General features: G+C 39.3%; 1 long non-coding RNA gene across 1 annotated transcript; it reads left to right on the top strand.

Annotated features, from left to right (window-relative positions):
• Positions 1–23,930: 23,930 nt before the first annotated feature.
• LOC136873081 (uncharacterized) lies at positions 23,931–112,157 on the top strand. Its single transcript, XR_011018254.1, has 3 exons — positions 23,931–24,027; positions 111,218–111,313; positions 112,039–112,157. It is a non-coding gene; the product is annotated as an uncharacterized lncRNA (long non-coding RNA).
• Positions 112,158–144,179: the final 32,022 nt, after the last annotated feature.

Here is a 144,179-nt window from a genome sequence, read left to right as displayed (position 1 = left end):
TGCATGTCTATCAGGTAACCAAATCAAAATATAACCGATTTTAAGTTCAATTATTCATGATCAATTATGAAATTACCTTAAATTAATCTTATAATCTATAAATAATAATAAGTTAAATTCTTAAATACGAACTTTATTCAAAATTATTTTAGCATGTTGGGATAAGTTAAAATTCTTTCTAATGATTCTTTTGTACATGTGGTATCTCATTCAAAATAAGAAAAAGATTGTCTTGAAGCTATCACCTTACTCATAAGTTTCGATTCAACATTATCAATCATTTTTACCATCATCCAAGGTCTCATCTTCACAGATAAAATAATTTCTTTTCTATAGTTTCCTGCGGAATTAAATTATTTATGGAAGTTCTCCTGACCTGACGTGGATTACATTCTACATCTCCTCAGTCTCATATAAAAGAAAAATATAATGTTTAATTCTCTAGGCTGACAAAAATAATTCCATCATTCCACCTGGCTAACTCAGAACTAAAGAAATGTTATATTAAGTATAAAATAAAATGAAATTCTTTGGGATTAACACCTAAGAGTTGTCAAATTCTCATTAAAATAATAAATATTTACCTGATATTGTGTTTTATATGAATAAACGTTAAGTATATGTATAAACATTGAGAATGTGTACAAACATTAAGAATATATAAATTCATTAAGAATGTGTATGATCATTAAGAATGTGTACAATCATTAAGAATATGTAGAATCATTAAGAATGTGTATGACCATTAAGAATGTACAATCGTTAAGAATGTGTGAAGAATGCTTCTTTTTGATACATCAGATCCATATTTCATGCTGTTCATGACTCTTTCATCAATAAACGTAAGCGGAGTAAGCAATATTGCACATCTGTAGCTTTCAATTGGTACCTAAGCTAATATACCAATTAAAAAATATATATTATTAATCATACCTGGACATATTCAAAATATTCCCCAAGAAATATGTAAGAATTCATCAATAAAATCTCAACAAGTTCGTGAATAGGTTATATTAAGGTCGTAATACTTCGTAAATTCAATCATATGGTTACTAATGGTCAAGGAATACCATAGATGAAACTTCCAAACTCGTAAATAGCAATGATATAATACTATGAAGACACTACCGTCAATGATTTTCTGTTTCAACTTAAATCAGTTTTAATATTAAGTAACATGTAAAATTCATTTAGAAAATGCCGTCATTATTCTTTACTATAGGTTGTCTGGAGTTATTTTTGATGATCGTACCTTATTATTAACCTGCAAGTTCACTGACCAAATGTCATCAATTCATATTATAAGTGAACCCATTTTACATGTCGCTATTAGCGTCAAATATACCCTGATCCATAACTGCTTTACATAAACTAACATCAATTAGCCTTACGTGAAATTCTTTCCTTATTCGTCGTCGTATTTATCGTAATTCCTCACCTAGTATATCAACGAATGTATATTATTCATAACATTCACATTTCTTACCTCAGATTTCCGTCGTATTTGATTTGGCCGCAAATATAAACATCATTTAATAGGTTCAAAGTAACGCTCAATTCATAAGATTCCGTATCTCGTCACAATTAATATTTTATGGATCAACAACTACCATTCATATCGATATGCACTTCTTTTTCAAAGTATGAACATATTAAGCCTGTATCTACTTACATTTGGCAATGAGTTGACGTTTTACACGATCTCGATATCCTACAATTCAATATGCTTCATTTTCACATTTCAAATATCTCAGATGCATTGTATAATTCTTTGAAAGTAAGCTGAAAATTGCTAGCAAAGCAGTTCATTGGCGAGTATTATCTTCCCCTATACATGGGCGTGTTTATATGTTTTGGAAGACTACCTAAATCCACCATTTAAACGTCACTATTAGTACACTCGCGCTGAAACTACACATTGAAATTATCTCTCGAAGATATATCGACCTATCTCTTATAATAACACCATCAGCAACTTGCTACTAAATAATGTATATATATATATATATAATTACATTTGGAATTAACCTTGTGAAACTTAACTAATTCCGCCTGCGATTTTGGACTGGGGCGGATGTTCTCTCGTTCTCCTACGGGGCGATCATCTCCGGATTACAGCTGCATTATGTTAGGGCTGCGGTCTCAAGTCTGGGGTCCGTAGGAATAGCTGGTTGGGTTATCGCCAGACGTCAATCCCATCTCCAGTTTAGTTGGCCATCATGTTGCTCTCGTAGACATGCATAAGAAACATATTTAAAAGCATCATTAGTTTCATAATCTTGCTATTTACAGATCTTCCTTGAATTATGCCTATGTTGAGCAAAGTAGATTATGACGTCGCGAACGTCAATATTTTAATTTGAATGACATAAAAGGTATCTTAAATATTGCCTTGTTTTATGATTAGATACCGTACTTTAAGTTAGCTATTTTCAACGTCTCCTCCAATAAATCTTTGATAATCTCTAATTCAATCCCAATCTGCGCTCAACTATTCACTTCATCCCCTTTTGGATATTCCGCTTAGGATTTCTTTTACGTTTTAGGGAAATATTGCGTTATAACTTTATATTGCAAATTGTTTTCTCAATTATTTAGGAAATATCCCTTTTAAATCTGCTGTTTTCCTTGCATATAAATCCTCTCGTAAATCTTCGTCTGGTAACTCTACGCGATGTTCCACTGTTCCTACTGTTGGTTTAACAATTTAAAATCACTACATTTATCTAAATCACGGCCAATTGCATTCCGTTGGTCTGTACTTTCTTACTTCATATTTATGGCCTGTTTGATTCCACATGTCTGTATGTTATAATTCGTATTTTCTGCCGCATGATTTCTGACACTTTATCGCTACTCACGGCAAAGTAACGATTTTAACATCTCGTTTCGAAATAATCGGGACAATGAAATAGTACAGTATTGATGCGGCTCTGTCCACTATCACTGACAATACCACTGAGCTAGCGTCTGTTGTTAGTTTCTTTGAAGTAAGCGATCCTTCTATTAATCAACTTAAGCGTGTTTAAGCTAGATTATTCCATTTTTACAATAGGGCTGATAGGATGATCATGCTGAGGAAACTAGTAACTTGGCCGAACATCTGTCTGACATGTCTAATTGGTAAAATTATTTCTTAAATAAAATTACTGTGTCCACCTATTCAATACAATTATATTTTGTAGTGATTACAATCTGCATGACATATAAACACTAGTTAGGGACATGTTTCGCCCTAGGTTTGGGCATCTTCAGCCTAATACTAATCTTAAGGTCAAGTCTTAACTCTATTAACATTAGAACTTAATACTACACTTAAATTAATATCAAATACTAAATATAATGATCTTATGCTTATTACATATTTACATAGTTTACAATATGTACATTAACTAAATGCCAGAATTTGTGAACAAGGGAGCAATAAAATATTTTATTTTACAATGACTAGAATACGTCTGAGACGTCTGGAAGAAAGTTATGCAAATGTGTACGTATTGGCTAGAGGTTGAGCATAGCATGAATTGGAGTATTTCCAACTGTTTGACTAGAGATTGATCATAGCGTGAATTGGGGCTTCTCCATCTTATGGATGAACATTAAGTTGAAGGCTTTACAGCTGGTTCGTTCAAAGGTGGTTATGGTCATCATCATAAGTATATTGTTGCAAAACCGGAACCGTGGTTAAAGTCGATCGTGTTGGATTTGAATATTCCTTTAGAAAGAAGCATGGTTGGACGGTAATGTTTAATAAGTTAAAGCATGTATGTTGGAAACATATTGTTGGTATTGTTCATTGGTGCTCATCTGATAATTTTTTTTAATATTGTGCCATTCTTGTTGATTAACGTTCCCATTGGTGCATTGTTCAACCCTGGGAGGAATTATGAGATGTCTGTAACTGAATAAGAGGAAAAAAGGAATTTAGAATGTGAATGTAGAGCCCAATATAATCAAAATTGTAAAGTGAAAGTGTTTACCGCATAAAAGTGGACGAACTTACTTATCTTTTCGATGTTAGCTGGAAACATCTGTTCCGGTTGCGTCTGAACGACTAACCTTACTACTCCTAGTGAAGTATTGGTGCGGTAACGGAGGTCGGAGCGTGGAGGGGAAGGAGGAGTGAGTTTCAATTTGTGCGCCTGTGTTGTTGCTTGAGAGGCGTTACTCGAATTGGATTGGGTGGGCCCAGCATTAGGCGTAGCAATTGGAGTGCATGCGTGCTGTGATTTAAATAAACTGGGGACTTTATTCTGAATTTAGGCCGTAAATCAAATTATATTTAGTATTTGATATTAATTTAAGTTTAGTATTAAGTTCCAATATTAATAGAGTTAAGACTTGACCTTAAGATTAGTATTAGGCTGAAGATGCTGAAAACTAGGGCGAAACATGTCCCTAACTAGTGTTTATATTTAATGTAGATTGTAGTCACTAGAAAATATAATTGTATTGAATAGGTGGACACAGTAATTTTATTCAAGAAATAATTTTACTGATTGTATCTTCAATACGGAACAAAATGAGATTAGTTACTTGTAATGTCTAATTGGGTTAGTCAATTGTTATCAGGGGCCGCTAGTGCTAAAAGCGACCATGTTCTAAGTGTAAACGTGGCTACGGAAGAGGACTCTAGTAGGTTTGCTGAGAGTTGGAAATCGGTGGCTACTCAACAAACGTCTGCCCTATCGGAACAAGCGTCTGATCAATTAAAACAACTTCCATATTTCTTTATCAGTAATGCAGTGTCTGACCTCTCTCAATCTCCAATGCCGTCCCCTATTATTTCGCCAGGTTTCAGCAGCTTGCCCCACCCATTGGCCACGTTGCTTAAAGGCATATCCAAGTTCTCGGTAACTTCTACTAATGAGGTGATATTCCTTTTAAGATTCTTAGGTGAATTTCAAGACCATGCTTTGGTATTTGCTCTATCTCATTCTCAAATTCTACAAATTATTTACCTACATTATGTAGGTGTCCTCACAGAGAAAATTGTGAAAGCGATAGCTGACAGATGTTCTAATGAAGACTTCTATGCCCACCTTTTGGCTAACTTTATTCCAACTAGAGCAATGCCATCCCTAATACAGAAGGACTACTTCCGAGTTCAGAGGTTGGACAAGAACTTGGCCGGTTTCATCCAAGACATCAAATTCTATACGAGGGTATTCACTCTCTATTTTCCCGAAGATCAAATTGTGCAAACCGTTGTCGAGGGAGTCTCTCCACCCTATAGGTCGTACTTATGTTTTGCCTCTCGACCCCAAACCTTCTCTGAACTTGAGACAATGGCAGTGTCAGCCAAGGGAGTGAGATGCGCTGACACCTTACGAGTCGCCAGGGAGCCCCCTCCGTTATCTAACTGTTCTCGGCCACCACCTCGTCGAACCTTCCCTCCGCGCAAGTGTCATGCGTGCGGGTCGACAGAACACCTTCGGAATAAGTGTCCCTTGGTAAAATCTAATTGGACTAGGAACGGAACAGGTTCGTCCCAAGGTTGTTTTAAGTGCGCGTCGTTTTCCTATGTAGCTAAAATTGCACTTCACTTAACAGCACCTCTTCCTGTTCAACTCATGGTGATGCCTCCACTAACTCAGGGGATAGGAAGTGAATACTGTCATCGGATGAGTCACAGTGTTCAGCTTCCCGAGGCTCAGCCCACGTTAAATTAGGCAACGAATCCTTCAAGGAAGAAAACTCCTCTAATTTACCATTTGATGGACGTAAGGAATGCCTTAGAATTGCTTTTGGTTTTGGTTTTGTGCCATATCTTAAAATTGAGGTAAATAAAGAACCCGTCATGGTGCTATTCAGGAAGCGTTAGCTCCATTATATCAGAGGAGTGCTACTCTAAATTGAAAGACTGCTGTAAATTTTCCGACTATTGTTTCACTCCTATTAAATGCGTTTCGGCTAATTCTACACCGTTAGAAATTTTAGGCTTCATTTTTGCTGAAGTTCGTATCTCAAAATTTAAATGGAAAATAAAGTTGTTTGTGGCTAAACAATTGTCTTGCCCGGTAATATTGGGGGCCGATTTCATGTCTCATTCCGGTCTTGAGCTCGATCTTCAGAGCAAGTCGTGCACATTCAAATTTGATAGTAATGTTAATATTCCCCTTTTGAAATGTAATTCTGTGTCATTTCTATCTATTTTGCCTACCCAGAGTGAGATGTCGTTAGATCTTAGGCATCTACGTGAGCATCAGGCTGAAAGTATTCGAAGGTTGTGTCAGTCTTTTCCTGACGTATTGTCGGAAACACTTGGCGTCACTGACCTGATTGAGTATAAGATTGAGGTAACGGATTCAATTCCTGTACGATTTCCTCCATGTAGGTTATCTCCACCTAATATGAAGGCTCTTAAGAAGATCATAGATCAAATGTTAAAGGACGGTATCATTCGACCTTCAAAATCGGCGTTTTCATCGCCCATTTTTCTTGTACCGAAACCCCAAAGGTGGTTTCAGGCCTGTCATTGGTAACAGAGATTTAAACCGTACTGTTGTATTACAGTCAATGCCCCTTCCTGATCTTCATTCTTGTATTTCATGGTTTCGTAAGGCTAAGTTCTTTACCATCTTAGATCTTAACCAAGCATATAATCAGGTACCTATGGCGGAAGAATCCAAACATCTGACTGCTTTCGCTACCAATTGGAATTTGTATGAATACAACCGCGTGCTTTTCGTGCTCCCCACGGGTGCGGCTATCCTTACTAGTCTGCTGAACAGGGTCTTCTCCGACATCAAATTTGACTATTTTTATCATTATCTCGACGATGTCATGGTTTTTTGAGACCTTTGAAGAACACTTAGATCATCTTAAGAATGTTCTCAATCGCCTTCGTAAGGTTGGGTTGACAGTTATCTAAGATAGCTTTTGCTAAGACTTCTATGCCATTCTTAGGTCATATTGTGTCGCCCGATGGTGTTGCTATCGACCATTCCAGAACTCAGGCTATTCGTGACTTCAAGCCGCCTAAGTACGTCAAAGAAATCGCTAAGTTCATAGGCATGGTAAATTTCTTCAAGAAATTTATTCCTTTGCTAATAGGGCGGCGCCCCTAAACATACTTCGTAGGAAAGTCGTTAAGTTCGAATGGGGGCAATTGCAGCAAACTGCTTTTGAAGATATTAAGTTAGCTCTTTGTAACGCCACAGTACTAGCCATGCCCGATTTCTCTAAGAAATTCATAGTCCAAACCGATGCCTCTTTATCTGCTGTTGCTGATATCCTCCTTCAAGAAACGGAACTCGTAAGGCGGCCTATTGCCTATGCGTCTAGGACCTTATCGGCTCAAGAAGCCAAATACTTCGTCTGTGAATTGGAAAGAGTTGCAGTCCTGTTTGCCTTGGAGAAGTTCCGCCTTTATCTAGAGCATGTCAAATTTGAATTAGAAACAGACAATCAAGCTTTTAGTTGGGTCTTAGCTAGGCCTCGTCGTACTGGGCGTATCGCCCGTTGGGCTATCAGAATTTCTGCTTTTAAATTCGACGTGCGACACATTAGAGGATCAGAAAAGATGGTCGCAGATGGACTAAGTGGCATGCTTTCTAGTGGTATTGAGATCAGTGAACAGGAGGAAAGTTCTTCTCCTTCTATGCCCATACCTTCTTGTGATAGTGTTATTTTGAATGGTGCCCCTATGTTGTTTCGTAAAATAGAGAAATATCAGCGGGAAGATTCAGTGCTGGCTCCTATAATAGAAACCCTTTCTTCTGGGGAACATGTTGTCCCTTATGTGCTGATGAATGGGGTTCTGTGCTGCCCTTCGAGGCACGATCAGAAGATGAAAGTTGTGGTTCCAGCTGTTCTTATGCCCATGATCTTAAAATATTATCATGAGATCCCATTATGGGGACGTTTAGGCATCTTCAAAACCAGAGAGAAAATTAGAGAAATGTTTTCTGGAATAGTATGGACGGCGAAATCAGAGAAATGGTTAAAGCATGTAAATCTTGCTTGCTTAGTAAGCCCACCTTGTCTACTAAGCTAGGACTATTGTCATCACATCAAGCCCCTCGCTCTATGGAGAGTTTGTATATAGACTACGTCGGACCATTCCCCCAGTCTAAGAGGAACGGGAATAAATTCATCCTTTTATGTGTAGATGGCTTCACTAGACTTTCATGTTTGCTTCCGACTAAGTTGGCTACCGCTCAGTCTACCATTTCTTGCCTTAACACCATTTTTTGCTTCTTTTGCTCTTTGTCAGTATATATTTCCTGATAACGCTAAGGCATTTACATCTGATTTATTCCGAAAATTTTGTTTTGATTTATCCATATCACATGTCACTACTTCTACTCATTACCCTCAACCATCTCTGGCTGAGCGTGCCAATCGTAATCTTCGATCTGCTTTGATAGCTTTTCATTATGAAGATAACTTGGTTATATTTTGCTTTAAATTCGGTTGTTCATGAGTCCCACAAGTTTACTCGTGCCTCTCTCATGTTTACGTTTGTTCCCAACACGCCGTTGGCTAATCTTTGGTCCATCAATGAGATATTGCCAGAGACAATAGATCCCGAGAATATCAGGGACCTGTGGAAGAAGGCTAAAAATAACCTTAAGGCTTCTCATGAAAAAGTTAAGGAGAGATATGATCGTGGACGGAGATCCACCAATTTAAAGGTCGGAGGTCATCGTTAAGAATTTGTACCGGCAGGCAAGCTTGTCCCCAGATTTCACGGGCCATACATTATTATGGATTTCTTAACATCGCAATTTTGGTGAGCAATTCAGCCACTGAAAGAATTTCCCAAATAAAACCTGAAGAAATCTCTTGTTTTACAGTATAGGCCACTTTATGGCAGTGAGGAAGTAGTTATATTTCTTTCCCTAACAGCTCGGAACCTTAGAATTCAAAAGTGGAGGCCTTCTGCGCCACTAATATACAGTACTTGTAGTATTTTACCTGATTTGTTCCACCAGTGTACAAACCTTCCCCTCTAATAAGGTTTCTTTTCTTCCGTTTCCCGGCTGCCCTTTTCCCCGCCTCCAAAACCGAGCTTGAAGTCCACACACTCATCCTCGATGCCGCCCGCCTCATCTAACCCGCAGCTTAAATATAAACAAACTCTCGCTCTCCATAAAAAAACAACCTCTGTCGCCCAGTAAATTACTGTTTCAGTGTCTTATTTGTCATCTGCGGCCGAGTCACATCTTCTGGCGAGTGATGCTGGCGTGTGGTAAGCTCTAGCCCAGTCTCCTTCATGACGGCGTACATGAGCACTGTCCTATCCTAAGGATAGTTTAGGCTGGGGACTGGAACGGGTTTTAATGCACAACTACCTACAACGATAATAACACCTGTTGCAAAGGCATTTTTGCCGACTGAATATATATTAAAGAATCACCAAACAAGTTCCACAAGCATATAACAAAACCGAAACAGACTTTCAACGTATTAGGTCGTGTTACATACATGTAGTACGTGTTGAAGAGATGTTAAGTACAGAACAAAAATGGCCAGCCGGACACCAGTGGGATCCGAACCCACAACCTCCCGATTTCGCGTCGGTTGCTCTACCAATTGAGCTATGGTGGCCTAGGCCATCTTTGTTCTGTTTGAAAGGATCTGAGCTACAGGTCTGGCACTGCTGCTAGCACACTGTAGAGTGCGTTTAAGTCGCCCGTTGTGGGGCATGTCAATGAATATTGAATTTCCACGACCGCATTGTAATCGAAACAGACTTTCAACGTATTAGGTCGTGTTACGTACATGTAGTACGTGTTGAAGAGATGTTAAGTACAGAACAAAAATGGCCAGCCGGACACCAGCAACCGACGCGAAATCGGGAGGTTGTGGGTTCGGATCCCACTGGCTGGCCATTTTTGTTATGTACTTAACATCTCTTCAACACGTACTACATGTACGTAACACGACCTAATACGTTGAAAGTCTGTTTCGATTACAATGCGGTCGTGGAAATACAATATTCATATAACAAAATTTTCATAGTTATGAGTGATTGAGCTTCTCCTTTTATTGAGGGCACTTCCTAGCCTAAATATGCAATTCTAGCCCCTAAAAGGTATTTGGTTCCCTCTTCTTTCAGAAAGCCTATTTTAGCTAATACTTATCTTCCGAGATGGGCGAGCAATTTTACGGAGTCTTTCTTCTTCCTCCGGTATCTACTCGCGCTCATTGACGCTTGATAGGTCTTGATACTTCACACCTTATTAACCGTCAAGAGAATGCAGTTCTGATGGCTCTAGTTCTCTATGCCTGGGCGTCTTCCTCCACTGCGTAAACGGGTACTAGATTCAAGCTTCTAGATTCAAGATACCCGTCTCCCTTAGTCTCAAAAATCATAATTTAGGGAGAGGGTATTGTTTATTGTAATCGTTTCATAATTTCATAATTTGTGATACATGCCGTATACAAAATTAGAATGAGTAACTTAAATAACTATTGTGAATAGTGTTAATAATTGTTACATGCAATGAATGTTCATATAAAGCAGGTGCATAGACATTGAACAGAGAAAGAATACTATAAACTGAATGTTGGAGTTACGTTCATATATAGCATTATGGCAGAAAAAAGAAAACATCTATTTATAGTGATATCTTTTCAGATTATCAAAGATAATATTGCCTTTACAGGCTGTTAAGAAAAGAGAGAAAACGGAAATTATTGTTCTACAATACATGAAACTATTAGAACTAATGTAACGAGGTAGTTCCTTGCTAACCCTTAAACCTATGTACCTAATGGCTCTAGACTTCAACGGAGTTATATTGTCTAGGTTGCCTTAGGCACAGTTCGGTTCCTGGCTGACATGTATCACATACTTTCCTTCCTTCAATTTCCTGCTCCACCTTCCCCTAATAATGTTAAATAATTTTGCAGTTCTATCCGGATGCATCCATTCTCTGTTCAATAACTTTACAATTGTATACAACTGATTTTCGTTCTCAATTTTCTTTACATCCTCATCGTCTATAATTTTCTCTCGTATTTCCTTTGTCATAGGGCAATCTTTTATAAGGTGTGCCCATCCCATCTCTTCAGAGCATATTAAAAATTTATTTTCATCCCTGTTCCTTCTATATGCTTTATTTTTATGTATCCCCATTAACCACCACATTATACCCCTCATTCTCTTTTTTGTTATAAACTCTACATTTATTCTCATTCTCCCATATATATTACAAAATTCTTCTAATGACCTCTTGTTTCTACATTGTGTATCAATGTCTTGTTTTTCAATATCCTTAATTCTTAGAACTATTTTTTTTTACATATTTTCCACTTCTCTATACATTCTTTTTCCCAGTAACATCCCATTCCAATCGTTTCTAAAATATTCCGTACCCCATCCACCCAGTATCCTTGGTTCTGATGTTTCATTTGGTGTTGATATGCTATCTGTAAAATATCGCCCCCTTCTCGCAACTTCATTCTCAACCAATACTTTATTATCCTTTTAATAATGTCCACTCGCAGACTTATATCTTTGCACATCATTCTCACTCCACAATTAGCTGTACAGCTCGTAGACCCATAATTATTTTCCCAAATCTACTCGTAATTGTATCAAGTGAGTCAACCCTTTCTTCAACTCCCCAAATTTCTGCTCCATACAACAATCTAGATTTGACTACTGCATTAAAAAAATTTTATGCACCCTGTAGTCTGCATTGGGCATCTTCTTCTCCAGTATGCTAATAGCTGACAGTGCACTCATGCCTTTTAGCTTTGATCTTTTCATTTGCTTTGACCACTTTCCGTTTCCACTTAAAATCATACCCAAGTATTCTACTTTATTGACAACTTCTAACCTCGTCTCACCCATCCACTTCATTCTTTGATAATTTATGACCTTTCTTACACACCATTCCCTTAGTTTTCTGTACATTGATTTTTAAGTTCCATTCTTGACAGTAGTTTACCACCACATTTATACTACCTTTCATACTATTGGGTGTCAAAGTGAGCAGAAGGATGTCGTCAGCAAAAATGAGGCCCGGAATATCCCGGTTCTGTTGACTTGGGTAAACCCCTGCCTCGAAGCCTTTCGATTGGAAGATATCATTTATAAAGTGTAGAAACAGTACTGGTGACAATTTACAACCCTGTTTTAATCCTACATTAGAGAATATTTCTCCAAATACTACGCCCTCCTTAGTTTTGATTGCGCACCTTACTTCTGCATATATATTTTCAACCGCTGTTATCATCTTCTGGGACACCCCTATCCCTCTCATCTTGGCCACGACCGCCCCTCTGCTCACAGAATCAAATGCTTTCTCCAAATCAATAGTAGTAATATATACTTTTCCTCCTTTCTTTTTTACATACTTATCTATTATTGTTTTCACTACAAAAATATTATCTGTTGTCCTCATCCTTTCTCTAAAACCTGCTTGCAGCCCCTCCAGAATCGATTCCCCCTCTGCCACTTCCTTATCCTTTTTGCTAATACCCCTGTATATATTTTACTTAATGTATCTAGCAACGTTATACCCCTGTAGTTGTTAGGGTTATATTTATCTCCCTTCTTCTTATAGATTGCCAAGATTTTGGGAACTCACCTCCTTCAAATATTTTGTTAAATAGTTTCGCCATACTTTCTAGGATATCCTTATTTTGCGTCAGCTGCTTCCAAAATTCGTTAGTGATACACGAAATCGCTCCTGATTTGCCTTTCCTGGCTTTCCCTAGTACCTCCCTTAAATCTTCTTTCGATATTTCCTTATCTAATGCCGGCACAGTACACCCTAGCCCTACCGATATACCAGTATCGGTTAATCTCGGTCTCCACCTATCTTCAGCCTCTAATAGTTTCTAATAGTGCTCCACCCAGATAGCCTGACTTATTACCGTCTGCCGCGGCAGCTTCCCCATTCCACAAATCCCCTTAATTGTACTCCAAACTTTTCTACTATCATTCTGTTTTGCATTGCTATTTAATTCGACAACTCTCTGCTCCTGCCATTCAGACTTAGTTGCATACAGTAATTCCCTATATTCTCTTCTCAAGTTACAGAATCCCATCCTATGGTTTTCTCCCCCATGCTTCCGAAACTCTTTCAGTGCTTTCATCACTTCATACTTTTTATGCCTGCAATCGTCATTGTACCAGCCTTTTCCTATTATATTCTGCCCCTCCTTTATCCTCATCTCCCCTGCCATCTTTACAGAATTTTCAATTATTTTAACTGCTGTACTCGTTTGGTTACTCTCGATCATTGAATCTATTCCAGCTTTCACTATCTGTCCTATTTCTCCATCATAATAATTCATAAACTCGTTTTTAGCTCCTCTCTCCACCTATATTTAGTGACTATCTTTTCTTTGTATTTTATCATATTGCTTGTTGGTGTCTTACCCTCTCTAACTTTTACTCTGACAATAATTGGGAGATGATGAGACTCACCCCATTCCTTAACCTCCATACTTTTAATCACAGGCAACGCATTCCTGGAGTATAACGCCAAGTCTATGCTACTACTCCCTGTTTCCATAATGTATGTCAGGTTCCCTGATTCGTCGCCATGCCACCATCCATTCAAAATATATAGTTCTATCGTACCACATAGCTCTAGCAACTTTTCTCCGTTTTTATTACAACCCTTATCCTGGCTCACTCTCTTTTTTACATAAACAGCTTCTGTCTCCTTGTCGTATACCGGCTTCTGGTCTGCAACCCTCGCATTGAAATCCCCCATTATTAGAATGCCTGTATCCTCAAAAATATTTTGTACTCTATTGATTTCTAATGCCAACTCATCAAAGAAAACCCTTTCCGCAAATGACGAGGTTTCAGGAGGGTTGTAGTCAAAACCAATACATAAGTCTGACTCATTTTCATCATACATCTTTATTCTGACCCACATCATTTCCTCCATTTCTGATTCTATCTGAATTATTCTAGCTTGCAAATCCTCCCTAACCATCACTATTATCCCACCCGGGTATCTGCCCCTTTCGGTTCGTCTCTCTTTTGACTTATGATAGACTGTAAACTCTCCTATTTCTATAATAGTTTTCGGTGGTATCCAGGTTTCCACACATGCGAGAATATGCAAGCTATGTAATAACTCTTTAAAAGCTTCATTCTGTAACTTACTCCTAAGGCCTTCAATATTGATACACCCTACTCTTATCTCTAGTTATGACTTTCTCCCTTGTCCCTCACTCTGGCTGATCTTCTTGGACCTCGTAATCCTTGTTACACCTAGACCTTCAGTGATCTCATCTATAGTGTTAACCCCTTCTCTATCAAGGCTACCCTCATTTGCATTACCTTTTCTGAGCAAGAAGTCCTTGATACTCACACGTCTGCGTTTCGGTGTTGCTTCTTTCAAAGAGCCTCTGAAGGTCGCCTGGACTACCTTCGCTATTCGTTGTCTCAGCATCTGTTACTTCCTCTCTCTGTCCTTGTTGCATCGCTGGCTGGTTGACCCTTGCTGCTCCGCATTCTGCTGTTCTCAGCTGCCTCGTACGTTCACCTTCCTCCTCGGCCAATGTACTCGTTGTATTGTACATATTCTTTAACTGCTCAACTCCCCAAGTCCTCATTCAGTTACTGTCTCCCACCACTAATTTGTTGCGCCTTATGTAGGCCCTTAATCCTTCACGTCTAGCTTTGCCTAGTTGAAACTGTAGCATTTTCTGGTTCATGAGGGCTTCTTTTTCCATCTCCTGTTTGACCCATATGTTCTCACCTTTCAACCGGCTTGTATTATGCAAAATTTTTCTCACTAGTAGGTTTGATACAAATTTCACTCTCACTGGTCTCTTGCCTTTTGTTTTCCCCATTCTCTGTAGTTCTTCTATATCGGCCTCTCTGCAGCTAATCTTTATCTTCTCGTTAGTTAGCTCCAGCACTTTGAATACCAGGTCTTCTTTAGTGTTCTCGGGTAGCCCATATATAAAAATATTTTTCTTTCGGGTTTCCTCTTGTCTTTTTTTCTCCTGCGATCTCAACTCTTTTGTCTCTTCCTCCATTCTCCTCACCTTATCCCTCAAACTTGATATTTCTTTATTATTTTGGACTGCCCTTTCCGTCACTTTTCCTATCTCCTCTTTCACCATTTCTCGTAGATCACTAGATTGCTCTCGTAATAGCTCTCTCATTTGTTCAGTTTGGGCCTTACTAAATTCCGTTATCTTCTCCATGTCTTCCCAACCAACCACATTCTCATGATCAGGTCCAGGGTTCATCTCGACCCCTCCAATAACCAACAACACTGCCATCACTGATGCAGCCATCAAAATTGAAACCAAACTCACCTGCTGTCTGGTTCTGCCACTCATATTGCGCCTCGTATTCCTGCCTCTACCGTGCCAACGACCTATCGTCGCCCGGTACAATTCTATTGGAATCCCCATGTCAGCACTCACACACTCAACAACCTTCCTTTTCGCTTGCACGATTACAACTGGTAAACGGGTACTACAACTGTCTCGCTTCTTCCATGGTTTCCCGTAACCAACTGTCCTCACTGTAGCCAACGAGTTCCTTCTCCCTTGCTTAAGTCTGTGCCCGTATAGTTCAGAAACTACTACTCTTGGCTCTCTCTCGAGCTGGTTTTCGTAGAGTCTTTTAGGCTAACTTTCGGCCTCCTCTACGGACCGTCATCCGATTAACTTTTGAGAACGACCGAATTTATTTTACAGTCTGCTGACTAACTACTCCGAGATTGTCTGTACAATGCGGCGATCAACTCTCTGATTGATTACTGAGCAACAATCTGATCCACTACTACTGCCTGCGGGGCTCTCTTTCTCGACTTCTCGGACTTTACTTGGCTCGATTGAGTGCCACCTGACTCCCTCGACTTCTCGGCCTGACTTTACTTGATTTCCCGGCTTACCGCCTGACTCCACTTGACTGCCCCGACGTATGCTGACCGCCTCTCTAGCTCCCTTCATGACTGCTTCCTGACCACCTTCTCACTGACCCCTGACTCCTTACTGCCGACTCCTGACTGCCTCACTTTTTCTTGTACACCTTCTTAAGTCACCTCTTGTTTTCTCGAACCTATTGTTCGACGTTCATCTTTGCCTTATGATTCTGCGTTGGCCTTTTCGTATTGGTTAGAGCGCCTTCCTGACACGCCCCTCACACAAGTGATATCAAAATGGTGTTAGGCCAGTGGCACCATGGCACAGTGGGTCAAAATCGAAATCTAGGGGGACAAAATTATTTTTACGTTTTAATCGTGAATTTAGAGTGAAAGCAACGTATATAATTTGTTTACTTTATAATAAACATCAGTTAAGACCTTTTTTAAGCTACATCTACATCTACGCATGCAAGAAATTGTCTTTGACTAGGAGTTGGATAGAGCCTAAACTACAATAAAGTACAATAGATTGTACTCAGTTTACCTTTAATTTGGAAGACTGCAATTGTGGATAATTGCAGACAGCACTTCAGTCACTATTCACCTTGATGACCTTGATGACTCATCTGAAGCATCATCGTCATTCACTGTTCATGATGAGCCGGTACATCTGTTTCTTTCAGGAGTCACTTCTCGTTTTATGTAGAAGTTTGGTTTTATGAGATATTACTGTGTCCGAAGATATCAGCAGCACAAGTAATATGCCCTCATTTGTATGTTTTCGTGAGGATTTCCTAGAATATCCAAATCTGTATTTTCTCAAAATTTGTTACGTGTTTCTTGGGCTTCTTCTGACAATTGCCCGATAGGTATAATACAAAAATCAGTTATATCTGCACCATGAATTAATGCTTTATGCACAGTGACTGGCATATAATAACATGCATACAGATTTAGATACAATTTTGGTGTATCCTGGGTGTAGGTTTTGCAAGCGGGTGCATTTATAGGAAACTGACAAGAAAGAGCACACAGAATTGTAGAAAAACGTCTGATTACCTCTTCATTTATACCCGTGATTTTCGATGACAAGACTGGATCCTCAAAAAACGGCGAGCAGTGTTGCCATCATTCGAATTTCCGACGCCTTGGCTTGTCAACATGCAGACCCATTTCTGATCGAAAGTTATTTTGTATTACTTTCTTTCTGTTTTCTATTTTTGTCTTATCTTCATCCCCTCTTGCTTACAATTTCTTAATTTCTATTTTGTAAGATGTATGTAGCAGGCATTCAAACAAACGGATCCAACAATGGAGGGTAGATAATCCAAATTTATAGCTCTCTTCAGGACAAACTGTTTTTGTGAGTGTGTTATTCATTTCTCTGGGACCAGCACCACACACATAACACCTCTGTGCTGATGAACCTGTAATAGAATTGCAGACTTTTCCATCCATCATGGTCAGCAATAGAGTTTGATTAATATGTATGTATTGATCATCAATTTCTATTTTAATTGGTTGGAGGGACGTTATTTCAGTTTCAACTACGACAAAATGGCGGCAGCGGCTAGTAATGTTTGTGCTCCGTGCGGTAAAAAAGTGAGAAATTGTGAGGAATTCGTGAATTGTGAAGGGGATTGTGGACGTAATTTTCATAAGGAATGCACACGAATGTCAAAGAAGGCTTACGAGGCGGCAAGAAGTGATCCGGAAAAGGTGTGGAAATGTAAACGTGATGATTGTCACCCGCCACCTAACCTAAGCGAATGTGACGTAGTTAAGGAGGTGACCGAGAAGATACAATTATCTGTTACAGAACTGAAAACTTTATTCATGGTTGAACTCAGTGCTATTAGGGAAGCGACAGAATTTATAAATGACCAGTTTGAGAAGTTCAAAACTCTCACTGGTGAGTTGAAGCAAAGAACATCTGAAGTAGAACAATCTCTGGCGAGTGTTAGCAATTATACCAAACAGGCTTTAGATGGGTCAGAAGACCTTAAACAGTACACCCGCAGGAACAATTTGTTAATCAGTGGAATGCCAGAAATGGCCAAAGAAAACGTGTATGACTTGGTAATACAAACAGCCAGGGCATTGGGGGTTGACTTGGGTATTCAGGAGATTGACGTCGCTCATCGTCTGCAGTCAAGAGGTGGGGACGTTGGAAGAATTGTGGTGAAATTCACTAACAGGTGGAAGAAAGACGAAATAGTGAGTGAAAGAATACAGAAAAGAGTGTTGAGCACCCAGGATATTGGACTGAACTGCCCATCACGCAAAGTATTCATTAATGACCATCTTTCGCCCAGGAATGAGAACATCGCAAGAAGGTGCAGGCTACTGAAGCAGAATGGTAAAATATTTGCCACATGGACAAGGGACTGCAACAAAGACTTTAATATTATTATCTAGACTCACAGAGTGCGCTGGTGTTATGCGTAAAATTGAACATCTTCGCGCATCGCCATCTTGCGGGCACTTCAGTTTTGAATGCATGGTTAACACGTGGTTTTATTTACATTTCGTTGTGTGTTTTTCATGGTGTTTCCTATCGGTTAGTGGATCTGTGGTTGTGTTATGTATAAAGTGATTAATATATAGTATTGGCAACTATTTTTAGTGATAACTGCGAGCTTACATTGATCGGTGATATTAAAGAGTAGGCCTAAGTTAAGCCGTAAGTGTGGAGTGGAGAAGTATTCACGATGGTGACCTCTTGTGCAGCTTTCAATTGTACAAATCGGCTTCGTAAAGGATCTGGTATTTCTTTTCACAAGTGAGTACAAATTGAAATGTTATAAAATTACCATAATCGAGAATGGGCTATAGAGTGGTGGATCAGGGATGTATGGACGTGGCATTCTCAATGTTTAGGCTTCTTCTTCTTGGCGTTTTTCATTTCATTAGGGAGAGTTCTTAAGAATTAAACAGCTATTCTGAAAAAGCTCACATTTTGTTCTTACAGACTATGTAGGGCTACCCGTATTAAAATTTCGGTAACACGGCCTAGAATCCGGAAAATGTGATTGATAAAAATCTTGGCAAACCCATCTATTTTAGGTCAAAATATGGTTTCAAATTATTAACAATTATGAGAAAAATGATTTATTGATACCATTATCCATGTTTTCACATCATTTTTATAATAAAAGAATTGTTAAATATGCTGTTCCAGAGAAGTTTGACTGGGCTGACTCCTACTTTGCACTAGAACACATTAATCAAATTACCTGTTTGACTGTTGTATTCATATAGGCCCTATGCTTAATATTCAAGCTCCTTTATCTTCTTCCTTATGTGAATCATAATGCTCCTGTAATAGACAAGTTAGAACACATTTTCAATTTTAATTTGTGTTCGGAAAATCTCCTTTCAGTTCGAGTTTATAAAATCAGTAGGCCTAATATTGGTATTTAAGATGATAATATTATGAGAGGGAATTTTGCATCCTAAATGATATATTTTTCCTCTCTTAAACTTAAACAACTGCTAAAAATACATTAAACTCAGAGAAACTCAAACTAAGCTAGGTATTCTTTTCATTGTTAGATACATTTAGAATTATGAGGTAGAGTAGCACTAGTGTAAATGAGCTTTTTCAGGAAGAAGATTTTCAAAATGTAAAATAATGTAGTGAAATGTGAATGATTGCTGGCTCCACCACTCTGTTCTGAAATATATCACATGAGGTTCTATTTATTGAGCAGAAGAATATTTTGTGATAAATCAATGGGGGAATGTTCTGCCTTTGTACCAGGAATCGTTGAGAAAGTAATGAGGGATAGAAATGTATTATACATTTCTTTGGTTTTGAATATATGGCTATTATTTTTAGACATACTGCTTACAGGTTTCCATTAAATAAGCCTGAACTTCTGTCAAAGTGGCTTGTTGCTGTTAAAAGAGACATATTTGTTCCAACTTATTCCCATAGATTATGTTCAATTCACTTCTCAGTAGCAAGTTTTTGGAAATCTCAAGGGAACAACATTTTAAAAGATGATGCAGTGCCAACACTGTTTGATTTTCCAGATCATCTAAGAAAGGTACTTGTAGGTCAATTAACTTGGATTAGATATTGTATTACTTCATATTTAAAAACAACAATGATAAGGTTTTGCTTATGGTAGACTCAACAGGCCTATGTATTTTTATTTTTGTCAGACTGAAAAAGTTCCCCGTAGGATTTTAAAAAGGAAATTAGATTTTGGGGGGACTCAACAAAATAACACCATAGATCCCAGTCCATGTAGCAGTTCAGTCAGTACTGTTACACAGTGCATTTCATCTGAGCATAATTATTGTAGTGCGGAAAGCCCCACAAAACAAATAAAAATTTTAAGTGAAAGGCTTGAAATAAAAAAATAAACAAATTGCAGCATTGAAGAAAGAGAAAGCTAGGAGTAAACAACAGTGTGACAGGCACAGAATACAAATCAGTGACCTTAAAAACTTAACCAAGGAATTAAAAGATCAGAACTTAATTAATGAACATACTCTTGAAATTATAAATACTAACTTTTCTGAGGTAATGTTTGAGATAATTAAGAGATCTGCTGGGGCACGCACTAGTGAATATTCAGACACACTTAAGAAATTTGCTCTGACCCTTCACTTTTATTCTCCTGTTGCTTATGAATATGTGAGGGGGAGTTTCAATATGAGTTTGCCTCATAGAAATACATTAAGGAAATGGAGAAATTCATTATCTGGAGATCCAGGTTTCACTCCAGAAGCTTTTATTGCTTTAGAAGAGCAAGTATCACTTTCCCAGGATACAATCTTTGTCAGTCTAACATTTGACGAGATGTCGATCAAGAGATGTATTGAGTGGGATGGTAGAGGCTACACAGGATATGTCGATATGGGGGAAGGGATCTGTGTAAGTGAAATGGAAGAAGCTAAAGAGGTACTAGTGCTGATGGTTGTTGCAATAAATGCATCATGGAAGATACCTGTAGGATATTTTTTGATCAATGGATTAAATGCTGATGTTAGAATGAACATAATTTCAGAGTGCATAAGTCGCCTTCAGGACTGTAAAGTAACTGTTGTTTCAGTGGTGTGTGATGGACTGAGCAGTAACATAGTAATGGGGAGCAAGCTAGGCTGTAATTTCCAAGCTGACAGGGTAGATACATCTTTCCAAGTAGGTGGAAGTGTTGTACAGATGATGTTTGATGCTTGCCATATGGTCAAGTTGATGAGAAACCTGTTTGGTGATATGAAAGTTTTAAGGGATCAAGATGATAATGTAATTGAGTGGAGATATGTGGAGTTGCTGGAAGAGCTACAAAGTAAAGAATCCCTTACCCTTGCCAACAAAGTAACTAAGCACCACATATTTTTCAAGAGTCAAAAAATGAAGGTTCGCTTGGCAGTACAAGTGTTAAGTGCTTCTGTTGGAAATGCATTGCTGTTTTTAAGTAATGACTTGAAATTAAAAGAATTTGAGGGTACAGAGGCAACTGCGAAGTTCTGTCTCTTCTTTGACAGGTTATACGACATCATGAACTCAAAAAATCCACTTGCTAAGGGTCAGAAGAGTGTTTTAAATTCTAAAAATAAGGAGTTAACTTTTGCTTTCCTTGAATGTGCTGAGGTGTATTTACTGGGTCTGAAGGATAAAGAAGGAAGACCCTTGTATCAGTTGCCAAGGAAGACTGCCATCATTGGGTTTCTTTCGTTGTGTAGGGGAATAAAGAACATTTATGTTGCATTAGTGGAATCCTGTAAGCTGAGCTATTTAGCAACATATAAATTCAGCCAGGATCATATTGAAATTTTTTTCTGCATGGTCAGGAGTAGGCATGGTTATAACAACAACCCTTCTGCTCAGCAATTCAAAGCAGCATATAAGTGCCTGCTTATTGCCAATGATGTAAGCAGCAAAATTACTGGCAACTGTGTTGAAGAAAATGTAAAAACAAAGTTGTTGGTATGGGATGGAATGAAGAAGGCTAATGTTATGAGCAGCAGTGAAGACCAGTATCACCAGAGTTATGACCATCGAAGAAGATTTGATCAATTAGACCCTCCACCACCATTTGATGGATATAGCCCCATTTTCTTTTCCTCCTCAGCTGTGTCTGAATATTCAGAAAATGTCATTGTGTACATTGCTGGTTTTATAGTGAGGCAAATCAGTGACAGGGTTTATTGCGATAAGTGCAAGGAGGCACTTTATGGTGATGAAACTGTGATACATCTGGCCTTTTTACTTAGGAAAAATAATGGGGGTCTTGTAATACCATCGCCAGATGTCATTAAGATATGTCGTCATTGTGAGGTAGCAATTCGACAAGTGTGGAAAGAAGCAGGGGGAAGACCTCCCAAAGGTCCTGTTGCCCTCATTATAAAGAAGATGGTATTGCAGCAGCTCAATGTATCTTCCTTATTTCCCCAGTTGCAAGATCACATCCTGGAAAATGAATTCCTAGATAATCATGTGTTGAGGATTATAACTTTAACTGTGGAAATGTACATGAAAGTGAGATTCCACCATGCTGCTAAAACACACAGTGTGAGTCTACACAAGAAGATTGTCAGGCAGCATTTAACTAAATCCATTCACTTCATGAACCAGTAGGTAAGAATCCTTTTCCCTGCTAACTTTTATCGATAGTAGCCACTCCTTATATTAGAAGAATATCTCAGTAGACTTTAGATATCTATTTTCCAAACCATATAGAAATCATAATTGAAGGTATACTCACCCTGATATATTAGTTCATACCCTGGAAATAATAAAAAGGAAAAATTTCTTCAGATGGGAATTAGTAAAATAAGTAAAATGACTTGTAGTGAACACTGGGTATAGCTTTTTTCTTTTTTTTCAGATTTCTGCAGTCATGTTCCTTTACAACAATCTGTTCATAGTACTAAATAATACCTGCCGTGATTACCTACTCATCAGAAAGGAAAGATCTGCTATGTAAATTTCATAGAAAACATTCTATTTCACAGGTTTTCTTTTTGCCAATATTACAGATCCTTGCTTTTGATACAATTTTTTGAAAAATACTGTAAATATTGAAAGAATTGATGGATTATTGATGTTCTTCAGTCTGCTAAGTCACAGGTAATTTTTTTCCTCTCATGATCTGTAAATCATATTGAGGTTGTAAAAATCATACTGAAGTTGTAAACTGCTGTGATTGGAAAATATCTTGGTATTTTCATGAAAGCTTAAGTGCAGTGTCTAGGATTTTATTACATGTGTCTATTCCGAATATATAAACACAAACATGATCATTATAGTAGGCCTAATGTGAGCTACCATACATATTCTTTTTTGAAGATTATTAATTTAATGTACTGGTATACAATGTTTTTCTGTTTTTGGAGAGTGTTCTCTAAATTTAAGAGATTTGTTTAACTACCTAGGTATTTATTTACTATCATTTCTAGTGTCTTCTTATCCAGTTTTCTAAATGTTGTTTTATTACGTCTATTACTTATAGGCTAGCTATCCAAACGATTTGTGCACATTTGTTCACTAACAATGCAGATGTGTTCAGTTTGTTTGCATAAGTATCATTTTCGTGTTATTGCTATCTTGATTCTTGTGTATTTATTGCGTGTATATTCAGCGTAGGCGGTGCCATTTGGACCTGAGAATGTCTGTTTCCCTGATGCTTGGAATGTAACAGTAGGCCTATTAGACGTTTACCGGAAAATAATGTGAAAGAACACACAGACTTTCACAATTCACGGTCTACTTGTACTTTTCAGACCTCAGGATTATTTCTCCGTATAACTTCTGCGAGGTATTTCATTTAAAATTAGTACAGTAGTTTTGGTTTGCGAACTTACGGGAATTTCTGTACGAATCTTCTGCTTCTGCTTTCTAATGCGGCACCTTTCTAACATTTCATTTTGGATGTATCTAATGAACATATTTTCTTACCATATTATCCTGTATCGCAGGAATAAAAATAATCTGTCGACAAGTGTTTTCATTCGTGCGTAATGATAGTTAATGCATGAATTCCATACTACGGTCTCCTCGGCGAGCTGTGCAGTGCCCGCAAGATGGCGGTACACGCATGGACAGCTCTTCCCCAGTTACACGCTACTGCGCAGCCAGCGGTGTAGGGCCTTGGACTGCAAGATCTACGTCCGCGAAGCTAGGGATGGACCAAGCATGCTCATCAGCAACGAAGAAAAGATCGCACACCTCGAGAATAAACTCGGCCAGTAAACGCTGCAGGTACTATACTCACACGCATTTATACTGATTTTAAATGGTACAAGACATTTATAGCAGCGAGGAAATAATAAGTTCTGTTGAGATCCAGGGTGATACTATAGAAAACTATAAATTACAAACTAAGAATCAAGCTCTAAATTCTAAATTTCAATGTATCTGTATCAATGCACGAAGTGTTAGGAACAAGTTTGAGGATATTATGCTTATTATTGATGAGGTTACAGAACTTGACATTATAGTTATAACAGAAAATTGGCTATCAGATGAAGAAACATCCTATTATAACATACCTAGCTTTGAATCTTACCATCTAGCTAGAGAGGGTACTGGAGGGGGACTGTCAGTGTATGTATCAAGAAAATGGACAACTAAAGTCATTACGATCACTAACAGTTATCACAGTATTCTCCAAATAGAAGTATTTAGCAAAAACCGGAGATATAACGTGATTTCATATTACAACCCAAAAGAGAGTAATATTAATAACTTTATGATAGATCTTGAATTTGTTTTGTGCAATACCCGAAAATCAAACTCATTGCTGATAGGAGATGATAACGTAGATTTTCTAAAAGATAGCAATATTTATAGGAACTATATATCCTTATTGAATTGTTACAATTTTTACCCCTGCAATACAAGGCTTCCAACAAGAATAACACCCACATCCTCAACTTTAATTGATCATATACACTCAAACTTTGCCACTGCTGATTACTGTGTATATAATGTAATAAGTGACCTTAGTGATCATAATATTCTAATTCTACAAGTAACAACACAAATTAAAGAGAGCTCTCCATTCAGTAGTGACGCAAATATACAAACACACATGAAAATAAACCACACGAAGCTAAATGATTTTTTCACAAAAAATACATGTACAAATTTATCTGCTGACGTGAATGAAGCCTACGAGCAGCTCGGTGCTTTTATTAGTGAGGGACTTAGAGTAGCTAGTTCAAATATTGGGCAAAAACCACCACGAAAAGATACACATAAGCCATGGGTAACACAAAAATTCCTAGAAGTTGTAAAAAGAAAAAATATCCTATATGCAAAAACTAAAGCTAAAAACCCATCAACTGAAACAATCGAAGAGTACACAGGATGTTGCAAGGACGTAATTAAAATGAAAAGATTGCTAAAAAGGTCATATTATAACCATGTTATTAGACAAGGGGATACCAATAAAGAAATGTGGAAGGCAGTAAACCAAATACTTGGGAGAACTAATAGTAAACCAAAAGTTACAGAACTTGTGTATGAAAATGTTCACCACACTTCTAGTCAAGATATTTGTAAAGCTTTTAACACATTTTTCGTTAATGTAGTCGAAAACTTGGTTAAAGATCTTGGTGCATGTAACACACCTTTGCTGTCTAATCATACGATCTGCAACTCTGTGTACTTTAGGCCAACAGATGTTAAGGAAGTTACACACATCATAGAAGCACTAGCCAGCAAGAATAACCACACAGATGACGGAATAAATAACATACTCCTCAAGAGGTGTGTAAATCATCTGGCCCCCTTGCTCACCAAAATAATTAATTTGTCATTGCAAACAGGAGTAATACCAGATAAATGTAAAATTGCAAGAGTGGTACCAGTTCTTAAGAAAGGAACACAATGTGACCCCAGTAATTACAGGCCACTATGTATAGTATCTTCGCTAGCAAAAGTACTTGAAGTAGTAATAAAAAAACAAGTCTTAAATTTCCTAACAAAAACACATTTCTTCTTCAAATTTCAGTATGGCTTCCTACCCAAACATAGTACACTTTCAGTTGCTTTTGACATAGTGACCCTGATACAGAATGCACTAGATAGTAATAAAATAGCAGCTGGAATTTTCATAGATCTTGCAAAGGCATTTGACACAGTTAACCATATCCTACTACTTAATAAACTAGCAAATGCAGGAATTAGAGGAATAGCCTTTGAGTGGTTTAAAAATTCCTTTACTGATAGGAAGCAATATGTTAATATCAATGAAACTAAAGGGCCCATCTACAATGTTAAACATGGTGTCCCACAAGGGTCAGTGCTGGGACCATTACTGTTTTTAATATTTATTAATGATATAGGTTATCATGAGTTTACTGGTAAGATATTCCTGTTTGCAGATGATATATTTATATTTTATGACAGCAGTTGTGAACAAACGATTATGGAGTATATGCAAAAAGATCTGGACATACTAACATCATGGCTGAATAACAATAACCTAGTTATAAGCACCTCAAAAACAAAATACATGATATTTCATAAACCAACACAAATTATCAATACCTGTAATGTAGTAAAAATTGGCAATGAGCCCATTGAAAGAGTAAAGCAGTTTTCATATTTAGGCCTGGCTTTAGACAATAACTTAAGTTGGAATGAGCATATCTTAAATGTAAGGAAAAAAATTATTAGTGTAATTGGAGTACTAAAAAGATTGAAAGACTATGGAATAAACAACCAACACTTAAGAAACATATATACCTCCCTCATACATTCACACCTTATGTACATGAATATAATATGGGGAAATTGTACACAGGAAGCTATAAAGGGACTAGAAGTACTCCAAAAGAGAGCTTTAAAAATTATGTATGGATATGATTTTCTAAAACCATCTGTGGAAGTTTTTCAGGAAACAAACATATTACCAGTACAATGCCAGATTAAATATTCTCAAGCTTTATTTATGTTCAGGTATAAATATAATATGATTTCTGTTAATACAGAACTACGATATAGCAAGGACATTCACACCCATAACACAAGATCAGCAAACCAGTTTTACAAATATTCCACTAACACTACCAAATATGGTGTTAAAAGCATTTCTTATTTAGCAAGCACAGCCTTTAACAATCTACCTCCCAAATTAAAACAAATCAATAAGTTGTACAGATTTAAGAAAGAAGTACGCAGGTACTTCCTTGAACAGTATGTTGGAGAATAAATCGATAACCACTCTGTACCTATTTTTCCACCTAAGTTTAGTTTGTTTTTAATCTCTTCTTTTTCCATGTAAAATAATGATATTATGATGTAAATTAATAATTGTAAATATTCCTTGTTATATATGTAGGCCTATGCCTTATCTGTTAAATGAAACTTGAAGCTGCCAAGCTGTGATTGTAAAGGGCAGTCCCTCCTTGAGTCACTAGCTCACTGGGACATTCTATACCCAATAAATAAATAAATAAATAAATAAATAAATAAATAAATAAATAAATAAATAAATAAATAAATAAATAAATAAATAAATAAATAAATAAATAAATAAATAAATAAATAATTGAACCTCTCGCGTAGTCAGTTCTACAGTCTCCTTTTCAAACAATAATTTAAGAGGTCTGCAAAATCGTGTCGAAGAAGGTCGTGGGTTCTGCCATAAAATGTTCTTTTCATTGTTGCTTTCTACATTTAAAGAATAGATTTATAATGGAACAACTGAAACTACAAAAATATCATTGTCACTGCCGTCATCATCTGTAAATTTCTGCTTATATTGACTATGCCCGCTTGAACCATCACACCCCCATTTTAATATAATATGAACTGTATCGTTGCTAGAAATAGACTGTTTCAAAACATCTTCTTGAACTACTGCCAGGCGCTCAATTGTATGGTCGACCAGTGATTGCAATGTTATTGTGGCTCATGTTTCTGTTATTGTCATTGATTCACTTGGTGGATAGCATTTCTGTTTTGTTTCTCTAATGATGTGGTAAGGTGGGAAAATATTACAGCTCCTATTTTTGCATTCAAGTCGCATATTCATATATTTGGCTTTTGCTGCAATTGTTATCTACAAGGAATGATAGAGACTCTTCACCGGTAAGTGGTACAGGTTTTACAGCTGGTGATATATAGGATTTTTTAATTTTAGTAGCTCTATGTGGAGACTTAGGAGTTTCTTTAACCATTTTTGCAGACATGTGCAATGATACTAGTGTGACATGAATAAGTTCTTGTTCTGAATGTGCAGAGAATAGCGGTTGAATTTTTCGTCCCTTTGGTTTTTCACTACTTTCATGAAAAAGCTTTCTAGGCCTTCCGACTTTCGATGCCGATGGAATAGGAGGATTTACATTTTCTGTTAATTTAGAATCATACACAATTTTCGAAAATGTTATCTTCTCTTTTAACCACCAGAATATTTTGAAATGAATTTTGTTCTACTTCTATGAACCTGCTTCCACTGCCTGGTAAAATTATCAACAAAATCCTTTAAATCTCCTTGCAGACATTCAGTTATCTCTTCAGAACAATTGTCTGTCCCTAATTTACTTTTGACAAAGTCACAAAGTTCCACTTTTGACACAATCTTCGAACCCAGTGCTTCAAACAGTTGTAAACGTGGGAGAACTGGTTGCGCGGCATCTTCTAAAACGTAAAATAACTAAGTAAGTTGCAAAAAGATGCAAAAATTCTTATAACAGGCGTAAACTACAAGACTTTATCTACATTTTAACATTAAGTAGACAGTGACGCAGAGTGACGCGACATACTAAAACTCTAAGTGAAAAAATAATTTTAAAAATAATAGTTAAATATTACATGATACAAATATAGCTAAAATTACGTAACAATTACGCCCATTAATAACTGAAACCCGTTACAAATGTAAAGATCATACCTTCAGCTGCATGTTTCACCTTAAAGCATCACACTAACCTCAAAGACAACCAAACCACAGTCACTTACATTCACTCTCCAATTCAGACTGCGAGATACGCACGCACAGCGCAGGAGGTAAGATAAGATTCCACTTAGAACAGTGGTGACAGATTTACACTAAGATGCGTTTATATCCCAGAATAGTGCGCGGCAATTATATGAGAATGCTGTAGAAGTAACAAATTTTGATTTTTTAATTATGAAAAAAATAATTTTGTCCTCCTAGATTTCGATTTTGACCCACTGTGCATGGGTAAGCGTATCACGACAAGGAAACAACAAATACAAAATGCTACCAAAAATGAATAAATTAAAATAAATGTGGAAGAGTGAATATTGAACACAAGGGACCCATTTCCCATGGAACTAAAAGGGGTGAGATCAACAAGGGAACCAGAACAAGTATCTACAAGAAAAATTTCTACACCCTTTTCAAAAAGATAACTATACTACAATTAATTCAAAAATTAATACAAACAATTACATCTTTAGCCGCATATAAATAGGTGAAATAAATAAATTTTTTCTACGTAAAAGAAATATTTGAAGTTTCAAGGAAATGAAAATAAATACATAGGCCTAAGTCATATCTACATTTTTTTAAAAGGAAAAGAAATGAGAACAAATAATTTATAAGTTCGGAGGTGTGGTTTTTAACAAATAAATATACCATATATTAATTAGAATAAATAAATGATTAAATAAATAAATAAATAAATAAATAAATAATTTATATAAATAGTAGAAAATTCAGAAAATATAATTTTTTAAATCCAAATACATACCTAGCGACCTAACTATGAAAGGAGCTCCTTGAATAAACCTAAATTATATCATATAATATGCTATCTACACTTAAAATAAATAAATTGTCTAAGGCCCATTCTTAATGGAGGGTTCACTACATCGCACGCGTAGCAGAAGAAGATAAATGCAAAACGCGTCGCACGAATCAATCACCAAGACATCTCTGATGAAAAATATCAGTCACATAGCATATCCCAGAAATAGAACAGAATAGCATAGTAAAATAAAGCATCACCAATATAAAACCACAAACAAGAAAAAAACGAGAAGTCATTGTTCATTGCCGTACACTTCAAGAGAGAACCGGTCAGGTAATTCCAAAATGTAATCACATACTCGTAAGCGAGCAACAACAATTGAGAGATCCGTACACCACAGCAACCAGAGGCAGACTCCACACGCGATACGATAATAATAACAACAATGCAACAGTTACATAACAACCAGGAAAAGATAAGGGCAGAAAACAACAATGGCAGACATACTCGTTTCGAGGAGATAAGCCGACTCAACAATGCAAGAATCATGACGCATACGTTATTAAAGCTCTCCATTAACAATTTCCTTACATTCTACAGAAGCACTACACGTAAAATGAATAATACTCAAATTTACTGTCACCAAATAGTCCAAAATATAACTATCTACCTTAAATTACTTTTAATAATAATAATTATTATTATTTAGGAAAATGAGTGTCAACAGATTGTTCGGTGCACAATTCAAAATGTACAGTTACCGAGAAGAACTAACCCGTATTAAAATAATGAAAATAAATAGAAAAAGATGTCACAATAAAATTTAACGTAAAACACCGGCAGAATTTACAAGAACGGGCAGCAATAAATGAAATGAAAAACACCAGCATGAAGGGAACGTCACGAGAAACACACAAAAATTTAGCAGAATAAAACTAAATAAGATGAAAAAATAAAATGGGAAACGATCAAAACACGCCAAGAGTTCAGCGGACATCACAATGCACATACGACTGCTCCAAAATACAAGTCCACATGACGGAAATGAACGAACATAAGTTACGCCACACAAAAATATGAACGCCCAACTACGAGGCCCAAACAAAATTTAGAAAAAAACATATCCACAAATAAAGAGAGGCGGTACTTACAGAAATGAAGAAAATTACATTACCAAATAAACCATTATGAATTAAGCGACCGAACAATCACTATCACCCACAAGGCAACACTACACTTTCAAACAAATACTTCACCATATTCATCTTATACACTAATTCTATATACATCATTTAAAATTCACAATCCCTGAAAGGGATACGGAAAGTTTTTCACCCAATGCCTGAACTAGGCAAGTTGAATACGCCAGCTGGCATGAGAGACCCAGTTCTCAGCGTCATTCTCCAGCGAGTTCAAATAGCAGACAGACGTTTCCAGAGCGCTCGGCGCACCAGCCGACAGTTCAGAAAGTCAGGCGCTATCTGTTTAACAGCGTTCAAACTCACCACATGTTACACTGCTGGCGCATAGATGACGTTAACGTACACATTTCAGGCAGTTGAATACACTATGTTACCAACATAGGAGTGTAAAATGTGCCGTGCAAATGGTCCAACAACACATACGAAAATTCCAAATATATTATGCAGATATACGAATATGTACACCGTCAGATTTAAAATTTATTAATTAATTATAACGCCTCATTCCCTTACCCAGGAAGATTGTTGTCATCCTGTTCTTTCTAGAAGCATAGGGACACGTAAATTTCCATGGCCTACGCACGTCTCTGAAGTTCTCATCTACTACCGTACTCTTATAATATTTTCATACTATGATAAGACTGGTACTAACATCCTGTGATATGCCCTAATATTTCACCATGCCCTAGCTTGTTTCAAACTCTAAAGAACTGCATTGTCTTTATGGTTTTTCATATATGTATTGAATTATTGTCACATACTTTTTATCACACGGAACACTGAACATTTTCATTTCTTTGATTCAGTATTTCTCTAGGACACTGTCGTGGGTCTTGAAATTACGTTTCCATTCTCGACTCCTTTTTGACATCGCTTGTCGTACTGAGAGGTCGTTCGAACCGTTCGCCCTTTCGTACGCGGTTGGTGGGATGCGCCGTTCGGAGATATGACACCTCCTCTCCTTGGAAAAGAAGTGTTTGCGTCCACTTCTAACCGGCACCACCCTCTAGGACCCCGGTTACATCCTAGTGGTGATGAGGTTAATAACCTTACCCACCAGCTGAGGGGAAAAAGGAAGAGAGAGAGAGAGAGAGAGAGAGGCACAGCCTGGTGTGAAGGTTGCTATTGTGTCCGCCCCCAATGGGTAGATAAAGCGAACACAAGAGAGAACAAGGGGCAAAAGTAAAACAACAAGTCACAGTACATCAAAAAATTCAAGGATAAAAACAACACCAGCCAACAACATGATACTAAAATTACCCAAAAGGAAAAATAGAGACACTTACCCAAAACGTAGAGGAAAAGCGGCTTAAGGCCCGTGGACACCAAGCCAAAAGAAATAGTTGCAGCGCTGCACCAAATGTGGTAAATGAAAACCAACCTTTTAGTGATATGAAAGAAAACTTTAATAGAAATTAAAATGAGAGGTAACAATTCAAAAAGATAATATCTGGAGGAAACCTAGGTTCATCATTAAAGGAGAAGATTAAAGTCAGATAATAACTTGAACCAGGTGTTAAAGAATGTAAATACTCGTTTAACAGTAATTTGATTAACTTGCAAGAACTTGATATGTTTTGTTAATAAATAGAAAATGTAGACTTCATTTAACAAATAATAAAGGAACTAATCCGTAAATATCAACAAGGAAAAACAACAGTGACCTCCATACCTCAAACAAGGTAAGTAAAATATTGATTTAAATGTGATCGATCACGCGTTAAAGAGAAAAACAAATACCATACTTAGTAAACAATCAGTAGTTCCATGACCTTTAGGCCGGTTGCCTTTTAACTTTACCACAATTCATTCCAATTTCTACCAAGGGCAATTTCCAAGGTCACACGAAAATAATGGTAGAAGCTACACATTTCGCCCGGACAAAGTACGAGGCGAAACCCCCAAGAGGTTGGCCGAAATTAATAACTTTATATGAAAGAAATGCCAACGATACCAGGCAACAAAAATATTTCATCAAAGAAACACACACGAACCAACAACAATCCCCATTAAAAACAAAACCCCACACAACAATGACCCAAACACACGTTGCCACAGTAACGGAAAAGCGAAGCACGGTCTACAAATAAGAGGGAAAACAAACGGTTTTAAAATAAAATTTCACAGAAATCCCAGAAACAACGCAATAAAACAAAGCAAGGAGAAATAAATCCCAGAAGGCAAGGAACCCGAAGGAAAGCTAACTCCGCTACCTTGGAAACAGCGCCTTGGTTCACACCATAAGGTACAATCAAAGTGCAAAAAAAAACTTTTACTTAATTTTAAAATAAACATACTAATTTCTTTCACCTTGCGAACTGCATTCTAAAATGATTAATTGCCGAAACCGTTTCCTATGGTTCACAGACGCACACGATATCCAGCACAAATTTCGAAGAGGAAGTCTTAATCCAAATTATTATTATTATTATTATTATTATTATTATTATTATTACAGTTATCTTGAAGTACCCCAAAAACACATTAATCTTCTTCTTCACGGCGAATTACCTTAATCCAAAACAGTTACATACCTTTGAGTCCAGAAAAATTGAGAAGCTCAAACCTGGCCATTGTTATTGAAGAGCGGCTACCACGAGGCCGGGAACTAAGGTTATTCACCAAGGATCCTGGAGAATTATAGTAGCAAAAACATAGTCCAATAAAACAGTAGGAGGCCAGCAACTAATGCAATAAGGGATTATCCCTCTTAAGGAAGGTATTACGGTGGTTTTAGCACAACCACCCGCCGCATAGCGGAACACACACATTCACGTCCATCCATGGCGGCTGCAGAACGCCAACTCACTCGGAAGTAGTCGCTGGCAGTCAGCACTAGACTCGCCTCACACCACTCGCGCACGCGCAGTAGGCACAGACGCAGTACTCAGAACAGCAGCGCACGGCATACTGTCCTCAAAAAAGTATATTGGCAAAAGCCGATTGACACAGAATTTCCAGATGGCAACGCCAACGCCAGTTCGAAAAGGATATAGGGGGAGTCGCAAACTACTAAATACTGTCTCACACTTGACGCAGGCACTTCTCATCACGTCCTTACTTGGTGTCACAATGTTTATCTACGGGTGTCGATTCTCTGTTACCTTAGTGGGTCGAATTTTGCTCTGTAAACCGATGTTCAGTTTTAAATTCTACTAGACTGCTTTCTATTATGGTTCAATCTTTATACTCGGGTACGTGATTTTGTACCGCGGGTTGTTTGCACTTGATCTAAATTACCATCTTCACTTTCCACTTGATGTATTATAGCGCGATCTGTCACTGGTCGTGGTCTTTCAAAATGAACCACTAAATCGTCATCTGAATTTTTGTTTTAACTTTGCTCTTGAAACAAATCTTAGGGTAACATCCAGAGGTATCTCTCCATTACTTTTTATATGTGGGTCCTAGATAGCATGGGCAACATTTTAGCAGGTGAAGGTTGCCACTGATACAACTACTGCTACGATTGTCCAGACAATCACCTTATATACGTTAAAGTGTGAGTACAACTGGTTGAATTGCATTTCTTTGTCTTTTTCCATTATGAGTTTTTCGACATCTTCTACCTTTCTACTAGCATGCCCTATATAATTTCCATGAGTGAAAATATTGTATAAAGAAATTTCTTTTAAGTCTAAGTTTTGTCACTAGAATGTCAGAAAAATCCTTTCTATTAGTAGAATTTCTCTTCACCATTTGTTTCAATTTCGTGTTTGTCCCATAGGCCGTGCAAGTTTCACGGAATGTGAGTGTACCTACACCTTTCAACATTACATCACTTGTCTCCTGACAAACTATTGTTAATTTTGTTGGTTCTGGTACTATGTACAGATATTTGTTCACATTAATTGCTAACCACATTAAGTGCTGAATCGGTATTATATCCCTAAGACAGTTTGGTGGAATAGAATCAGTACCAGATAGCAACGTTAAAATACAATCTTTTTCTCCATGAGTGATTTTTAAAGGAAATTCTGATTGACATGCCCTGTTGTCATCTGTGATTGCTTTACAGTTCTCTATCTGATCTTTAGTTAAATAGGTATACGTCTGTTGTTCTTCACTTATTATAATAAAGCCTGCTGTAAGCCTTATGATTATAAATTGATTCCCTTCATTTTTATTGGGAGCAGTTTAAAATTTCTTTTCGTCTCTGAGAGGGACGGAGACAATATATACCAGTACATTTTTGTTAATGAAAGCTTGTATTGTTGCTATCTTATAAATTAAATACTCTCGAGTTGCACCCAATTCAAATGGTAGGGTCACCTTCTGGGGAAATTATCTTGAGCCCTTTTGTAGGCTTTGATTAAAATCTGTACATGAGATATTCCTATTAGAGCATATGTAATGGCTGAGGCAATAACACTGTATTGTTCATGTATCTGAACTATCGAATCCTCGATTTCTATCGAATGTTCAAGGCTTAGCTGTGCATACGTCTGTTCTAATTGTTCCATCTCGTTTGTAATAAAGCTTTGAATCTGTTTTAAGTTTCGGCTAAGCTTTAAGTCGTTTCTGGTGACTTCATATAGTGTGCTATTCATGGACTGTAGTGTTGACCTGACTACGACCATTTGCTCTTTGGCGATTTTTAGGCATGAATGACCAACCTTTAATTGGTCACCTAATTTACTTGAACCTTAGGTAGCTAACCCTTCTAAGGTGGTGGCGTTCGGCCAGAAACAGCTCACCTTCTCAGTACTCAACACCCTCGAGAGAAGACGACGGCTCAAGGGTGACATCACCGTAATGTGAGTACCAGAACTTTACCTTAGGATTTCGCAACGTGCGTTTATCCTCCACGCACTTCTTGTTTCTCAGCTATCCTTATGTGTCTGACTGAGCTCAAAGGAAAGATGGTTGGTAACGGCAATCTCATCATTGGTGCTTGAGCTCCGAAACTGAATAATGTCATGAAGGTACAAACTTATCCTTGAAAGAAGCAACTGCATCTTTCCAGACTTTTGTGGCATCCAGTTCAAAACGTATTTTTGAAGATATATCGTTACGAGTGTACGATTTCTACAGGGTTGAGGGAATAGTTAACACTCAGAGATATTCATGTTTTTTGTTTAATTGAAGGATATACATAACGGTATGTCGGATGAGCCATGTGTGGTTTTGTTACATCTTGCCCTTCTCACAAGAGCTATGGGCAAGGGGTGTCTTTCCGAGGTTCATCCCGTCCTTCTATATGCTACGGACGAGGTATACAGTACTATGGTATCAACTTCCTAGTTGTTTGTCCTAAATCTAACGTGTCGTTGGTTGGACGAGTCCCTAGTGGTATGACTGTGATGTTTTGCGGGAAAACACAAACCTTCAACTTCAGGGGTAGTAATAACATGCCCTGTTGTCTGTTACTTGGGTTACTAGTGATAGTGTACGTTACCGTTCGCTCAGATCGGTCTGATCGTGGCGGAATTTTCTCTCTGGGTTCTGCCCATGGAGAGAGATACTCTGCTTATCTCTACCATATGGAAAGTAATGGGTCCCGTCGAGTTGCTTGGCTCGGCCCGCTTTCACAATGGGTTGCATCGCGCCGTTCTATCTCATCCGAGCTTCATTTACTAACACAGCTGCTGTCTCTCTTATCGTTCATTCATTCTTATCCATAAGTCATTCATTCATTCATTCATTCATTCATTCATTCATTCATTCATTCATTCATTCATTCATTCATTCATTCATTCATTCATTCGAAGGGGTGTATTGTTTCCTTGTAAGTTATCTCTTACGTGTCGTTACAGAATTATAGTACCTATTACGGTGTGTTACGTCTTCTTCTACAGTGTGCCTAAAAATGGTCTTTACATGTACTGGAGTACAGCGTTTTATTACAGTACGGAGTTATCTCTTAACGTCAACGCTCTCCTTGTGACATTAGGGGTTACAATTACCCTTAATTTCGAGGATACTTCTAGGTCATGCCCTCACCTCTCATGACCTTCTAGAGACAGGTACCGTCCATTCGCGCGCATTGCGCTCTGCGTATCAATTTCTCTAGGCTCTTTTGTGTCGGGTTAAAATTTATATACGCCCCTGAGTTTAGCACGTGGTTTGGCTGAGTATTTCAAGTAACTCTACCTGCAGTCATCGATATGTCCAAAAACCATTGGGATAGATGGGGGTGCGGATCTGCCTCGGTCGAAACAAGAGCCATATGTTCACAATCACGTGGTTTAGCTTATGTACAGTTTTAGCATATTCTTGTGTACCTTAATAATTTTGCCGTATTTATTGACTCATAGCAGACAATTTCGTAAAGTCGCCTCTAGAATGTCTCGAGCTTCTTGGACATTCCACGCCTTAAGGTTACGTCTTCTTTGACGTGCTTTGTCCCCGACTTGAAAAGTTACCTACCTCATGCTGTGTCTTGTCGTACCTTTCTTTTTCCTGCACCTTGAGGGTTTTTTGGTACTATTTCATGGTTTTTCTGTAGTCGTTGTGTTAACTCTTCGACTACACTCTGGTATTTGTCATAGGTTGCTTCTGGTTTTCGCTGTAGTATACCTGGGATATTCGCCTTACGTCCGAAAATTAGCTCGTAAGGTGTAAATCCTGTGTTGCTATGTTGAGTAGTGTTGTATACAAATATGGCGGTAGGGAGATGTTTATCCCAGTCATCTTGGTCTGCGCTTATATAGTATCGGAGATACTCTATCGATACTTCCGTTCGACTGTGGGCGAAAAGCGGTCGTATACACCTTCTCTATCTTTATGTCAGTCAGATGGTACTGGGTATTCCTAAAATACTAATTACGTTCATCACCAATGTTTTAGCTATAGTGTCTTCCTCTTGATTAGGTATTGGGCTGGCTATCAGATATGTAAGTATGAAACTATTGGAATTTTCGGTTACTGGTAGTGGTCGAACCACGTCCATCGCTGCCTTCTCGAAAACCTCACTCGGCAAATCCGTAATGACCATAGGGGCTTTAACAGCTGGGTTTACTATCTGTTCTTTTGGCAGGACGGACAAGAACGGATAAATTTCTCAATATCTTCATACCACACCATTAGATAGAATCTTTAATTCGTGCTAGTGATCTAGTCATATCCTGATGTTCTCCAATAAGAGAACAATGTGCTTCTCGTAAAATATTGAGCTTTTCTTCCTCAGTGAGTTTCTGAACTACTACGTCAGGTGAACCTTCCTGCTCTTCGTCCTCAGCTCCCTCTGGCTCAGCATTTACGGAGCTGGGATCTCGGTTTTGATTCGCCTTACTTAACCTCTTTGCTTCCGCGTCCTCGAGGTCATCCAACTAGAAATTCCTTCCTGTTCACCTGTCGTTGAGGCCTCTTGCCCTTCAGAACCCATTTCTCTTACTGCCTTCTCAGGCACCGCTGGGATCCTACTCAATGCATCTGCGTTCTTGTTAGTTTTGCCTGTTTTATATATGATAGTGAAATCGTAGTCTGCTAATTTTAATCGAAATCTGATCAATCTTGAAGAGGGGTCTTAAACATTAAACACCCAATTTAGTGGTTTGTGGTCCGTAACGACCGTGAAGTGCCTGCCAAGCAGGTACGGCCTGAAATATTTGATTCCCAATACAAAGGCTAAGAGCTCCTTCTCTGTTACTGAATCATTTCGTTCCGCTTTATTTAGCGCTCTACTTGGGTACGCTACTGGCAATTCTTTTCCCAACTTTCCTTGTGAGAGTACTGCTCTTAGAGCTTCTTATAGTTTTAAGAGGAAGTACAACTAGGCAACCATCCTGTACATAACACTAATCTGAGGGGAAAAATTGAAAAATGAATACACCGGCCAAAGGAAGACAAGGGCCACGAAGGGCGTGAAAATGAAAGACTCCCTAGGCCTCCATACGTAATATCGTTGGGGTCGGAAAAGAACAAGAGTTGACCAAGTGTCGGATAGGAAAGATGCAAGTGAGGAGCCTGGTACAAGTAAGTGGAAGCAATTGCAGGACTCAGCTAAGGGCGCCGTGATCGCCAACCCACGCTCCAAAGGTCAGAGCCCCTGGGGCCCCTTTTATTCGTCCCTTACGACAGGCAGGGGATACCGTGGGTGTTATTCTACCGCCGCCGCCCACAGGGAATGGGTATTCTAACAAGGGCTGTTCCGTTAATTTTTGTTTTAATGTGCAAAAGGCTGTCTCTTTTTTATCGGTCCACACGTCTGTGACTTACTTTTCAAGAGTTCATATAAGGGCTTCGCAATTTTACTATATTCGGGTATGAATCGGCGGTAATATCCGCTTAATCCCTGAAATCCCTTGAGCTGTTCAGTGGTGGTTGGCCTAGGGAAATTCCTTACTGTTTCCACCTTTCGCTCGTCTGGTTTCACGCCGTCCTTTGTCACAACACGACCTAGGAATGCTACTTCTGTGCGCAAAAATTCGCACTTATCTGGCTGTAATTTCAGATTGTGTTCCCTGTGTCTTAGAAATACCTCTTTGAGCTTTTGGTGGTGGTCTTCCACCGAACTAGAGAAAATCATCAGATCGTCGAGATAAAGGAGACGTTTCACACCTATCAAGCCTCCATGGCTGTGTTCATTAGTCTCACGAAGGTGCTAGGGGCATCTTTCAAATCCATGGGTATCAGTACTTACTCATAGTGCCGTCCTAACGCTGAAAATGCCGTATCCTCGCGGTCTTCTGGTTGCACTCGGACCTAGTGGTACCCCGACGCTAAATCCATTGTGGGAAAATGGTGTGTTTTCCCAATTGTATCTAATAATTCTGTTATTAACGGTATCGGATAAACTGATCCTATCGTTACATCATTTAATTTTCTGCAATTCAAACTGATTCGGTACTTCTGTTTTCCAGAGGTGTCCATTTTCTTGGAAGTATTAAGAGGGGTGCAAAGCACGGACTCGTTCAAGAAGCTATTTCCTCATCCTCCATCATCTTATCTATTTGCCTCTGTACTTCCTCTTTTAACACTTCGGGTATTCTGTAAGGCCTCACGTTAATGGGCGGGTGATTCTCTTTTATTACGATTTTATGCCGTAGCAGATTCGTGTACGTTAGTTTATCTCCCTCTAGATGGAATATGTCATTATATTCCCCACAGATAGAATACAGCTGTTCCCTATTTCTAGGGGTTAAATGATCTACCCGAAATTCTTCTGTTAACCCTTGTTCTCGAGACTTTTCTTCAGGTCGTGGTACCTGTGATACTTGGTGTACCGTCTGTATTTCCGATCAATCAAGGGAGTCGCTCCGTTGTCATTAATGAATACTTATGAGTGGGCTTTGAAATGTGACTTCTATGTCTCGAATGTTCAATATGCTGACTAGAGCTCGGCGATTAGGTGCTCGCGTTACACAACTTGCGAGATACACCCCTGGAAGAATTTCCCTCTTGTCAATCACTCCTTCTACCAGCACCTTATCAGTGTTTACAGATACAATCGTCTCTCTTCCCGGCTGGAGGCTAATAGTGCGGACCTGAGTGGTTTCCTTCGTTATACAATATTGATCCCCTTTTAATTCGGCATAGCCTTCTTTGTAATTTAATACACTGTCCTTGAATATATTTCGCCCTATCACGCCATCATATTCGAATGGCACTCCCTCGCGTACCACGTTAAACTCGGCACTTGACTTTCCTACCAGGAGTCTTATTATGCCCTTGGTTTGGATTTCCTTAGCATTTATGTCTCTTAACCCTGAGTCTGGTCTTCGCATCATAACATTAGGAGGTACCAGCTGTTCCTTTAAAAGAGATATTGCTCTGCCCGTGTCCAATAGGAATTGAAGTATGTTCTCCGAGCCTCTTACTCCGATTTCTACAGTACCTTCCACTTCACCTTGCATTTTGCCGTTCGCCACACGAATTTGGCAAGTTTCATATACATTTAATCCCAAACCATCTACGGATAGTCTAAAATCCTTTCCCACTATGTGAAATTCGGGGTAGTAGTCCCCTATCTGTAGAGTAGTACACCCCTTATTGCAGGAAGTACTGTACGTCCTGTATTTCCTGCTAGTTCTATCTCCGGTTTCCTATGATAGATTTCCCTTTTAGGTACATTTCCTTCATTTAGGAGGCTCACATCAGCTCCTGTGTCAATTAGGAGTCTGAAAGGTCTTTTCCTTTCTTTCGCATGAACAAGGATCGAACCCAAGTGATCTTGTTCGACGTGGCCCTGTCTTTCTTGCGGCTCTGCACGGTTTTTGATGTAGCCATTGCCGTGATTCCCTTTTTCGCTTACATTATTTATACTTTGCGGGCTGGACACTCTACGGGACCGGCATGGCTGCCCAGGTCTACGGTCCCTGGCCGGTTTTAAGTTCTGAACCAGTCTTGAATAAGCAAGTGAACGAAACGGATGTGCTGAGTGAGAGCTGCGGGATGAGGAACACCGTGCAACAATATAGAGGTGCGATAGGAAGTTGGTAGAGCAGATGGAAGAGTAATGATTTAAAGGATAAACATACGAAGGATACGAAAGAGGGGATAATGCCAGCGATGCTTGTAGCAGTGGTGGTGGCAGTCTTGCTAATGATAGGGGGAGTGGAGACGAACCCAGGACCAGGTACAGGCAATGTGGGCGCTCTTGGATGGGAAGAAATTGAGGCAATAAGGGAGCTGGTGAAGGAAGCTTGTCAGGCACACCAAGTAAGGGATCTGATAACGAACCTGGCTGAGGATATTAAGCAATGTATCAAGGAGGAGATGAAACATCTAAAGGGGAAGGTGGGGAACAACAGAGAAGAGGTAGAAATACTGCGGAAAACGGTCAAAAATTTGGAGGAGGAGCTGGTAAAGGTGAAGGTGAAATATTTAATGGTGATCAGGAAAGAAGAAGGAAAAGCATGTTTATTTATGGAATTCAAGAAGGGGCCAGAGAAACTAAAGTGGACTTAGTGTATAAGCTGGTGGATGTGGTGCAAAACAAATGAAGATCAACTTCAGCGAGGTTGACATTGATGATGTTTACAGAGTGGGGAGAAGGAAGGGCAATAGGCCCATTAAAGTGTCGCTATTATCCACCCTGATGGCGGATATTGTGCTAAGGAACGCAGGAAATTTAAAAGGGGTGGAAGTATGGTTGAAGAGTGATATTGTCAGTGAAGTAGTGAAAGAGCTGAGAATTCTGAGGAAACATCTTTAGGTAGCGAGAAAACAAGGTTTGAGGGCACATATTAGAGATCGACTGTTGGTAGTTGGAAATGGCCGGTGGTCACGTGGGTGGGGAGGGAATAAGCTCCAGGAAATGGATGACAGACATCAGCAGATTAGCGAACAACTGACGGGTGAAGGTGAATGGAAAGTCGAAGCATGTGCTGAGTGTGCTGACGCAGTAGTGCATAACTGTGACGAAGGGACCGAAGTCCAGTGCCCAGAGGAGAAACGAGCAACGGGTAGATCACCGAGTGAGGAGAGGTTGGTGCTGACACACGCAAGTGGAGCTGTGGAAGGAGAAGAAAGAAGTCGCCAAGAAGGTCTGGGTAGGGGAAGGAGTCTAAGCTTAAAAGACTTGTGGGGTTAGGAAAACAAAGGTCAGGATGACAAGGCCAGTAAGGAGAGTGCCAGAATGAAGAAAAAGGAAGACGGGGTAGCTGAAAAAGTAGGAGCGAGGTTAACGAGAAGTAGAATGATCAACACAACAGAAGGAAATAAATTTAAGGGAGGAAGGGTAGAAGATGGAGAGGGGAATAAATAGCTATATTGGAAAATATGATTTGTAAATATTGAGGGGTACTAAGATGGGCAACTGGGGAGTGATAAAAGTACTGGAGAGATTGTGGCCGTTTTGGAGACATGGTTAGGAAAGGAAGGAGTTTGACCTGGAAGGGGTATGTGGTTAGGAACATAACTAAGAAAAAACTGGGGAGGAGGGGAAGAAATCCAGCTGGAATAGTATTACTAATAAAGGAAGAAATTTGCGACATGATCGAAGTTTTAGAGAATCAGATGGAAGGGGTGATTTGGGTGAGGGTTAACCTAGGTCGGGGCGAGCCGAAAGAGGTATGCCTGGCCTTTTTATACAACCACCCCAGTAGTTCTGTATATGCAAATGATAGTTTATTTGAAGAGTTGATAGTGGAAATTAGTGGGATAAAGGAGAAGTATGAAGAAGCGGGGATGATATTGATGGGCGACTGGAATGCGAGAATAGGAACTTAAGCCCCTTCTATAATAAAGAGGCGAAAGGAATCAGGAGGAGCGAAGGAAGGAGTAAAGATAATGGAATAAATGGGTATGGGCAGAAACTGCTTGAATTATGTTCGGCAAGTAACTTATACATTCTGAATGGATGGTGGATTGGGGATAACGAGGGGGAGTTGACATATATTACAAAGCAAGAAGGGAGTGTTATTGACTTGGTAATCAGCTCGGAGGAAATGTTTGCGAGCATAAATAAAATGGAAGTGATTAACTGGACTGAATCTCATCATGCCCCGATATCTATAAACCTGAGGAGAGGGGAACACGTGGATAGGTTTGGAAAAGGAACGAGTGATAGAGAAAAGGGCACGTCTCATTAAATATAAATGGACAGAGGTGACTAAAACAAGTCTTGATGAGTATTTACAAAATTAATTCCAAATTATTAATATAGGGTGCGAAGTAGTATTGAGATGTAATAATGTGGATAGGACATTAGATCTAGGAGAATACCCCATTAAGAGGGTAGCAGAGATGATACGTCATAGGGGAAAAGGGTAGAAGGGACAGAGCGGTGGTTCGATAGTGAGTGTAAGGGATTGAGGAGAGTAGTTCTAAGGGCGCTGAAAGACTTTAGGAAGCACGGAGGGGTAGAAGAAAGCGAATGGTTTTGTAGACTGAGGAGGGAACACAAGGCCAAGGTAATAGAAAGGAAAAAGTTATGAAAAAAGGAACAAGTGGAGGCGATCAATAGGGAATGCAAAAGTAAGGAAGGTGAAAAGGTATGGGAGAGAATTAACAAAATTAATAGGGGACAAAGGAGGGATAGTAAACCTAAAATTGATTACGAAATATGGATGGAATATTTCCGTAAACTGTTAGGAGGGAAGGATAGATGGATGAGGGAGAGAGGGATGGAGGCGATGGGGAGGGAGCTGGCAGGAGGGAATTATGAGTTGGATAAAGAAATATCAGGGGAAGAGGTATTTGAAGTACTAGGCAAAGCCAAAAATAGGACAGCTGCGGATGGGAACGGAATAACAAATGCATTTTGGAAAGAAGCGATAAAGAATAATATGATTAGGGAGTGTATAGTGAAGTTATTTAATAAAGTGTTCGAAGGTACTAACTTCCCGACAGGGTGGCAAAAATGGATCTATATGAATGAAATAAAAAGAAGGGAGCGAGGAGCAACCCCAGTAACTCTAGGGGCATACATCTATTAGATGCATTGAATTGGGTGTACACGGGTGTATAACGAATAGATTGAGAAAATGGGCGGAAGAGTCTTGTATTTTATCGATCTACCATAGTGGGTGCAGGAAGGGACATAGAACACCAACGTGATGATAGTGAAGACAATAATTGATAAGTATGTGAGGAAGGAAGGAAGCAAGTTTATATAGCAGCGGTTGATTTTGAAAAAGCCTTCGACACAGAGAGTAGGAAGGCGCTGCTTGAGAGATTGGGTAGGGTGGGAATTTCCAAAGAGACGTGCTATTGAGGCCATATATGAGGAAGTGTACTGTAGTATAAGATTAGAGGAAGGGGTTGTAAGTGGTCTAATCGAATCAAATGTAGGTTTAAACATGGCTGAAAATTATCTCCCATTCTTTTTTTGATTTTATCAATCATATATTAGAAGGGCATGGGAAGGAGTGGGCGAGTCCTGTATTAGGTGATATAGAGATCCCTGATCTGATATTTGCAGACGATGTATTAATTATGACGCTGACGGGGGAGGATTACAGGGAAGTTTAAATAAAGTGTCGGAGTACGCCTGGAAGTGGTCGTTGAGAGTAAATAGTACGAAGACAAAAGTGATGGTATGTAGGAAAAACAGGAAGACTAAGAAGTATTGGGTGATAAGTGGGTAGGTAATAGAGGAGACACATAAGCTAGAGTATCTGGGTGTTTGTATAAGTAGGAAGGGTAAATTGTCCGAACAAATTAATCAAGTCAAGTGCTAGCAGCACTTTCAGTTATAAGAATACTGGAAAATAAATTCCCAGCGGTCGATTACAAAATACAGAAAATGGTATTTAATACAGTGGTTCTAAATAGGATGTTATATGGAGCAGAAATATGGGGGGTTGAAAAGGATTGTATAATATTCAATCAGATTGTTAGTAGATTTGGCAAAATTGTAATGGACCTCCCAAATTGTACGGCTAACGCAGCGGTCAGAGTCATGTGTAATGTGTGCTTAGAGGTTGATATCATGAAGAGAGTGTTGGAGTACTGGAGAAGATTGGTAACGGGAGGGGGCAGACTACTCCTACAAACGGTCTACTTGCACCAGATGATGAGTTATTTTGGAGACTATTGGATTGACAAGGTGAAAAATATCATTGAGAGATTGGGTTTAGTAATTTATTGAGGGAGGGATTGGGAGAGAAGGAATGCAGTTTGTTGGAGAAACACGTTAAAAAGGATTAAAGGTATTCACTTACAGGAGCCGGAGACTGAGTGTGGGAGAAGGGCGTCCCTAAATATGTTTCTTAGAATCAAACGAATAGTAAGTGTAAGAATAGATAATGTGAATAGATTAGGGAGAAGAGCAATAATTTGGTGGATGTTGGGTACTGCTAGAATAAAGGGCGGACAAGAATGAACCACAACTCGATTTGTTTATTGTGTGGGGAGACAAGGAAGGAGTTCCACTTGTTGATAGCATGCAAGGGAACTCGTGCGGAGAGAGAGAAATTCATGAGTGAGGGACACTTGGAAGCCATGAAATTGTCGTACAATGACCGGAAGACTATTAACCGGATAGCGAGAGAGTGGAGAGAACCTGTGAATTTAAAGAAGTTTTTAGAGGCTATCAAAAAAACGCCGCATAAAGAGATTAAAGGAAGCTGAAGTTAGAAGTTTGTAGTGAGGTAGATGTATATATTGTTCTTGCTGTCGTAGCGATTGTGTTGCTGAGGAGATAGGTCAGCAGTGAGTGGTAAGATAAGCAACAGAGAATTAAGATCCTCACACTGCGGGTTAGCAAAATCTAAATAGTACACATAATTTCAGGGGCGGGACTAGCTGAACGAAAAGACCCTTCCATTGTAATGTGGCTTCAACTGACCCTATTGTTGACTGCAGGTTTCTGGAACTGGGCTCGCTTTTCGCTTACTGTACTGGCTGCCTCTCAGTGCGAAACTCAAATTATTCTTCCTCTCCTTGTCTCGTGTCAGTCACTCGAACAGCGGTGTATAAAACCTCTGAAACGGCGAATCACAGAATCAATTGTCAACATAACACCATTAAGCACCGTGGCAATCAAGTTACACATATGGAGTTTTCCTAATTTTATCGTAAGTAGTTAGTACTTCACAATTTGATATTTACCGTACCGCAAATTAATTGTGCATTACCCCACATACCTGACACCATAAATTTTTTACAGTTCACCTGTCGTATCCTAAGGATAGCTAAGGCTGGGGACTGGAACAGGTTTTAATGCACAACTGCCTATTACAATAATAACACCTGTTTCAATGGCCTTTTTGCCGAGCTGAATATATATTAAAGAATCGCCAAACAAGTTATACAAGCATATTTACAAAATGTACATAGTTATGAGTGATTGAGCTTCTATTCTTATTAAGGGGACTTCCTAGCCTAAACACAACTCTAGCTGCTAAAAGGTCTTTGGTTCCCTCTTCTTTCAGAAAGTCTATTTTAGTAAATACTTATCTTCCGAGATGGACGAGCAATTTTGCGGCGTCATCTTTCTTCTTCCTCCGGTATTCACTTGCGCTCACTGACACTTGATAGGTCTTGATACTTCTCGCCTTATTAACCATCAATATAATGCAGTTCTGATAGCTCTAGGTCTCTATGCCTGGGAGTCTTCCTCCACTGCGTAAACGGGTACTACAACTGTCTTACTCCTTCCGTGGTTTCCCGTAACCAACTGTCTTCACTGCAGCTGTCGAGTTCCCTCTCCCGTGCTTAAGTCTGATTCCGTATAGTTCGGAAACTACTACTCTTGGCTCTCCCTTGAGCTGGTTCTCGTAGTCTTTTAGGATAACCTTCGGCCTCTTCCACGGACCGTCATCCGATTAACTTTTGAGAACGACAGAATTTCTTTTACAGTCTGCTGACTAACTACTCAGAGATTGTCTGTACAATGCAGCTGTGCGACAACGTGATCAACTCTCTGATTGAATACTGAACAACTGTCTGATCCACTACTACTGCCTGCGGGGCTCCCTTTCTCGACTTCTCGGACTTAACTTGCCTCGATTGAGTGCCGCCTGACTCCCTTGACTTCTCGGGCTGACTTTAGTTGATTTCACGGCTGACCACCTGGCTCGACTTGACTGCCCCGACGTCTGATGACCGCGTCTCCTGCTCCTTTCCTGACTGCTTCCTACCGCCTTCTCACTGACCTCTGACTCCTGGCTGCCTAGTCCTGACTGCTTCACTTCTTCCTCTACACCTCCTTAAGTCAACTCTCGTTCTCTCGAACCTACTGTTCGATGTTCGACTTTGCTCTACTCATGATTCTGCGTTGGCCCTTTCCTATTGGTTGGCGTGTTCCCATACCCAGGAAGATTGTTGTCATCTTGTTCTTTCTAGAAGCATAGGGGACATGTAAATTTCCATGGCCTACGTGCATCCCTAAAGTTCTCATCTACTACTCTTAGAATATTTACATACTATGATAAGATTGGTACAAACAACCTGTGATATGTCCTAATATCTCACCATGCCCAGGCTTGCTTCAAGCTCTCAAGAATTGCATTTGTCTTTATGGTTTCTCATATATGTGTTGAATTATTCTCACATAATTTTTATCACACGGAACACTGGACATTTTCACTCCTTTGATTAAGTATTCCCCTAGGACACTGCCGTGGGTCTTGAAATTACATTTACTTCCTCTTAAGTCTATAACTTCTTTTTTGCATCGCTTGTCGTACTGAGAGTTCGCGGTTAGGCTCTCGTTCGAACCATTCGCCCTTCCGTACGCGGGTGGTGGGATGCATCGTGTCGGAGACACGACAGCACCATCCTTACCTGCAAGGGCTGAGGTGCGGTATTAAAACGGCCTACTTTATCTTGAAGCAGTGTTTCAATATCTGGTCTGTGGCGACCATTACCATGGCTACCCCTCTCGAGGTAGCGGGAGAGGTCTATCTGAGGGTACATGGGCGTTCCGTGGGACGCCAACAGGGTATCAGCTCTGGCGGCCGCTCTTGCCGTCCAACTTGAATTGTACATCCCGTACTTCTACGGCTTCAGGAAGACTTCAAGACTTGTTGTCGACATAAATACTTACAAATGAACTGTCATCAAGAAATTTTCCGAATACCAACATCAACTTAAATTTTTTCTCAAAAAGCAAAATTGTCTAAACTGTGTCACCTGAGGAATGTGTGTACGAGAGATGGAGGACATCTCGGTGTTGGTCTCCGAAGGTCAAACTTCCTGCCACCAGGGAATTTTTTATCTTCTTGACTGTGTTGGTTGTTGTTATTTTGGGGGACAGTGAGAAAAAAGTCTTCCCTGCACGTTGGTGTAGCTTTTCTGATTTATCAGAATGTTTTTAAATGCTCTAAGTGTATCTGCAACTACCTTTCGTTTTTCTATTTAAGTCCTTGATAGCTCCAGGTATTAGTTGACTCCTTGAAAGCTCCTGTATTTTTAACTTACCTTATATTTAAATTTCTCTTATTCTTATTTTCGATATGCAATTTTTACTCCGTTGTATGAACGGGCTGTGTGCATGTGACTTGATTGATATGTTTTTGTTTATGAGATGATCCAGCACATACAGTATAACTGTGTCAGCTTTGTCGCTTGCCATGAACCATGAGATTGTGATTGCGTTTCACGTGATCGCGAGAACACTCTTGTCTTGTATGAATCGCGGTCGTGATGGGAATACTTTGGTGTGTTGGATTACACGGTCTTGCTGCCGTATTCCTCGTGCACGTTCCTTACGCACGTTCCTGAGCCCACCAGAGTGACCCTTGGATGACTTTGCGGTCGCGATATTTGGGATGTTATATTACTGTTGGATCTGTGTGCCCTGTCTTAAGTTTGGATATCAGTGCCGAAATGAATGGCAGTGTGGGTGAGTGCTGGAGTACATGTGTCATATCGATAATCCATTTCGATTATTCATTTCATTTTATATTTTTATGCCGATTCTAGGCTTATCGTTTTCTACCCGTGTTGGCTTCTTACTATATTATTTCGTTTTATTGCCAACTCCTTTCATTTATTTGTTCCCATCGTTTTTCGCATTGTTTTGACCTCAGTCATTTATTTGGTTTGGTCTTTGATTAAAGAGCTCGTTTTCCCATTTTCTTAACTTCCTGGAGCTCTCGGAACGTATATTACCCTTGCTTATTCCTTGATGCGGGGGTGGGTAACGAAAGTGATAGATTGTTAAGAAAAGATGAGATGTATGCGGGTGGATTGGATTACTTTTTTCGAGGAATAACATATCCCCAGGAAAGTGTGACCTTCGTGGCTCTGTTTCGCAATTACTAGAAATTGTCTTTGAACATTTATAGAAAGAAGAAAGGTTTTACCCCTCAGTGTGATTGTGTTGAGTAGTTTCAAATTACGATGTGGAAACATGTTGGAATATTAGTTTGTAAATGGCCAGGATACTACCCAAACGCTGGCGATTGCCCTACGTATGTATTTGCTTCAACACTATTCTTGTTTTAATTTAATTCGCCTTATTTTAATTTGATTCACCTTGATTGAGTAAACCTTGTTGTTTTTCTCATTTAGCATTTTATTCAAGTAGCATTTGGCCTCTTAATAGCACTTAGATAAGAGCCCGATTTCCAGCTCGGGGCCTTAGTTTGTCGGCTTGCCTCATTCACGATCCATGGTTTTGTACCTGCGTATTATATTCTGCCAATATTTTTGTTTTTATTGTTTATCGGGGAGTTTTGTGCTGGTGGGTTTTGGTTCAGATGGTAGCAGACGCATGGTTTTGACTGGGATATCGCCTTTGAAAGAGTATGGGACGATTTAGAGCTGGAGATTCATGATGCTACGCTTAGTTGACTGAATTAGTCCTGATTATTCTTCGGTCCCGTTGTATGAGGCCGTCACGACCTATTTTTAATTGTCAATGAGATTACTTATTTCTATGTTCATGCGATCGTTTGAATGTTCATTATAATTAAAAATTCGTTTTTGGTATGGAACGTGATAATATTTGTAACATGAGTAACGAGAGCGAAATTTTCACTGGTGAAATACCCAATCTTGGAAAAGAAAAAAGGCAAGATTTCGAACAAAGCGAGGCTTTATCGGCGTCAGGTAGTCATAGGGGTAGCGGCTCGGAAAATAGGGATACCCTTGCCTGCAGAGATAGAGCCCTCGTTGATAATCATGCGGAAATAATTCCACCGATTACTAGACCTGTTAGTGATCATTTTCCAATTGTCAACCCAGTTTTCGATATGGTCCGTAAATGGCAAATCATATTTCTGGGTAAGGGAACAGCTCTAGTGTTATTGAGTTTGTTGAGAGAGTTCAAGACATTGCTGAATGTAGCTCTTTATCCCTAGACCTTTTCGTCTCGGTCGTCCCGGAAATGTTATTAGGACCAGCTTTAAAATTTTATAAGTTAATTAAAGCGAATGTGCGATCGTGGGACGATTTTGCCATACAAATTAACAGAGATTTGGTTTGTCTGACATGGACTATTGCTTAAACAAGAAATATTCAACAGAACACAAGGGATTGGTGAATGCATAGATGACTATGCCACTGGCATCTTAACCCTATTCAACCGATTGTGTGTCAAGGTCACTGAATCGGAAGTCTTCGATCAGTTTTACCGAAATCTAGCCCCTTATTACAAGCTGTATATCAAAAGATACCAGGTTGACAGCGTTGACGAAATTATTGATTTAGGTCATGAGTTCGAGTCGACCATGTGTCAGAATAAATTGTACCGTCCTCCTCCTACTCCGTCCAATTGTTCCTTTCCTGACGTCGCCTGTCGTACTGCACTCTTGCAGAGCTTATTCGGTGTTGACCTGATGTCCAATGTTGCCACGGCTGCCCCTAAAAAGAATATACTTACCGAAGATGTGAGATCTCTGTCCCAAGGCGCGCTCAATCCCTGTCGTCGAATATGGATGCATAGGGATACTACACTAGGATAATCTACTCACTATGTAAATCATGACACAGACTGATGTTTTAAAATGATTTTGTGTACAAAATTTTATTAATGAAGATCAAAAAATGAAGAATATAATCCATTGAATATTAATTAATGTAATGTAAAGTTTTCACATTATATCACGTTCTTACATTATTTTAATGTCCAAGAATGTTATTTTTCAGAATAAAATGCGATATCACATCATTGATTAATTTTTGGAATAATTAATTAAATAATTATCAAATTTATATAATATTAATTACCAGACTATTTCTTAACAATCTAGGAATACCTATGTATGTGTACACATCATTATGGTAATAGTGTTCAAGTAAAATAATAGGTGGACCATAATAATAATAATAATAATAATAATAATAATAATAATAATAATAATAATAATAATAATAATAATAATAATAATAATAATAATAATAATAACTTTTTTATGAATGAAATTGCGATGGCTAATAAAAATCAATCGTCGGAATACTAATAATTACCCATCAAACACAATAGAAAACGATACTCGAATATTTAGAAACTTTGTAAATAAATATGTTCTGCACCATCCTGAGGGGGGGGTTTCTGTCATGCACCATATTGGGCAACCATTTCTAATATGTGCGTCCCATTGGGTGACCTAACAATTGCTCCGGCTATTTTCCCCTCAATCACCCATCACTCTTACAGACCATTAAACGGATGAATGCATAATAAAATTGATGCTAAGTGTCGTTGGCTAAGTTCGGTTTAAATCCTCATCGTATAAACAGTTATCGCATCATAGAATTTTAGCGATGTCGTAACCTTCAATTTTCCTATCAGAATATTTGATATGGTAATCCTTACATTGCCACGCGACACCTCTCAGGGATAATTAAATTGCATCTACGAACCATAATATTTTACGTGAGATCAACTGAGACACCTCATTTCCTCTTCAATAAATTATTATCGATACCATTCATCATCCTGAATCAATATTAGGTTTTTCAAGTCCAATCATCCGAATATAAGTGAAGAAAATAAATATAATATTTTTTTAAATGGATTAATTCAAAATTACTTAAATCCTAATAATATTAGCCTATCTCCTAAAATAATAACATCTAAATTGGGTAATCTATAATTTATTTCTTGATTCCGGAATCATAAAAGAAAATCTACTAATAATTATCATCATCAATTATCTTCTTCTTCTCTAACAAAGAAAATAAAATTTAAGTTAACTTCAGTCTGATTCAACTATTCTTCTGCATTAGTTAAGCGCATCACAAAAATAAGGATAAGTTTTCTTGATTATAAAGTTGAAAGTACATTTTCTTTCTATTGAAAAAAAATAGTATCATATTTTTAGGTTGAAAATAAATCTAAGTCCGTAATCCTAATTAAACTTCATAATAAAATTGTATAGTTTGAGTCCATCAGTTCTTGTTTCTTTCTTTTATATAAAAAAATGCTTATTTTCATCATTATCATATCAACATTCTGTCACTATCATTCACTTATTTTGATGTTATAACGTTAGCAATCACAAGTAAGTTCCAAATATATCGGCCAAAAATGGCTATTTCAAATATATATTGTTCTTTAAATGAGAAATATTGGTCACCTCGACCATGTCATTTGGTTAAAATATTCAAATAACACCTTAAAACTAAATGTAGGTATCGTACAAAGACTAATTATAATCGTAGTTCAAATAGAAATTGTACCTAACATGTTTTATGGTTTAGCAATATTTAATCAGGTATCTATAATTCCGTAGGAATGCATTTGGTAACCTATTTTATTTAATTGTGGTAGAGATTTTAAATTATGGGATTGTTCTATGAATTAAATTCATTCTTGACAACATGCTTCCAATAATATTCAGTACAACGTTGATATATATTATCTATGAAGACAACAAGTTTCCCTTCTTTTATTTATTCCCTACTTGGATATTTCCTTTGAAGACAGTTTATGGTAACCCATGTATGAAATCCGCGATGTATTTCATTGTACTCGTGTACCACTAACCCAATATATCTCGCATACCATATTTATATTTTGCCGCGTATGGCAAACATCATCATCGGCCCATAATACGCCGTATTTACCGCCACAATTATCCATAAACATATATATCTCTCCATTTACCAATATTAATTACCATAATATGTCATTATTCATTCTCATAAACATATCACAGCGAATAATTATTCATAATTCCACATTAACATGCCACTCAAATCATAACTTCTCTACGTAAACATTTATCATCATCAACATGACGGCAAATCAACTTAACACCACATTACTGTACTATAACGGTACTCTTTTGGGTTAGAATTCATATATTATACGCATAAACACATTAGCCTAAAAATGAAATGCATATATAAATCAAATAAGTTAATATGTACTCACATTTCATTGCGTCGTATCAGCAAACACATATAGGTTATTCAGAAATCAACTATCTTCTTCAAGAATATAAAATTAGGGTTACGTCACTTTAAATACGATGTTTTTGTCCCATAATGGTTAAAAATTACATTCTGAATCTCTCCTTGCTCAGTTATAAGCATTCCTATCTTATGGCATTGATTGTAAACTCCGGAAAAAATACCTATTCCCACATTAATAATAATAAGTCAACAAGGACAATCTCATTGCGAAGATGGTAACGACTGTGATTTTATCACGAAGAACTACGTACAAACAACATACCAATGTTCACTATAATTGCAACTACTATATTTACTGCATATTAACTTCAAGAAAATAAAATAACTCTTTGGAACTTATCTTGCGATCACTGACGTTAGATGACTGGCTCTGGCTTCGATGTTGTCATCTTAGGATTGCGTAGAACGACTCCATCCTTCGTTATGTCACCATCAGGTTGTAGTTTCGGGACTCGGGATAGTAGAAACAGCTGGGCGGTTTCCGTCAGACAGCCGGCTCCATCTCCGATTTAGCCTCTCATCATGTTGTTGCAGTCAGTCATAAAAGAAAGAAACATTTCCAAATCGGGAGTTAATTTCACATCCATACTCTCAGGAATGTATATCAAGTTTGTATCTAAGATCAGGTTTTTAGGACAGTAATTCAAGGTTAATTCTTTGTAGCAATTTAACAGTTAGAATATATCAAGTTAGCTCTCTAAAAATTTCTTTTGTTCGGCTAATCAACCTATACTGCGTTATATTCAACTTGATTCCTCGTACGGTCTTGAGCCTATACTCCGACTACTGTTCGGGTATTTTCTAACTCGCTCTTCACGATATTCCTTCGTATATATTTGATTTCCAAATATTCTTTCGCTTCGAAGGTTCTCCAGCCGGAACTTACTGCAATATCTCCCTTCTTATTCACTCAAAGATTGGCTTTACTTCTCGAGGATAAATTTACGTCGTTTTTCGCAACGGATTTTGTTGTTGTTGTGCTACTTCTTCTTGTTTTAACAATTTTTAACACCTTCTATTATTTTTTCACGGCCGCATGGATCCTTTATAACTTTCCGTCTCAGTCCGTGATCTAGGCATCTGTAATTCATCAAATAAATATCTTTGCCGTCACGTGCATGGCCTTCTTGAATATATACGTTCGTAAAATGTATACACTTCGAAATCACGGCCTATTTTACTTAATATATGCATTCTTTTCTGACGTATGGCCCAATTACGTAATCTTCGCGATCATTACCGTGCATGGCAAACTTATAATTTCGTACGACGACCTTTATTCCGATATCAGGACGATGAAAACGGTACAATTATCCTCCTGCCATAGATAAATAAATATGCTGCTCGCAGTATATTTATTTCAATTTTTGTTATTCTATACCGATGTAGCTTTTCATCGGCCTGATTTCGTTCATTTGTATCATATGTTTTGGATTTTAGTTAGTACTCTATTCTTGATCTTCTTTATAATATGGTTTCATATTTGACGCGTTGTATACGTTTTGATATGTCCCATCTAGACTTTCTATCATATAGGCGTTGTTTCCAAAAACCTTCTTTACTATATATGGACCATCGTATAAATGAACGAATTTGGCGAATATTCTTTCTGAAACGTTAGAGATTGGTACTTTCTTTATCATTACCAGGTCATTAACCCGGAATGGTGGGTGGAACTTCTTATTTCGGACTCTTCTTCGGCGTTTGTTTGCCTGTTCTTCTAATTTGGCACTTACTATTTGATTAATCTCTTCGCAACTAGGTTTTGGTTCTTCGTCTTTTCCTATAATTTCATCCCATGGTCGAGCTGGTCGTTCGTTCAAATGTACGAGTCTCGGTATTTGGCTCGTTGATTCATGGACAGTGTCGTTCATACATGCCTCGATGATTTTTATTACTTCAATCCATTTCCAATGACTTTGGGAGCAATATATCCTACAATATTTAGAAATTTCTCGCATGCAGCGCTCCACTGGATTGGCTGACGGATGTCTTACTGAACAATAGACATGTTTAATTCCTAAAATTTGCATTGCATCCTGGAATTCACCCGATGTAAACTGTGTTGCTCTATCGGTCAAGATTTTTTTCGGTTTTCCCATCTGAGGTATAACGTTTTTGTTTATAGCTCTCAATATTTGCTTTGTTGTTGCCTTCTGTATAGGCTGTAGGACTATGAATTTTGAGAAGATATCCATCGTAACAACTATGTACCTATTCCCTTTAACAGCCGTTGGTAATCTTCCATATAGATCTGTTGCAAAGATCTCACGAGGAGCTGTTGGTATTATTGCAATTGGTTCTTGCTTGGTAAGGAAAGGGCTATATTTTGTCCTTTGGCATGTATCACAGGTCTTGATCACATCTCTAATTGTTTTTCTCATTCCTGTCCATGTAAATCTTTCCATTATCGTCCTCACCACCTTTTCTATTCCTCCATGTCCAATTATCCTATGGGAATGCCAAATTATCCCTTTCTGCAAAGATCTGGGTACTACTATTTTGGTCCTTTTCAAATCCTTGCCGACATATTGCTTCAATATTCCATGTTCCATTGTAAATTTACCATCTCTATTACTTTCCCGCTTGTCATCGAAATTACTTTGTTCAATCCTTGTTATTTCTAGCATTAATTTCTCATCTGCTCTTTGCCATGCCGATATATCCCTTAGTTTTCTAAAAATTCTTCGTCCTGTCTTACTAATTCAATCTGATTTATAGTTTCTTCTCTTGCCACAGGATTTCTGCTTAATGCATCAGCGAGGATATTGTCTTTCCCGCTAGAATGCTCAATTCTGATATTAAACTGTTGGGCGAATAAAATCCATCGTGTGACTCTTTCACTTAGCATCGCTGCCTTAAGACCGAATTCCAAAGCTTTGTGGTCTGTACGGATAGTAACTGGGAATCCATATACAATCTTTTTCCACTGTTGCAGAGCATAAATAATTGCTAGTAACTCCTGCTCAGTTGTTGTATAATTTACTTCATGGCTGCGTAACTTGCGGCTTGCAAATGCCAAGTATACTCGATCCTCATCATTGTCTGGTGCCTCTTGGTATAAATATGCACATATACCAACATTTGATGCATCCGTTTGTATGATAAATTCTCTAGTATAATCCGGATATCCTAACTTGATACTATTTGCCATTAATCTTTTCATTGCCAGGAAAGCTTCTTCTGTTTGAGTATTCCATTTCCATTTGTTGTTTAATTTTAATAAATCTTGCAATGGCGCTGCGATTTCTGTATACCCTCTACAGTGATTTGCAAAGAACTGGGTCATCCCCAAAAATTGTCTAACTTGCTTTATGCGCGTTGGCCTAGGAAATTCGCAAATTGCTTGAATTGTAATTGGATTAGGTTTCACCCCGTTTCCGTCAATTACATGTCCGACAAATAATATCTCATTTTGACAAAATTTTGATTAGGCCAGGTTAATTTTGAATCCTGTAGTTTCCAAATTATCTAATAATTGCTTCAACTTACTACAATGTTCGTCAAATGTCTCTGTTGCAAAAACCATGTCATCCACGTAACATGTCACATACTCTTTCACGTCAGGTAGCAAGTTCCTATCTAATGCCCTTGTTAATACGGCACAACTGTTCTTTAATCCAAAAGGCAACCTACAATAAGCATATGTTTGGTTGTCAAACATAAATCCAGTTAGAAGTCTAGATTTTTCTTCTAAAAGTATATGATGAAACGAAGATGTAAAGTCTAAACTTCAAAAATACTTCTTGCCCTTAAATTTCTTTATTATTACCTTAATTTTTGGAACCTGGTTATATTCTGGTATCAATTTTTCTTTTAGCTTTCTACAATCAAGGCAAATTCTTAGTTTTCCGTTACCTTTCTTTACAGTGACTAATGGATTCAGATCTTTATGATTATACCATCAGCTACCATCTCTTGGATGATCTTTCTCACTTCCTGGAAATATTTTTCAGGTATATCATATAACCTTCCTTTCTATGGTGTCCAGTCATTTACGATGATTTTATATTTAAAATTCGGAATCTTTCCCGGTTTATCCTTAAATATTCCTGAATACTTTTCTATTATCGAATATAATTTCTGTTTCTCTTTAGGACTCAATTTCGTTTCTGCGATCTTTCTCCAAATGTCTGACTCTTCTTTTTCTTCATCTTTTATCAAAATCTTCTCCAAGCTATGTATAATTTCTTCCATTTCCTCAGTCTCATTTAACGGTATATCCTCTTCCATTAACTTTTCAGTTTCAATAGCTTCAAATTTCATATGCTCCGTGTTTTCTGCTTTTCCCTCTAACCTTTCCTTGGTTATCTTTCCATTTTCCTTAACGATTAGGAATCTTACTTCCTGATTTTTCAAGTCTATTATCATTTCCGTTGTTACTATAAAATCCACCCCAAGAATCACATTGTACTTAATTTTGTTCATAATTATGAAAGGGTGCTCAAATATAAATCCACCAATTTAAATAAGTTTGTATTTTACATTCAACAGATTTATCTGGTATAATCCCTCTTATTTTCATTTGTGCAACCGGTATAATTGGCAACTTTCCTTCTTGATTTACCTCAACAAATAACGCTTTTGATATAACACTTATACTCGCCCCTGAATCAATCAAACAATGTGATTTCAGGCCATTTATTCGTGCGGTAATAATGGGTAAGTACGATTTATTTTCTTTGTGAATTTCTTGTGACTCATCTAGTAAGTCATCCGGATCGATATCCCAAGCCTCAATTTGTAGTACATACCAACTTTTAATTTTTTACCCAATTTTTCCAAAATATTATCTCTCTTATTCTCTACATCGAAATTGGTGGTTTTTTTACTCTGGGAGTCTGTTTGATACGATTGAGCTTCTGGATTCAGTTTTTGCCCTTCTCTATCTTTTATATTCCTGAAGCTCTAGACTCTCGGCTCCCTCCATGTCTCCATTGATGTCTCGATCCCTGATCGCTTCTTCCCATCTTTTCTTTTCTCTAGTTTCTTTTCTCAATTCCTGTATATACTGTCTGTTCCTATTCTCCCTATTATTGTACCTGTTCATCGGTGCTCCATGATACATTGGCCTCTGTCTGTAACTTCCTCTTTCTCTTTCATTTTTAAATCGGCTAGGCTGTCGATGATATGGCAAAAATCGTCTCTCTTCATTCTGCCTTCCACTATCATGCCCATTTTGCCTGCATCTGCATCGGTTTCGATCACCTGTCCTCTCATCATCATCACTAAGTTCTCTTTTCCTTGAGCTTCTATCATTTTCTCTTTTCTCGGATACCGATTTCTTCTGAGTGTTTTCCCAATTTATTACGTTCACTTCTTCTTGATTGTTTGTGTTCCTATGGATTCTTGCTGTCGGATGACTCGACGTCATATCCAACTGCCTTAAAATGCTTTCCATCTCGATTGCGGAAGTCACATTTGCAGCAGCTAATAATCTTTGAATTTCCGGAGGGAATTGCTTTTGAATTGTCTTTATCGCCTCTAATTCGCTGGGTGCAGAATCTAGATCCTGGAACCTATGAAACTGATACGAAAAGTAGTCACTAAATCTCGTTGGTCCTACCGACGAATATCTTTTCGAATACAACTCCAATCTAAGGTTTTGTTGAATCTCCGGATTCCAAAATCGTTTGAGAAATGCGACCTTGAACTCATCGTAATCGTGGAAAGTATATTTAAATGCTTGATACCACAAATTCGGATTTGCATCTAAGTGTTTTTCTACTATCCTGAGTTTCTTTTCGTCAGGTATTCTATTCTCTTTAAAATATTCCTCCATTTCTCGCAAGAACCTCTTTGGTGACATTGCCGCAGTATTGCTAAAATTTTTGGGCCTGTCATCGTACGTTTTTACAATATTTATAATGGCTGGGCTTCCATTTCCAATATTTTCAACTATAACATCCTTACTGCTCTGATCAGTTTCGCCCGAAATTGTCGGTTTTCCTTCACTGTCATTTATATTAATATCTAGGATTCTCTGTTCATTCAACTGTTTTGACATTTCTAGCTTTGTTGTTTGAATTTCACCTCTAATATTCTGAATTTCTTTCTTCATCTCATCGATTCCCTGCTCCGTTCTAATTATTCTCTTCTCCGTTTCATTCTTGTTCTTCTTCATCTCTTCATTTATAATTTTCATCTCATCTCCAATATGGTCACGTGCTAATATAAAATTATCTCCCAGCGTTTTATTTGCTGTTATTACTTTCTCATTTATGTCTTTTAACTTCTCTTCATATTGAGTCCATTTTTCTTGGGAATCTACCCTCATCGACTCCATGTTTTCCGTTAGCTTCTTAATTTCATCCTCTTTCAATTCCTGGATATAATTTCTATTTTCGGCTAATTCTCCTCTAATTTTATCCATTTCATTATGGATCTCTTTGTTTTTATCCTTCATCTTTTCCATCATTTCAGTTCGAAGTTCGCTTATCCCGGTTTTCATCTGGGAAACTTCTTCTTCAATTTTGCCAATTCCTGTTCTAATCATCTCCTCTTGCCTCTTCTCCATTTTCCTCATTTCCTCCATCTGGTTCCGATAACTTTCTTCCTGTATCTGATTACACTTTTCTTGTTTCTGTCGGTACTCTTCTCTCATTTTCCTCATTTCCTCCATCTGGTTTTTCTCCATGTTTCCTATTTTCTCCATCTGGTTTTTCTGGTTTATCTCCATGTTTCCTATTTTCTCCATCATTTCTTTTAACATTTCCATTATTCCCTTCTGTTCGTCTTTTGTCTTGTCTAACGTTTCGGTTATCTGGTTTATCTGCTCATCCTTCTCCTTAAATTTCTGTTCCTGTTCTCTTTTTGCCTTTTCTGCATCCTCTATCATTCTATTTATCTCCTTATCCTGTCCTTGCAGTTTCTCTCCCTGCTCCTTCTGATATTCCTCTAATTGTAAACGAAGTTGGTTCAAACTCGTCATATTTGCATTTACTATTATCCAACCTTCTTAAAATTCCAATTGCTCTAAATTATGACTAAAATTCACTAAAAACTATATAAATCGCTCAATCAATATGGAAACCGACTATCCGACTTTCCCCGCTAATCAACCGTCCTACCATCCCTGTCATCTAAAATATTGAAAATAAGCATTTTTTTGCAATACTACCCTATTATCTACTCTTATCTTGACATAATACAATATAATGATTGAAAACAATATTATAAATTATCTTAACAAATTAATTATTTAAATTATTAATACAATCTATTTTAATAATTTTTATCCATCTCATCTTCCGCCTTTCTTCCATAGCCTTGAATTGTTTATCTATCTCTCAACTTCTTCTTTCCTTCTTGGTATCTTCGGAAAATATTCGATCTCAAATAATCATCTATTCTTCGCCTCACTGCTGATTATTCTTTTTCTCAGCCATCCTTCTTCATTATTTTCTCACATACTCCCACATCGAGTATCCTCAATCATGTTCCAACGGTAAATTGCCAATTCAACATTTGGGCTAAGGTATCTTCAATCTTACTTTATTGCTGGGCATCAATTTACTGTATCCTGCAATTATCTTGTCACTGCCCCTGAGTATCCTCAATTTTTGTTCCAACGTTTAGCGTTATTTTATTTTAAATATACGCCACATATGGTATCCTCAGTTATGCTTCACATCGCGGCGTCATTTTTAAATGCGCGCCAAGAGTTATTTTGTAGTTAGGCTGGTTGTCATCAGTTTTGCTCCGAAATTATGCGCCATTTTTAATATGGGCTGGGTGTCCTCAGTTTTGCATCACCGTTGGGCGCCATTTTTAATATGCACCATCCTGAGGGGGGTTTCTGTCATGCACCATATTGGGCAACCATTTCTAATATGTGCGTCCCATTGGGTGACCTAACAATTGCTCCGGCTATTTTCCCCTCATTCACCCATCACTCTTACAGACCATTAAACGGATGAATGCATAATAAAATTGATGCTAAGTGTCGTTGGCTAAGTTCGGTTTAAATCCTCATCGTATAAACAGTTATCGCATCATAGAATTTTAGCGATGTCGTAACCTTCAATTTTCCTATCAGAATATTTGGTATGGTAATCCTTACATTGCCACGCGACACCTCTCAGGGATAATTAAATTGCATCTACGAACCATAATATTTTACGTGAGATCAACTGAGACACCTCATTTCCTCTTCAATAAATTATTATCGATACCATTCATCATCCTGAATCAATATTAGGTTTTTCAAGTCCAATCATCCGAATATAAGTGAAGAAAATAAATATAATATTTTTTTAAATGGATTAATTCAAAATTACTTAAATCCTAATAATATTAGCCTATCCCCTAAAATAATAACATCTAAATTGGGTAATCTATAATTTATTTCTTGATTCCGGAATCATAAAAGAAAATCTACTAATAATTATCATCATCAATTATCTTCTTCTTCTCTAACAAAGAAAATAAAATTTAAGTTAACTTCAGTCTGATTCAACTATTCTTCTGCATTAGTTAAGCGCATCACAAAAATAAGGATAAGTTTTCTTGATTATAAAGTTGAAAGTACATTTTCTTTCTATTGAAAAAAAATAGTATCATATTTTTAGGTTGAAAATAAATCTAAGTCCGTAATCCTAATTAAACTTCATAATAAAATTGTATAGTTTGAGTCCATCAGTTCTTGTTTCTTTCTTTTATATAAAAAATGCTTATTTTCATCATTATCATATCAACATTCTGTCACTATCATTCACTTATTTTGATGTTATAACGTTAGCAATCACAAGTAAGTTCCAAATATATCGGCCAAAAATGGCTATTTCAAATATATATTGTTCTTTAAATGAGAAATATTGGTCACCTCGACCATGTCATTTGGTTAAAATATTCAAATAACACCTTAAAACTAAATGTAGGTATCGTACAAAGACTAATTATAATCGTAGTTCAAATAGAAATTGTACCTAACATGTTTTATGGTTTAGCAATATTTAATCAGGTATCTATAATTCCGTAGGAATGCATTTGGTAACCTATTTTATTTAATTGTGGTAGAGATTTTAAATTATGGGATTGTTCTATGAATTAAATTCATTCTTGACAACATGCTTCCAATAATATTCAGTACAACGTTGATATATATTATCTATGAAGACAACAAGTTTCCCTTCTTTTATTTATTCCCTACTTGGATATTTCCTTTGAAGACAGTTTATGGTAACCCATGTATGAAATCCGCGATGTATTTCATTGTACTCGTGTACCACTAACCCAATATATCTCGCATACCATATTTATATTTTGCCGCGTATGGCAAACATCATCATCGGCCCATAATACGCCGTATTTACCGCCACAATTATCCATAAACATATATATCTCTCCATTTACCAATATTAATTACCATAATATGTCATTATTCATTCTCATAAACATATCACAGCGAATAATTATTCATAATTCCACATTAACATGCCACTCAAATCATAACTTCTCTACGTAAACATTTATCATCATCAACATGACGGCAAATCAACTTAACACCACATTACTGTACTATAACGGTACTCTTTTGGGTTAGAATTCATATATTATACGCATAAACACATTAGCCTAAAAATGAAATGCATATATAAATCAAATAAGTTAATATGTACTCACATTTCATTGCGTCGTATCAGCAAACACATATAGGTTATTCAGAAATCAACTATCTTCTTCAAGAATATAAAATTAGGGTTACGTCACTTTAAATACGATGTTTTTGTCCCATAATGGTTAAAAATTACATTCTGAATCTCTCCTTGCTCAGTTATAAGCATTCCTATCTTATGGCATTGATTGTAAACTCCGGAAAAAATACCTATTCCCACATTAATAATAATAAGTCAACAAGGACAATCTCATTGCGAAGATGGTAACGACTGTGATTTTATCACGAAGAACTACGTACAAACAACATACCAATGTTCACTATAATTGCAACTACTATATTTACTGCATATTAACTTCAAGAAAATAAAATAACTCTTTGGAACTTATCTTGCGATCACTGACGTTAGATGACTGGCTCTGGCTTCGATGTTGTCATCTTAGGATTGCGTAGAACGACTCCATCCTTCGTTATGTCACCATCAGGTTGTAGTTTCGGGACTCGGGATAGTAGAAACAGCTGGGCGGTTTCCGTCAGACAGCCGGCTCCATCTCCGATTTAGCCTCTCATCATGTTGTTGCAGTCAGTCATAAAAGAAAGAAACATTTCCAAATCGGGAGTTAATTTCACATCCATACTCTCAGGAATGTATGTCAAGTTTGTATCTAAGATCAGGTTTTTAGGACAGTAATTCAAGGTTAATTCTTTGTAGCAATTTAACAGTTAGAATATATCAAGTTAGCTCTCTAAAAATTTCTTTTGTTCGGCTAATCAACCTATACTGCGTTATATTCAACTTGATTCCTCGTACGGTCTTGAGCCTATACTCCGACTACTGTTCGGGTATTTTCTAACTCGCTCTTCACGATATTCCTTCGTATATATTTGATTTCCAAATATTCTTTCGCTTCGAAGGTTCTCCAGCCAGAAATTACTGCAATATCTCCCTTCTTATTTACTCAAAGATTGGCTTTACTTCTCGAGGATAATTTACGTCATTTTTCGTAACGGATTTTTTTGTTGTTGTGCTACTTCTTCTTGTTTTAACAATTTTTAACACCTTCTATTATTTTTTCACGGCCACATGGATCCTTTATAACTTTTCGTCTCAGTCCGTGATCTAGGCATCTGTAATTCATCAAATAAATATCTTTGCCGTCACGTGCATGGCCTTCTTGAATATATGCGTTCGTAAAATGTATACACTTCGAAATCACGGCCTATTTTACTTAATATATGCATTCTTTTCTGAGGTATGGCCCAATTACGTAATCTTCGCGATCATTACCGTGCATGGCAAACTTATAATTTCGTACGACGACCTTTATTCCGATATCAGGACGATGAAAACGGTACAGTTCCTATTTTAATTAAGTAAGAATTATATTTATGAAATGAAGTTCTTTAAAAGGTTAATAACATGCCTCCTAATTTTACCAGGTTCACAAATCATTTTGGAAAAACTCTAGTGATTCTGTAATAAATAATAATAATAATAATAATAATAATAATAATAATAATTATTATTATTATTTTAATAGTAACCATTTATTATCATCATAATGAAATATAACCACTAATGTCCACCATCATTTGTTACCATTGTATATGTATAGTTTATAACTCAGAACAATCACATTTTTGTAATTTATACCATTGTTGATTATTATTTATTTTCATTAACTGAAATTACTGAACTTCTTTGTTAAAAATATATTTTTAATGACATTTCACAATTCAAAAGAATAAACTTGCTCACTGTGTAAAGGAAGAAACATGTTTCTCGAAAAATAAAAATAATAATAACAATAATATTATTATTATCAAATAGTTACTGAACTTCCCAAACATAATCCATATCAAAAGAATGAACTTACTCCATCTAATTTATAAACTACATAAATGTTCATTTGAATCTTACAGTTCAGTAACATATTACATTTCCGGGGTTGTTGTTGTTGCTTTAGAATCTAAAACTTTCCTTTATATTATGCGCGAGTCTCTACCCTACCTTACTCTACATTACACCGAAGAGAATATACTCTCCCACTTAAGAAAATTATATAAAAATTAACTCCTAAATTATTCTACTGTTTACACCAAGCGAGAGACACAGCCAAGGGTAATAGCCTACCATGAAAACTAACATTAATTTTATACAAATATATACATTAAAGATTGCTGTCGAACATAAATTTAACCAGACATACATTACATTATCTCCATTGGTTTACTTCAGCGTCCAAATGGTATTAATTCGCTGAAAGTAATCCACTATCCACAACCATGATTATTAATTTTTGTGGCTTACTCCCAGATAAACACAATGACAGCATGAAATACACATCGGGTCGTTAATAAGGATCATAAAAATATACTGTTAATAATATTAATAATAATTATACGCGGTGTTCCGCAAAAGTAGCTTCCTGAAGGTGAATCATATCAAGCATTCCTAATAAATTAATTGGGTGTTTACCTACGCCAATATAACATTTCAGTGGCCATCAAATGTACACAATAAATTCAACGTCAATAATCGATGTTGTATTACAATTAACATCTTTTCAATAATAAATCACGTCGGCTCCATACTGCCGGCATTCATTACATCTCAGCTGTCACACTGATTACTTTTATTTCTAGTCAACCTACTAAAATATATATATCATTTTCCTCTGAGAATACGTCGTATACCAAATTGCTCTGTTACATACGGACCTTACACAATCTCAAAATGTTATCGTAATTCAACATCGTATCTATTTATTCAACAACAGATTAATCTCATCGATAGAAAATATATATTAATATTAATCACCCAATTGTTTATTACGGTACTTTGAAATAACAATAATAACGATTAGAAAAGAAATAACGATTACCGTCGTCCATCATGAAATATAATGATAATGAATAACAGCATTAATTACATTAATATCCTCACACCACGGTATACTGGTTTTGACACAAAAAATAATATTATCAATGAATAATAATAATAATAATAATAATTGTACCGGGCGGTACACCTCCACGCCGCTAATTTAAAATGTGCGCCAGTTGAAACTCCTCTGCTGGAGGAAGTCTGAACTTTATCTACGGTATTAATTTTCTACCTTCTCAGAAGATGTCACTACCTGGAAATTTTGGAGTTTTTGAACTGTGTCATTTTCGACGTATTTTTGTTTTACCGGTAGTAAGAAGTGTGAACTTTCTCTTCTAGAGGACACTACTGAAAAACTACAATGGTGCACCCTAGTGCGACGTGAAAGAACTATTTTTTGGAGAAATTTTTATTTCAAAAGTTTGTTTCTTGTTAAATTTCTTTCTGTTATTGTTTAAGTTGGCTGTATACCCCTCTCTTTCCCCTTGTTTTGTATTTAGCCAATCCCGAATTTCTTTTATTAATTTCTGACCAATCTGATGTATCTTCCCCAACTTGAATATGTTGCTGTACCCTACCCAATAAAGTGATTGTGGGCGGGTGTTTTCTTCCCTAAAACGCCTCGAACTTTCCGCGAGAGTATATAAACTGCTGATTTTTGGGTCTCTGCGCCACTTCTGTTCCATCTTTCTGTGTGTAAAGTACATAGCAGGGGGCGGGAAGCGCCTCTTTCTCCGGCAGCGGTCAACAACAAGGTAATGGCCGATTAATAATTTCTTTCTTTGCTAGCTCAGCAGTTTAACTCTCGGGGCGGGTCCGAAGTTTTTCCATAATGTAACCTTCCTTAAAATGTAAAGACACTTGGTATCTATTCTATCTTTAAACTGCATATCGGGATAGAGAGTGTTTAACCCTCTCGAGCTCCCACTCATATTGTTTTGAGGTGAACTTATTTTTTTTCTCAACCTATTCTTCTTTAACGTAATGTAAATTGTTTCCTTCTTAAGTCACCTCTTTAGTATCGGATTAGCCCTTGTATTAACGGCCTAGTGCCAAGTAGGTTTTAAACAAAGCGTATTAGGAGCGCAAGTTCGCCTCCCCTCAAATTGTTATTTTAGAGGTCATGTAATTAATCTTTTCTCACTTAATAGACCTCAGTAGGTTGGGTATTTTACCCCTGTGTCTATGTCCAGAGAGGACAACTTGAAGGTGGAGTTTGGTGTGGCCTTTGAGAGGCTTAAAGTTTGAGAGCGAGCGGCTCTTTCTTGAAAATTGAGTGTTGTATGCCTCGAGGAGGCTTTTCTGTGTAATTTGGAGCAAGTGCTCCTGAGCATGAATGGGGTTTTCTGCCCCTCTGTTAATACTTATTTTGAAGTAAGGTTGGGCTGATTGCCCAAGCATTGTGAAGTCGGGGCGCGAAGCCCAAATCCAGTAAATATTGTAACTACATTTTGTTGACTTGCTACTCTGTACCTGTCTTTTGTGTTATTTCTGAATTTTGGAAAAAGAATATAACCTTGTTAAATTTTACAGTAACTTTAATTTCGTAGTTTGAGACCCGTTCACACCCGCACCTTCTTTCACCTCTAACTACCGCAAAAACACGGTAACAAGTGGTAGCAGAGCGTGGTTGAATGGGTCTCAATTTAGCCCCTTTTGACGGTTAAACATTGTTTGTTCCGAACTCAATTTTCTCAGTTGCTGGAATTTTCTGATTTTTTCAAAATTGTTCTGTCATCATGCCCGGCCCTCGCGATGTTCTCCATCTTAACTATTTGCGCAAGGAGGAGTTGATCTATGAGTTAACTATCAGAAATGTGCAATCTGGAGGCACGGTTGCGATAGACACCAACAAGCTTAGAGAGTCCCTTGATTTGCCCATTTCCATCCCCAATTTGGGAGAGAAAGAAATTGACGAATCTCTTTCCACGATCACCGAGAATACTACTGGGCTAGCATCGGTAGTTAGTTTTTTTGACGAAAATGATCCTTCTCCTAATCAAATTAAGCGTGTGCAAGCCAGGCTATATCATTTTTCAAATAGAGTTAACGATCTGTTGTCTCTGAAGTTGAATGACGTTCAGAGGAAGGAAGCTAGTACGTTGCTTGAAAGTATTTCTGAATTATCTAGCAAGGTCACTCAATTGTTAACTGGGGAAGTTCCTCCCAAAATTGATCAAACCACCACGATGAATGTAGGTAGCGAGGAAGAGCCTCCTAAGGGAGAAGCCAATAGGATAACCGTTGCTGCTCAAACTATCTCTGGCCCATTGGACAACGAGTCTGAACGCCGTGCATCGTTGAATAATATACGTTCGGAATTAACTTCCTTGCCGGTGAAACCTTTACCTACTATGTCGCCCGGGTTTAGCAGCTTGCCTCATCCTTTGGCAATGTTGCTCAGAGGTATCTCTAAGTTTTCCGTTAATACCACCAGTGACGTAATTTCATTTTTAAGATTTTTAGTTGAATTTCAGGATCATGCCCTTGTGTTTTCTCTTTCCCCATGTCAGATTTTGCAAATCATCTATCCCTATGCAACTGGTATTCTCTCAGACAAAATAGTAAGAGCCATTGCCGAGCAATCATCTATTGAGGATTTCCACGCCCACTTGCTAGCTAACTTCATCCCGGCTAGGGCCAGGTCCTCCCTTATTCAGAAGTACTATTATCGTGTACAGCGTTTGGATGAAAACTTAGCGGACTTCATCCAAGATATTAAATTCTATAGTAGGGTGTTTGCCCTTCATTTTCCTGAAGATCAAATTGTACAGGCTATTGTAGAAGGAATTTCACCATCCTATAGGTCATATTTGTGTTTCGCGGCGTGCCCGCAAACCTTCTCTGAACTTGAAGCATTGGCCGTCTCAGCGGAAGGAGTTAGATACGCCGATTCTTTGCGTGTCGCGAAAGAGCCTCCTCCTTCTTTTAGTAATCTTCGGCCTCCACCTCGCCGACCAGTCACATCCCGTAAATGTTATGCTTGCGGGTCGCCTGACCATCTTCGCAATAAGTGTCCACTGACCAAGTCTAGTGGGACAAGGAATGGAATTGGTTCATCACAAGGCTGTTTTAAACGTGGGGCTTTCTCACATATCGCCAAAAATTGTCCCAATTCGAATAGCACCCCCTCCTGCTCAACTTCAGGTGCAACTTCCAACAATATTAATAAATGACTAGTGGCTTCGGCTGAGTCTACTAATCCCTCTTCCCGAGGCTCAGCCCCTGGTAAACAGGTCGAAAATTCAGGAAATGTTCTATCTTCAAATTCATCTTTCGAATGCCCCAAAGAGTGTCTTAGGATTGCGGCGGATACCCCCGCACCTGTTCCTTTTCTTAAGATTGAGTTAAATAACGAGCCTATAACAGCTCTATTAGATTCAGGCAGTGTTTGTTCAATTATTTCGGACCAATGGTATTCAAAATTGAAATCTGTTTGTAAACTACCTGACTATGTCTCATCTCCTGTTCAATATGTTTCGGCTAATTCATCTCCATTGGAAATCCTAGGTTCTGTAAATGTCAAAATTCGTATTTTTAAATTTACATGGAAAATCAAATTGTTTGTGGCTAAGCACTTGTCTTGCCCCATTATATTGGGAGCTGACTTCATTTCTCACACTGGTCTTGTGCTCGATCTTCAGAGTAAGTCGTGCACATTCAAATTTGCGTCCAATTGCAAAATTCCCTTGTTAAAGTGTAATTCTGTATCATGTTCATCTATTTCGCCTACCCAGGATGAGATGTTGTTAGACCTTAGACATCTACCTGAGGAGCAGGCTGATAGTATTCGTAAATTATGTCAGTCATTTCCAGAGGTGTTCTCTGATACTCTTGGTGTTACTGACCTTATTGAATACAAAATTGAGGTCACGGATTCGATTCCTGTCCGTTTTCCACCATATAGGCTATCTCCACCTAAAATGAAGGCTCTGAAAGAAATCATCGATCAAATGTTGAAGGATGGTATTATTAGGCCCTCTAAGTCGGCGTATTCTTCGCCTATTTTTCTAGTCCCGAAACCCCAAGGGGGCTTCAGGCCTGTCATTGATTATAGGGCTCTCAATCGGAAGGTGGTGTTACAATCTGTGCCCCTTCCCGACCTTCATTCTTGTTTTTCATGGTTCCGTAAGGCCAAGTTCTTTACTATCTTGGACTTGAATCAGGCCTATAATCAAATTCCCCTTGCCGAAGAGTCTAAACATCTTACAGCGTTTGCCACGGACTGGAACTTATACGAATACAACCGCGTGCCTTTCGGGCTCCCCACGGGAGCAGCTGTACTCACTAGGCTGCTAGATAGGGTCTTCTCCGACATCAAATTTGAGTACTTGTATCACTACTTGGATGATGTCGTCGTATTTTCAGAGACTTTTGAAGAACATCTAGATCATCTGCGAGAAGTTCTCAATCGCCTTCGTAAGGCTGGGTTAACTGTCAAGTTGTCCAAGGTGGCCTTTGCTAAGCCCTCTATGTCATTCCTAGGGCATATTGTGTCACCTGATGGTGTTGCAGTCGATCATTCTAGAACACAGGCCATCCGTGATTTTAAACCTCCTAAGGATATCAAAGGTATCGCCAGGTTCATTGGTATGGTGAATTTCTTCAGGAAGTTTATTCCTAACTTCGCTAATAGAGCGGCGCCCTTAAACCTTCTTCGTAGGAAAAGCATCACATTCGAGTGGGGACCTTCTCAACAAGCCGCTTTTGAAGATATTAAATTAGCTCTCTGTAATGCCCCTGTACATGCTATGCCTGATTTCTCGAAGAAATTCATCATCCAAACCGACGCGTCGTCGTCAGCAGTAGCTGCAGTCCTTCTTTAAGAGACTGATCTAGGGAGGCGACCCATCGCCTATGCATCTAGGACCTTGTCGGCTCAAGAAGCCAAGTATTCCATCTATGAGCTCGAAGGTTTGGCAGTCTTATTCGCCTTAGAGAAGTTCCGTCTCTATTTGGAACATGTCAAATTCGACCTGGAGACAGATAATCAAGCCTTAAGCTGGGTCTTAGGTAGGCCGCGTCGTACTGGTCGTATAGCCCGTTGGGCCATCCGTATTTCTGCCTTCCAATTCGATGTCCGGCATATCAGAGGTACCGAAAATGTTGTTGCTGATGGACTCAGCCGTATGTTTTCCAACGACGTTGAGAACCATGAACCGGTCGATAGTTCATCTCCTCCCGAGTCCATGCTATCTGATGTTAATGACATCTTAACAGATGCTCCCATGCTCTTTAGGGATATCGAGAAATACCAACGTGAAGATCCGACGCTGGCTCCGATAATGGAAACCCTTTCTTCTGGGGAACATGTTGTCCCTTATGTTCTGAGGAATGGTGTTTTATGTTGCCCATCGAGGCATGATAAGATGATGAAAGTTGTCGTTCCAGCTGTTCTTGTGCCTATGATCTTCAAATACTATCATGAGACCCCATTAGGGGTGCATCTTGGAATCTTTAAAACTCGTGAAAAGATTCGTGAAAGGTTCATCTGGAAGGGTATGGACGGTGAAATCCGTGAACTAGTAAAAGCTTGTAAATCTTGTTTGCTTAGTAAACCAACCATGTACACCAAGGTAGGCCTTTTGTCTTCGCATCAAGCGTCGCGCCCCATGGAACGCCTGTATATTGATTATGTAGGACCCTTCCCCCAGTCAAAGGGAAACGCCAACAAGTTCATCTTTGTATGCGTAGATGGTTTTACAAGATTTTCCTGGTTATTTCCGACTAAGCTGGCTACCGCTCAGTCCACCATTACTTGCTTAAATTCTATTTTTGCTTCTTTTGGTCCGTGCCAATATATTGTGTCTGATAATGCTAAGGCGTTTACATCAAATCTTTTTCGTAAATTCTGTTTTGACTTGTCCATCTCTCATGTAACTACTTCTGCTTATTACCCTCAACCATCTCTGGCTGAACGGGTTAACCGTAATCTCAGGTCCGCGCTTATTGCCTATCATCATGAAGATCATTCCAGGTGGGACACGTCCCTGCATTGGTTAGCTTTTGCTTTGAATTCGGCGGTTCATGAATCACATAAATTTACTCCAGCCTCTTTGATGTTCAAGTTTGTTTCCAACACGCCGCTCTCTAACCTCTGGTCCCTGAGTGACATTCTACCTGAGACAATAGATCCGGACAACATTAAAGATCTTTGGAAGAAGGCTAAAGCCAATCTTAAAGTGTCTCATGAAAAGGTTAGGGAAAGGTATGATCGTGGACGGAGACCCACCCATTTGAAGGTAGGTGACCAAGTAATGGTCAAGAATTTTGTTCCCGCGGGCAAGCTTGCCCCCAGATTCCATGGGCCGTGTGTCATTCTCGATTTCCTTACGCCGGTTACGTTGTTATTAAGCAATCCAGCCACCGAGAGGATATTTAGGGTTCACTTGTCGCAGGTGAAACCTGTATAATTTCTGTGCTAACTTGCCTCATATTATCTTGAAAGGAATATGAAGGTTATATTTTTTTTTGGAGTTTCACTTTTAAGGCTTTCTGCCCCTTCTATAATATTTTGTTTCATATGTAAGCATTTTTGTGAAACCTGCCCCGAACCGTTAAACTGCCATCCTGTCCATCCCACGGCCATTACCACGCTCCCGTCTCCTGCTCCACTCTACACAGTGGCTTAATTAATGCCATGGATATCTGCACGCCGCTGGCCCCTCAACCTCTCCACAAGCCTGTGCCCTCAAAAAATATGATGGTCCAACAAAATTCTGCCGCCTAGCTTTAATGTTTCAGTGCCCCTGCAGCCGCGCGGCGCTGTACCGCTACTGGAATAGAGGAAGGGCCCCCTCTCTTCCAGCGAGGTCGACCAGTGTACGGCGAGCCGGAGCCCTCCTCCCGGCCAAGGCTGATGTGCGGCCCACGACCTGCTACTTGCCCGCAGCCTGTATATGTTCACCGCGGGCGCGGCGTGCTTCAACACCACTGCTCCCCTCATAGTGCGGGCGAGCGGTATCTCAGGGTACTTGAGGGGTCCGAGCGGCCGCCTTTGGACGCAAGCTGCAACGGCCGGTCTGGCCATCCAACTTAATCAACATCAACTATATGGACATTCCAGATCAACTTTACTACCTTTTCTTGGGAATTCAACAGCAATATTTGGTGGACCTTGCAAAATTTTTCTTCACTTTCAAGTATTAAAAGTTTATCTTCTGAATTCAACTTCTACAAACATAAAGACTTTACTTCACCAGTCACAACAAAAATTTTGAAACTGAATCAAACCACATTAAGAAAATCTTATAAATACTTCTGCAATTAATCTCCATATCAACATCAAAACTTGGACCTTGTTTCCAAACAAATTGCATGTGTCACCCCTGGAGGAACTTTTGTGGGGGGGGGGGAGGTCTGTACCGGGCGGTACACCTCCACGCCGCTAATTTAAAATGTGCGCCAGTTGAAACTCCTCTGCTGGAGGAAGTCTGAACTTTATCTACGGTATTAATTTTCTACCTTCTCAGAAGATGTCACTACCTGGAAATTTTGGAGTTTTTGAACTGTGTCATTTTCGACGTATTTTTGTTTTACCGGTAGTAAGAAGTGTGAACTTTCTCTTCTAGAGGACACTACTGAAAAACTACAATGGTGCACCCTAGTGCGACGTGAAAGAACTATTTTTTGGAGAAATTTTTATTTCAAAAGTTTGTTTCTTGTTAAATTTCTTTCTGTTATTGTTTAAGTTGGCTGTATACCCCTCTCTTTCCCCTTGTTTTGTATTTAGCCAATCCCGAATTTCTTTTATTAATTTCTCACCAATCTGATGTATCTTCCCCCAACTTGAATATGTTGCTGTACCCTACCCAATAAAGTGATTGTGGGCGGGTGTTTTCTTCCCTAAAACGCCTCGAACTTTCCGCGAGAGTATATAAACTGCTGATTTTTGGGTCTCTGCGCCACTTCTGTTCCATCTTTCTGTGTGTAAAGTACATAGCAGGGGGCGGGAAGCGCCTCTTTCTCCGGCAGCGGTCAACAACAAGGTAATGGCCGATTAATAATTTCTTTCTTTGCTAGCTCAGCAGTTTAACTCTCGGGGCGGGTCCGAAGTTTTTCCATAATGTAACCTTCCTTAAAATGTAAAGACACTTGGTATCTATTCTATCTTTAAACTGCATATCGGGATAGAGAGTGCTTAACCCTCTCGAGCTCCCACTCATATTGTTTTGAGGTGAACTTATTTTTTTTCTCAACCTATTCTTCTTTAACGTAATGTAAATTGTTTCCTTCTTAAGTCACCTCTTTAGTATCGGATTAGCCCTTGTATTAACGGCCTAGTGCCAAGTAGGTTTTAAACAAAGCGTATTAGGAGCGCAAGTTCGCCTCCCCTCAAATTGTTATTTTAGAGGTCATGTAATTAATCTTTTCTCACTTAATAGACCTCAGTAGGTTGGGTATTTTACCCCTGTGTCTATGTCCAGAGAGGACAACTTGAAGGTGGAGTTTGGTGTGGCCTTTGAGAGGCTTAAAGTTTGAGAGCGAGCGGCTCTTTCTTGAAAATTGAGTGTTGTATGCTTCGAGGAGGCTTTTCTGTGTAATTTGGAGCAAGTGCTCCTGAGCATGAATGGGGTTTTCTGCCCCTCTGTTAATACTTATTTTGAAGTAAGGTTGGGCTGATTGCCCAAGCATTGTGAAGTCGGGGCGCGAAGCCCAAATCCAGTAAATATTGTAACTACATTTTGTTGACTTGCTACTCTGTACCTGTCTTTTGTGTTATTTCTGAATTTTGGAAAAAGAATATAACCTTGTTAAATTTTACAGTAACTTTAATTTCGTAGTTTGAGACCCGTTCACACCCGCACCTTCTTTCACCTCTAACTACCGCAAAAACACGGTAATAATAATAATAATAATAATAATAATAATAATAATAATAATAATAATAATTATTATTATTATTATTATTATAGACGATCCTATGGATATCTCAAAATAAATATGCCTACGACTCCACTCTAAGCTGAAATTGTGCTTCATACACTCGTAGCGACCATTACTAAAAATCCACAATATTAGCATATTAACATTCATAGTATAAATAATAATAATAATAATAATAATAATAATAATAATAATAATAATAATAATAATAATAATAATAATAATAATATGCAAACATACGATGACAAAAATAACCTGAATACTTTGACTGTGTTCTCGGGTAGCTTAAAAACTACGACTCGCACATTCTTACATCTAAATCATTTTAAAGAAAAGCTTTGGATTCTACAAATAATATGAGAATAATACTCACATTTTTAGCAACCAATCTTGACCCGTCAGAAGAACCAGTCATGGTTTAAGTAATCCATGTTACAATGATTTATTTTCTTCATGTTTCTTGAGGTATCCAGATTGCTTACTTGCTACACACAATTGACACTGATACACTTGCACACGATTTCTTTCTGATGGACACACTGCCATAAGATTTTTAAAACACTAAAAACTTAATATATACATAACCTACGCAGTGCTCAAATGCAAGAGATGGTTAATAGTTTCTTCACGTGCAACGAGATACTTGGTTGTTCTAGGCTCTCCCTCAGTTTTAACAAAGGAAACAGTTAACTGTGTGGTTTCGCTTTCAGCCTTGACCCAACTCCCAGCGGTGAAAGTTACTTTCCTCTCTGCAAAATCGTATCGTCAGCTGACTACTCACAATAGAAACCAGATAAGTCTTCCCAATATCTGCAGTAGTCTCTCTGCCTATTAGAACGTCGAACTCCCTGTACTTGTTAACTTACTAAATTCGTATTACATATTACGCAACTATTACGTAACTCTAAGTCCTACATTGATGATGTAAATTCAATCTTTATAGAGTACGTTTATCCACTATTTAGTTCCATTATATTATTATATATTATTATTATTATATTATATTATTATATTATTACAAAGCACTTTCATATATAATTAGCGTTATTCAAGACTTAACTTCGCCTGAATATACTGGAAAATACACTTTATTCACGGCGATAATTCACAGTACGGAGCAGTGCCTGACATACGTCTTGTCGCGACAGCTCTCCAGAAGATGACTGAAGGTTGAAGATTGGATCTTTGGGGTGGTCGGTTCTCGTATCAGCGGAGTAATACAACTTCTTGACGCACAAAATTCCCCGTTTGGAGGGCGTTGGAGCGCCTCCCAGATAAAAAATTACTTGGAAGATAAAATGCCTTCCACACAGAGTTCCAAAAATACATGTTAATATATTGCTGCAACGTGATCACAGAATTGTTCGTAACTTATTCTGTAAAGCCAGTAGCGTTAGTTGGACTATATCTCGTTATACGCTAACCAACAGACTCCATTTCGGTGGGGACTTCACATTCGTGTTGCTATGCCAGAGTTCAGTGCGCAATTATTTTTACACATTACCGATGAGCTATTTACTTAGTCCGAAAGTTCTCTAGTGGATATTAATATCTTAGAAAATCCAAATTAATTATTATGTCTAGATTGCAGACGATTTACACACATTGTGTTCCGCCACTTTTGAAAATATTTGAATACTGCAATCTGATTGGAGCACACATATACGCTAGTCATTTTTATAGACGAGTCTATTCTAAACCAAGGGGATTCTGGTAGTAACATTCAACATTTTCTTTCTCTCTCATCCCAGCGGAATTTTCCGTTGTAAAGTGCGCAGTTTCCATGCTGACTCAACTCCAGCTGCGGCCTGTTATGTTACAGAGATAACGATTTATTCCAGAAAAGAAAGGAAACATAGGCTTCTACTGCTGCTTTGTTCATATGCATTGGTCTTTGAATATCCAATATTATAATTGTCACAGCATATCTGAATACTTTTATTTCTTATTAAATATAATTAATTAAATGTACCAATCAGGCTCATATGACGGGTGCAGTACGTCGTCAAAATGTGTCTGCTTTCGCGAAACCCCTTCATCGTCTCGTTCCTCTGGCAACTCTGACCGCAAACCCACGGCGGTATATCCTTCTCGACACGGTGTCAATCTTGTCCAATCCATAAGCTTGGCCGTCGCCAGGGACACCGCGAGTAAAATGCCGAAATGGTGGGAAATCTGGGCATATTTTTAAGCACTGTAGGTCTGAATCATCTTTAAAATGCTACAATTGCGGTTTAAATGGCGTTACCAGGAATGTGTGCCCGAGGTGCAACACTCGGCGGGGAAAATAAAACCGCGCCGGCTTGATGGCCCGTCATTGGCGACGAATAGGGATGTGATTAGAAAGATTTGGGGTCTTCCCTCGTCAACGCCCTGGGCCAAGATTCTCTTTGGATTTCTTCATGGCCGTCTTATATTCTCTGCCAGTTTTGACTAGCACCTTCATCACCTTCGGGAGGTACTTGCCCGTTTTCACAAACATAGGTTTACTATAAACCCCGAGAAACTGTATCTTTGCTCCAAGTGTTTGAATGTCCTAGGGCATGTCATATCTGACTCAGGTATCACTGTGAATCCTGACAGGGTCAAATGTATCCTTGATTTCCCTCAGCCCAAAGGTATCCGTGGCGTGAGAAAGTTCTTGGGTATGGTCGGCTTTTACAAGCCGTTTCATCGAAAATTTCTATCAGATTTCGGCCCCCTAACTAGTCTTAAAAGGAAAAAATTCTGTTTCGTCTGGGGCGAAGACGAAAGCCGCGTTTTCGTTATGTTAAAGAAAGGCCGGATTTTTTTTGCGTGATTTCGTGCTACGATGCGATTCCAGCGAGATCGCTGTTTCGGCTGTCCTAGATCAACGGCTCGACGACGGAAAACTAGTGCCCATTGCTTATTTCTGCAAACTGTTACGCGGAGCTGAATTGCGGAATTCGATGTATGAGAAAGAATGCCTAGCCGTAGTTTTGGGTGTGGAAAAATTCCACTCATATTTGGAACACCGCCATTTCTTCATCCACACCGACAATCAAGCTTTGTGATGAATGGGCGCCAATGTAAAAATACTAGGGAGGACGGCTAGGTGGATCCTCCGGCTATCGGCCTATAAATTCACGATCGTGCACGTTCGCGCCAATGAGAACCTTTTAGCTGATTGCTTGTCGCGAATGTTCGAAGGAATATGTTCGTCCGACGTCGAATTCCAGGAAAATTGTGATCCCCTTGGTAGTGTAAACATTCTTCAAAACTATCTTTGGTCTTTCACTGACAACTCCACACAGGAGAAGGAAGACGAGGAGTGCTCTTGCTTAATGAAAGTTATCGCTGAAGGGGCTATTCGTGACACCTCGTTTGCGATCAAACGCGGGTTATGAGTTCGACGCAACCCCAAAAAGGGGGCGGACAAGATCTTCATTCCTGAAAAATCGAGCCCCATGATGTTGCATTATTTTCACGATTCCTATCTAGGCGCTTATTTGGGTCAATATAAAACCCCACATAACGTATCTCGCGATTTCTTCTGGCCCAACTTTAAAAAGGATATTTTGCTATACGTTAAAACGGTGTAAGTCTGCTCAAAGTTCACAAATTGGCCTTCATTCTGCTGATGTTGGTTCCTCTCCCGGCGAGAAATTATTCTTCGATTTTGGACCTGTCACGAAATCTAGGGGAAACAATGTAGGGCTATTATCTGTAATAGATACCTTTTTCGAAATCTGTTTGGTTGTTCCCAGTTTGCAAGATCAATTCGAACATCTTGTCCCGGAACATATTTTGAATTTATGGGCCACCCAAAGTGTTGGTGTCCGATAATGCCTCAGCCTTTAACTGTGAAAAATTCCGTCACCTGTGCTTCAGTTAGGGTGTGAAACATGTGTTTATAAGCCCAAATTACCCGAAAGCATCACACGTTGAAAGATTCCACCGGAATTTCAAATCTTGCCTGAGAGCCTTTCACAGCTGATCAGCGCAATTGGGATAATAATCTGTCTTTCTTTGTTGTAGCTTTCAATAATGCAGTACATGAATCCCACGTCACACACCAGCTGACATGTTTTTAGGGAAGAGCATCTCTGATCCGCTCCAACTGAAGTGGGACTTCGGATACCTTTGCAAGTCCTCCAGGAACTCGACGTGAAGGCGAAATGGAAAGACACCATTGAACATCTGGTCACAGCTCGAGACTGAGTGGCTGAAAGATTTAATCGTGGGAGAAAAGCCGTGGTGGTGGTAAGAATATTCCCAGTCAGTTCGGCAGCTGACCAAATCGCTGCCAAGCTATGCCAAAGGTGGTCTAGCCCTAAAAGAATTACCTGTGACGATCAACTAGAAGATGTCAAGGATAAAAGGGTATTAAAAACACACGTGTCTCTAATAAAGACGTATTATACCCTTCAGGGCGAAATAAACGGATCAAACACATGAAAAAATATTGAGTTACATAAATTACCTGCTCACCTGTCCATAAAATAAATTACACCTTCATAGGTGCAACCGGCGAATGGGCATTTCGGGTTCTTGTAACGAGAGTATAATTGAACAGGGATACTACTCTAATAATCTAATTTTGTAAATGAGGAACTCTGTAATTATTTAGCTATTTAATTGACAAAGCGTAGTAAATTCATATATCCTTGTTGTAATAATACTTGTTTACAATATGCCACACACGTGGTGCAAAGATAAAATGCCATAAACGGCTTACATTTCTAATTTAAAATGATAAAATAAAACGATGTCGACATGCCAGCGGATGGATGAATGAAGCAGTTAGAAAGTCCTTCCGTGAACATAACCATTGGACATACAAAAATAAAAGCATGGTGCTAGGATTAGTGACGTTTTGCAGAAATAAATTGGGAGATACATTTGGGAGATAATTACATATAAACAGAAACACTGAACGCTATAAAAGACAACTAAAATATAACCAAACACTGAAGCTACTTGTTGCCCGATTTCACATAAAAATCATAGAAGTGTGAGCTCATATCCCCTGGGTAAACTTCATAATTACCAGACCATCTAATAATCAAGATAAAATTTGGTAGTACACGAAGATATCACCTATTCAAATATACACCAATATGAACAAGCAAGTGGAAAAGGAAAAAAACCGTTGTCACAAATAATTCTCGGCCTGAAAGAAAGAATGCATTAGATCCTGCATCTTTTTAAAATGGTCGACAGTTCCTGGGGTGCAGTATCTGTGCCAATCCTGGCTGTCTGGACTGTGAAGGTTCCCCGCCGCACAAAAAGACCACGCTAAACTTGACCTAGACCCCAATACATTTCTGGACTCGACATCACTTGAGGACTTTCATATGACATATGAGCTAGTACACAATTGTTAAAATAAGTAGGGAACCAACTCCCTTTCTAAAGATCAGGCTAGATTACCAGACCGCTTGCGGGTCTACTGCATACAGTACTATCCCGTACTATTTTTTCATAACAACATAGCGCTCTCACACATTGCGCGACTTCACTCTCTCCAGCCCTTGGTTCGAGTTATAACTTATGCAGTGCGAGACTTGGTCATAAATTTTGATGAGTGGCCTACAACATGGTTTACAGACTTTACTCGTAGTGAAACATGCAGACAAATCGTGCACATGCATCATGCAACAGCAACGTTACATTAATCTTACTATCGTACCTGATATGGGAGTGTGACAAGTTTTCCTTAGATGACCCTTACTTACAGCAAAATATAAATCACGGACTATAGAGAAATGCTGATCTAACACTAAGATAAATAACCTTAAATTACTCCTGCCTCCTGGATCACCCATTGAATAACTTACGGTGCAAATTCCCCAATAATAAGTGAGACGTTATTAAGGAACTTGGAATTCTTTGGCAAATTATTTGAGATTTGTGTCATTTGAATTGAAACGAGTGTGCATTTCTGTGCACTCTGTTGGCGTACCTCGTTAATAAAGGATCGCCCAGTTGGTGGCGCTCCTAGCGGCTGCCAGTATAAACTGCGACAATGAAGTATTAATTGAGTTGTACAAGTGAAAAATGTGATTGGTTGTCTATACGGTGATGGAGTCTGCTTCAGATGGAATGTTGTGTTTCTTGCTAAAAAGGATGGGAAGAGGAAAGGAATATGATCCTGGTTAAGGATCGTTGTTGGATTAAAGGGATGTACACCCTTTCTTGCATCGGCGCCAGCACGTTTGCCTATCATTATTGTGCGAGTGAATGGATTGAAGACACACTGCTTGATCGACTCTGGGGAAAGTATTAGCGTCATATCGAAAGCGTTATTCGATGAAATCCATCGAAAAGAAAAGATAGCCATAATACCAGTTGCGCAGACAAAGATACGTGGAATAATACCCGATAAATCGGTTGAATGCAAAGTACAAACCTACTTGAAAATTAGGATCGGCGAACTTGTATTCGAACACCCATTCATAGTTATGAATAGAATAAGGTACTATAATGTAATCCTTGGGATCGATTTTATGACAACTACAGAGATGACCATAGATCTAAGAAAGCAAGAAATAAGATTTCCTATCACTGTGAATGATGGCAAGATAACGGAAGATTGGATTAAATTGAGAAAAGAGATACAAGACCTAGAACATATGAAATTCGAAGGAATGGAAATACAGGGGCTAATGGATGAATATACACCTGAGGCAAGGTACTGTAATAATTTTGAGGTTACAGTTACATAAGAATAAATGTGAAGCTGTAATCTCACTTACACGAGGATGTTAATAGGTCTTAAATTAACTTTACCAAGGATTAAATAAGGAAATAGTATTTAACTTTCATATAATGATGATAGTAGAAGAAAACATTGATTTTAGCGGATATCGTGACTTCGAATAGAGTCAATAGAATATGAGATTTAGTTCACAGTGCGATAAAATTTACACCAAATTTACGCGTATCAATCAGTACATTTGATTAGAGGTTTTGGTATAAATACCACAGATTAATATATACCGTACTTAAACATTACTAGGCCTAAATTGCCGTAGAAGAAAACAACTTATCCCACATTTAAATTCTGGAGAAAAATAAGTTCGCCGGCTGGCGCCGATGGAAAAAAGGGTGTACATCGATCCTTAACCAGAATCATATTCCTTTCCTCTTCCCATCCTTTTTAGCAAGAAACACAACATTCCATCTGAAGCAGACTCCATCACCGTATAGACAACCAATAACATTTTTCACTTGTCCGACTCAATAATTACTTCATTGTCGCAGTTTATTCTGGCAGCCGCTAGGAACGTCACCAACTGGGCGATCCTTTATTAACGAGGTACGCCAAAGAATGCGCAGAAATGCACACTCGTTTCAATTCAAATGACACAAATCTCAAATTATTTGCCAAAGAAATCCAAGTTTTTTAATAACGTCTCAATAAGTTATGTACATAAAAACATAAGTGAGTTCAAATCATCTTAACCAAATAGCATGATAGACTCCTACGTCTTGCTCTAATTGCCAAAGTGCTTACCTGACTAGTAATTAATTGCTAACTTTCTGCGTAACTGTCTCTAATCCTACCACATGCTTACAAGTTTGGTTCACTTATCTCCTTTTCGATGACCTCCTCTTTCCTTCAGGACTCGGCTATGCCATTTCAGCCAAGCATCGTGACGATGACGTCCTGTGTCCATCCTCTTGTTCCGATCACCGTAAGTGGCTCCATTCTGAATGTGTCTTCCCGAAGACCAGCTTGAAGATTTCTTGCACTCGGCCTCGAACTCGTTACGACACTTACTGGAATGGAATGTTTAGTTAATAACCCGCACAGCACAGTCGTTATACAAACGCCGTTTCCTGCATACACTAGGAATCTTTGAAGCGTACTGAATTTAAGACATCATTTAGAGTAGTGTTAAAAATGAAACCCGCACTGGGGTGAGTCTAGGCTTATTTATACATGAGTTCATAGCCTATTCGTTGAGTTAAACTGATTATTCTAACTCAACTACACACGTGCGTTCTTCTGAAATACATAAATAATTTCAGTTCGCAGATTACAATCTACTGAGATCTAAATCCTACAACGCGCTGACCCGTACCACACCTGTAACGAAGTCTTGGCCATAGGCAATGTTTCAAATCAGATAATTACTCACTCATGAGCACACTATGGTGCATCAAATCTATTCTCACTAGAAATATTTATTCACATATCTACAGTTCAAATGAAATTATCGCAAACACTCCATAAGTTACCTTAGCCTTAGTTTTAGACAATGGTTTATGGCGCAATAACACGGACAGGCCCGCGACACGCACCGGCAGTAATCTTACCGTTGAATGAGATGCCTCTATTGACAGTCTCTCATCTCTTATAGGGAACAAGAAGCAAAGCCACGGCAGTAGTGTAAGTGGACAGTTCGGCAGCCACCTCCGCCTCCGGCTCTCGGGGGAGGCCTCTACTCCCGCGGGAAATTTGAATTTTGGCGGGAGATTTGAATTTTGGCGCGAGATTTTAATTTGTAAACAAAGCCACGTGCTTTTTGACAGCTGTCATCCGACAACAACGCATCGCTAACCTCAGTGCTGCCATCTTGACGAGCCTAAACCTCAGTGCTGCCAACTAAACCTTACTAGCGCAAGATATAAATTGGTAAACAAAGTCACGTGCTTTTTTGACAGCCTCGTGCTTTTTGACAGCTGTCATCCGACAACAACGCGTCGCTAACCTCAGTGCTGCCATCATGACGGTTCTAAACCTCAGTGCTATAATCTTTACGGCACTAAACCTTACTAGCGCGAGATTTGAATTTGTAACAAAGCCATGCGCTTTTTTGACAGCCACGTGCTTTTTTGACAGCTGACATCTGCCATCTTGCATCGCTAACATTAGTGCTTCCCTCTTCATGGTACTGCGGGTAATTTAAAATCCACGTGATTTTTGACAGCTGTCACCCACCGTCTTGCATCGCTAACCTTAGTGCTGCCCTCTTTACAGCACTACCTCTGAAATGTGGTGGCGGCAATTTCCACGTGCTCTTGTTTGGAAACAAACCGACGTGCTTTTTTGACAGCTGACAACAGCCATCTTTAATCAACAGAGCATCGTGCTGCCCTCTTTAGCTACATACCGTTGAAATGTGGTGGTGGGTAATTTAAATTCCATTTGCTTTTTTGACAGCTGTCATCCGCCATCCTGCATCGCTAACCTCAGTGCTACTATCTTTACGGAACTGTGGGTAAATTGAAAAATTCCGTCAGCTGCCATCCACCATCTTGCATCACAAACCTCAGTGCTGCTATCTTTAGCTACTACCTTTGAAATGTGGTGGCGGCAATTTCCACGTGCTCTTGTTTGGAAACAATCCTACGTGCATTTTTGACAGCTGACAACAACCATCTTTAATCAACTGAGCATCGTGCTGCCATCTCTGTCTACTACCTTCATCGGCCATATTGCATCGCTTACCTTAGTGCTGCTATCTTTATGGTACTGCGAGTAATTTAAAATCCACGTGCTTTTTGACAGCTGTCATCCTCCATCTTGGATCGCAAACCTCAGTGCTGCCATCTTTATCTACTACCTTTGAAATGTGGTGGCAGATAATTAAAAAGTTCTACAGCAGCCATCTTTAATCAACAGAGCACCGTGCTGCTATCTTTAGGTACATACCTTCGAAGTGTGGTGGCGGCAATTCCCACGTGACTTTTTGACAAGCTGACATCTTTAATTAACAGAGCAAACAAAGCCACGTGCTTTTCTGACAGCTGTCATCCACCATCTTATATCGCTTACCTCGGTGCTGCTATCTTTAACTACTACTTTTGAAATGTGGTGGCATAAATTTATACGTGCTCTTGTTTGGAAACAAACCCACTTGCTTTTTGACAGCAGCCATCTTTAATCAACAGAGCATCGTGCTGCCATCTTTATCGTAGTAGCGGGCAATTTGAAAAATTCCGTCAGCTGTCATCCGCCATCTTTAATTAACAGAGCACCGTGCTGCCATCTTTAGCTATTACCTTTGAAATGTGGCATGGCAATTTGAAAATCTATGTGCTTTTTTAACAAGCTGCCATCCTTAACTACATGCGCATAGCTTACTACAACTATCTTGACGGAAGTTAAACATTATAGTGCGTGAATTAGCCACGCCGCAAGCAAGCAAGTTTCCCTTCTTAGGATCTTTTAGCAAGCTGCCCTTCTCAACATACGCACTGAACTGTACTTCTCAACATACTTTTATGTAATTTTTTAAAACCAAGATGCTGTTAGAGATGTCAGCTATGGGCGATTGCACAGAGGCTACTGTGCAAGTTGGCGGCTGCTGTTATGCAGAATCTCTAGCTCAGAGATTGCATATCTCTCTATCGAACAAGTTTAAACATGCATCATGAAAGTAAAAGTGTGCATGTGCTGTTGCGATGACGTCATTGTGCATGTTTAGACTTGATCGTTTTTTAAGAGTGAGTAAGTGTAAGGAATGCAATAAGTACAACATTTTGAATGCGATGAAATATTTGTTTACAATGTACTACAACAGTGTTCGTTTTGCTGCTAACAAGGTTGGTATGCTTCTTAACAAGGTTTTGCGAAGAGGTAGAATGCTTCCGAAATGCCTCCTGCAACATTCAAATTAACAAAGACATTTAGAAATATATTATACGAAGTGTGTTATGCTTTACAAAGAAGATCATACACTTCTTACCTTGTTGTTATTCCTTTTCTGAATCATCATCATCATGAGGTACTAGAAAAAGTTCATTCATAGACTGTGCACAGTGTTTAATCTTCGGATTTGGTCCATCCCAATCATCATCACCATTTTCCCCTCGATGCTTGTAATGACACTGACAGGTTCTGCATAAAGCTACATCGATTGACATCTTACTGTGTAGATGAAGGATGTCACAAAAATCATGTACGTAAGAGGCAGCGTACGTAGATAAAAATCCTGGCGGTAAGTATTAAATAAGATGTTTTGGCATCGAGCTTCTATGTTTATAGAACATCTTAATAGCCTCACTTACTCGTGTGAGATAAATAAGATGTTGCGTATGAGCATGCAATCAGCATGCACATTTACAGTTTTGTTCCATAGCGTACGATGTCGAAGCACACACTAATGTTGATAATAAAGAACTACCTTTATTTAATAATCTGCTAACAATATTTGTTAACGGATGGTAAGTAACATCACTTATATGAATAATAAGACAATAGGCTGCTGTGTTAGCAGGAATGTTTTCAGATGTTTCAAATTCTAAACGAATACCAACAGTAGATTATTTTATGGATTATTCATGATAAAGCAGTCTATAACTACAATCAGTGCTTTTTTAAATTCTCTAGGTGTAAATAGCGGGCGATCTTCTTTCCGACAATACGATGTTTGAAATTTACAAAACATGTCATAGAGCATCCCAAATTTATTTTTCTCAAAGTTCATGTCTGTTTTCGTAGGGATACGTAATTCCGTTGAGATATAGTCCAACGTGTCTTAATTTACAGTGATCAAACAGTGAGCTATCTTCTTCGTGATTGAATTTACAATTGGTTTGAAATCCAAAAATAATATACAAGGGTTTCTCAGTAAAACGTGGTGTTTTAACAGCCCCAGCCCAGGTATGCTTGTTTGTAGGTGGTAAGACAGGATATTCATGCAGTTCCCAACTTCGAAAACGTATAGGTAATGGTGTATCATTTTCTACAATCTTGAGCAATCGACGTTTTTCACGATCAGGTAAGGTTACATGTGGAATCCTCCACAGTATACGATGAAGTGCAATTTTCGATTCTACTGGTGTTTCTGCCGCTTTAAGAAAATTATAATCACTTCGATCACGGATCAGAATAAGCTCTTGTTTTGCGTTGATTATAATAGTGTAAAATCTTCTGCGAATCCAAAAATATCTTTCAGTGATAACATACGGTACGTGTAAAAGTTCCGTCCTCATTAATCATCCAGTTGTTAGTAGCTTTTTGATACCATCATGCCATCCGCAAAAGATTAATTTCTTCATCAGCAAAGGAAGGGTAGAGTTTCATTGCACTTCTAATACCAACATTCTTCGTTCTATCTATTTCGTCATTATTGACTTCATATCGCGCTTCAGAAAAGAGAAAAGCTAGAGCATGGTTGTTTAGTTGTGATGTGCTTGGTCCACTTCCATCCGACTTATCTAGTCGTCCTTCAATATAGAGGTAGCTTTCATGTGGTAAGGTGTATACATTTTGCTGATTAGTAATAAAATGAATGTCATCATTGTTATTTAATCTAAACGTAAAAGGTTGATAGGAATGAAGCTCACTTCGTACTACACCTTCACGAGTTTCTACTGTATTCGTAATGTCTAGCATTTCCTCCATTCTGTTGTAGTAGCGTATAACCTAAATCTTGGAGTATCTGCTTATGGATATCTGTTAACTCGATAAGTCTTCGTGCACATGTAGTATGTCTTCGGAATGTATATCGTGTTTTATAGATGTTTTTCATACTGGTTTAAGATGACGTTTGTAAGCTACGTACGCGTGCCGATCTAAATGAATAAGCAGATTATGTTTATTTACAAGCCTAAGAATAATGTTACTAATGTGTATTAAAGACATATGATGATAAAGAACTATTGCTGGTTTCTCACAAATAGTATATCCACGTTCCTCTGTAATAATAAAGTCGTGCAGGACGTGCGAAAGTTGTAGATTACTATTCAAGTCTGTAAAAATATTACAAGTAATGTTCACATGATAATAATCGAAGAGTGTTATAGGTTGATCAGACTCGTAACGTACGTTCGGTAGGAGCTCCCTTGATGAAAATGCAAGCAATGGTCCAATCGAATCAGGTTATGATTTGAAGTCAATCTTAAATGATGATTCAATAACACATTTATGTGTAATGCTGCTTACAGTGATTGAGAACATGTAATTATGATTAACTATATTCATGCCTTTGCTGGCGGGACCTAGTGTTTACAGTGCACTATGTCTTCTGGAGTGGGCTAGAGCAATTTTGTTACTTTCATTGATCTGTCTCAGCTTTATCCTTGGCTTTGACAAAATGAAGGTGACTGAGGTATGAGTGATGTTAGTAATGCCATTCCTTCTGCAGCCAGTCCCTGCTATGAATGGTGTGAAAATATTTCTCATAGGGTCGGTTGGTGCATGCATTTCAGTGGGCTTGGCAGACTGATATGTAATAGCATCTTCTGGCTGGGTGAGGAAAGCAACGGGAAACTACCTCACTCCTCATTTCCCTAGTACGCCTCTTCAGTGATGCCTAGGCCACCTATGACAGCTGATGGTGGAGCTGTTGAGGATCCAACCAGCCTTCGGGCTGAGGACTAAACGTACATATAAAACTATCTTCTCCAAACTGTTCAATTAACGTACTTTCAATATAGTCATGAATATCGTCTACTGAATAACTACCAGAGGGTAGCGTTAGCACATACTCATTGTAATAGAACTTGTTTACACCATCACGCACATTATAGATTTTATTGTAGCTGTCAAACGATACTAGTCCAAGACTATGTGCCTGATAGCCAAGTTCGATCGGCGGATTAAAATAAACAGTTGTTTCAGGTCCTTCTCCACGCACAGCAAACGTTCTTTCACTGTTAGTCATCACGTAGACACTAATGCTCTTTCTCTACTGTCTGGGTTTGATATAAGAACATAAGACATAATTGTCCGCACATGCGTGTATTAAAGTCGTTAACTAACCGTTACCTCTTGTTTCGTTTAATATATATATTATTATTACCTACTTTATGATTCAGTTATCATGAAGATTATAAAGCAGCAAGACACACTACCTGTTACCGACATTGTGCCACATCTCTTACCTAATTCTAGTACAACTACAAGAAAACGTCATGGGACGTTGTTTCCTTTTACTGTTCGATGTATTATATCAGGTCCATCGGAATGCGGGAAAACAAATCTTTTACTTACACTTATCACTTCTGTAAATGGTATACGCTTCGAGAATATTTACGTTTTTGCAAAGTCACTCTATCAACCGCTATATACTATTCTACAAACTGTAATGCACGATCTAGTTAAAGATGGAATAAGATATTTTAAATTTAATTCGCATTAGCAAGTACCATCAGCAGACTATGTGCTTCCTAATTCTCTTACGATCTTTGACGATGTCGCAACAGAACAGCAAAACGTTATTCGTGCATTCTTTAGTATGGGAAGAAATAAATATGTTGATTGCATCTATTTATACCAAACCTATTCTCGTGTGCGTAAGCAGTTGATACGCGATAACGCAAATGTTATTGTGCTTTTTCGGCAAGATGAGCGCAAAATGCGACATGTGTATAACGATCATGTTAACACTGATATAACATTCGATTACTTTAAGCGTATGTGTACTACATGCTGGCCATTACACCGTTACAGCTTTTTAGTAATTGATAAAGAACGTGATGTTCAGCATGGACAATATCGCATGGGATTCGATCATTTTATATGCATTAACACAGAATTACAGTAACTACTTGATTAAAAACCATCATTATGTTAACATCTAGCAAGGATATTACAAAACATATCATTCAAGCTCGAAACAATATTTGACGGAAATTTAAAGAGCTTAAACGTATTCAAGCAGACACGGATTTATTTTTAAAAACACAACTAAGTACACCACTCAAAGAAATTTTTAATTCTACTAAATTACCGCAGTTTACTTCAATTTTTGCTTCTATGCAAACAAAATATCATAAAGAGAAGCATTAAGAAGAAAAGCATGAACAAGATGAGGAAGAGAAGAAGCAAGTTGTAGATCAAGAAGAGGAGGAGGAGGATAAGGAAGAAGAACTTAATGATACATCACCAACTAAGCGTGTTGAGTATTTTAACTATAGACGTTATTGCTGAAACGCCTACTAGATCGACGCAAGATCTACCACCTTTATGTGAGGTTATGATTACGCCAGAGTATCGTGATCAATTTAGAACTTTTATTCAAGATACCTATGGATCTCTCTTTGCACCTTACACAGAACAACGTTTTACAGGACAAACTGACACTAACTACGGTATTCGCTACAAAGATGACTTTTCTGGATAGGAAATTCAAATGTTAATATTAATAACAACAAACTTATTGTATAAGGTGTTACCTATAAACCTACGAAAGGACACTTAGAACTTCTTTTCTCACGAATACCCGACAAGGATATAATTTTACAAGATGATCTTAAAAATATAAAGCAATACTTTTTGCTACTGACGCAAAACGACGTAATTACAAGAGAACAGAAGCTGTAAATGCAAATAAGAGTTACAAGTATCGTGAGTTTATTTCTAAGCTGTTTCCGACTGCTCGTGGTCTTGATGTTATCTACAAGCCTTTGTTGCCCTATGTGGACGTAAGATACTAGAATGACCCAAACTTACTCGTTGAACGATTACAACTTTTAAGAGCATCGCAGGATGCTGGTCACACAGGTCACGAATCAGAAATTCTAGAAATAGAAAGAGAATTACGTTATGCCTGTATTATTTTGTAATGGCTCGTCAAGAGAAGATCTCACATAAAAAGGTAAACATCGCACATGAGTTACATAAACCAGCACGTCGCACCTACTGTAGCAGACGCGTTATTACAAGAGGAAAAGATGATCTCTGGCAAACAGACTTAGTAGAAATGATTCCATATGCCTCCTGTAATAAGAGGTATAAGTATCTACTTACTGTTATCGATGCGTACTTGAAGTTTGCTTTTGCACTACCCGTGCGTTCTAAAACAGCAGCTCAAGTTAAAGAAGCATTTAAATATATTGTTGAAGAATCGAAACGCTACCCGCGGCTTCTTCAAACTGATCAAGGTAAAGAGTTTTACAACAAGGATTTTTCTTCTTACCTCAAGTTACTTGGCATTCAACACTACACTACGTTCAGCAATCTCAAGGCAAGTGTTGTTGAACGCTTTAATCGTACACTCAAAACAATGATGTGGCGAGAATTTACAGCGCAAGACTCATATCGTTGGATTGATCTGCTACCTAGACTTTTATCTACCTACAACGATACTCCTCATTGCACTATCGGAACAAAGCCCCGTCTTGTTACAAGGAATACACCTCGCCTAGATGCTATTCATCTTGTAATTAAAACAGCTGATCCACGACGCCATCGCTTTAAATAAGGTGATTTTATTCGCATCAGCAAACAAAAGTCTGTCTTTGCAAAAGGATACACACCCAACTGGAGCACTGAAATTTTTCTAGTCAGGAGTGTTAAGCTTACTAATCCAGTTACGTATTTACTTCGCGATCTGAGAGGACAGCCTATTGAAGGAGGATTCTACATCGAAGAACTGCAGAAAACAAAATATCCTAATCACTATTTATTTGAACGTGTTATTCAACGTCGTGGGAATAAACTGTATGCTAAATGGCTTGGTTTTAGTAACAGCTTTAATTCATGGATTAATAAGGAGGATGCACCTTAAATCTTGTGTGTGTTTTAAATCCTCTACCTCTCCTTTTTATAAGTCACTAGGACATGCTGTAGGATTAAACAACACCTGTAATATGTTTTGACAATTCGTATTTATTTTAGAATATATATATATATATATATCCTTTCTTTATTATACTGACTTTGTTACTCAGTTTTCGTTTTATTGCACCACCAACAACAAGTGCTGCTATCTTCTGAGCAGCTGAAGCACTAGGTAATAACACACGCAGCATAGCTGTACGGAGCAGATTTTTATTAGCTACACGTCTTAGTTCAGGATTCTTTTGTCGACATGTTCTTTGCAGGCAGCATCTAACCACGTGTCAGGCGAACGTGTTCTAGGGCCGCTGGGAAGATGAAGCTCGAATGGAAGAAGATCAATTACTTTATTGATGAGCCCATGCCCAGCAAGCTTCCTCATCTTTCTCCCAGCACGTTTCTTCACCTTTTCCTTGTTTTCTCTCTTTGCAGCCATGATACGTGTTTATAAGCGAAGACAACTCGTTAGTTTTAGGTCCGTGATACAGTTTAAGTTGACATGTACGACACTGTCTCACAGAAGGTCTTCTACCTAAACTCAAGTGTTCATGATGTAAACTACACGTTTGAAGCTCTGACAAAACAGGATCTTGAGTCTACTCACGAGGCACCTTATCCCAAATCTTCTATACAGCATTCGCAGCTACATTAACCAATAATGCCTTTGGTAATGCATTAACACTTCTTCAGTAAAAGTGTTTAGTTTATTTTTGCATGCATAAAACTTTACGATTGCATTTTCAACTGCGTTAAACTTAGTATCTTTTAGAAATGACATGATGTCTTTACACTACAAATGTTTCTTTCACACTAACGTTATTTCGACACTGCAGTTTACATATGTTGTTCGCCTCCCGGCATGCACTGCAACACAACCAATCAAAGAGCATGCACACATGTTGTAAAAACTGTTTACTTGTTTCTCTACTATGCTCCTTCGGAAGAGTTTTAAATGATTCACACCCTAATTCATGCATGTCGATAATTTCACATGATGATGGTAGATACTCACGCAACCATTCTTTCTTTTCACAACCCTTTAGAAAACAAGATTTGCTCTTGACAAATGCGCGTTCATCATTAAAGATAGAAAACGATAAGGTATTCCTTTTTCCTCCCACTGCAAACCTAAATTTTGTCAATCTATTGAGTCTGCTTTTTATCTTCATCTGTTTGCAGACAGTAAGGGAAATGTGGGATAAATACTAAACTAACAAGTTTTGGTGCCCACAACACACTGCAATCTAACACAGCCACCTCTTTAAACACAAATTTGTTACCGTTTACTTTAAAGCCTCGTACATCAACTATTAATGTCCTTGTAATGTTTGCGATCCACTCTATATTACTGTATCTCGAAGACTAAAGCTTTCAGTCAACGAACAGGTTTAAACATGCACAACTATGATGACGTCATCGTCGAAACACGTGTTCACTCTAGCCATCGCTATGCACGTTCGGTAAAGCTATGTCTTAACAGGAGGCGGAGAAGGTAGAGAAGAGAAGGTTATAAAAGCCGCCGCTATCTTGTGTAGTAGCCTGTAAGCGCTAATTAGCGTCGGGAAGGGCATCTTGTCGTAAACTAAGGATAGTCTCCTTCAAGATGGTAGATGGGAGGTAGGTTCACGTATGCACTAAAGTTGATGATAGCTAACGAAATTTTTCAAATTACCCGCCAGCACATTTCAAAGGTATGTAGCTAAAGATAGCAGCACGGTGCCCTGTTGATTAACGATGGCAGCTGGATACAATTTCAAATTGCCGCCACGACATTTCGAAGGTAGTAGCTAAAGATGGCAGCACGGTGCTCTGTTAATTAAAGATGGCGGATGACAGCTGACGGAATTTTTCAAATTGCCCGCTACTACGATAAAGATGGCAGCACGATGCTCTGTTGATTAAAGATGGCTGCTGTCAAAAATCACGTGGGTTTGTTTCCAAACAAGATCACGTAGAAATTGCCGCCACCACATTTCAAAAGTAGTAGTTAAAGATAGCAGTACCTAGGTAAGCAAAGTAAGATGGCGGATGACAGCTGTCAGAAAATCACGTGGCTTTGTTTGCTCTGGTAATTAAAGATGGCAGCTTGTCAAATATCACGTGGAAATTTGCCGCCACCACACTTCAAAGGTATGTACCTAAAGATAGCAGCACGGTGCTCTGTTGATTAAAGATGGCTGCTGTAGAATTTTTTAATTATCCGCCCCCACATTTCAAAGGTAGTAGATAAAGATGGCAGCACTGAGGTTTGCGATCCAAGATGGAGGATGACAGCTGTCAAAAAGCACGTGGATTTTAAATTACCCGCAGTACCGTAAAGATAGCAGCACTAAGGGAAGCGATGCAAGATGGCGGATGAATGAAGTAGCTAAAGCTGGCAGGACGATGCTCTGTTGATTAAAGATGGCTGCTGTCAGCTGTCAAAAATGCACGTAGGTTTGTTTCCAAACAAGAGCACGTGGAAATTGCCGCCACCACATTTCAAAGGTAGTAGCTAAAGATAGCAGCACTGAGGTTTGTTTTGAAAGATGGTAGATGACAGCTAACGGATTTTTTCAAATTACCCGCAGTTCCGTAAAGATAGCAGCACTGAGGTTAGCAATGCAAGATGGCGGATGACAGCTGTCAAAAAACACATGGAATTTAAATTACCCACCGCCGCATTTCAAATATATGTAGCTACAGAGGGCAGCACGATGCTCTGTTGATTAAAGATGGCTGTTGTCAGCTGTCAAAAAAGCACGTCGGTTTGTTTCCAAACAAGAGCACGTGGAAATTGCCGCCACCACATTTCAGAGGTAGTGCTGTAAAGAGGGCAGCATTAAGGTTAGTGACGCAAGATGCTGGGTGACAGCTGTCAAAAATCACGTGGATTTTAAATTACCCGCAGTACCATTAAGAGGGCAGCACTAAGGTTAGCGATGCAAGATGGCAGATGTCAGCTGTCAGAAAAGCACGTGTCTGTCAAAAATGCAGGTGGCTTTGTTTACAAATTCAAATCTCGTGCTAGTAAGGTTTAGTGCCGTAAAGATGACAGCACTGAGGTTTAGGCCCGTCAAGATGGCAGCACTGAGGTTAGCGATGCGTTGTTGTCGGATGTCAACAGTCAAGAAGCACGAGGCTGTCAAAAAAGCACGTGGCTTTGTTTACCAATTCAAATATCGTGCTAGTATGGTTTAGTTGGCAGCACTGAGGTTTAGGCTCGTCAAGATGGCAGCACTGAGGTTAGCGATGCGCTGTTGTCGGATGACAGCTGTCAAAAAGCACGTGGCTTTCTTTACAAATTAAAATCTCGCGCCGAAATTCAAATCTCCCGCCAAAATACAAATTTCCCGCGGGAGGTGGAGACCTCTCCTGAGAACCGGAGGCGGAGGTGGTGGCCGAACTCTCCACTTATACTACTCACGTCTGGTGAACTCCCTCCAAACCCTCTTGAGTTTGGTTTGCAGCCACTAAACAGCTTCTCACGGTTGGATTAATGCGAAGTTATGAATCTCGTTACTTATTAATGGCGTTAAACATATCATTAGTTTCCTAAATTTCTGGAGATAATTTTCATCATTTTATTATCCTGGAAAACCCTCAGGTATAGGTGATATCACTCGATTCCCTTGACGTGGTGAACCTGACTCTTCCCGCTTGAAATGTTGTTAAGGTGGCATGGTACTTCCCAAAACAAAATTCTTATCTCTCTTTCCTTTTCCAACACATCTTCTGCTCCTCTCATGCATGGTCACACCCTTCCTGGGGAACCACCTCCAAGCTCCCGCGTTCCATACTACATCGCGCCCTTATACTTGGCGTCATGTTGCTCAATATTACAATTGTGTGAGATATCGCCTATTAAGTAATGAACAGAATGGTTCATTTGCTACCCCACACTCTAAAGAAAGATACGAAAAACCCAGTTTTGTATTTTTACGTCTGATATTTAACGCCTGTGTATCCATCATCATTCATTCCGAGACATCCTGTGGGTTTTCATAGCTTGCTTCAACAATTCCTCACGTTCCTTCCTCACGTCATAATAGGCATCTAGGAAGGCTAAGAATTGTCTTTGATGTCCCAAACACTCACTGCAGTCAAGTTCAACTGTTTCATTTACTAAGCTGCTCTGCGGCAAGACTTCTCCTCTTACAACGTTGAGGGTACTTCACTCGGGTTATTGCTAAGGTCTTCATTTTCTCGGTCTTGCATCTCTACAAATTCCTATGCGCCTGCAACGTATTCTTTTTCTTCTTCCTCCTCAACTTCTTCTTTGGGTGTATTAGTCTTCACTGGTCACGTAACTTCCAGGTCTCTTGCGTTACTGATTGTAGTTATACTATTTACATGAATTATACCTAGGATGAAATTCATTTACCTGATAAACAGCTTTTACTAGACTATTTCTTACTATGAGTCTCATTTGTTTTCATTTTGGCTTTAGCAATAATATTCAACGACATGGGGCTATAATTTATTACCCCTGGCTCCACTTCCCTGAGCCTAGATTTCAAAGTTTTCGTTTTCTTCTTCCTCCTTCTACCGGACTTCCAAAAATGATACTGGTGTACTCTCTTCCGTAATCTGTTCTCACGTCGTGAATGCTGTACTGGTAACCATCTAATTTTCCTTCCATACAGTCGCCTCTTTCTTCTTCGTCGTCTCGACTTCCCATTCGACCCTCGCTGCGTTCCGGAATAACATCTCCTCATCGTAAATTGCATACCTTTCTTCCTTTCCTTCTTTCGGCTAGCATTCTTGTGTGGGTAAAGCTGCTTTATGTATGCTTTAAAATCTGCACCCATTTGCTGTATTTACTGTTTAGCTTGACTTCCTTCATTCACTAAATCAACCATGTCAGCCTTCGACTTCCTTTCTAACTCTCCTCCCTGGAGGCTATTACCTCGTCTGCCATCTTTGCCATATTAGTCATCTCAGACACACGCGCTCGTCTCTTCCCCTCGCTAGTTATCTGAGTAGGTAGTGTCGCCTTGTCTTTTCTTTTAATCTCAACTGAGTTCTCGAAATCCTTCTCGCTAGCCTGTGTGCGTATTTTCAACTTTCTTACCTGCTTCTACCAATCTAACTGGTATCTGCTGATTACTGGCCACTAACCGATCTAATTGGTATTTAGTGTTTATCAACTGTGTTTCACCTGCTTCAGTAAGCTGTGCTTTTACGTCAGGAACCTGTGTCTTTAATTGCCCTAATTCCACTTTCCGTTCCTCACTAACTTCGGCAAGCCGTGTCTTTATACACGCTATTTCCGCATTCTGTTCCTCACTAATTTCGGTAAGCTGTGTCTCTATACACGCTATTTTGCCTCAAATTTCTCCCACGGTCCTTCCAACGTTAGCGACATTTATTTTAATAAGAATACGCCAATCCTTTCGGAGAGAGTATAGGGAATTTATCAGCACGTCATCATCGCTATATGCGGTATATCATTATTTATCCTTCAACTTATGCTTTGTCTTATCATCTATCAACCACAAGAATAACGGAATTTTGAAAAATAAGAAAATGACACATTACATAGCCCAAAATTAAAATTATGAAACGTTAAAACCTATATCTATCACTGGGCACAAAAACTTTGCTGTTGAAACATACAGCTGGTGTAACATGTTGCACTTAATATCAACGCCTTGACCTGCCATACGCATGGCATACCTTATCCAGCCACAAATCGCTAATATCTCCTGCAATACAGACCTTTCCTAATGTCCAAAACTGAGGTTATCTTGACATTACCTAACCTAATCCAAACAGCAGGGCAATCATACATAAACGGCTTATTTCGTGATCACAATTCTGAAAGAAGTCATCATGACTATGTTTAGGAAAGCATTTTGCTGTTCCCGACATCAATTAGATGTGCTAATATTCGCCGTTGCTTAATAACGTACTAAAAAGTGAACATATCCAACACCAAACTAATGGTTCCTCTGTTCATGTTCCTCATTTATCAAAGAAAACGCATAACTAATGGTCCATTTTATTCAGACGCACTTTATATCCTACACTGGATATGTTTAGCGTCCTGCTTTGAGATATAGGCTACGCACTTTGGACACAATTAATATCCTACAGTAGATGTTAATAACGTCTGCATACGCCACTCTCGCCACACACCTATTGGGCGCCAATTAATATACCCTTCAGGGCGAAATATATAGATCAAACACAAGAAACAATAGTGGGTTACATAACTTACCTGCTTATCTGTCCATAAAATAAAATACACCTGCATAGCTTCAACCGGCGGATGGGCATTTCGGGTTCTTGTGACGAGAGTATAATTGGACAGGGATACTACTCTAATAATCTAATTTTGTAAATGAGGAAATCTGTAATTATTTGGCTATGTAATTGACAACGCATAGTCAATTCATATATCTTTGTCGTAACAATACTTCTTTACAACATGCCAAACACGTGGTGCAGATAAAATGCCATAAAGGGCTTACATTTATAATTTACAAGGATAAAAATAAAACGATGTCGACATACTGACGGATGGATGAATGAGCCAGTTAGAAAGTTCTTCCGTGAACATAACCATTGGACCTACAAAAATAAAAACATGGTGCTAGGATTAGGGACGTTTCGCAGAAATAAATTTACTATTAAGTTTTACATTTGGGAGATATTTACATATAAACAGAAACACTGAACGCTATAAAAGACAACTACAATATAACCAAACACTGAAGCTACTTGTTGCCCGATTTCACATAAAAATCATAGAAGTGTGAACTCACATCCTCCGGGTAAACTTGACAGTTACGAGACCATCTAATAATCAAGGTCAAATCTACTAGTACAAAAAGTTTCACCTATTCAAATACACACCAATATGAACAATCAAATGGAAAAAGAAAAAAATCGTTGTCACAAATAACTCCCGGCCTGGGGTGCAGTATCTGTGCCAATGCCGTGGCTGTCTGGAATGTGAAGGTTCCCCGCCGCACAAAAATCGTAAACCACGTTAACCTTGACCTCGTCCCCACTGCATTTCTGGACTCGACAACACTTAAGGACTTTCATATGACATATGAGCCGGTACACAATTGTTACAATAAGTAGGGAACCTACTCCCTTTCTAAAGATCAGGCTGGATTTCCAGACCGCTTGCGGGTCTACTGCATATAGTGCTATCCCGTACTGATCTTTTTCATAACAACACAGCGCTCTCACACATGGCGCGACTTCACACTCTCTAGCCCTTGGTTCGAGTTATAACTTATGCAATGCGAGACTTGGTCATAAATTTTGATGACGTGGTCTACAACATGGTTTCTATACACCCAACAGACTTTACTCGTAGTGAAACTTTTAGATAAATCGTGCACATGCATCATGCAACAGCAACGTTAGCAAAATATAAGTCACGGAACATAGAGAAGTGCTGACCTAACACTAAGATAAACAACCTTAAATTACTCCTAGCTTCTGGATCACCCGTAAAATAACACACGGTGCAAATTCCCCAATAATAAGTTATGTACATAAAAACGTAAGTGTGTTCAAATCATCTTAACCAAATAGCATGATAGACTCCTATGTCTTGACTACGTCTTGCTCTAATTGCCCAAGGGCTTACCTGACTACTATTTACATAATTAATGGCTAACTTTCTGCGTAACTGTCTCTAATTCTACCACTTGCTTACAAGTTTGGTTCACTTATCTCATATTCGATGGCCTTCTCCTCCCTCCTTCAGGACTCGGCTATGCCATTTCAGCCAAGCCTCGTGACGATGTCGTCCTGGGTCGATCCTCTTGTTCCGATCACCGTAGGGGGCTCCATTCTGAAGGTGTCTTCCCGAAGACCAGTTTGAAGATTTCTTGCACTCGGCCTCGAACGCGTTACGACACTTACTCGAATGAGATGTTTAGTTAATAACCTGCACAGCACAGTCGTTACACAAACGCCGTTTCCTGCATACACTATTCAAGTTTGAAACGTACTGAATTTAAGACAACATTTAGTGTAGTGTTAAAAATGAAACCCGCACTGGGGTGTATCTAGTCTTACTTATACATGAGTTCATAGCCAATTCGTTGAGTTAAACTGATTATTCTAACTTAACTACACACGTGATTTCTTATGAAATACCGAAATAATTTCAGTTCGCAGATTACAGTCTACTGACGATTTAAATCCTACTACGAGGTGACCCGTACCGCACCTGTGACGAAGTCTTTGCCATAGGCAAAATTTCAAATCGAATAATTACACGCTCATGACCACAGTATGGCGAATCAAATCTGATATCAATATTAAACTATTATTCACATATCTACAGTTCAAATGAAATTATCTCAAACACTCCATAAGTAATCTTAGTCTTTGTTTTAGACAATGGTTTATGGCGCAATAAGGCAGACAGACCCGCGACACTCACCGGCAGCAATCTTACCGTCGAATGAGGTGCCTTCCTGCCTATCTCTCATCTCATATAGGGAGCAAAAAGCGAAGCCACGCCTGGTGAACTCCCCCTAAACACTCTTGAGTTTGGTATGCAGCGACTAAGCAACTTCCTACAGTGGTTGGGTTAATGCGAAGTTATCAATTTCTTTCCTTATTAATGGCGTTAAACATAACATTCGGTTCCTAAAATTCTGGAGATAATTTTCATCATTTTATTATCCTGGAAAACCCTCAGGTAGAGGAGATATCACTCGATTCCCGTGACGTGGTGAACCTGATTATTCCCGCTTTAAATGTTGTTAAGGTGACATGGTACTTCCCAAAACAAATTCTTATCTCTCTTTCCTTTTCCAACATACCTTCTACTCCACTCATGCTTGGTCACACCCTTCCTAGGGTACCACCTCCAAGCTTCCGCGTTCTATACTACATCGCGCCCTTATACTTGGCGTCATGTTGAGAAATATTACAGTTGCGTTAGATATCGCCTATTATGTAATGAACAGAATGGTTCAGTATCATCGGCGATGCGTGTAATCCTCATACTTGATCTATATTATGCCTTTGTGTTGTAATATTTTAATTTGATTGTTGAAGGAATAACAGTGTATTGAAATTTCCTCTCTTTTTCAGGAAAAAAGGGAAGCTATAACAAAGAAGGATTTCGGTATGCAAAAAAAGAAAAGAAAATTCGAATGGAACAATACAAATTTTAATTTCCCTTCACAAACGTTTATCGACCAAGATGGAATATGGAACTGCTAATTTATCCCAATGCTAGTAAACGAAATATGAAAGAGACTGATTCTATCAGCACGGTGTTACTTGAGAGTGTATGGACCCCTTGTGAAGTGGACTATAAATCTATTCTCAATCACCACATCCCTTGGTTATTACCATGTACATAACGCAAAGTTAGTAGTTTTAGCTATTTTTAATGTTAACCTAAAGCGCGCGCTTTGAAATTGAGATTAAAACCTCCTATAAAATGCGTCGCCTTGACTGACCATCAAATAAGGGCGCATTTTAAGCCGGGGCAGTGAGATGATGAGCCATTTGCATTGGCTATTATCGTGTGACATGTTAGTTCAATTTATTCCAAACAAAGTTATAGTCTTATTGTGTTACTGTAATGGCATCTTGCCACTTCACTTCGTATGAGTTAAATAATACCATGTGTGTACGCGAGATGGCGGACATCTCGGTGTTGGTCTCCGAAGGTCAAACTTCCTGCCACCCGGGAATCTTTTATCTCCTTGACTGTGTTGGTTGTTGTTATTTTGGGGAACACTGAGAAAAATAGCTTCCCTGCAAGTTGGAGTAGCGTTTCTGATTGATCAGAATGTTTTTAAACGCTTTAGGCGTATCTGCAACTATCCTTTGTTTTTCTGTTCGAGTCCTTGATAGCTCCAGGTATTAGTTGACTCCTTGAAAGCTCCTGTATTTGTAAGTTCTCTTTTATTTAAATTTGTCTTCTTCTTATTTTCGATATGCAATATTTACCCTGTTGTATGAACGGACTGTGTGCATGTGATCTTGGTACTTGATTGATGTGCTTTTTGATTATGAGATGGTCCAGTCTATACAGTACAACTGTATCAGCTTTGTCGCTTGCCATGAAGCATCAGATTGTGATTGCCTTTCGTGTTATCGTGAGAACACTCTCGCCTTGTACGAATTGCGGTCGCGATAGGAATACTTTGGTGCGTTGGATTACACAGTTTTGCTGCCGTATTCCTCGTGCACACTTCTTACGCACGTTCCTGTTCCGTCTGAGTGACCCTTGCATGACCTTGTGCTAGCGGTATTTGTGATGTTATTTTACTCCTGGATCTGTGTGCCCTGTCTTACGTTTGAATATCAGTGCCGGAATGAATGGCAGTGTATGTGAGTACTGGAGTACATGTGTCATATCGATAACCCATTTCGATTATTCATTTCCATTTTATCCTTTTATGCCCATTCTAGTCTTGTAGTTTTGTACTCGTGTTGGCTTCTCACTATATTATTTCCTTATGGTGTCAACTCGTTTGATTTATTTGTTCCCGTCGTTTTTCGCAGAGTTTTGACCTCAGTCATTTATTTGGTTTGGTCTTTGATTAATGAGCTCGTTTACTCCTTTTTTAACTTCCTAGATCTCTCGGAACATATCTTACCCTTGCTTATTCCTTGATGCGGGGGCGGATAACGAATGTGATAGATTTTTAAAAAAGATAAGGTGTATGCGGGTGGATGGAATTCCATGTTTTCGAGGAATAACATATCCCCAGGAATGTGTGACCTTCGTGGCTCTGTTTCGCAATGACTAGAAATTGTCTTTGAATATTCAAAATAAAAAAGAAAGGTTTTACCCTCAGTGTGATTGCGTTGAGTAATTTCAAATTATGATGTGGAAACATTTTGAAATGTTAGTTTGTAAATGGCCAGCATACTACCCAAACGCCGGCGAATGTTCTACGTATGTATTTGCTTAAATCACTATTCTTGTTTTAATTTAATTCACCTTTTAAATTTGATTCACCTTGATTGAATAAACCTTGTTGTTTTTCTCATTTAGCATTTCATTCAAGTAGCATTTGGACTCTTAGTAACACTAAGATAAGATCCCAATTTCCAGCTCGGGGCCCTAGTTTGTCGGCTTGTCTCAGTCATGGTCCATGATTTTGTATCCGCGTACCGACAATGTTTTTGTTTTTATTGTTTATCGGCGAGTTTCTTCGGCCCATCGTTGGTGCCGAATAGGAATGTGATTAAAAAGATTTGGGGTCTTCCCTCGTTCACACGCTGACCAAGATTCTCTTTGGATCGCACGTCTTGGATTGTGACCTTTCACGAATCTCTCAGTTCAGGGTTCTTAATGTTAAGGTTGCGCCTCGGCCAGTGTCACGCGGAGATACATGAGCCTCCACTCAAGGGACGTGAAAGTTCATCGAGTTGGGTCACAGGATCGCATGGTGGATTTATATTGGTTCGACTAACGCGAGAAGACGATTACTAATTGCCATCCTAATCTAAGTTATCATCATGACGTTCCTTATACTATAAAAAAATGAAAAATGAGAACACCGAAAATATAACTTTCATGGAAGGATTTTCCGTTTAATGACTATAAATTACTTTAAATAACAGCTACAAGATTAATAAAAATGAAAACACAAATGGATACTAGAAGTGATTGAATGTTACGTTAATTAAATAAAAATAAAATGTCTAACTTCTGACTCTTGTCAATATTTTTCTCATACATCAGTGATACTATTGATTTAATCGGAAAAAGTCAAAAGAAAATCAATATCACAATGCTGAAGGCTTTAAATGGAAATGAGTCCATCATTCACCACGTTTATCTTCAATCTGATGGTTAGAAATCGTTAATTCTTGTTGGCTTGGCACGCCTATTCTGACTCAAATAAATGCCTCAACATCCCGTTATTATACTTAAATCATCGCTTAATTTGTTGAAAGTCTACCTAACAACTTGAACGCACCGGTGACCTATGTTAATGATATCATACCGGTCAAGAAAATGATCAAATAGCATGACAACATCGTAATCCATCAATCAATAACATTGAGCGAATAAGAAATGAACTTGATCTCTTCTGGGCTCCACCGCCATCTGCACCTAAATAATGTAAATTTGAAAACACAATCATCACCAACTACAATAATTTCAAAACTACGATGACTCTGCAGCTCTGGTGTCCTCCGCGAGTTCAACCTGTAAAACTACATCAGCTCTAAGCGTCAAGTTCAATGGTCTACAAAACAAATCCAGCTAGCAAGAGGAATTAATTTACTCACCATATATAAATGAAGATCATACACACCCTTTTGTGACATGGTTCTTAACTATGTGGTATTATTAATTCGTGAAGATCTCATGTCAATCCAATATTGCGCGTAAGTATCTATACTGTATTTAATTAATATAATTTAGACAATCATACTATCAGTGTTCTCGAAATACCTTGAAATATCATTGTAAATACCGCTTCATGCCTAAGTAATTACCATTCATTATAGCAATATGGAATCCACACGCATGACTATATCAATTCCTACAACAATAAATCTCATCAGGACCCCTACATCGCATCATTCTATAAAATGAATAATCCCAATGACACATTCACAATTCATATAATATCAACCATTTACATATTTCGACGATCCTATCAATAAACACTTTATCACATCACATATATGTCATGCTCAACGGATTCTCATTTTATTAGGAAAATATACCCAGGCACTTCACATTACGAAGACTACTAATCTCATCACCATGTTAACGCAATATTATCATAATAACATCACAATTACCTTTCCGAACACTGTGCTCAACATAAGAATATGATCGCTGATGACTCTAAATTACGTACATTTATGATTTTCGAATCCTTCTAATATATATTCGAAACACAAATTGGACTAAAATATCTTCATAATGACACTATCTCAACACGAATGTTATCCATGCCTAAGTCTATCTGTACATGCATTAATATTATTTACAATATTCGTATACAACACTTTCCTCTATATTCTAAGAAAACAAAATACGTATTTTGTTGTACAACGGTTAATCTTATTGCAATCTGTTAATATTGTATTGTGATCTAGCTTTTCGTCTGATCTCTTTCAATACGTGTGCAACAGCTCTATTCCTCTCTGAGTTTTCAACACAACTGTAGTCTACTTTTATTTGAAAAACAAAATCTAATAACAAATTACAATAATAACAGACGGTTTGCTTTTTAAAGATTTCTCCATATTTCCTAGCTTCGATATGTTTTTGACAATAAAAACATCTGACTTCTTAATACGGAGCGCTCTTGTATGATCATTATGTCGGCAAAGGAATTCGTTTACCAATCTGCCACATAATATTTTGGTTATCAATCGACAATTTCATCACTAGTCTCGATCATCAAATCGTATCGGACTAGATAAGCAGTTTATGACCCTCATATACAGATTGAACTTTGCCCAATTAATTCAACTCATTCCATGGCCTCCGATACATTTCTATCATTAATATTCTCGCCATTTATTGATATTTAACAAACTTTACTTGAGGAAACTGTAATATTTTCTTAATTCTGTATTATGTGCCACGATATATTTATTATCCACCATAATTTAACGAGATATCACGGGGTTTAGAGCTTATTATTTTTGCCAATACCCTCAATCCGTTGCCTGTTGTTCATATAGTTGAGCGAGTTATTTGGGTTTCTGACACAGCTGGACATGTAGTACTCGGAAATACGATTTCATTGATGTTGATTTCACCATAAACTTCTAATGTATTCACCAACACTATTCTGACATTCTTACTCAAAAATGAAATTTCGTATGACAGGAGAAATTTCATACTTATGCATAGTTTAATCATAACCTTTTCTTTCAATGAAATCGACTTTTACCATGTCTCATATGGTTGGAAATAACTAGCGAATACTCATCAAAATGTGTCTTGCAATTAGATGCACAGTTATTCTGAAATACAGTCTGGTATTCTGACTTCCAATCCTAGGTAGATTTTTACATTACTCGCTATCCGGTTCGTCTGTTGACAGGTAATCATCCCATACATCATCATCTCCTTCGTCATTCGTTATGAGATTGATCTCCTCCTCATTGACAATAGAAACATTGTATTGTGTCAGATTTGAAGCATGGAAAATAGAAACGTTACTGGAGTCTAGGCTCTGTATATTGTATGCGTTATTATCTAGTACTTCAATGATTTTGAACGGCCCGATGTAAAGATGAGCGAACTTAGAATAAAATCTCGCTGTAGGACAAGGTATAGCCGGTTTCCTGACGAGAACGTAAGTTCCAACCTCCAAAGGTTTCCGGAATCTCTTGTGCCTTAGCTTCTTGAGTCGTCTTTCGGCCTGCTTTTTCATGCACGCTTGGGCTTGTTTTATGTTTTCCTCAACATCAGGTCTCTCCTTAATTGGTCTACCGATGATGTCGTTCCATGGATGCTTCGGATGATCATTCATGTGAATAATACTCGGAATGTTGCCAATGGATTCATGCCATGTGAAGTTCATACATCAGCTATCGTTGGTAAACATGAGGTCCACGTCCAGTGACGTTCATGACAGAAAATCCGGCAATATTTTGCTATTTCTTTCATGACTCTCTCAGCGGCGTTAGACTCTGGATGTCTTATAGAGCTAAATCTGTGCTGGGTATTTATTTTTCTTAAGGCTGCCGAAAATTCAGCTGATGTAAATTGTGTCCCATGGTCTGTTATTATACACTTCGGCTTACCCATTTTTGGTATTATTACTCTCTCCAAACTCCTAATAATTGACTTGCAATTGGCCTTCCTAATGGGCTGAAGCGACACGAATTTTGACATCATTTCAAGGACAACCAACACGAAACGGTTTCCGCGTTTACCTACAGGTAAACTTCCATACACGTCCATTGCGTACACTTCTTTTCGGCGATCTGGTATCACAGATATCGGTGGCAGGTACAGTAGAGTTGTACTTCATCCTCTGACATGTGTCATAAGTCTTAACTATTCTGCTTATAGTCCTCCGGAATCCAGTCCAGGTAAACGTTTCTCCTATTGTGGCCACTAATTTGTCCAATCCACCATGACCAATCATTCTGTGAATATACCAGATAAGTCCGCATCTTAATTTGCGTGGTAACACCACTCTTAATTTCTTCCTATCTTTGTCTATACATTTGTACAGGATGTCGTTTGCGAGTACGTAATCGTCTATTTGATCTTCAGGATTATCATTAACTGTTCTCCTCCGACAGTGCTCCATAATCTACCTTAAGGAGAAATCTTTGAGCTGTAATTCCGGCAATTGTTTTAAATTTTCCAGGCATTCCTCATCTTCTTGAGTCATTTCGATCGCATTGACTTCCTGAATTTCTTCCGTTGGATTTCGGCTCAAACTGTCCGCTAGCACATTACTTTTACCTGGGCGAAACTCGATTTTCAAGTTGAACTATTGTGCATTGAGTGCCCATCGTGATACTCTCTCTCTAGATAACGTGGCCTTTCGACGAACGTTAACGCCTTATGACCAGTCCTAATGACTACTGGATACCCGTACACTATCTTTCTCCGCTGTTGTAAGGCGTAGATAATCGCTAACATTTCGAGCTCAGTAGTGGTGTATTTAAGCTCATGAATTCTCAATTTCCTGCTCACGAAAGCCAAATAAGTTATATTGTTCTCTCCACGTCCATTCTCTTGGTACAAGACGGCTCCGACTCCAACTGATGATGTGTCAGATTGGATAATGAATTCACGATCAAAGTCTGGATATCCAAGTTTGATGTTATTGGCCAGCAACTTCTTGGCATCGACAAAAGCTCGGTCATGACTTTCTTTCCATCGCCACCGATTATTAGTCTTTCATAAGTCTTGCAGGGGAGCTAGTACTTCTGTATATCTCGGACAATGGCTAACAAATAATTGCGTCATTCCCAGGAACTGTGGTACATGTTTAATCCTTCTGGGCTTTGGAAAATTACATATAGTCTGGATCTTAACAGGGTTAGGTCTTATGCCAGTTCCGTCAATCACATGTCCAACAAATAAGATCTCGGATTGGCAGAATTTTAACTTGGATCGGTTGACTTTGACTCCAGCCTCATCTAAATTACCTAACAGCTGCTCCATCTTAACCACATGTTCTTCAAAAGTAGCCGTCGCTAGTACGATATCATCAACATAGACAGTTACGAATTCCTTGACTTCCAGTCTCAGATTTCTGTCTAGAGCTCGTATAAGTGCAGCTCCTGAGTTGAAAATTCCGAACGGGAGTCTTTCAAAAATATATGTTTGGTTATCAAACATGAAACCAGTAAACCGTTTAGATTTACTTTCCAAAACTATGTGAAAATATGAGGAAGTTAGATCTAGTATCGTGAAAAACTTCATATTCCTAAATCTCCTGATTATCTCTTTTATTATTGGAGCCTTATCATATTCCGGAATTAACTTAGTGTTGATCTGTTTCGCATCCAGGCACACGCGAATAGAACCGTTACTTTTCTTTACCACCACTAACGGGGTAATGTAGGGAGAATGTGCCTCAGAGATTATGCCATTATCGATCATTTCCTGTATCACTTTTCAGGCATCAGGCATAAATTTCCCAGTATAGGGTATGGTTTAACCTTAAATGGCCTCCAATCCTTCACCAATAATCGGTATTCGAAATTCTTCACCGCTCCGGGCTGGTTCTTACAAGCATTACTTTGTTTCTTCAGCAGATCCTCAATTATCTCTTGTTGTTCAGGACTTCCTCCTATTCCGTTGTCGATTGTACAACCACACATGGCATCCTCCGTATCATATCTCTCCATTATTCTCTCGGTGATGTATGCAGCCTCATTTATCGAAATATTCATCGTTTTCTGCAGCTCACTCGTTTCTTTATTTTCTGTTTTAGCTGTGACATCTTGTTTTCCTTCGCCTTCACACCTGATTCTAATTTCTTCCTTGTTTAAGTCAATTATTATTTTATTCTCTCTGATGAAGTCAGATCTGATGATCAAATTACACTACAAATGGATGTTCCATTACAATTCCTCCGATTTAAACTGGTAAGTACGTCTGTATCTTACATTTTTTAACTTTATCTGGATTGGTGCCTTTGATTTTCATGTTAGCCACTGGAAATATGAGTAAGTGTGTCTTATCTTGCAATTCCGAAAATAATAGCTTGGAAATAATACTAATGCTCGCACCGGTATCTAATTACGATAACACTCGAGTACCAAGTATCGTAACAGAAATGACATGTAGTCCTCTCTTTAATCTCGTTCCATCAGGTTGACCATCTTCATCTAGCAATTCATCAGGTTCAAATTCCCAAGATTTAGTCCCTGCTAAAATCCATTCGTGTTGATTGTAATCTAAACTTAATCTATTAAATTCGTCATCTAATGTTGATTCCAAAACGAAGTTTTTTTTCACCCCTTCGTTTCCTAGATTATTATTATTAAATGGTATAGCTCCCGGATTCAGTACTTTATCTGTACATTCCTTTCCTTGTTCCTGTTGATACAGTAGGCGTGTCGCACCTACACAATCGGCATTTATGTCCTGATTCTGTATTGCTCGTTCCCACTGTTTTCCTTCTTGCTGTTTCCTCAATTCGTCAAGGTATCCTTCCCTTTCTTTGCTTGTCTCTTCATCCTGATGAGTATCCGACCGTCTCGTATTCTCTCGGTACCTATTCTTACGATACGGCCATTTATCTCAGTATCGATTCCACCTTGTGTCTCTATAATGCCTGGGAAGTCTTCGATCCTCATTACGAAATGGTACCCTCTTTTGGCGTGTTCTATCATTCTTTCCATTCCGATGTTCTTCTCTTCGATAATCTTCGTTCGTAGTTGGCCTCTCTCCTTGAATGCATTCATTATATCTGTCATTCCTTTCTCCTCCTTAATTTCCTACCGGCGTCACAACGTTTACCGTCGGATCGACGTGTCTTACTATTCGACTACTGACATGTGTTGTCGTGCCATCAATCTGCCTAAGTACTGCCTCTGCCTGCACTGCAGATTGAACATTCGCTGCAGTAAGCAATCTTTGTATGTCCGGGGGAAATTGTTTAATTATCGCACGGACAATATCCACCTCTGTGGGTGGTGAATCAAGCTCTTTTAGCCTATGGAATTGCATTGTGAAGTAATCAGCGAATCTGCTCGGCCCTGCTAAAGAATATTTCTTTGAATACAACTCAAGCTTAATTCCTTGTTGAATGTCAACGCCCCAGAATTTACCTAAAAAGCCTATTTGAACCCAGCGTAGTCCTCAAAAATATATCGGAAGGCCTTGTACCAAATAAGCGGTGCTCCTTCTAAATGTCTCTCAATTGTCTTTAATTGACGTTCTGGAGATATCTTCGCTTCTCGAAAATATTCCTCTATCTCCCTAAGAAATCCGCGCATAGTCATGCTAGATCCTATATTTCCATTAAATTTCTTAGGTCTATCCTCGTGTGTTCGTATTATATTAATGATTTGGGTTCCATTTCCCGTGTGAATCGTTCCATTATCATTAACATCGACACTATACTGCGGCATCTCAAATTGACTATTTATTTCAGTCTTTCTTCCATCCTCAGTCAATGTTTGGCGATCAATTAAGGATGATACCAAATTTTTGCTAGTTTCATTCTCAATTCTCAGATTTTTCATATCCTTTTGAATAGCATTTAAGTCATCTTTCGGCCGTTTTATCTGCTGTTTCATTAAAACTTTATTTTCGTCCTACTCTTCCACTACCAGATTAAATCAATCATTAATTTGTTCTCTGGCCTGTGTTATCTCTTTCTGTATGTTTTCATTGGTACTATTCACCTCATCTGTTACTTTCTTAAATTTTTCTTCCCAGCTAGCGTCGGATTCTCTCATCTTTCCTTGCATTACATCCACTTCTTCTTTGAGCTCCTTAAGGTCTTGATCGACTTGAACTTGTAATTCTTGAATGCTCAATATAAAATCGGCCCTTAATTCCTCAATTTTTCCTGAAAACTTCTCTTGTTTTCGTTCATCGCTGCATTTACTTCCTTCTGTAGGTTTTGTACATCTCCTTGTACTTCAGATATCCTTGATCCAAGCGACACAACTTCCTCTTGCATTACTTTCATATTCTGTTGTACCATCTCTGTGATCATGGGTTGGATCCGTCATCTCGTGTCGCCATAATCTAGATAGCTGTGCCTCCTCTTCCTTATTGCATGATGTTCTTGGTCTCTTGCGCAATCAAAACCGGACAATACGTCAGCATAGTTAATCTCGTCATCTTACACATATAGCCTCCTATAATCTATATGACATATGGGAATACCGCTTCTTAAAAATGATCCTTGGGTTACTCTAAGACTTGTAATGTTTCTACGAATATTTCAATTTCGCTCTGGTAGTAAACGTTTTTCTTTTCTCTTTCGGTATGCTGATATCACTGCTATGTGGCCTCTCAAAGTCAATTATACCAGCTAACACGTCGTCTTATACGGATATTGTGACGTAGTAGTACGGAAGTTTTTTTATTCCGTAGGGACAGTTTCAGTTTTCGAAGTGAAATATTATTCAGTGCCGATATCTCGCAAAATAGTTCGTGGACAGTAATCCTTATCTATTTAATGTCTTAAACTTCGTTTAAACGATATTATTCTTCCTCTCGAGTAGTTCTGGATGATGTTCTCCTTCTGTACCTTCAGTGTGAATCGAATGTTATATTCCAATAATAAATTTTAACAATCTTCTTGAGTCTTTCTTTACCACCGCATCCTGTGCTCCTTTCTCATCAAGTACCTGACGAAAACAGTACCCCTTTGGCATGTAGGAATATACTGACGCTTTACTATTGACGTTCTCATGGCTCAAACTCCATTTTTGTTCCAATTAGACCTGCTTGGGAGTAGTGAAATGGCACATTATTATTATTATTATTATTATTATTATTATTATTGTTGTTGTTATTTTCGATTTTTTATTTATCATTTTTGTTCTTTGTTTTAGGAAGTTATCGTCTGCTGTCAACGTTATTCTAGTGACATCTGCTAAAGCATTCTTCAGTTTGCAGTCTTCATCTACATTGCACGTGCACATCTTAAGGTGAGCCTAGTGTAAAACTGTTGGTTAGTGCTTGCATTTTTTTGGAAAGCAAATTTACTTCTTCGCTAGCTGTTGAAGATCTGAATAACCTTCGAGCTTTATGTATTTTAGCTCAGTAAAGAAAGCTGCCTTACTTTTAGGCTAGCTGTTGACGATCCAAATAACACTCAGCCCTACTCATAGCCCTTTCTTATCATCACTATGTGCGACGCAAGTGCTTGTACGCTAGCTTATGAAGATCTGGCTAACCTTCGAGTTGCATGTATTTTAGCTCAGTGAAGAAAGCTAGACTAGCTGTTAACAAACCGAATAACCTTCGAGACCCACTCGTAGCCCTTTCCTATCCTAAAATCACTATGTGCGACGCAAGTGCCTCAAAAAGCAACTTTACCGAGCTCGATAGCTGCAGTCGCTTAAGTGCGGCCAGTATCCAGTATTTGCGAGATAGTGGGTTCGAACCTCACTGTCGGCAGCCCTGAATATGATTTTCCGTGGTTTCTCCACATTCACTCCAAGCAAATGCTGGCGCTGAACTTTAATTCCCATTCCTAGCCTTTTCCTGTCCCATCGTCACCATGAGAGCTATCTGTGTCAGTGCGAGGTAAAAGCAACTTGCAAAAAAGCAACTTCACTTTAGTAATGCCTAGGCTGCTTCACATTTCTTTCTACGCCTAGGCTATCCTTCAAGCTACAGACGTACATTAATTTTGTTTCTTGTTTTCTAGGTACACCAAGAATTATCGTCCTCATCGTCATTCATCCAAGCAGTCTTTATCTACATTGCACGTGTACATCTTAAGGAATGTTTTGATCTTTTTATCGATCTCATATTTTTACATTTTTTAAATCTAAAAAAATTGTACTTCGTTTTTTGTAGAAAAATCGAACAGATTATCCAGACGGCTCAGCAATCGTCTACTAAATCAGCGATTTAAAGTGATTAAATTTTGGTGAAAGAATTTTCCGTGTCTGTGACGACTTCCAAGTATGTCTACCCATTGTGCTAACCGAGTTGGTGTATAATTATGACAATGAATTGGGAAACTATACATACATGTTTTTCATCGCGTATTCTATGCGGCATTATACGAAATTCATCAAATATTTTAGATCCAAATTCTTTCTTACTCTCTTGCTATAATGTTTTCGAAGAAAAAGTCACTTTTTTGCTGTCTACGCATACGGCGCTTAAACTAAACGCTAGTCTTGCATGTTCCTTCATTCTTTTCAAAGATAATCAGGGAATTCATGAAACATTTTATATTTGTTCTAAAATGACGAAACTTATGTTCAGACAATATTTCGAAATGGTTTCGCAAACACATCGTCGACACATTGCTGGCTAAATTTTCAAAAGTTTGAAGAAGGGGCTAGTAATAACGCACTTGAAAGTATTTTGCATTTTCAGATTAATGTGCTAAAGTTCGACCCCTTGAATTCAGGTAGTCGACACATTAAACTTCCTCAAGCGATTGAAAATAAAAAAAGCAGTGATTAATGTTGAGAATAACGATGACTATATCTTTTTATGGTGCATCGCAATAGCGTTGAAACCGGCAACAATAATAGACCATCAAGAACATTTCAGTATAAGGATATGTTTATTCAGTTGCAACAGTCATTAAATTTTGAAGGTGTTTCTTTTCCTATGGATTTAGCAAATATTTCTACGTTTGAGAAAAACCCGAATTTTTCCTTTTCTGTATACGGTGTCGACGGAGACCGTATTGTAGGACCAATTTACTCCGCTTCTTCTCCGAAACCACATCATCTTCATCTTTTACATGTTTTCAATGAAACCACACGCCACTACTGCTACATATCCAATCTTTCCCTCTGTTCAACTCTCAATACACAATGGGATAAAGTATATATACGACCGATGTTTGCAATACCCTTCTACAGAAAGCATGTTAGCAACACATGTAAATGATTGTGCAACAAATCCTACCGTAAAACTTGTTCTGTCAACCACGGAAAATGCAGGAATGAAGTTTGAGAATTATTATCGTCAGGAACCTATTCCCTTCACGTTTTATGCAGATTTTGAATGTTTTACTGTACCTTTTGACTGCCAACCCGACTTGAGCGAATCCTACACGGATTACATGCAAAAGTACAATCCGTTTTCAGTAGCATACAAAGTCGTTTGTTCGTACGATGCATCTCAATCTCCTTTTAGGATGTATCTAAGCGAAAACTGTGCATATGGTTGAGACATTACTACAACAGATGGCACAACGCGTTCATACGCTTATTTCGCAACCAGTGCCCATTCAAATGACATTATATGAAATGATTTTGCATGATGAAACTGATGAATGTCACATCTGTAAACAGCCGATTATTTTCCCTCAGATTAAGGTTAGAGATCACTGTCAATTTACGGGGAAATATCGCGCCCCTGCACATGATTCGTGCAATTTTTCATATCGTGTACCTAAATTTATTCCATCCTTTTTCCATAACTTGTCAAGCTACGACAGTCACAGTTCACTGTGATTGCACAAAATCATGAACGCTTTATTTCATTCAGTAATCGTGTAGGCGATATTAGCATTAGCTTTCTAGGTTACTATAAATTTAAGAACTTTTCACTTGATACATTTGTAAACGGGCTTTCCAGCGACGATTTGAAATACATTCGAGAGTATTTTACAGATCCTGAACAATTTAAACTTTGTATAAGGAAAGGTGTTCTGCCCTATGACTATATTCAGAGCTTTCTAACATTGGAAGACACAAAATTACCTCCTCAGTCTGCATTTACAAGTGTGTTAATTGAATGTAGCACATCGTCACTCAGCTCATCGTCATACGATAAGCATGCGGTATCCATATATGATGAAGACTATTTGCATACCTGCCAGGTGTGGTCAACGTTTCATCTACAGACCTTAGGTGAATATTCTGACTTGTATTTGAAGGTAGATACACTTTTACTCTGTGATGTGTTTGAAAAGTTTCGTGAAATGTGTTAATCTACACTGACTGACAGAGCAAATGCAACACCAAGAAGGAGTGGTTCGAAAGGGATGAAAGTTGGGGAAAAAACAGAGACGGCACGGACGAATAATTGATGTTTATTTCAAACCGATATGCAGGTTACACAATGCGCACGGCATCGACTCAGTAGGATGTAGGACCACCGCGAGCGGCGATGCACGCAGAAACACGTCGAGGTACAGAGTCAATAAGAGTGCGGATGGTGTCCTGAGGGATGGTTCTCCATTCTCTGTCAACCATTTGCCACAGTTGGTCGTCCGTACGAGGCTGGGCCAGAATTTGCAAACGGCGTCCAATGAGATCCCACACGTGTTCGATTGGTGAGAGATCCGGAGAGTACGCTGGCCACGGAAGCATCTGTACACCTCGTAGAGCCTGTTGGGAGATGCGAGCAGTGTGTGGGCGGGCATTATCCTACTGAAACAGAGCATTGGGCAGCCCCTGAAGGTACGGGAGTGCCACCGGCCGCAGCACATGCTACACGTAGCGGTGGGCATTTAACGTGCCTTGAATACGCAATAGAGGTGACGTGGAATCATACGCAATAGGGCCCCAAACCATGATGCCGCGTTGTGTAGCGGTAGGGCGCTCCACAGTTACTGCCGGATTTGACCTTTCTCCACGCCGACGCCACACTCGTCTGCGGTGACTATCACTGACAGAACAGAAGCGTGACTCATCGGAGAACACGACGTTCCGCCATTCCCTCATCCAAGTCGCTCTAGCCCGGCACCATGCCAGGCGTGCACGTCTATGCTGTGGAGTCAATGGTAGTCTTCTGAGCGGACGCCGGGAGTGCAGGCCTCCTTCAACCAATCGACGGGAAATTGTTCTGGTCGATATTGGAACAGCCAGGTGTCTTGCACATGCTGAAGAATGGCGGTTGACGTGACGTGCGGGGCTGCCACCGCTTGGAGGCGGATGCGCCGATCCTCGCGTGCTGACGTCACTCGGGCTGCGCCTGGACCCCTCGCACGTGCCACATGTCCCTGCGCCAACCATCTTCGCCACAGGCGCTGCACCGTGGACACATCCCTATGGGTATCGGCTGCGATTTGACGAAGCGACCAACCTGCCCTTCTCAGCCCGATCACCATACCCCTCGTAAAGTCGTCTGTCTGCTGGAAATGTCTCCGTTGACGGCGGCCTGGCATTCTTAGCTATACACGTGTCCTCTGGCACACGACAACACGTTCTACAATGACTGTCGGCGGAGAAATCACGGTACGAAGTGGGCCATTCGCCAACGCCGTGTCCCATTTATCGTTCGCTACGTGCTCAGCACAGCGGCGCATTTCACATCATGAGCATACCTCAGTGACGTCAGTCTACCCTGCAATTGGCATAAAGTTCTGACCACTCCTTCTTGGTGTTGCATTTGCTCTGTCAGTCAGTGTATTTACGGATTAGACCCTGTTATTACTACACAACACCTGGTCTGCCATGGGATTCGATGCTCAAGTGTACCGGTGTTCAACTTGACCTTCTAACGGATGTCGACATGCTTTTGTTTTCTGAACGCAGCATTCGCGGTGGACTAGTTTCGCTTGTCAACAGGCATGCGATTGCGAATAATCCCTACCTCGACAGCTATAATTCAGATAAAGAAGATTCTTATGAGATGTATTTCGATGTCAATAATCTGTATGGGTGGGCCATGTCACAGCCATTACCGTGTATAGATTTTGTATGGCTAACAGAAACTGAATTTCAACATTTTGATGTTTTTGAGGCTGCTAAAGATCCTCATCACGGCTACGTGCTGGAAGCTTCTCTTGCATACCCTTCTCATCTGCACGATTCACATTCTGACCTTCCTGTTTGTGTCGAAAATATGAATCCACCTAATGATACATCAAAACATACTAAACTGCTAGCCACCCTTTTTTCCGAGAAAGCTCTGTGTTATCCACATACAATGTCTTGTTCACTGTCTCGAATACGGCTTACATTTAGAGTGTTTTCATCGTACCGTTGCGTTTAAGCAGGAAGCATGGCTTAAACCGTACATCGATTTAAATACTGAACATCGTCAACGTGCTACAAACAACATTTGAGAGTACGTTTTTCAAACTGATGAATAACTCGATCTATGGCAAAAGCATGGAGAATGTACGCAAACATCGTGACATTCATTTAATTAATCAATGGGATGGCTGGTTTGCGCGTTCAAGTACATCTCAAAACCAAATTTCAAAGCCTATCGTGTTATTGATCGCGACCTTATTGCTGTTGAAATGATAAAACGGAGATCGCCTATGCCAAGCCAATTTATTTAGTAATGGCTATACTTGATTTTTCAAAACAAAAATGTATGATTTTCATTATGGATTTGCAAAGCAACAGTTTTCTGATCTTACACCTTTTGTGTAGATACAGATAGTTTCATTTATCTATTCGGAAGACGGACGTCTACGATGTGATGCGGAACTATTCACAATACTTTGACACTTCTTCCTTTTCACCTAGTAATCCATTCAACATTTGGCCACGGAACAAGAAAGTCATAGGGCTTATGAAAGATGAATGCGGCATCAATATCATGACTGAGTGTATTGGTTTAGCACCCAAAATGTATGCCTATGACACTCAAAATTCACAGTCTGTTAAAAAGCAAAAGGCGTACGTTTAAGCGTCGTTAGCCGTTTACACCTTCAACGCTACCGAGATGTACTCACCTCTAGAAATGCCGCTTTCTGAATGCAAAAAAGGATTCAATCATGAAATCATCATGTGTATACGATCGAACAAAGTAAATGTTCATTGCTTCCTTTCGATGACAAACCTGTATGGGATAGTGATTCCCTTACCAGTGTTTCATGGCGGTACTGCGACAAATTGAGAATTGCATAATCATAGGTACACCAACATTATATTCTGGATGAAACTTGTACAATTAAGAAGGGGAAAGGTAGATGAACATGTACATATATTAAGCAGAAATCACTACAGCAAATGATTCAAGATAAAACTTATACATACAAGATGTAATAAATAAATAATGTACAATTCATAATCTTTTATTTTAGATTAGGTATTCCTTTGATGTGTATTACCTCCTCCTCCTCCTTCCGCTCCCTCTTCTTCTTTACAAGATAAAGTTTTGTTCGTTTACTTAAATACTACATCACTCGAAGAAGAAGAGGCTGTTAAAGTAAGTATGTCAAGAAAGAAGGTGTTTAAACAGCAGAATAGTAAGTATGTTATCGTCTCAGCTTGCTTTAAAAACGCAAGACAAGAGCAGCTTAGTAAGTATGTTGAGAAGGAAATTTTTTGAATCCATCTACAAAGGTATCTCCCTAAACAATGTTCTGTTGTTCGATTCCAGTCCTTTTTTTAAACCCACATACAAAAGTATATCTTGCAATGCAGTAAACAGTGTTCTAAACACTTGTTGTAGGTAACGGCATGGACTATAATATGCGATTCTAGCCTTGATCACTTATTTAGTGTTCTGAACACTTGTTGTAGATAACGACATCAACTATAGTACGTGATTCTAGTCTTAATATGTTTTAGTGTTCTGAACACTTGTTGTAGGTAACGGCATTGACTATAGTATGTGATTCTAGACATTATATGTTCTGAACACAGCAATAGCTGTTCTTAGCCCATTATCAGCCAATGTTCCATTTATGGGACGCAAGTATTTTATTATTTTTTAAACATTGCTTACAAAGTTAGGGGTATTTTTTCTGTCATATTGGTCAAACTGTTTGCTGTTGCACTAGAAAACAAAAGAGCATTATCTTCAGTTTCATACTCTTCCACCGAGCTCTATAGCTGCAGTCGCTTAAGTGCAGCCAGTATCCAGTATTCGGGAGATAGTAGGTTCGAACCCCACTATCGGCATCCCTGAAGATGATTTTCCGTGGTTTCCCATTTTCACAACAGGCGAATGCTGGGGCTGTACCTTAATTAAGCCCACGGCCGCTTCCTTCCCACTCCTGGCCCTTTCCTGTCCCATCGTCTCCACAAGACCTATCCGTGTCGGTGCGACGTAAAGCAACTAGCATACTCTTCCACCACGAGTGTTCTATCTACATGTGTTCTTGTTAGGTTCTGCAACTGATTTTTGAAGGTGAGCATATTTCCTTAGAGTGCATTTCTGATACTCATTCCGGTATCAACGCTATAGTTCCAAGTTTACAGAGTGCAAATGTTGCATAAGCTGCCCGTTATTATTATATAGGTAAGAATTACATGTGTTTCTTCACGCCGTCCCATTTTTGGGACATTGGTATAAAGCAGTAGCACTTACGCTGGTTCATTGTTGAATGCTTCATCACCTACAATGCTGCATTTCTCTTATTTTAGGACATTATATTAGCATAGTTAGAGAAATTTGTTCAATAAATATATTCTTGCTTTTATAGTACAACCCTTCGCGTTACTTGTGTTCTATGCAAATACAATGTCGTATACTACACACCTGATAGTTACAGAGATAATAAGCTATCTAGAAGAGCTGGAAAATGATTCTCAGGAAGTAATATCGGAGTAATAATTTTACCGCCTGATCCTGACGAGGAATCTGATGAGGAGGATGTGTTAGAGAATGAACATTTTTGGACACTGAAATACGTGATGTAGCAGCGACATTAGAATTATTTTGTACCGATGTAAACACAAAGGAAACGGAAATACAGTTAGATTATCTACCATCGCCTTCTGCATAAAAAGAAGCCTAAAAGGCTGAGAACTGCCGTTCAGCAGAGATGACATCCAACTCTAAGCCCACAGATCAAACAGAAAATACTCAAAGTATAGCTACACCAAGGTGGGAAATATGTCAACCAGAATACTCTATAGAAAGCTGCTCAGCAATAGAAGTTGGTCATATCATTGACAATTTACATGAAAAGTCTTTTGCTGATATATTTGAAAAATGTTTCTTCGATGTGTTTGGGTGTTTACAAACAAGAATTTGCTCCAAAAAGTATGGTGGCCATGTTTTACCCAGATGTTGGATGTTACAGTAATACATACTTGGAGAGCATACCAAACTGCCAATGAAGAAGATAATGTATCTATGCTAGATGTACGAAGGAAGATAGCGCTAGCGTAGCTTTCTAAAACATCAGGTTCAACACCCAAATGCAGAGGACCTCAAAGCAGCAAACTCCTAGGAGGCAGAGTAAGCACAGAAGTCAGGTTCCATTCAGGAAATTATATCATTACACCGATTGCAACTCAGAGAATATGCGGACATTGCAAAAAGAAGACGACAAGGGTTTGTTTACGTTGCAATGTGCCACTGCACAATAAATGCTTTGTTCTATTCCACACCCGATGGACGTTAGCTGCCATAAATTTGAGTGCCTAACTCATGTTGCACATTTCATTGGAACCGAAGGTTTATTTCTTGTGGCAGAATTCCGCTTTGTGACCAATTTTCTGCGATGCTGTGAAATCCTACCTCAATATTTTGTACATCCTATTGGTTATAAAATTCGTCAGTGAATAAATGTAGAGTCATAAAATTTGTAAATATGTTGTGAAGCAATAAATGCGTGTATATGAATGCACAGTAACTGTTATTTTGCATAAATAAAATAGTGTAACCTTCTGCTATCGTAAGTTGCCAATGTCCCAAAATTGGGACGCCCCTTAATTTTAGGATCCTGCATCGAAATATAATAAAATCCCATTTTCTCGCTTATTCTTGCCCCAAACAGTTAAATAAAGTGAATTATGGGGTAAAATTCAGTTTTAATTAATTTTGGTAGGTAATGGGTTAACAGCAGCTTCGTAAGTATGAGATCAAGTCCGAACATGCACAACTATGATGATGTCTTCGCTGCAGGTTAAAACAGAATAATAGCACGTGCACACTCTTGCCTTCGCGTCGTTACAGCAATGCATGTTTAATCTTGTTCGATAGAGATATAAAGCTATGCCTTGACAGAGGAAGAGGATGAGGAGGTGGAGGGGGAGGAGGAGGAGGAGGAGGAGGAGGAGGAGGAGGAGGAGGAGGAGGAGGAGGAGGAGGAGGAGGAGGAGCAGGAAGTCATAACAGCCTGTGTATAGCCGACATCTTGCGTAGTAGCCTCTAAGAAGTTGTTAGCTATGAGGTTTAGTGCCGTCAAGATAGCAACACGATCCTGTCTTGTTTAAATATGGCAGCTGTCAAGAAAGCACGTGGCTTTGTTTACAAACCAGAGCACGTGGCTTTGTTTAAAGATGGCCGCTGACAAAAAGCACGTGGCTTTGAAGAGCACGTGGAATTTTTCAAATTGCCCGCCACCACGTGCCTAAGGTGGTAGCCATGAGGTTTCCGTTAAGATGGCAGCGCTGAGGTCAGCAATGCTCTGTTGCTTAAAGATGGCAGGTGTCAAAAAGCACGTGTTTTTGTTTACTACAGCTGACAGCTGTCAAAAAAGCACTTTGCTCTACTACTAATATTAACATTTCTTGTGATCACGGCTTCCTCTGAAAGGAGTGTGAGTACTCTGAAGAGGATAAAAACGTTCTTGTGTAATACAATGAACAATGAAATACTCAGCAGTCTTAGAACCATTTGTATCAAGAACAATCCTGTGAGGGAAGTGATGAATGATGAAATATTTAACGAGCGTGTGATTGACTCGACGTTTGGTACTCCCCCTACAAGAAACTTTAAGCTAAGGTTTTCTGCCTAGCCATTCATTAATTAATAGCTTCGCCACTGCATTTGTGTATTATTCTGTGTCTCATGGAAGGCATAATTCAGTGTCAGATAATATTATATAAATTATTATTATAATATACGGCTGCCTGTCAGAGACGGTACTAGAAACTCACCGCGATAAACCGTCAAGTTATGCGCTGAGAATCTGCAACCTCCTTCCGTGGGCATTACAATAATTCACTAAGGAATTTGAGACCTATTTCAGGGTATTAAGCAACTTATTGTGATTTCCACAGTAAGTTATTCAGTGCATAATTCTATGGAATGAAAGAAAAGAGCAATGTAGTACTTGTGAATTTCTATAATGTTGAGTTGGTTGTTGTTAGTCGTTCAATCGCTTCCGACTCTCCGTGACCCCATAAACCAAAGTGCGCCATTTCTTTCTTTCGTGTACTAATTTCCGAAGACTTTCTTAATTGAGAGCCGTGGCTTCCTTGATGCCATCAATCCATCTCATCCACTGTCACCCTCTTCTCTTGTTACTATCAGTCATTAAGGTATTTTCCGTTGAATCAGGGTTTCTCATAATATGACCGAAGTACTTTAGTTTTTGTCTGTGTATTTGACCTTCCAGTGAACAGCCTGGGTTGATTTCCTGTAATATGGACATGTTAGATCTCTTCGCAGTCCACAGTACTCTAAGGAGTTTTCTCAAACACCATAAATCAAATTCTTCGACGTCCAGCCTTTCTTACAACCGAGGTCTCACTTCCGTACATTGCTACTGGGAAGACCATGGCCTTCACTATACGAATCTTCGTTCTTGAGGTTACGTCTCTACTGCGCCATTTTTCATGGCACGTTATTCATTACTCGTATTCTGGTTCGTACTCGAACCTGTATATCTGTTTTTCTCGTCGTCAGATGGCTGTGCTACGCCATCTTTAATTTCCAGGCCTTGTTTTCTGTCATAATGAAGCAATGATGGTTATTCCTTGTTTTTTCAATGGAATAGAGGAGGAAAAACAACAAGATGGACTCCACACTAAACGAGACCGCTTTTCTGACCTATCAGAAGGTTTTTCACAGATTTAAAATATGAATATCCCTATCTGACTATTTTAATTGTTCCTTTATATTTATCAGGTACGTGCATTTTATTCTACCCTTTTGGTACGTTCATTTATATTTTGCCCTTTGGTGCGTGCTGTTCTGTCCTGAACGCACGGTTGTGTGTGTGTAAATGTGTTGGGCGAGTTATTTGCCTATTTGATGTACGGCCCCTGTGCTCTGAATTGATGTGACTCTACATCCATTCTTCGATTACATGAGTGTTGGTCATTCGTGTCAGAACCTACATAATTGGATCTGTACGGATTGTGACTTTGTTCACCTCGTGTGTCTTAGTTTGCCTATCGCATGAACCTTGTGTTCGATGCTTCTAATTTCTACGGAATACTGTCCCTTATTGAGGCAGACTGTTTTGGTAACCCGGCTTGATGGAGAGACCTTTATGTGTGTAATTGCCCTTTGGACGGACCGATGGCCTCACACCACATATTTATTATTGTGTTCGGGCGTTTTGTTGTGCGTGCGTGGGTGTTGTGTGTATGAATTGGACGGAGCAGAAGCCGGACTATATTATGTTTATTTTGCCCTTATTAATTCATGTGATGTTTTTTGTATTGCTCCTCCATTTTTGGTCTACCTGACCGGGCCTTGTGTCTGACTTATTTTTGATGGCCGGCATTTTATTTCTCATTCCCGGTTTTCTTTTTCTTATCTTCTGCTTACTTGACTGTTGATATGCGCAATCTCGTGGTTTCCAGCCACGGAGGTTCATAACTGATTTTCTCGGCCCCCCTTGTCCCTTTTGACGCATGTTTCTTCTCCTTTCTGATGGATCACCTAATGAATGCTATAATGAACTAAGAGTAACAATATAAGTAAGTGAACATCGACCGTGTGGGCGTCTTGGGAAAACCATGGAGAAGCATGATAGTATTGTGTAATTGAACGTTTTAATTTGAGCTTTATTACCGTTCGCTATTTGGTGGGAAGCTTGGCCGAGAAAAACTTGGATATCATGCTCTCTATGTATGTATATCTTTTTGACATTTTTGTATTTATCTTTAAATTTCCTATTCAAAATCCTACTTGCATGTTTCATTGATTAATCTTTTCTTCTCAATTTACTCTTTCAATAAACTGGGAATTTCTATGCTAATTTGTTTTTGATTTACAGTAGCGTTAGTCCTTTAGTATTATTACCATTATTAAGGGACTGATCTCCAGTTCAGGCGTTTTCCCGTATTAACTTTCTCTTTTGTCCTATTTTTCCGGGATACGTGTGCGGGTATTGTCTCAGAAATAATAGCAGAACGAGCTCGTTGGGGAAGTCTCTTCCATAATTGCATCGGACGGGGCAGAGCTGGAGATCTTGAAGCTACAGTTAACGTATCAATCTGACTTGATAGTACTGTGCTGTTTTATTAAGTGTTATTTATATTCATTTGTATGAATGGATTTCTCCGTTCACGCATTTTGAATTGTTTCCACGTACGTTGAACATTCATGACATTGGTGTAACAATGGAAAATCTCCACTCTAAACTGGTTTAGGTTAGTCAAGACAAGCATCCGGATGTGGGGCGATTTCGCGAAACAGATAAAGCAACATATCGGGTTAACTGACATGGATCATCATCTGAGACAGGAAATCTACGGGCGAACTCAGGTGATAAACGAGAGCATCGATGATTACGTAACTGGAATCCTAACTCTCTTCAATCGATTAGGCTCAATGGTCCCTGAAACTGAAATTTTTGATCAATTTTATAGGAATCTCGCCCCCAGCTACAAACTGTACATAAAAAGGTCCCACGTTGATAGTGTCGATCAGATCATTGAACTAGGGCGGGAGTGTGAATCCATCATCTGCCAGAATAAATTGTATCGTCCCTCTCCTTCCCCATTGTAAAAAGGGGTAGCGTGCAATATTACAGAGCTGGAGGCGTTAGATTAAAAAAATAGTATCAGGCGAAGTGATATAATATAGTATAGAGCTTAAGCAAAGAGGTCATAGAAAAGAGAGGCTCGAATAATAATAATAATAATAATAATAATAATAATAATAATAATAATAATAATAATAATAATAATAATAATAATAATAATAATAATACCCGTATGGGGATTTACCGGTTACCTCCATCGGGCGAGTCCCATTGGAATTAGGGAAACTCGCTGGCTCTGCCGCCAGCAGAGTCAGAGGGTAGTAGGGACATAAAATACCACCGTGAAAAAAAACTGGTCCCTTGCCAGAGTTGCGGCGAAGACTGGTAAATGACCAGAAGCCAGAAAACATCTTGAGGCAACCTCTAGGGCTAACAAGCCTAGTTGTAAAAGGATGGGTACCCGTCCAAAACAAAGTCAAGTCAAAAAGCATGATGGCACAACATTTCAAGAAACATACCCCAGAGGGTAAATCTTCGGATAAATCCCTCGTCATGAATGCCACGGCGCACGAGTCTCGTTCGGATTCTGGGGGAGACTCGACATCATGCAAGAGACGAGTCTGAGCGTTTCGGTGTACCCCGAAGAGTCAAAAACTCAGGCCAAAATCTAAAACCTTTCTAGCAACTTTCAACATAAATTCACTTACACAAACTGGCAAGCTGAAAACTCTCACCAAAGCTCTTCACGAAAATCAGTTATCCATAATGGCCCTATAGGAAACAAGGTACCCAGATGAAGAGATTTTTGTATCCGAAGGCTACCGATTTTTCAACAGCAAAGCGCAAAGAGGAATCCTCAATGGAGCTGTGATGCTTGGAACCGCGTTTGCTGTTAGAACCAAGATCCTTAAATCGGTTACAAATTTCGAACCTGTGAATGACAGATTGTCTATACTCACAATTAAATGCGCGAACAAAACCTACGCCCTAGTTAACGCACATGCTCCTACAAACGATAAGAACAAGTCTGATCCAGACGAAGTTGATAATTTCTGGGACCTACTGGATGAAAAATTAAACAAAATCCCCAAACACCATGTCAAGCTTCTTTTGGGTGACTTCAATGCCCAAGTAGGTCGTGAACGGAAGTACAAGAAAGTTATAGGAAATTACCCTGCTCACAAAAGAACCAATCCCAACGGCAAAAGACTGGTTTCCATTTGTGAAAATCACAACCTGCAGGTCATCTACCAGAAAGCAAATGACTTGGCATTCTCCCGTCCAAGCTCTCGGAGAGTTCCAAATTGATCATGTTGCAATCTCCAGGAGAAACAGCCCTGAGATTATGAATGTCAAGGTAAAGAAAGGCATCAATGTGGCCTCAGATCATTATATGTCTCTTATCAAATTCAAACCAATTCCCGCAAACACAAGGAAGACAACCAAACAGATCACACGCTTCGACAATGATAAACTTCGGCAAAGGGTCGAGGAGTTCCAGGAGAAGGCTAGACCAAATGACTGTGTATTTAACAACGCCAAAAGTCTCCTTGTTGAGGCCACCAAAGACGTTGCAGAAATCAAGAGAAGCAAAAAGCATGCCTGGTGGAATTGTACCTGCGAATCAGTCCTCCAAGAAAGACTCAATGCGTGGAAACAGTACTACTCTACGAAATTAGAAAATGATTGGGAAACCTACAAAACCCAACGTGCCCAAGCAGCTAGGGTGTTCAGAACTGAGAAACGTAAATACAAAAAAATCTCTCATTGAAAAGATAGAACAAAACTTTAGGAAGAATGAAAGCAGAGTGTACTACAGAGCCTTCAGAAGCAAACTCACTGGCTATAAACCACCATCTCTATGCTTTGAGCGAAATGACGGCACACTGGCGACGTCGAATGAAGAAAATTTTTAGCATTCTGGCAGATTACTTCAAGAATTTACTTAATTGCTCTAAACCGCAAAGCGCCACTGAGACCAAGGAACCCTTACTCAGGTACCCAGATTCCAGACCACCGGACAGAGATGAAATCAAGCGCCACATTGCCCATCTCAAAAATAACAAAGCGCCGGGGGAAGACTCAGTAGTAGCAGAACTATGGAAATATGCCCCAGAGGAATCACTTGATATCTTGCAAAAGCAAATAGAAGAAATTTGGAACGAGGAGATCCTACCCGAAGATTGGAAAATAGCTTTGATCCATCCATTACACAAAAAAAGGCAGCATGAAGAACATTAACAACTACAGAGGAATATCTTTGCTACCCGTGACTTACAAAATTCTATCACTTGCCATCCTGAAGCGTTTGGAAGCACAAGTCGAACATCAAATAGGTGAATACCAAGGAGGGTTCAGGAAAGGTCGCTCAACAGCTGAACAGATCCAAAATCTCAAAACGATCATCAGATATTGTACACTAAGGTCCAAGCAGTATGTGTCTGTCTTTGTGGACTTTAAGAAAGCGTACGACTCCATTGACCGGGAAGTCCTGCTAAACATCTTAAATGAATTTGGAGTTGATTTGAAACTGCTGGCATTAATTAGAGCCACCCTGACCGATACAAAATCCAAGGTGAGGTTCCGCGGATGTCTCTCTCATTCCTTTGACATCGAAACAGGAGTCCAACAAGGTGATGGGCTATCCCCGATACTCTTCAACTGTGTTCTTGAAAAGATCATCAGAACCTGGCGGGTGAGATTACAGGGAACCAAATCCAAGGGGGTTGCAACAGACTGCTTAGCATATGCCGATTGCTGTTCTCCAAACGACATAGAAACCGCTAGAGCTCAAGTTGAAATTTTAAAGGAAATTGCCGAACAAACTGGTTTGCAGATATCATTTGAGAAAACAGAAGTAATGACTAACATCAAAGAGGCTCCACCAAAACTCCATACAAAATACGGGGACATCACCCAAGTAGACAAGTTCAAATACCTGGGTGAGATCATCATGAAAAATGGACTGGACAAAGAAGCACTTCAGGAGCGAGTACGCAAACTGGAAATAGCCTACCAAACATCCCGCACAATTTACAACAAAAAATGCCTTTCCCAAAACACCAAGATACGTCACTATGAAATAGTTCTGAAGCCAGTAGTTCTACATGCAGCCGAAACCCTGTCTCTAAATGCCAACAAAGGACTCATTGAAGAACTGGAGAAAAGAGAACGCAAAATTGTGAGAGGAATCTTGGGATCAAAGTACAGAAATGGAATCCATCAAAAGAGACCCAACAAGGAAGTCTACAGCAAAATAGAGAAAATTACCGACACAATCAGAAAAAGACGGGCGCTATTTTACGGTCATCTGAAAAGAATGGACGGAAGAAAGTTAACTATAGAAATCTTTCACTTTTTTTTTATTCAAACCCCAAAACCACAATTCCCTGCTTTAGAAATACCAAAGAAGACCTGCAAATGCTACATATCTCAGCTGAAGACGCCCTTAACAGAGATCTCTTCCGCAAGAAAATATTGACGAACGGGCTAAACCGAGACGAGCAACCGAAGAGAAGACACGGTGCCCCTTGGACAGAGGAGCGTAAGCAGGGCCGCTCACAAAGAATGAGGGAAATTTGGGCTCTAAAGAAGGCCAAGTTCAGTGTCAAATGCAACAAGACTTAACGTGGTCCTTGATGGCCCCAGCAAATTATATAATAATAATAATAATAATAATAATAATAATAATAATAATAATAATAATAATAATAATAATAATGATTAAACCATGGAAACACGCAGTAAGAAGGAGCTAGGCCAAGAGGAAAACCAAAAATTAACAATATGGATAGAATATATTTAACAATCAAACATAGTAACAAGATGAATCGAAGACAAATTTTAACAAGTGGTGAAAAATAAGTATGTAAAACTTGAGAAAATTAGAAAAGTGTGCCACATTTAAAAATAGAATTTCCGAAATGCATGTAAGAAAAGCCTATTTAACAAATACAATCGTACAATGAATACATACAGAAACTGAATAAGAAAAGTGGGAGCAAAACCTGAAAGAAAAGAAGTACGAAAGGAAGGGGAAAGGGAATTGGGATAAGGATCAGAACGGGGAAAGAATTTTCTTCACCGGGTATTACTATGTTACGAGAACAGAATTTACAAATAGCATACGTCTTAGAAGACAACTAAAGTGATTACAAAAAATGTTATATTGTCCGTAGCGCAGTTCGTGTAGAAGTGCAGTCTTTCATATGAGCTTTTAAAATACAAAGTATTAAGTCGGCGGAAGAAAAGTTCAGCAGGCAGGTGGCGCAGATAGAAATTAATGTGCAAATAATGATAAATCTTGCTCACCAAATTGTTTGAAGATATACAGTCCAGATGGAATTGACATAATACAAGTTAGCACGGTTATTTTGGCGCTCCACCACTCCGAGACGAAAGCAGACTCAAATTGTGGAGCAGCGAAGTGGGAATATATAAGTGTGTAGAAAGATCTAGAAAAGTGAGGAGGCTATAAGCTAGCAAGTTCGAGAAGCATATCATCACGTGTCCAAGGTAAGCACGCAGCGCGCAGACAACGGAGAAGGCGAAGCGTAGAGAGGATGACGTCAGTCACGTGATGAATGGCGCAGCCAGAGCACAGGTGAGTGGAGTAGTGGAATGCGAGAAGCAGCGGCAACAAGATCGAAGAGAACAGCAGCATGCAAGGTGGGGAATACACGTAGTATATTCGGCGATCGTAACATATTCCCCACGTGCCGGCGAAAGCGAAGCGTCGAGATGATGTAGAGACGATAGCGTAGCTGTCTTCACAAGTGGCGCCAACTCGGAAGAGCGAAGATCGTGCACTAGAAGGAGTCCGCAGACTGGCGAGAAATGGTGTACCCAAATGAAGAAAACAGGGGGAGGGGAAAGGAGATGGACCGGTCCAAATAGATAAAAAGGGGATTAAGAAGGAGGAAAGGGGTTCAGAAAATAGAACGGTGATATATAAACGTTACATAAGTAGTACAATATAAAGCATAGAATACAAAAAGTTGTACGTGGCACAGAAATAAATAATATAAGTATAGTTAAGAATACACAAGTTACCAAAATAAATTCCACGAGGGCAAAGAAAGAAAGAGAAAATTATTTAGCCTCTCATGGGGAGTCCGGGTAGAAACGGATTGATGGAGAGCAGAATCTGATGAGCAAGAGATATATCAGAAAAAGGTTGGAAACACAAGGACCCCCAAAAAAAAGGAAACATAAAAATAACCGAACAGTGCTAGGACCAAAAAACAAGCCCCATAAGAAAAAGGGGTGATCAGAAGTAGGAGCATGGAATTTTTTAAGCTGAGAAATATGAACACGTTTGACATCAAAGGAATCAGAAGTGGACTGTAAAAGGGCGTTAGTAGGAGTAGGCAGGGAAATTATGCGAAATGGGCCTATCCACCGAGAAGCTAATTTAGCAGAAAACTGATCACTGGCAGAACTTAGGGGGTGATTACGTAAGAGAACCATGTCACCAAGTTTAAAGGTAGAGGGTCGATGACGGGAGTCATGTGTTTTCTTAGAAAGTAATTGAGCAGCGCGAAGATGAGAATGAGCTTCGGTCCAAAGAGATTGAATAGATTTAGAATCATCAGAATCTAAAAGGGGGTGAAGATCCCCAGTAAGTGATTTATTTATTTATCGTGTCAGAAGTACAAAGTAAGTGGGACAAAAATTAAACAAGGACATTTTAAACATTGGTTGACCAAAAATTGGCCACGACAAGCGCATTTGGAGTTGCCCTCATTAGATCTTTAATGGTACAAGTGGCTGGAGAAGATGGACACAGTATAAGATGCTCGTTAGTCTGCTTAGTGCCACACTTGCAGTAAACTGTCTCCACAGGAAGGCCTCATTTCTGTAGGTTGGTCTTGCATCTCGTGGTACTGGAGCGTAATCGATTGAGAGCCGTCCATGTTGTCCACTTTTCAGAATGTCCAGGAGGAAGTTCTTCGTTTGGAACCATCCATTCTCTCAAATGTTGACATTTTTCCCGCCACATTGAGATTCTTGCTTGCTGTGGTGTTCCTTTAAGATCTTCAGTGGTTGTCAAGAAGCTCTTTCTTGATTTCAACCTAGGATGTGCTGGTTGACAGGCATACAAAGGATGGGCTTCCATAATCATAGCCTTGCTTTTCTCAAAGTAAGTGATAAGGGAGTATGAAGATCGCGGCCCAAAAACAGTTTAGCAGGGGTTTGTTGGGTAGAAGAATTCATGCTCGAATTAAAAGCAAGGACTAAAGCAGAAAGATTTAGATCCCAATCCTTATGGTGGGAGTTGTGGAAAATAGAGAGAGAGATTTTAAGGTTTCGGTGATAGCGTTCGACGTTGTTAGCCTGGGGATAATATGGAGAGGTATTTATCTCCTTAATTCCCAGTTGGAAACACATTTGAAAGAAAGCTTTGGAAGTAAAAATAGAGGCATTGTCGGAAAATAAATTAGAAGGCAAACCAATAAAGGGAAATATGAAGTCTGATGAAAATCCAATTTCTGAGGGATAATTTCGATGCAGTGAAGATTATTAACAAATGTCGCATCTTGTGCTTGCTATTTATGTAACACAATTTATTTGTCTAACTCACTGACGAGCAACATGACAACTTTGCCGCCTAGTGAGGCACGAGGGAGGGGACATTTTTATGCACCCATCAATGGAGACATTAAAATGAGTGGTAGAAATGGTGATTTATGTTTTGAGGAGAATGCAACACATTTCTCAGACCACAATGGAGAACGTCAACGGTATACTTTGTTAGAAAGTAAACAAGAGTGGGTGTTCTCTGAATAAACAGGCAGTCGAAATTTACTTATAGAGGGGATGATGTGGCTACTATCTTAAAGGATAACATTACCCTGTCAACTCTAACAGAAAGAGAAAATATTCCAACTTCGACCCTGAAGGAAGGTACCGGCGGAAGAAAGTTAGGAAAGATGGAAGTGAATATTCTGGTTCAAGTAAGTGGGAGGGTGGTGGTGGTTGTTGTTTTGAGAGGAAGTGCAACTGAGCAACCGTCCTCTATTTTTACACTAATCAGAGAGAAAGAATGGAAGGGGTCCGACACTTCGAAAAATTGAGATATCGGCCAAAGGAAGACAAGGGCCACGAAGGGCGTCAAAATGAAAGACTTCCTAGGATTCGTAACCATATATCGTCGGGGTCGAAAAAAGCAATAGTTGGCCAAGTGAGGTCGGATAGGATAGATGGAAGTAAGAAGCCCGGCACAAGAAAGTTGAAGCAATGCAGGACTCAGCTATGGGCCCCGGGTCGCCAACCAACGCTCCCATGTTAAGAGCCCCTTCTAGTCGCCTCTTACGACAGGCAGGAGTTACCGTTCCCACCCAAAGGAGTTCGGCAGAGGGAGATGTCCCTGCAGCTTCTATTACATCGTAACCACTTGCAGGTAGTATATAATTCCTCCAATAAAGTCAGTAATGGAGAAACTAGGACAAACATTGAGATTGTCCGGCTGGTCGTAATAATTGTAATGTGTTATAAATGACGTAAAAGAAGGAATAACCATAATTAAAAGTAAGACGTGCCAATCACTGTAATAATCCGTAGTTCCAAGAAGGAATGAAGTGTTGAAATCATTGAAAATTACAGTACCTATAAACTTTTAAACCAGTGCCTTATTTTCCAGAGAAAAATTAGATGGAATTTGGGGAGGAACTATAATCGTTAATGAGTAGTCTAAAAAGGCTTTCGAAAGAAGGCGACGTATAGGAATTAAGGAAAAATCGCTTTAGTATTTGTTACGGAGTTTTTCCGTGGTAGGTAGAGGTGAAAGAAGGTGCGGGTGTGAATGGGTTTCAAGCTACGAAATTATAGTGCAATGTAAAATTAATTTAAAATTTAACACGGTTATATTTTCTTTTCGAAACAAAGAAATAACAAGCATGGCAGGTACAAAGTAGCAAGTCAAAAAGGGGTAGTTACAATATTTACAGAATTTGGGCTTCGCGCCCTGACTTCACAATGCTTGGGCAATCAGCTCAGTTTTACCCCAAACACAAGTTTTAACAGAGGGGCAGAAAACCCCATTCATACCTAGGAGCCCTAGCTCCAAATTACACTGAAAAACCTCCACGAGGCATACAACCCTGAATTTTCAAAAGAGCCACTCGCTCTCAAAATTTAAACCAAACTCCACCTTCAAGTTGTCCTCACTGGACATAGACACAGGGGTAAAATACCCAACCTACTGAGGTCTATTAAATAAAAATGGGCAATTACATGACCTCTAAAATAACAATTTGAGAGGAGGCGAACTTGCACTCCTAATACACTTGTTTTAAAAAAACCTAATCTGGCTCTAGGCCACTAATGCAAGGGCTAATCCCATACTACCGAGGTGACTTTAGAAAAGAGCAATTTGTTTTACATTAACGAAGAATAGGTTGAGAAAATAAGTTCACCTCAAGACAATGTGAGTGGGAGCTCGAGAGGGTTAGCACTCTCTATCCCAATATGCAGCTTAAAAGAGAATAGAAGAAAAGATCGTTACATTTTAGGAAAAGGTTACATGGAGGAACGCTTCGCACCCGCCCCGAGAGTTAAACTGCTGTGCTAGCAAAAAAAGAATTTATAAATCGGCCATTACCTTATTGATGACCGCTGCCGAGGAAAGAGGCGCTTCCCGCCTCCTGCTATGTACTTGATACACTGAAAGATAGAGCAGAAGTGGCCCGGAGACCCTATAATCAGCAGTTTATATCCTCTCGCGGAAGGTTCTAGGCGTTAGGGGAATGAAAACACCCTCCCACAAACTTTTTATTGGCTCGGGTACAGAAACATATCCAAGTTGGGGGAAGATACATCGGATTGGTCGGAAATAACTCAAAGATATTCAGGATTGGTTAAATGCAAAACAAGGGGAAAGAGAGGGGTATACAGCCAACTTAACCAAAGACTGAAAAATTTTTTTAGCAAAGACCAAACATTTGAAATAAAAATTTCTCCAACAAAATAGTTCTTTGACTCCGCACTAGGTTGCACTATTGTTGATCTTCAGTAGTGTACTCTAGAAGAGAAAGTTCACACTTCTTACTTCAAGCGAAACAAAACCACATCAAAAATGACACAGTTCAAAAACTCAAAACTTTCCACGTGGTGACATCTTCTGAGAAAGTAGAGAATTAATAGCGTAGATAAAGTTCAGACTTCCTCCAGCAGAGGAGTTTCAACTGGCGCACATTTTAAATTAGCGGAGTGGAGGTGTACCTCCCGGTACAGACCTCCCCCCCCAAAAGTTCCTCCCGGGGTGACACATGAAATTGTTTGAAAACAAGGTCCCAGTTTTGATGTAGATATGGAGATTAATTGCCAAAAAAATTATAAGATTTTCTTAATTTGGTTTGATTTAGTTTCAAAATTTTGTTATTGCAGATGAAGAATAGTAGAAGTAGAATTCTGAGGATAAACTTTTAATACTTAAAAGTGATGAAAAATTTTGCAATGTCCACCAAATATTGCTGTTGAATTCCCGAGTGTAGTCATTGCTTATCGTAACTGTCCATGTAGTTGAGGTTGATAAAGTTGGATGGCCAGACCGGCCGTTGCAGCTTGCGTCGAAAGGAGGCCGCTCGGACCCCTCAAGTACCCTGAGATACCGCTCGCCCGCACTATGAGGGGAGCAGTGGTGTTGAAACACGCCGTGCCCGCGGTGAACATATACAGGCTGCGGGCAAGTAGCAGGTCGTGCGCCGCACATCAGCCTTGGCCGGGAGGAGAGCTCCGGCTCGCCGTGCACATGTCGTCCTCGCTGGGGCCGAGGGGGCCCGTCCTCGAACCCAGCCGCGGTACAGCGCCGCGCGGCTGCGGGGGCACTGAAACATTAAAGCTAGGCGGCAGAATTGTGTTGGACCATCATATTTCTTTTGAGGGCACAGGCATGTAGAGAGATTGAGGGGCCAGCGGCGTGCAGATATCCATGGCATTACATCTAAGCCAGCCACTGTGTGTAGTGGAGCAGGAGACGGGAGCGTGGTAATGGCCATAGCAAGGACAGGATGGCAGTTTAACAAATCGGGGGAGGTTTACAAGAAATGCTTAAATATAAAATAAAATAGAAGGAGCAGAATGCCTTAAGAATGGAACTCAAAAAAAAATATAACCTTCATATTCCTATCAAATTATATGAAGCAAGTTGACACAAAATTTACACCGGTTTCACCTGGGACAGGTGAACCCTAAATATCCTCTCGGTGGCTGGATTGCTTACTAACAATGTAACCGGAGTAAGAAAATCGAGAATGATGCATGGCCCATGAAATCTGGGGGCAAGCTTGCCCGCGGGAACAAAATTCTTGACCATCACCTGGTCACCTACCTTCAAAGTGGTGGGTCTCCGTCCACGATCATACTTTTCTCTAACCTTTTCATGAGATACCTTAAGATTGGCTTTCGCCTTCTTCCAAAGATCTTTAATATTATCCGGATCTATTGTCTCGGGTAGAATGTCACTCAGAGACCAAAGGTTAGAGAGCGGCGTGTTGGGAACAAACTTGAACATCAAGGAAGCTGGAGTGAACTTATGAGATTCATGAACCGCCGAATTCAAAGCAAAAGCTAACCAATGCAGGGACGTGTCCCACCTGGAATGATCTTCATGATGATAGGCAATAAGTGCGGACCTGAGATTACGATTAACCCGTTCAGCCAGAGATGGTTGAAGGTAATAAGCAGAAGTAGTTACATGAGAGATGGATAAGTCAAAACAGAATTTACGAAATAAGTTAGATGTAAAAGCCTTAGCATTATCAGATACAATATATTGGCACGGACCAAAAGAAGCAAAAATAGAATTTAAGCAAGTAATGGTAGACTGAGCGGTAGCCAGCTTAGTCGGAAATAACCAAGAAAATCTGGTAAAACCATCTACACACACAAGGATGAACTTTGACTGGGGGAATGGTCCTACATAATCAATATACAGGCGTTCCATGGGGCGCGACGCTTGCTGAGAAGACAAGAGGCCTACCTTGGTGGACATGGTCGGTTTACTAAGCAAACAGGATTTACAAGCCTTTACTAGTTCACGGATTTCACCGTCCATACCTTTCCAGATGAACATTTCACGAATCTTTTCACGAGTTTTAAAGATACCAAGATGCCCTCCTAATGGGGTCTCATGATAATACTTGAAGATCATAGGTACAAGAACCGCTGGAACAACAACTTTCATCATCTTATCATGCCTCGAAGGGCAACATAGAACACCATTCCTCAGAACATAAGGGACAACATGTTCCCCAGAAGAAAGGGTTTCCATTATCGGAGCCAGCGTCGGATCTTCACGTTGGTATTTCTCGATATCCCTAAAGAGCATGGGAGCATCTGTTAGGATGGCATTAACCTTAGATAGTATGGACTCGGAAGGTGATGAACTGTCCACCGGTTCCTGGGTCTCGACGTCGTTAGAAAACATACGGCTGAGTCCATCAGCGACAACATTTTCGGTACCTCTGATATGTCTAACATCAAACTGGAAGGCGGAAATACGGATGGCCCAGCGGGCTATACGACCAGTACGACGCGGCCTACCTAAGACCCAGCTTAAGGCTTGATTATCTGTCTCCAGGTCGAATTTGACATGTTCCAAATAGAGACGGAACTTCTCTAAGGCGAATAAGACTGCCAAACCTTCTAGCTCATATATGGAATACTTGGCTTCTTGAGCCGACAAGGTCCTAGATGCATAGGCGATGGGTCGCCTCCCTAGTTCAGTCTCTTGAAGAAGGACTGCCGCTACTGCTGACGACGACGCGTCGGTTTGGACAATGAATTTCTTCGAGAAATCAGGCATAGCAAGTACAGGGGCATTACAAAGAGCTAATTTAAGGTCTTCAAAAGCGGCTTGTTGAGAAGGTCCCCACTCGAATTTGATGCCTTTCCTACGAAGAAGGTTTAAGGGCGCCGCTCTATTAGCGAAGTTAGGAATAAACTTCCTGAAGAAATTCACCATACCAATGAACCTGGCGATACCTTTAATGTCCTTGGGAGGTTTAAAATCACGGATGGCCTGAGTTCTAGAATGATCGACCGCTACACCATCAGGTGACACAATATGCCCTAGGAAAGACATAGAGGGCTTAGCAAAGGCAACCTTGGACAACTTAACAGTTAACCCAGCCTTACGAAGGCGATCGAGAACTTCTCGCAGATGATCTATATGTTCTTCAAAAGTCTCGGAAAATACGACGACATCATCCAAGTAGTGATATAAGTACTCCAATTTGATGTCGGAGAAGACCCTATCTAGTAGCCTAGTGAGTACAGCTGCTCCCGTGGGGAGCCCGAAAGGCACGCGGTTGTATTCATATAAATTCCAGTCCGTGGCGAACGCTGTAAGATGTTTAGACTCTTCGGCAAGGGGAATTTGATTATAGGCCTGATTCAAGTCCAAGATAGTAAAGAACTTGGCCTTACGAAACCATGAAAAACAAGGTCGGGAAGGGGCACAGATTGTAACACCACCTTCCGATTGAGAGCCCTGTAATCAATGACAGGCCTGAAGCCTCCTTGGGGTTTCGGGACTAAAAAAATAGGCGAAGAATACGCTGACTTAGAGGGCCTAATAATACCGTCCTTCAACATCTGATCGATGATTTCTTTTAGAGCCTTCATTTTAGGTGGAGATAGCCTATAAGGTGGAAAACGGACAGGAATCGAATCCGTGACCTCAATTTTGTATTCAATAAGGTCAGTAACACCAAGAGTATCAGAGAACACCTCGGGAAACGACTGACACAATTTGCGAATACTATCAGCCTGCTCCTCAGGTAGATGTCTAAGGTCTAACAACATCTCATCCTGGGTAGGCGAAATAGAAGAACATGATGCAGAATTACACTTTAATAGAGGGATATTACAATTAGAGGCAAATTTGAAAGTGCAAGACCTACTCTGAAGATCGAGCACAAGACCAGTGTGAGAAATAAAGTCCGCTCCCAATATAATGGGGCAAGACAAATGCTTGGCCACAAACAATTTAACTTTCCATGTGAATTGAAAAATACGAATTTTGACATATAAGGAACCGAGAATTTCTAATGGAGAGGAATTAGCCGCAACGTATTGGATCGCCGACAAACAATAGTTAGGAAGCTTACAAACAGATTTCAATTTTGAATACCATTCAGCCGAAATAATCGAACAAACACTGCCTGAATCTAAGAGAGCTGTTATAGGCTCGTTATTTAACTCGATCTTAAGAAAAGGAACCGGTGCGGGGGAATCCGCCGCAATCCTAAGACACTCTTTGGGACCTTCAAAAGATAAATTTGAAAATTGCTCGTTCCCTGAATTTACAACCTGTTTACCAGGGGCTGAGTCTCGGGAAGATGGATTAGTCGACTCAGCCGAAGTCACTAGTCACTTTTTATTATTGGCATGGGTGGAATTTGCACCAGAAGTTGAGCAGGAGGGGGTGCTATTCGAATTGGGACAATTCTTGGCGATATGTGAGAAGGCCCCACACTTAAAACAGCCTTGTGATGACCCGGCTCCATTCCTTGTCCCACTTGACTTGATCAGTGGACACTTGTTGCGCAGATGGTCAGGCGACCCGCAAGCATAACATTTACGGGGATTGACTGGTCGGCGAGGTGGAGGCCGAGTATTACTAAAGGAAGGCGGGGGTTCTTTCGCGACACGCAAAGAATCGGTGTATCTAACTCCTTCCGCTGAGACGGCCAACGCTTCAAGTTCAGAGAAAGTTTGCGGGCACGCCGCGAAACACAAATATGACCTGTAGGGTGGTGAAATCCCTTCCACAATAGCTTGTACAATCTGATCCTCAGGGAAATGAAGAGCAAACACCCTAGTATAAAACTTAATGTCCTGTATGAAATCAGCCAAGTTTTCATCCAAGCGTTGTACACGGTAATAGTACTTCTGAATAAGGGAGGACCTGGCCCTAGCCGGGATGAAGTTAGCTAGCAAATGGGCATGGAAATCCTCAATAGATGATTGCTCGGCAATGGCTCTTACGATTTTATCTGAGAGAATACCAATAGCATACGGATAGATAATTTGCAAAATTTGACATGGAGAAAGAGAAAACACAAGGGCATGATCCTGAAATTCAACTAGAAATCTTAAAAAAGAAATTACATCACTGGTGGTATTAACAGAAAACTTAGAGATACCTCTGAGCAACATTGCCAATGGATGAGGCAAGCTGCTAAACCCGGGTGACATAGTAGGTAAAGGTTTCAATGGCAAGGAAGTTAATTCAGAACGGATGTTACTCAATGATGCACGACGTTCAGATTCGTTGTCCAATGGGGCAGGGATAGTTTGAGCAGCAACGGTTATCCTATTAACTTCTCCCTTGGGAGGCGCTTCCTCACTACCTGCATTCACTATGGTGGGTTGATCGGATTTGGGAGGAACTTCCCCAGTTAACAATTGAGTGACCTTGCTAGATAATTCAGACATATTTTCAAGCAGGGTACTAGCTTCCTTCTTCTGAACGTCATTCAACTTTAGAGACAACAGATCGTTAACTCTATTCGAAAAATGATATAGCCTAGCTTGCACACGCTTAATTTGATTGGGAGAAGGATCATTTTCATCAAAAAAACTAACTACAGAAGCTAGCCCAGTAATATTCTCCGTGATCGTGGAAAGAGAGTCGTCAATTTCTTTCTCTCCCAAATTGGGGATGGAAATGGGCAAATCGAGGGACTCTCTAAGCTTGTTTGTGTCTACTGCAACCGTGCCTCCAGATTGTACATTTCTAATAGTCAATTCATAGATAAGCTCCTCCTTGCGCAAATAGTTAAGATGGAGAACATCGCGAGGGCCGGGCATGGTGACAGAACAATTTTGAAAAACTCAAAAAATTCCAGCAACTGGGAAAATAGTTAGAGTTCGGAACAAACAATGTTTAGCCGTCAAAAGGGGCTAAATTGAGACCCATTCAACCACGCTCTGCTACCACTTGTTACGGAGTTTTTCCGTGGTAGGTAGAGGTGAAAGAAGGTGCGGGTGTGAATGGGTTTCAAGCTACGAAATTATAGTGCAATGTAAAATTAATTTAAAATTTAACACGGTTATATTTTCTTTTCGAAAACAAAGAAATAACAAGCATGGCAGGTACAAAGTAGCAAGTCAAAAAGGGGTAGTTACAATATTTACACAATTTGGGCTTCGCGCCCTGACTTCACAATGCTTGGGCAATCAGCTCAGTTTTACCCCAAACACAAGTTTTAACAGAGGGGCAGAAAACCCCATTCATACCTAGGAGCCCTAGCTCCAAATTACACTGAAAAACCTCCACGAGGCATACAACCCTGAATTTTCAAAAGAGCCACTCGCTCTCAAAATTTAAACCAAACTCCACCTTCAAGTTGTCCTCACTGGACATAGACACAGGGGTAAAATACCCAACCTACTGAGGTCTATTAAATAAAAATGGGCAATTACATGACCTCTAAAATAACAATTTGAGAGGAGGCGAACTTGCACTCCTAATACACTTGTTTAAAAAAAAAAACTAATCTGGCTCTAGGCCACTAATGCAAGGGCTAATCCCATACTACCGAGGTGACTTTAGAAAAGAGCAATTTGTTTTACATTAACGAAGAATAGGTTGAGAAAATAAGTTCACCTCAAGACAATGTGAGTGGGAGCTCGAGAGGGTTAGCACTCTCTATCCCAATATGCAGCTTAAAAGAGAATAGAAGAAAAGATCGTTACATTTTAGGAAAAGGTTACATGGAGGAACGCTTCGCACCCGCCCCGAGAGTTAAACTGCTGTGCTAGCAAAAAAAGAATTTATAAATCGGCCATTACCTTATTGATGACCGCTGCCGAGGAAAGAGGCGCTTCCCGCCTCCTGCTATGTACTTGATACACTGAAAGATGGAACAGAAGTGGCCCGGAGACCCTAAAATCAGCAGTTTATATCCTCTCGCGGAAGGTTCTAGGCGTTAGGGGAATGAAAACACCCTCCCACAAACTTTTTATTGGCTCGGGTACAGAAACATATCCAAGTTGGGGGAAGATACATCGGATTGGTCGGAAATAACTCAAAGAAATTCAGGATTGGTTAAATGCAAAACAAGGGGAAAGAGAGGGGTATACAGCCAACTTAACCAAAGACTGAAAAAAAAATTTAGCAAAGACCAAACATTTGAAATAAAAATTTCTCCAACAAAATAGTTCTTTGACTCCGCACTACGTTGCACTATTGTTGATCTTCAGTAGTGTACTCTAGAAGAGAAAGTTCACACTTCTTACTTCAAGCGAAACAAAACCACATCAAAAATGACACAGTTCAAAAACTCAAAACTTTCCACGTGGTGACATCTTCTGAGAAAGTAGAGAATTAATAGCGTAGATAAAGTTCAGACTTCCTCCAGCAGAGGAGTTTTAACTGGCGCACATTTTAAATTAGCGGAGTGGAGGTGTACCTCCCGGTACAGTATTGTTGAGCATTAACTTAAAACTTTGAACATGCCAAAGGAGGATAAATTATATTCCTAGTCAGCCTATAGACTATACTACTGAAAATTAAGTTGTGTATGTACAATGAAAAGGAAGGCGAGGTCAATACCATGAACTGGAACAATGAACTGTGAAGACGTTTACTTTTCATTGTTCGTGTATTATAATGTATAATAGCAAAGGAATTGCACTCACATGAACGGCAAACACACAACCAAATACATAGCAATAAAGTTGTTTAGGAACGTAGTAACCTTCTAAGAATAAGAAAATAGCATGTAAACAATGCTTTTAACAACTTCTGTACACGTTGTTTATTCTTTTATAGATATAGCCCAGACTTGTGGCAAGTGGCCATAAATACGTCTGCCAACACATGTGCAGTATCTCTGGTATGCTACGGTATTCTGATGACATAACATTCAAACTTTCTCGGCTGTTTGAAGAACAAAACAAACACTAACTAGCTGGCACTACAGTAATGATATCTTCTCATCTCCGTATAGGAGTTGCAACTCCCACTAAGCTATGACAACAAATGACGTTAAGTTAGACAACGCCATAGGGTGACGTGCACAAGGGATGAAGAAACAAACAATAATCATACAACACAGCAACACCGGAAAGAATGGCTTACCAGAACATGCGCGGAAGTACGAATATTGTGGTGAAAGGCCCATACCCCCAAAAAAGGTGATGTTAACTACAGGGATTACTAAAATATCTACCCAAAAAATATACCACCCTTTTTTTTTTAAAAAAAAGAACACTGTTATTTCTGGGTTATATTTACATTACATAAAATCTGAAAACTTTAGGCTAGTGGTAGTAGTGAGTAAAATATTTTTTTTTTTTGCAACTTAACAAGGTAAAAGAAACTTTTAAAATATAAATAAACAAATCTGAATCTATATAAATAAAATCTTTTTCAACCAAAATGCAACGATGAAATTAAAATAAATATAGCGTTTTTAAGTAAATCTTATCCATTGTCTTAACAACTAGGTAGGAGCTCCTTAAACTAACTTCAAATTTGTTTCCATTACCCACACCAAACAAGGAGCTCACTTTGAGTGTCTTAGGACAATTCCTAGTGGAGGAATTTTACACCAGAACACGGTCGGAAAACATAGTTCCATGACCCATCACACGAAATTAAAATACCGGTAATAAAACATTCCGACGAAAAATATTTAATACTTAGCCGGACCCAAATAAGAAAAATATTAACACAAATGAATGAACTCAATCCCACAAAAGATTCAACAAACAAGAATACCAAGAAAATTAATATTCATAGTCTGTACAATCAAAACCAAGTCAGATCAGGTAATCCAATGCGTCATTTTATACCAAGAGTCAACAACGATATCTCTTCAGAACCAAAACAATAATAATCATCAGCGATGCCACGCAAGAACAGAAGCAATCCCAAGATAAGACACAGTTACGTAAAGCCCAGGGATAGATAAGATAAAGCAACAATGACACAGTACGGAATAGGTCAATGATAATACAACAATGTGCCGAAAAGATAACGATAGGCCTACTTAATATGTGGACTGCTGTCATTTGAACGTGTCTTCGTATTTTCAATAAAGGTAACTTGTATAACCTAGATTATATATATTTATTGTGTGTGTACGCGGTAGTTGGTGTAGGCTGTCATTAAGGCATACGATCTCCTCGTCAAGCTGTGGAGCGCCCACAACATGGCGGTACGCGCATGGACATATCTTCCCCAGTCACACGCTTCTGCGCAGCCAGCGGTGGGGGCCTTTGAATGAAGCCCCCATCTTGCGACGAGGATAGGAATTGTGCCGGCTGCCGAAGCCTGTCGCACTCCTCTAGGGCAATGATTAATGACTGATAAATGAAATGAAATGATAGTGGAGAGGGTTGCTGGAATGAAAGATGACAGGGAAAACCGGAGTACCCGGAGAAAAACCTGTCCCGCCTCAGCTTTGTCCATCACAAATCTCACATGGAGTGACCGGGATTTGAACCACAGAACTCAGCGGTGACAGGCCGGCGCGCTTTCACCTGAGCCACGGAGGCTACCTAATTAATTCATTTATTTATTAAAACGAGTTCAATTTCCAGTTTTCATTTCTCTATTTTATATGTTAAGAGCTTATTTGCTGTCCACTAATATTTTTTTAAATCAACTATTAATTTTTTTACCTGAAATCTGAAGGTCGGCATCCAATGATCTCTTCTTACAGCAGTCACAGTTTCTTTAACAAATGTGTATTGTTCAAAGGAAACCTTGAAAAATAATGTGTCATAATTTGAATGGCCTATGAAGTTAGGCCTACCGTTATAGGCCTACTAAAATAACCCGCATACATTGGGCTCACATCCCTTTCTGATGGCGATTGGTGCAGTTGGGCATCTTGATAAAGAAAAACTCGTATTATTACAAATTGATACTGATCATCTTCTTTCCAACCAAACGGCCGCCAGATTTGCTGGGCTTATTTCATTAAATGTCCTATGAACAGTGTTTCCAAACATCTGAACTTGCTAGTTTTAAATAAACAAAAATAAACACATTTACTGACAATATGGCTAAGCTAAATTGACATTCGGGAAATGATCGGCTGTCCTGAAGATAGGTTTTCATGGTTTCCTATTTTTACGCCAGGCAAATGCTGGGGTTGCACTTTAATTCCACTCACAGACCGCCACTTTTCTTGTTGCTATGTCTCTACATACGACTTGATTTGTCACTAGTTTCTTCCTTTCCTATACCCTTTATATACACGTGCACGACATATGCACCTACCAACCTTACGTGTTCGCTCTGTATAGGAAAGGAGTGTTCCATGCCTTGACTAGCGGCTTAACCGCAAGGTAAATACAAACAGTGCCTGCGCCCCATATTCCCTCAGTCATTTTAGCCCTGTTATAGTGTGCGGAGTGTAGCCTCGTGGTGAACGTGACAACATAATGCCACAACGATGCCATTTGTACCCCGTTTTGCAGGGTAGAATACTCGGCCGCCTGGAAGCAGGCCAGACACAGATCGAAGTTGCCGTATCCTTGAATGTTCCATGAAGTGTCATTTTCACGCTTTGGAGACGATTTCGAGACACAGGAGATGTTAGTCGTAGGCCAATACCAGGTCGACCCCACAGCAGGACCAACATGTGGCCTTAACCGCCCGATGAAATCGGAGTGCACCTGCAAGACAATTATCGGCGGAGCTTGCAGCCGTCTCAGGGGTTGCCGTTTCGCGGCAAACTGTGTACCGGAGGCTCAGAATAGCAGGGCAGTTTGCCCGACGTCCAGCAGTGTGCGTCCCGCTCACTCCAGCACAGAGACGGGCCCGTTTACTGTGGAGCCGTCAACATCAAAACTGGACCATTAATGAATGGAGGCATGTGCTCTTCACAGATGAATCCCGCTTCAGTCTGCAGAATGATTCCCGTCGTATATTAATCTGGAGAGAACCGGGTAGCCGATACAACCACAGGAACATCGTGGAACGGGACCGGTATGGTGGTGGTGGCGTCATGGTTTGGAGCGCCATCATGTTGAATGGCCGTACGGACCTGCACATCTTCATGGGTGGTCCAAAGAACACTGTTAACGCTCGGAGATACAGGGTTGAGGTACTGAGACCACATGTTCGACTCTTCAGAGGTGCGGTTGGTCCAGACTTCCTCTTAATGGACGATAATGCCCGACCGCACTGCACTGCTCTGGTGGATGAATTTCTGGCTGGGGAAGACATTCATAGCATGGACTGACCAGTGAGGTCTGCGGATCTGAATCCTATAGAACATGCCTGGGATGCATTGGGGAGGCGAATTGCATCCCGTCAGCCTCCACCA

This window comes from Anabrus simplex, chromosome 1, assembly GCF_040414725.1.
Source record: "Anabrus simplex isolate iqAnaSimp1 chromosome 1, ASM4041472v1, whole genome shotgun sequence".
Taxonomy (NCBI): domain Eukaryota; kingdom Metazoa; phylum Arthropoda; class Insecta; order Orthoptera; family Tettigoniidae; genus Anabrus; species Anabrus simplex.
Note: the sequence above shows the minus strand (reverse complement) of the source record. Positions and strands in the feature narration are given on the sequence as shown.